Source organism: Haemorhous mexicanus, chromosome 20, assembly GCF_027477595.1.
Source record: "Haemorhous mexicanus isolate bHaeMex1 chromosome 20, bHaeMex1.pri, whole genome shotgun sequence".
NCBI lineage: Eukaryota > Metazoa > Chordata > Aves > Passeriformes > Fringillidae > Haemorhous > Haemorhous mexicanus.
The window spans coordinates 7406097-7550275 of record NC_082360.1 but is presented as its reverse complement, the minus strand read 5'-3'; the positions used below and the strand labels follow the sequence as shown (position 1 = coordinate 7550275).

The following is a 144179-nucleotide window of genomic DNA, read 5'->3' as shown; positions in this document are numbered from 1 at the left end:
CAGACAGAGTCCTGTTTGTAGCAGTAAAGCTACATCTGCTGTTTTCCACAATGTGGTGTATTATCGTTGTCTCCTACTGAGAGAGGTGAATTTCTGCATCCAAAAATTCAAACCAAAGGTTTTTCCTGCCGTAGATGTCATCTTATTGAACAAGATGCCTAATCTCTGGCACCCAGGACTGAAAATGTCAACCTTAAATTTTGTTGGCATCTCTCAGAAGCTTAGGAGTAAGAGGAACCTAGTCTGCCTAGCTGGAAAAGTTTCTTTCAGATTGCTTTAAATATTTTGTGGATGATTACAGTCTGAACATTTGACTACATGCCACTTCATTAGACTTACTCATTTTTTTGTTCTTACCATAGATGGGAAATCAACAGTGATCTCTGATATTTGATTTCCCATAAGATATGAGGAGATATTCAGGGCAGTGTCTGGAAAAAAATTAGGATAATAAGGTGTATAAATCTCTGCTTCATTTGAAACAACGCATAAAAGCCAACCCCACATTAATTTTTTTGCTGAAAGAACTTCAATAAGTTTTAAAGTAAGTGTTTCATTTACTGCCACATGCCACACATACATGGCAAACAGTTTATACAAACCACAACACTCAGCTGTTCCTGGTTAGGTAGAACAGCCCTCCCCTGAACACCCAAGCTGCTCCCGGTTCCCTCGGGACTCCAGTTCAGGGTGCTGAGGTTTCAGCTGCTCCAAGTGAGAACGTTTGGACTCGTGGGTGAGCCGTGGGTGAGCTCTTTGTGGATCTGCTTGTGAAGCCTTGGCTGAGTTGTGCTCAAGGTTTTGCCGGCTCAGAGCAGAATGCTGTGCACTTCTCAAGACAGCTTAAGTACAGTGTAACTATTCCCAACCTGGTGGTCCACCCTTAATGCCTTCTTCATGGAGTGCTCAGGGAGCTTTATTAGACTTCCCAGCTCACCAGAAACTCCACTGTGCGCACACACACAACGGTGCTGGCTTTGTGTGGCCAGGTTTGGGCAGCTGGGGGGGCTACAGGGATGCCTTCACTGAAAAGCTTCCCCCATGCCCCACAGAGCCAATTCCAGCAGGCTCAAAGGTGGACCAAGGCTGAGCCCATCAGTCCTGACGGGAGCGCCACTGGGCAAAGGTACTTACAAATGGAAACAAAAAATCCAGCTACTTCAGCCAGAGAGAGGGAGAATACTGGAGAGAAACAGCTCGGCAGACACCCAGGTCAGTGCAGAAGGAGGGGGAGGAGGTGCTCCAGGCTCCTCCAGGAGCAGAGATTTCCCTGCAGCCCCTGCTGAAGACCATGGTCAGGAAGGCTGTCCCTGGGTCCCCCGAGGAGTAGACATCCACCTGCAGCGCTGGAGGAGCCCACGCCAAGCTGCCCTCTGGGAAGCCCATGCTGGAGCCGGCAGGACCTGTGGCACCACGGAGAGAGGAGCCCACCCTGGAGCTGGCAGGACCTGTGGCCCCATGAAGAGAGGAGCCCACCCTGGAGCAGGGAAGAGTGTGAGGAATTCTCTCGCTCTGCAGGGAGGAACAACAGAATGACACGTGATGATCTGACCCCAGCCCCCATTTCCAAGCCTCTGTGCTTCTGGTGGGGAGGAAGCAGAGAAAATCAGGAGTGCATTTAAGCCTGGAAAGAAGGGAGGGGTGGAGGGGAGGTGTTTTAAGGTTTGGTTTTTGTTTCTCAGTACTCTGACTTGATTGGCAATAAATAAATTTCCCCAAGCTAAGTCTGTTTTGCCTGTTATGGTAATTGGTGAGGAATTTTTCCTTGCCTTTACTTTGACCCAAGAACCTCTTGTTGTATTTTCTCCACCCCCCCCCTCCCCCCCCGGTCCAGATGAGGAGTGATAGAGCAGCATTCGTGGGCACCTGGAGTTCTGCCAGGGTGAACCCTCCACAGACCCAGTAAACTGCTGGGTGAAAAGGGCTCTTCACACTCTCATGAAGCCAGGAGCAGATACAATGAGAGAGAGGAGAGATACCTGAGTGTTTCTAAGGCCAGGAGATGTAGCACTGAGACTTAATTTAGGTATTGGTTCTAACTGAGGCTTATTTACAACAGCTTCAAGGTTCAGGTCAATGACCTCATTTATTGTGCTAGTATTTCCTACAAAACAAAAATTTACCCACTTATTCCAAAAGGACATGATGAACTTGGAAGTCCACCCGATTTTAAAAGATAGTATTTCAGATGGTCTCACCAGGCCATGAGATCTCTCTAGTAATTTATGCATATTTACAATAATATCTGTGCAGTATTGTTCAACATTGTGTTGCTCTGTGAAAAATGGAATGCCCTTAGAGAACAAATCCATGCAAAAAGCAAAATAAATCTGGCTAGATATGCAGTGCCTAAATGTCCAAAGCAAACTAGGAGAGGGAGTGAGGGAAAATTGTTTTCTGTCCATTTTTCACTCCCAGACAATATTATGAAGTGCCTGGAATACCAGAAGGTTCATTTTAAAACAGAGGACTGATGTTTACACTGGTCCTTATATAAATATATATTGGGTTTATGTACTTGTTTTTCCTAATACTTCAAGTTAAACTCAGCTTATTTGTTGCTGAGAAAGGTACTAGATTATTTTTTTATTGCACAGATACAACACAGCAGCCTGGCAAGGATATTCTGAAATTGTTCAGAGAAGTGTGTGCTCGGAGCCGTGTGATTGGGAATCCTATGGAAGGGTAACCTCTACCCTGAGCCCTGGAAAGTTGCAGTGCTGTAAATAAGGTATTTGCACCAGTAGGTGTAAGATGCACTTATGAAGTTATTTACACCACCCAGTGCAGGAGGCACTTCAATTAATACAGCAGTGCCTGGCCCTTCTGTTTGCTCTATCTTCCTCTGGACCACACGTTTGCATCCAAGCCAGGTAGGAAGCTGCCAGGTGTAGGCCAAAAATAAAGGCATTACTATGCCAGAAGGAAAATGCTGTTAGGGTTGTGTCAATACAAGGGGCTATATTGGTTACATTCTCCTAATTTAATACCTCCCTCACAAAACAAAAAGTACCCATCAACAATATACTCTTCACAACCACAATCACAATCACAATCACAGTCACAAACTGCTAAGCTACTAACCACAAACACAGATCAAACATCCTCATTCCTGTTTCACTTTGCACTTTGGATTGAGAATCCCTGCAAGCATGACAGTTCTGGTGGTGGCTTTGTGATCTGGATCCTGCTTGGTAGGATCTATGCAGAGACCAACAACTCATTCTACAGAGCCCACTCTGCAGGCATCAGATGACTGTGGCTTTCAGTTACTACCTCTGGATCAGAGCCAGAAGCCTAGTGGTGAAAAGCTCTTTATACCATTACCAATCCCTCGAGCCACGCAGTCCTTCTCCATTGCATACAGGTTTTTAGTGTTGTGCCTAAGATCTGTTCTGGTTCTGAGTAAGGTTCTTTGTGATGGGAGCCTTGCCACTCCCCCTCTCATGAGGGAAAGAAAACAACGAGGAGGGAGTGTGAAACCTATTTTCAAACTCTGTTATGATTATCTGATGCAGTGACTACTCTGGGATTCTCCACGGAAGAGACCTGAGTGCTGGGTGATGTCTGTCCTGGGTGAAGAGCAGACTCCAGACCAGTCAGTGCCAGGATCTGTGTGCCTTCAGTTGGTGCTGCTGCCTTCAGCTGGGCTCTGGGATGGGAGCACCCACACACAGCCAGAGGCCCACCCCCACAGGGATGGCTCCAAAGCCTTCCAGGACATCTACAGGCTGACAGGACCTCAGTGCACAAACAGGTTGGTCTGGCATTGAGTGCTGACTCAGAAGGATGCTTGAAGACACATAAATATACCCCTGGAGAGGGCAGAACTACAACTAGTGAGCTCCCATAGCATCAGCTCTCAGCTGGTTTCCATCTAAGCCATCCACCAACAAGAGGCAGAGGCTAAATTGTGGCATCTCTGCACTCCTGTCCCACAGTTCAGCAGGGAAAAGTGACACACTGACATTACACCCGTGCAGATTTCTCTGCAGTAGCTTTTCTTCCAGACTCTTCAAAAGCACATCACACAGGGCAGCTGCTTTCCCCTCAGGGCACAGGCTGCAGGGGATTTAGCAGTAATACACTGGTACCCAGGATTCATGAAGAGGACTGTAAGTTGCTGATCCTGCAATAACACCTCCAAGGATTTAGAGTCTTGAATGTTGATTGCTGAATATTTCTGTTCCCGTCTGAACCATTCCAACAGTTGTTTCAAGTGAATGTATTCATTCCCTTCCTTTTAACCATTGGAGCTTCTTGCTTGGTCTGGGAGCAGGGAAGAGGGAATGAAAAGGTCTCTTCAAATTTGCTGGAGCTGCTCTCTTAAAAGAAAGCATTGACACAGACCCTGCAGCTCCCACGTGCAGCAAGGCTCCCACTGGACCTGCAGGCACAGAGAGACTGCAGGATCCTTGTGGGCACTCCAGGAAGAGTGTGGCTATTCTCCTCTCCGCTGGATGAGAGTATCATATCTATTCCTAGCATGGATCTACCAGGTGGCAACATTCCCCTGCCAGCATACCTTTGGTTTGGCTCACCTTGAAAGCTATGATGTTACATTATATGATGACGTCATTATATTTATTTCAGGTTTCAATGAAGATTCCTGGCAAATCTCCAAGCTGGAATATCTTCTCTTTAGTGTGTCCAAGATCCAGCCAATGTGGTGCAGATTACATTTATATAACACAGCCCAGTTAAGTGAACTGCTGGGAATTTTTTTCAAGGTGTTGATGTAACTAAATTAAGATTATTTCTCTGTTAAAACTATGGAAGAAGAAAAGCTTGTCCAGTATTTTTCCAAATACTACTGCTCTAATTTCTAGCAGTGGTTATTTTGGTGATGACTTCACAGTGCCCTCATGCAATCTCAAGAACTCATCTTTGTGGTGGTATTTTGAAAATGATAAAATGAATCAAACAGAGATTTCAATTAAGTATGTATGTGAGGAGACAACAACACGTTAATGTGTAATGATTCCTAATTGGTTTCTTCACACTATCTGAACTAATTTTGAATTAGTTAATTTAGACAAGTTACTCAGGTTTACTTTTTTGTGCTTTTATTGACTGTGTTCCTCTTAGCACTTTCAAATTAGCCATCATCACAACTTTGGTTAAAAGCCATACGTTTTCTCCTGATAATCAGAAGTACAAAGCATTGAAGAAAGAGACATAGAATACTGCTCTGCACTGACAAAACTTGGATGCTAATGCAATGTCATAGAGGAACCTCCCGGGAGCACCAGGCCTTAACTTTATTAGTTTTTGAATGAACACGTGGTGTGAGAGAACAGATTATTCTGAAAACGACTTACTACAGTGGCAAAGAAGATGAATTTCTTTGCTCCTCACAAGCAACTGCAGCACACAGGTTGAATGACTCAGCTGAGCCTATGGCAGACACAGAAATGAACTGAAATTCCCATTATTATGCTTTAAAACACTAAAATTGCAAAATAAGAAACTGCAGAGTATCTAAAAGCAAACTTTAGGCTTTTCCCTTAATTCTTCCCCACAGTGGTCTTTGTGTAGCCTTATGATGCCACTACAAAGATCAGCAGAGAAAAACTGGCTGTGTTATGAACTGATTTTTATTTAAAAGAGCTATAATTCAATTTTGCTATAAAAACATATTACAAAATCTAATATTAAATAGATTTGCATAGAAACATTCATCAGAAAGATATTTTATTTGTTTGGTTTGAAACACTTCCACTACAAGCCAAACATTTCAACACTAGGGCAGGAGGACCAGAAAGTGGACCTGACCAGAAACAACAGTGAAGACTACTAGTTTACTTTTGATCTACCAGCTGACAAAAAAATCTTGGGCCTTATGGATGGTGAAACTTGATTTTTTAAAACCCAAAATATTCTCATAAATTTGTTAACAGGTGTTATTGGTTGAGAAAGCATGTATGTAACACATGACTCTCTGATGACAATGACCCTCGGATTAGTGTTAAGACAGATATGGTGATAAATATTTAGACTACTTTAACAGCACACTTCTTTTACACTCACGTAACAGTCACCAATACACACTCACCTCTGCACGCATAAAAATTTTTAAATCACTGAAGCCAGCAGCCAGAGGTGGTTTCCAGATGAAGACCCTGTTTGCCCCATTGCTGGGATCACAGACAGATAAATCACTGGGAGACCCCCCTCACTAAGTAGTGGGAATATTACTTTAGCAAAGTTTGCTAATGGGGCAAAGGACCTTGTATTGTAATCCAGTGACATTTTCAACCTTCGGAGAACTTTTGTTGACATTCCCGAGTCCCTGGCTGCCATCCCAGCATGAAATAGTTTCTGTTCACATAATTCTCGTGTTTACCAGTCATGAAAAACTCTTGCTTTTTTTTTAAATAAACTTTTTTTTTTTTTTGCAAGTGAAACTCTGTCTAAAAAAATATTGGCCCCAGGCATACAAGGTTTTGCATAAATTCATATGTGATGAATGGCTGATTTTAATGTTATTTGGGTATTTGTCAGAACCTAACAAATATACATGGTAATGGTGGTTCATAAACTTAAACATCTCAATATACCCTTTCTTCTGGAAATAAATTACGTTTGTTTGCCCTGCCTGGAGTCCTAAGGTAGCCGACATTAGGAATATTTTAAATGTGATCATCCATCCAGCATGTCTTTCAGGCGCCATGAAGATTAAATGAAAGAATCATAAGATGAAGGTCTTTAACTTTTAATCCTTTTACAATGAACTCTTAGATAGACATGGGGGCAGGGTGCCTTCTATGTGAGTAATAATGCCTCTGTTCCTCTTCACTAGGTTAATGAATACCCTAAATGTCCCAAGATCTGATTTTCTTCCCCCCTCCCAAAACTATTGAAATTAGAGCAAAGAGACGGGCGGTAAAACGCACCGAGAGACTGAGCGAGGGAATGAATATGCATTCGGAGATACCGGACTGAACTAAGCGTTAGAGAAAGCAGGGCTGGCTCGTCTCAATGAAAGACCCACGGGTTTAAAATGATTAGCATAGATTCCCTCCGAGTTTTGAAGGAGAAATTAAAAAAAAAAAAAAAAAAAGAGGTTTTTTGGCTCCAAGATAAATAAGGAAGAGGCTTTCTGCACTGTCAGGGAGCCTTTGAAGAACACGTGGAGAGTTTGTTTTCGCAGTCGGTATCTATGAGATACGAACCGTCGGCTCTCCTAGAACGTAAAAAGTCAAACACGTCCCTAATTGGGCCGGGTCCCGACGGAGCCGTGGGACAGCTGCGGGTCCCGCGGAGCCCCGCGGGCCGGGCCGGGCCGGGCCGGGCCGAGCCGTTCCGCAGCGCCGAGGGCAGCGGGCAGCGGGCGGGGGCGGCCCCGGGGGGCGGGCCGGGAGAGGGCGGCGGCGGGGCTCGGGCAGCCCGCGGCAGCACGGGCGGCACGGCGCGCTGCACGCCGGCCGCAGAGCTCGCTGTTCCGCGGTGCGGGGCACGGTGCTCCCCGGGCTGCCCGGAGAGAAGAAGCTCGAGGGAGGGGGTGCAGGCCCCGAGCCCCGCAGCCCCGGGCAGCCCGTCAGGGTGGCGATGGCCCGGCGCTGGCGGGAGCCCAAAGAGTTAACCGGGCCGGGCCGGGCGGTGTGCGGGGCTGTCACAGGATCAGTCTAATAACGTGTCTGCACTGAAACCCCCCAAAGCCCAGGGGTCAAGTTTCAGCAGTGTCCCACCACAATGGTAGGTGTGAAAGACACGTGTCCCGTTGTAAATGAAATGTCAAGCGGTTAAAAGAAAAATCCCCGAGCAGCTGCCACCGAGCTCGCCGGGGCTGCGCGGCCGCGGGAGCGGCTCCGCTGGGGACAGCGCAGCGGGAGCGGAGGGACCCCCCCGCCGGCCGCCCCCCATCCTGCGGGGCCGGAGCCCGCGGCACTCCGGCAGTGTAGGTGCCGCAGAGTCCCTGTAACAGAGTCGTGAGCAGGTTCCCACCTCCCCCTGCCACCACGAAACGTCCTGCTGAGCGTGGAGAACGAGGAGGAGAGAGAAGAAAGCCCCCCCGACGGCGGCCAAACCAAAAAGCAAACAGAATCCAAACGGCTCGTGTTTTAGTGGTTGACTTTAATTCTGCACTGCACTTTTACTACAAGGATATAAAGAATAAATAGCAGATACTCTTCATTTACATAGGATTAAGTCATTCGAACTGTTCTCTCTATTTACAATAACATTGTGCTCTAGGCGTTTATTCATTTTTATTTTAAATCTGAAGTCCGTAAGGAAAAAGAAAAAAAAAAACCCTCACACACACGCTTTCCGAATAATGGAAAATATTATCAAAGTTTTCTTATCAAAAAGCTTGGTTTGTATTTTTTAATCCTTTTATTAAAAAAACACCCAACAAAAAACCTACTTCGCCAAAGCGAAGTGACTTCTCTCTGGAATATAAATACAAAAAAAAAAAAAAAAAAAAGGAAAAAAGAATACATTAGCAACGATCAGGGTAATAGTCTTGAAAATACAGTAGACGCTGATTATTTCACGTATAATACTGACCTTTTAATAGTATATTAAACCGGTGCCATATATACACACAATATACATTCTCCTACACGTTACAGTGCATTACAACGTTAACCAGAAAGCAAATGTCTTTTATTTCTGTTGCAGCAAAGGTCCACGTGAGTCCGCTGGAGAAGGGGCGCGAAGGGAAGTGCCAGCCCTAGCAAGAGCACTTACACTCCGAAATGATGGGGTACTGGATGGGTATCCATGTGCATCTCTGCCCGCCCCGGCGCTGGCACCTCCACCTCAGGATCGTTAAATGCACGGACTTGGCAGGTTTGCAAACCATGCCTTCGGGGACTGAACAAGACCTTTTACTGTAGCAGCTGCCCACTTTGACATACCGGGGCCAAAAGCGGCTGCCGAGATCGTTCCACGTGTAAAGGACCGGGCAGAAGGTCTGGGACCAAAGCCACATCTGCAGCTTCCTGCGCAGCTTCTTGCTCAGCCTGTGCTTCTTGCCCGACTGCAGCCCGTCGTGGAACTCCAGCCCTTTGATTTCGCTGGGCATCGCTCCCGAGGGTCTCTGCCTGAGCAGCAAGTCCAGCTCAGCTAGATCGTCCACTCCGAGCCGGTCCTCCGGCAAAGAAACAGCCATAAAGTTGGGGTCGAAGTGTCCGCCCATGAGGTTCCTTAGCAAGGTCTCGTTAAGATCCTTCTCCTTGGGGTCAAAGATAGGGTCCGGGTGCTCGATTAGATCCACCAAGGGCAAGTTGTCGCTGGGCGCCGGTCGGATGTGCAGATAGTGCTGGCAGGCGCCCTGCTCTAGCCGGAGACCCAGCAGAACCACCAAGGCGTATATAGTCACAAGGCACTGGGAATGATCCATCCTTGGGAGACCGGTGGGGGGGGGGAAAGGGGGGCTGGATTCACCAAACAGCAAGGGAAGAAGGTGCAAGCAAATACATCAGAAAACTTGTACGGGGATATCCAAAATAGCTCGTCTTTGAAGGGGATCGCGATCTCCACTCGCCGCACCGCCAGCTAAGACAGCCCCCTGATAAGCGCGGAGAACAAGCCCCCTGCAAACACTCTCTTGCAGGCTTCTCTATAAAATTTCTCCTGGTGAAGCCGCTCCAAAATTCTGCTGCTGCTGCTGCTGCTTCTTCTCGCCCTTCCCGGTAACGGGAGATGCCTCTTTTTGTTGCGAATTCTGCTTGTTGCTGCCGCTCCTCGTTGTCTGCCCGTGCGTGTGGAAGAAGTAGCTGACGATTCTTCCTCCCCGCTCCTCTCCGCCGTTTGCAAAGCAGCCTCCTCAGCAGCAACAGCAGCCACGCACGTTGGCACCAGTTTGTCTGCTTTGCAAGGACCCAAAGCCTTTAAATTTCCTGCACTTTCAGCTTCATCTCCATGGAAACCACAGACTCTCTCCTAACCCACCCCACCCCCCTTAAAACCCACACACACAACACAACCCCCACTCCCACAAAAGTCCAGGAGAGCGAGGCTTCCCCCTTCCCACCGGCAGGCACCCTCTGCTGGGGAAGGCTGAGGCGGGAGCCGCCGCCTCCCCCCGCCCTCCGCACGCCGCCGCTCACGCGAGCCGCCGCGCCCCGGGAGATGCTGCCCTGCCCGGGGCAGCCGCCGGCAGCTCCGCCCGGCCAGGCGCCCCCTCGTCGGGCCGCCGCCGCCGGCTCCAAGCTCGGCCTCGCCCCGCCGCTCTCCTCGTGGCCGCGGAGCGCGGCCTCTCCCGCCCGCCCCGCGCAGGAGGGCGGCCCGGCCGCCCGCGGAGAGCTGCGGCTGTCCCGGTGCTCCGTGGGCTGCCCGCGCCCTCCCGGCCCGGCCTGCGCTGCGCGGCCGCCGGGGGCCGCCTGCCCGGGCGCGCACATGGGCGCGGGGCGAGCTGCCCGCCCGCGGGGCCGCTGCGGACGCTCTGCCCGCGGCGCCGGGGCCGCCGGGCGCCTTGCCGGGCGGAGCGAGCCCTCTGCTGGCGGCACCGCGCCGGGCCGGGGGCTGCCCGCTGGCGGGCCGGGGGGCACCGGGACAGCGCGGAGCGGCGGGATGCCTTCGGCGCCGGAGAAACTCGGGAAGAGGCTCCCGCGGGTCAGCGCGGGCAGCGGCGGGCAGAGCACCGGGGGTGCTGCGGGCGGGAGGAGGCGGCTCCCGCGGACTCCGCGCGCACCTCGGGGGCTACGGCCGGGTGGGACCCCACGTATGGACCTGCGGTCCCCCGAGACAAGGCCGGGTGCTCGGCTCCCGTGGCGGATGCTCCGGGAGACTGCCCGGCCCCGCTGCTGTCTCTGGAGCACTTGCTTAGAAATTTTCTAGGGAGCTCGCTAAGACTTCTTCATCAGAAACGCAGTTTCCAGTTATGCCCTCAATCCATACAGAAAAGATGGAAAGTACCTCTATGGAAATACATAAAACAATTTAAAATTTGATACTAAATGCCACTTCCTTGGCAGAATTACTGTCTCGCAGAGAGCACTTAAACGGCGTGGCAGGCAGTATGGCTGTATGGCTGTAAGGCTCTATTATGGTTTGAGTAAAATTTCCTGAAGTGCTTGAATCCCATTCCTGCAGGCTATTTAGGCACTTAGGAGCCTAAGTTTAATGGGACTGAAGCTAAGCCATTTCACCTAAATTATTTATGCATTTGTTTAAATCTTATCCTTCTAAATTAGGTTCATTATGAAAGTAGTACATAGATCATATTACCAATATTGGGTGTTTTTTATAAAAATTGTATTTTTTCAACTATTTTCATTCCCAATTTTCAATTTAAAAGAACTCTCAACTTTGCTTTATTCCAGAACATCTAGGGCATTTTATAAATAATACATAAGTGAAAAAAAATTACATGAATAAGATGGAAAACTAATCTAAGGCCAACATTGTGAAAGAACCTCACAGTGACACTTGCTGCTAAAATGTCAGTCAAAGATCTGCTGGAGTTGTATTACAATTTTTTTCACCTGCAAGTTGAGGTCTCTGTCTTCACCCAGACGCTGGTAAACTTTAATTGCTGAAATTTGGCATAAAAGTTGTCCCTCGATATAAGTGAGAAGCCTCACTTCAGAAACAGAACAGAAGCAAAAATTCAGAAGTTACATCGTATTGCTTGTATTTATTTTTTAATAATAAATTTTCACTCAGCTGGTATTTGAAACCAGTTCTTTAATCTTAAGTCTAAAAAGCAAAGCTAAAAAAGCATATGTACCATCTATTCCATGCCAGATGTTTAAGATTCCACATTCAAAATTGTGACTCTAAACAAGGACTGGAAGACAAGACCTTTTCCTCCTCAACTGAGTAACCTGCAAAACAAAATGTTTCTGGAATGAGTCTCCTTAAGCCTCTCTGTCCCTCTTTAAGCCCCTGATGTATTCTGAGCAGAGGAGGCTGGGCCTCAGTAATTCCTCAAGCATGGGTGTCTGCCTCGCCTCAGGTGCACTGGGCTCCTGGAGAAGCCATGAAAGCTTGAGGGATGTAGAAGTGACAGAAGTCACTTGTGGCCCAAGAATTTCTTGGTGAATTGGCTGACAGCAGGACTGGGAAGGAGCTGCCAGTAACTCTGCCAGAGGGCTCTGGGTCAGAGGGAAAAGAAACTGGTTTATTCCAAGGCTTGCTGAAAACAGCAGTAAATGAAACCTGGAGGTAAAGGGCATGATCCAGGGTCTCTGTATGATGCCAGCCCTTCCTGGGATAGGGAGAGAGGCCAGCAGCTCATAGAGGCCTTAGCTGGTCATTCTACTGGCAATGATGCATGAAGCAGAGTAGAACAACTCCCTTTGCCTTAGTTTTATTGGTTCTGGAGTGCTGTCAGTACTAAAAATGTGTTTTTTCAGTAGACAAAGCAAATACAACCTTCAAGGCACACAGGAAGCCAGTGTGGGCAAGAGTAAGATGCCACTTCTTCAGGGTGACATCGCTGATGAGGAGAGAAGAGGAATGCAGCCTGCACGGCTCTGGAGGCACAGCTCTGCAAACACATTATGTAAGCAGCTGACTTCAGTCCACAGCAGCAAGGATGCACAGAAACAATTCAGAATAGATTTGTTTCCTGTTAAATCTACTAACAGAAAATGGCCTGACCTACTTCACCCAACCCAGGGCTCAGGGACATCCCTCTGAATTCAGGCCATGGTTTCAAACCAGCCTGGTCTGCAAGCAGTGATCTCGTGCACTACTCTAAACCGCAGAGGGAATCTCACAGAAGGTAATAAAATACTGGAAAACCGGGATGAAGAAGAATGATGCCAGGTGTGATTGGCAAAGCTGTGCCTTCCTTAGGAGTGGAGGCTTCCTTTCAATTAGTCTTGCTTCCCTTTACACTTAAAGATTATTTAAATCATGCTCTCATTGCCTTTTGCTTCTCATTTTAAAAAATCAATTGGCATGAAATGATTGTTAAGGAAAGGAAGGGAAAAGCAACAGCATAACCAAAAGAGTCCTCTGCTCTGCTGTCATATAAATTTCTCATATGGCTTTGGGCAGCACATTTCATAGCTCTGCCTTTCCTTATCTGTAGAGCAGGATGGCTAATCCTTGCCTCTTTCATGGAAGTGTTGGAGAGTTTGACTAGATGCTACTAGTATCAAAGGAGTAATGCAGAAGGAAGAGTTTACTGTTTTACTAAAATTGTAGAGGAAACCTGTGTTTGAAAGAGCAGACAACTCAATTAAAAACATTTCAATTTTAGTCTTAGGTCCTAGCAAGCTGCTAGTTTCCTCTTCCTTTATACACCTGTATAAATTTTATAAGGAACTTCTTTTCTACCTTTTCCTTAAAAACTGAATCCCTAAAGATATTCTAAAGGAGATGCACAGCTTGGAGCCATTTGAAAGAGTCCAAATATATCAGGTGACAAATCTACATTATGAGCTATCAAGGGTCATGTATGACCTTCCCTGGAATCCATGTACCACAGGTAGAAAATCACCATTCTGCTACTTTGAAACTACATTCTTTAGTGTGGAAAGAGATCCTGCTGGATCTTTGAAATGCAGTGCTCTGTCCCTCTTCCCTCATGAGGAAGGTACCTCATCAATTTCCCTGCCTCTTTCCTGATCCACAGAATAAGGACTGTGCTGAGGATGACAATGTTAGCAGGTGATCAGCTGCTCTGAAGGAAAACAGTTTTGAATCAAAAACTTTGGAAGGTAAAAAATACTTTGAGAGAGAAAAGTTCTGCCTTGAAATCCCAACAGAATGGAGACAGGGAAGGATACATTTGGCCAAGAACATGTATCTACAGTGATAAATAAGATATAAATAATATATATTGAAACCAAGCTCTGGGATGAGTGTTTTATAGTGGAGTAAATCCTAAGATGACTGATGCATTAAAACAATGAAGAAAAAAAAAAAAAAACCAAAAAAAGGATACCCCACAAATAAAAAACCAGTTATTTCTTAGTCTTTTAAGTATAGCTATACATAGATGTATCCACTGCCTTAAGAAAAATGTCCTTAAAGAACTGCTGTTTTTTTCTCATTACATGTCATTCTTTTCTCCTAAAATACTGTGCCTCCTTCTCAGCCCACTCTCTTCTTGCTTCTGCAATTTTCCTAAGGTATAGACTTTTGTCTTTAGACCAGAGCTTGTGCATTCATCTGCTGATAAACTGTTTATCTTAGCTTTTATGAGGGCGCCTTGCTGCAAGCCAGCCAGAGACAGGATCCTGGGTGTTTGTCTTTTTTTTTGAAGAGGGTCCGGGAAGTGACGGGTATTTATACCTCCCTTGGCTCTATATATCATGGGAGGTGGAACTCCACTGTCTCTGTTTCTTGCTTTTTCTCTCAGCAGTGTCTTCTGCCATAAATCTGAATCTCTCAGAACAGTTTTCTTGGCTACAACCCCACTTGGAGGAATTAAGTTTTATTTATTTATTTATTTATTTATTTATTTATGCAAAAGGTTTGCAACAGGGGAGACCCAAAGTTCTTCTAAATCCTCTACCTCCTCTACCCCACCTAAACATCTACTTTTTGTGCCAAATCCTAACATCTCAGCAGTCAGGAGAAGAGACCAGCATCTCACGGTGTGCAGAGCAATTCATTGCAGGCAGGGAAGCCAGTGGGAGAATTGGAAAAGAGGATACAGAAACCAAGGCATTTTTTATGTTAAAAAATGACACTTATATTTACAAGCAATGGCTCCTGAGGGGATCTGAATCTCCACACAGGCAGTATTGTTTATCCAAACAAACTCCCTGTGGCAGCATACATTACATATATACACACATGGCAAGTAGGAATGTATTCATTCATTTTAGCCAGCCTGGTCATTAAGAGAAACATCTATTGAGATAAACCAAGTTTTTACTATTCCTTTTTATAAAATGCTAAAACAACTGAGAGACAAAGATTCAATGAAGTGAAAAATACAGCAACCTCCCCCAATCAAGCTCTGTGCATGGGAGTGATTCATTGATGCCAGCTACTGAATAACCCTGATACATAACATTTCTCACCTCTGATATTTAAAAAGACCCCCTCGCCCTTTTAGCACCAATGGAGCCCTTCCAATGTTTTATTGCTAATTGTCTAATGCTATGTGATGAATGACTGCTTGACTGAAAATGACAACCCCTTTTCTCTCAACTACTTCATTTTCCTGGCTCCAGTGGGGGTGAAGAGGAAAAAAATGAATCCAATTACATCATATATACCCCATTGGTTATGAATGAAGGAAAACTGAAACTTGTTTTAAAAGTACTTCTGTCAACTCAGTCCTGAGCCCCCAGGTCCCCTGCACTCAGTAAATGTTGCCTCAGACTCTGGTGTAAAAGGTTCCAAGAGACTCACGGGTTTTGTGGAAGTATGAAGTCCAAGAGGCAGGGTCTAATCCTGATCAGAGAGCCAGAGGGAACAGGATCCCAAATATAACTGACTCAGAAATCCTGGACTAAGTGTAGAATGCCTGCACCTTATGCTCACAAGAAGTAATCTGGCTACAGTGTAATAAAAGAGCAGAATTTAGCCTGTATATAGAACAATTTCTGACTAGGGTTTTGCCTCAAGAATTAATGCAACAGCAGAAGGTCCCACAAATTCACAACCACTGCTTTATTAGAAATTCTTTAAATTTGCTGTGGCTAGAAAATGTACAAGGATGAAGGAGCTTTAGTAACTAGAAAAAGATTAAACTGCATGCCATTCCCCAGCATTTTGTATTATCACTCCTTTCCAACTTCTTATGCTTTATCCCTTCAGGGAATCTGATCTCTTAAAAAAGAAGTGGATCACGATGATCAGGCCAGAGTTGTGTGCATAGCTTTATCTCTGCAGCCACTACAAAATGTCCCAGATACAAACCCACAGTGGCTGGGCTGTCTGTGAAAAGCTCTATGTTCAATAGGAGACTTCTCAAAGAAATTTGTACCTTTAGTGGCACATGGAATGATTTCCTCTTTCTCTCACAAATGATGAAACAGGCACACTCATGGGGTTATGGGATTCATTCAAATACGGAAACAGACATTTGTGTCTGACTGATTTCAAATCTGCTGATGTTCAGTAGCAATCTCAGTGGGGTGTTTCTTTGGCTTGGGAGTTTCAAGTCTTTGCGTCTAAAGGCAAAGGGCGAGTAAAATAATGAATCTAGGCTTCCCAGACACAGATCTGACATTTGCTCTCTCCTTCTGACTCATGCTTTGACGGGGTTCAGGGATTAATTAGGCCATGCAAACGAGTTAGGTTCTCTCTTCTGGCAACCTGGTCACGTAGGGAACCCCCACCCCTCCCCTTCCCCACACTCTCCTTGCCCATAATGAAGCATGACTGTAGTAAAACAAGTCTTTTGATGGTGACTCTTCTCATCACTTTCAAGACAAACAATGTCTCAGAAGCCCCCCAGCTGCTTTTATTTTTCTTATATCTACAGTTACATCTTGGGTGTGTTTACTCATCCTCATTAAATATGTTGGTCATTCGTCGTCCCCTGCCCCCCCCCCCCCCCCTTTTTTAATATCCTTCCTTTATTGCAGTTTACACAAAACATCAATAACAGGATAGAGTTAAAAGCTTTTGGATATTGAGCAACATCCCACAACACCACAGTCTCTAAAAGAGATTTGTCAGGAGTATAGGAGGGTACAGCAGGAATATGAGACAAAAAGCCCCACAGCACACAGAGAAGTCACGAATTACTGCTTTGCTCACAGCTTTGCTTATGTACAGTTCCTCTGATAAGCCTGAATAAGGACTTTGTGTTATTCTTTCAAACAGAAAATTACCAAGTGACTGCTATCCTCCTCCTTTGAACACAGATACTTGGAAAGACCAGGATGGCACAGGAAGAAAAAAAAACAACCCATCACAGGAGTAACAACCAGCTAGGCTTTCCTGCACAGACATGGGTCAGGATGATTTTCTTTCAAGCATCACTGAAATAACACTTAACTGAGTATCTTTGCTGCCCAGCATGTGTCCTGAAGCCACATCACCTTTTGAAGTACTTGTTCTCGTAATAAACACATCAGCAGTTCAATAACATGCCAGACACAATGGCATATATTTTGACTATTATTTGTTCTCTTTACATGTGTCTATACATGTGCAATTATTCCCATGCAGGAAAAACGTTCCCACTTCTCCCATTCTTGACAGAGTAGTGTTCCAAAGACACATGATCCTGTTCTGATTTACAAAAAGATCAAAATCAAACAAAAAAAGAGCATTGCACTGACCCCTCTGTCAGTGTGCCAGAAGAGTTCTCTCTACTTTGGTCAGCAAAATGGGCATTTCAACTCAAATATTGAGGTATTGAAACAGGCTCAGACAAGAGATTCAAAGAAGAGAGATGCCTTTATAACAGAAAAGGAAGCAAAAGGAAGAATCCTGCATTTAAAGCATCTCATGGCAGGGATGGCTTTTTATGCCACTTTCACTTAAGATCTCCCCATTTTTCTCATCAAAAAAGAAGGTGGGAATAACCTTGCTCAGCAGACCATAATCTAATCTGCTCTCCCTTGGAAGACAGATATTGGAGTTTGCCAGTCATCATTCTTGTGTGAGATCTCTTGAATAAAGAAATAAATAAACAAACACAGAAACAAATAAATAGCAGCCTTCCCTGACAAGCTGAAGAGAGCCCTGGTGTGCCTAGGTTTAGGTTCTGCCTGGTGCTTACCGCTGCAGGACCTGAAGGGAGCAGGGAGGGGGGCGAGGTGGGGGCAATCACCCTCCAACACCGGGAACTGTTTGTAAATTACCCTAAGCTTCCCTTAGTCATTATTCCATTAACTGCCTCTTGGTAGATCTGTCAGTAACTAAGCTGGGACTTATTTGTAGAGAATCAGAGGCTATTTGCTGCACTAAGTGAGCCATGAGAGCGAAAGGGTTTGGGATTTATTTGTAATTACAGTCAGGATTTTTTTCTTCTCCTTGCCTGGACCCCACTGGTACTTTCATTCACATTCCCTAAGCTGAAGCTGGCGCCAGGATCACAGGCTGGCCCTGTGTTTATGTCATTGAGACTAGGACAATATTTCAGTGTGGAGCCAGACCGCAGGGATCCACTCTATAAAACCCTCACTAAAAATAGACAGCCGCCCTGCCCCCAGGCCCGCGGACCGCCGGCTCCCTGCGTGGAGAACAGCCCTGGGCCGGGTCCGGCTCAGCCCCGCCGTCCCCCGGCCCTGCCAGCCCCCGCTCTGCCATCCCCCGGCCCTGCCAGCCCCAGCCCCCGGCCCTGCCATCCCCCGGCCCTGCCAGCCCCAGCCCCCGGCCCTGCCATCCCCCGGCCCTGCCATCCCCCGCTCTGCCATCCCCATCCCCCGCCCTGCCATCCCCCGGTCCTGCCATCCCCATCCCCCGCCCTGCCATCCCCCGGTCCTGCCATCCCCATCCCCCGCCCTGCCATCCCCCGCTCTGCCATCCCCATCCCCCGCCCTGCCATCCTCCGGCCCTGCCAGCCCCGGCTCTGCCAGCCCCGGCTCTGCCAGCCCCGGCCCTGCCAGCCCCGGCTCTGCCAGCCCCGGCCCGCCCTGCGCTTGACGGCCGCGCTCCCTCTGAGCGGCTCCTGGAGCCGGCGGAGCCACTCGGGCTGCAGCCGGCAGCATCCAGAGGGATCCTTGAGCGTGGATGTGGTACCTTGAGTGCCCGGCCTTCCCTTGCCCCGAGCCCTGCTCTGCAGCAATCCCTGAGCAGCCCTGCAACACCTCTGCTTAGGCTGCAGCACCTTGCTGAGTTATCCTAAAATCCCATTGGCTGTAACTGGGAGAGCAAGAGATGCCTGAAAATATCAGTGCTTGGTACCCCTCCTTTCCCTATGTACCAGTCTCTAGCTTGTACATAGAGACTGCAGTAGGACAGAACTGGGTCGAAGACTTCACCTCTGTCTGGTAAATCTTTCCTGCAGCAAATTAAAACATGAGCTGAACATTTCCGTGTCATATCTGTCAATTTTATTCAGAAGCATCAAACGGGGCAAATCATTCAGCCTTTTAAACGCCAGTGGTGCATGATCTCTCAGCTTGGAAGGATAAATGTCAATAGTGGAATGTTCATTGATTAGTTCAACAGCTATACCAGGTAGATACAAGGAACTTAATGCACAGATTTTAAAGGTAAGAGCCTGAACCTGCAGCTTAGATCCTGACATTGGAAGGGGTTTAATTCAAGAAGCCTGTGAAGTGGCAAAAAAACCTCACATGCATTTTAATGGACAACAGAGCCTTCCAAAAGACAGCAACAAAGAGCAATCGAGCCTCTTGATTCTCTGAGATCCCTTTTTGCCTAGCTGATGAAAAAGCAGCAGGTGGGAGTGTGTATGCTTGTACACACAGGTATCCTCAGCAGGGATGCTGCCAATGAATGTTCAAGGGGAACCAACCCCTCAGAACAGCTTCCTGTCACTGAACCACTGTCCTGGCATAAATCCTGTCTATCAAGTCAGTAGAACCCCAATGTGCTCAAACCAGTGGCAAAACTGCAGTGGGAAGAGGCAGATTTGGTTGGCTAAAGGAGCCCATCTCACCCTCTCTCCCAAGGCCCAGAACAACCTGACTGTTCTCCACCTGGGCTGCGTGGCTCATTGCTGACAGAGGTGTAGCCAGCCAACCCCTGAACTGAAGAGACGGTGACACAAATCTATGACAGAACTGAAAACTGAGCTCTGACATCCCTGTCAGTGCTTTAAAATCCTGCAGTGCCACGTGCTGCTGTTCATAATGAAAGCTGACTTTGATTTGATTGGTTTAAATTAAATCATTCACTAGACAAAGAAACCATTTTGTACAAGGAGATAAGCCTATTGTAATACAGACTGAGAATGTTGGAAAAGGCTGCTTTGAAAATATTCAAAACATCAAGAACATGTATACAGCAGTATACAAGGACAGCTGTAGTCTTGTAAAGAACCATTGGTATCAGAACCATTGGTAAAATAATCCAACAGATTTCATACAAGCCAGTCTGTTTTCTGCACCCTGCTATGGGTACTCAGTGTTAGCACAGTGATTATTCTGTTGAGTTCAGCTCCTCCAGGTCCTTCTGCTACCATGCTCTTCCAGTGAAATGTATCTGGTGAATGTCAGTGCAGTGTAACCAGTGGGCACTGGGCATTGCTGAACAGCAGGTCAGGGTGTGCATTCTTCATCCTCTCAACAGATAGCACAGACAAACCTTGAGAACATAAAAGGAAGTAAAGTAGCAAATCAGCTTGCCCAGGGTCACAAAACAGCAAAACCAAGAAGAGGACCAGTTCCTATCTTTTGTAGCGTATCATATTGGCAGGGATAGACCACAGGGCCTCACGGCATGTTCTGATTTAATTACTGGAAGTTACTCATCAATTAGAAATACATTGCTGCTTTTGTAATACTTCTCACTATTTTATCTCTGCTTTGCAAATAGCCACCCTGGGGATAGAGGACCTTCAACTACCTTTAGTCAAAAGTGTGACATACAGAGGAATGAAGCTGAACTGTCTTGCTGTGGAGGAAGCACATTTTTGATACTGGACCATGTTCTGTCATGTGCCATTATTGTTTGAGAAGCAGCCCTTAATTGTTCTCACACTTCATGCTACAGCTTTTCATTATTTGAGCAAGTGCCATTTGTTCCCCACACTTCTACAGTCAGTGTGCATTCCTTTTTCACCTCTGTGCTAGTGTGGGTGCACCTGACAATGGATATACAGTGAAAGGAAACTGTTGCAGAAACAGGACTCCCTGATTTGTTACAGTAATTAGATGATATGGCCCAAGCAAAAGATTGCAGGAAGATAAAGGCAGCACTTGCAGGAAATGAACATCATCACAGAAACATGAAATGTCTCCCTGGGTTCTGCCACGAATCCCAGTGCAGTAGTATGAAAGCAACTGAAAACTTTCCACAGACGGCCACTTAATGTCTATGTCTCATTTTCAACAACACTTAAGCTATGCAGCCTCATTTGGGCTCCATTCATAGCAGGGTGTGCATTCACAACAGCTGCAGTGCAAACCAACTGGAACTGGGCTTTGAAACATAAAGTCCTGGTATGAAATACCAGCTCTTAGGTGGTTTGAATAAGCACAGCCATAATTAGGGGATACTTGATAACTTTGACTGGAAACCATCTATGTCTTGGTTCTCTAGCCATAAAACAACATCACACCCATGACAACCACAGGAGTATAAAAAAAAGATATCCTTTGAAAGATTTAATTTTTATTTTATCATAGTACCTAAAAGCTTGGACATGGACTAGCCATGTCTGGTGTTGTGAAAATGTGTAAGAAGAAGGCATTCTTGCTCCCTCAAAAATTTATAGCATAAGCTAAACCTTTGAGATAACAGCTAGTAGGACAGAAGTTAGAGAATGAAACAGAACTACCTTCTGCTTTGCCTCAGCACACCTGTACCTCAGCACCTATGCTCAATTTTTGTTTCCAGATAAAACAGAAAAAACACCTTTTAAAAGAAGGCTTAAAAACATCAGATTTTGTGATATGACCCAGGAGAAATTTCTGCACTGCCTCTGCACGCTATACAGACTGTACTCCCTACGTTTTGATGAACACAGTCTCTTTCAAAAAGTTAGTGCTGTGAACTGCCAGAGAATTAAAAAGTTGTAAATAATGCTGAGAGCTGGAGGGGCTGTCTCCACACAGAAATGGTACCATAGTAAGAGGTAAAGAAACCTTTCTACATACTGTAGAAAGACACAGTGATTTGAGTTTTCCACGTAACCCCAAATAAAGTCTCTATTATAGTTGTTTAGTCTTTGTCTGCTGCTTGGCCACCCTGGTCAGATGTCAGCGCCCACTACCTCTCTGGCCATAAGCACAGAGATTGCTCCCATCACAATCACTTTATTATGTGATGGCTTTCCCAGCTAATTTGAAAGCCAGTCATTTATCTTAATAGAAAGGTTGTTCTGAATCTGCAGATCTCTGCAAAGACTACAGGAAGAGCAGGGAATTCAGCAATCACCATTTAGCAATCTCATTTTGTACATATTTTCAAAGTATTGCAGGTATCTGTGGTGGGAGCAATCTGTGTATTCCCCTGGAAAGCTTATGGGAATGTATTCTTTCAAATCATTACCCAGCCTTTCTCCCTGCCCTCTACCATTTCAGGACAGGAGTAATACACAGTTCTCTCTTTTCCCTGGCATCTGGACAACTCTTCTACTGTCACCGCCCTGGAGTCCTCAGCTGGCATAAGAATTCCAAAATAAACGACCATGTTGTAAGCAGGAGAAAAATATTGTGTCCTTGTGGTGTTGATGTTTTTGTAGCTCAGGTTCTCAATGGTCACCACAAGTTGAGCTGCACATTTCTTTACAAAAATATGCCTGCACTGATAACTTGGCAGGCCACTCTTTGAATAGACATTTAGCTACTTAACTGCTCACTGTTGCCAACAATGTTCAGTAGATGAAGCAGGGAAGAAGGGGTACCTTGACAAGCAGCACACAGTGGCACCAGGATGGTGGGCTTTGTGGCCAGCAGACCTTTAGTGCAGATCTGCTGGTCAAGAGGTTTTTAAGAGGTTCTGTAAAACCCAAAAACTAATATATGAGTAACATAGCAGAAGGTTTTTAAAGAGGCAAAGATACTGACTAAATATCTCCTAAGTTTAAGCATATTTCAAGAAACCACATAAACGAAATAAGCCTCAGCACATAATTTATAAACCTGCCCACAGGCAACTGAAGAAGAGCATGAGCCAATACTCAAACCCAGCACGGAAGTACTTAAAGGTGTTTTGCTGTGTACAGTCACACAGCCCAAGGGAACGCAGTACCCAGCGAACTCAAAGGGCAAGGATGGGATTTTTAAAGAGCTCACTGTTGGCTCAGTCTGCCAACTTTCACTCCTGCCAAGCTGCATCCAAAAAGGCAGGTCTTACCTTTGCTCATGTCCCAGAACCAACACTCCTATTGGAGCCACTTGACTCTCAGTATCTGTCACTTCTTCCAGTTAGTGAAGTTCTGTCCCAGTTTTTAATAGAACTGGATGCAGAAAGTCCCAATTTATTTATTTTGTAGCCTAGGTGTTCTTATATGTGTTTTTGCCTGCCCCTGTCAATTTACAGCAAAAGAACCTTCACAGTGTATTAATTTGCACTTTCAATCTGTGCCTTCTTGCCAGCCTTGAGGGCACAGGGTAGAACCAGAGTTCTGTATTCATCAGGCTGCAAGATTTAAGTCAGTATCTCACTTCCAATAGTTTTCCAATGTCCTTTCCATAGGTTTCAGTGGATTGAAAAATCAAAAAATTGTGGAAAAGTTAGCATGGAGAGCTGGACGAGATGCTCCCACACCTGGGTGGGCAAGGCACTGACAGCAAGGTCACCATCTGGGCAACTGTCCCTGCTGAGTGATGACAACCTGACCTAGCAGAGAAGCCCCTCGTGTCCCAAAGTGGGGCATCAGCAGAAATGTATTGGTGCACCACGCCTCCAGGCTCTCTGCAACCACTGGAGGCCTCTGGTCATCAGGACAGGGAAACAGAGGCCACACAGGAAGAGCTGCAGCCTGACTAAACCATTTTTTCCACAGCTGTCGATTTTCATTACAAAAAGGCAGAGACTGTGTGTTATGAAAGTGCACAGAATATGAAGCTAATAATAATTGCAAAGGATCACATGGAGGCTAAAACTATGCCTCACATTGGTGGTTGCTAACATGCTGGATATTCAGACTGGTTAACAATGTAGACCAAAAGAATTCCTGTATGGATTAAAGCACAGGAGATAGTGTCACACCAGCAGCACAGGCTGGATTGTGCTGAAAACATGTCCACCAATGTACAGTGGGATGGGGACACTTGGTTCTTTCCACACAAATTTCACATTGAAGAGTGCAAAGGGCAAATCAATATTCAGCAAGTGTCTCCAAAAGTTAACTGTACTCCCTATTTCACTCCAAGGTGCTCCAGTACCCTGACACTGGAGTTGATAAGGGCATTTCTTGTCTGAGTTAGGACACCTCTGTGATCCAAACCCTCCTCATAAACTGAAGAGGATGTGAACTAATAGCTCTTAGTCACCTTTGGTTTAAGTGAACTAGAAAGAGTTGCCTAAGTATCTTGCTCTAAGGTATGGTTTCCAACTCCTGAATCATTCTTACTGATCCTTCTGAACCTTTCTGAAGTCTTAACTTCCAGAACAGGATGATATACTTTATTACTTGCATTAATAGGGATCTGTATGTGGTAAATCTGCTCATTTGGCAAAGAATTAAAATAATTGGTTAAACCAGAAATGGAAGAAACATCTAGCAAGAAAAAATACCAGGAAAAGGCATTAATTTCACACTTCAAATGAGATTTTTAACATGAAAGCTGAAAACTCGATTATTGTCTACTTGGACTGTAATCAGCCTGAGGTAGATTCATTTCTCTCACCAAAATGAATCTTCAGTTTGTTTTAAAAACTAATTGTCAAGACTAAAATCTTTTCCCAAACACTGATTGAACTGATTTTTTTCTGTAAATTGATTTAGCAAATAATGTAGAACAGGTTGAAATTGAAATTAAAAGCTGTCCCAGAAACAGTGGCTCTCCCATCAGCTTGCACATCCCAACAGGACAGATCTTATTTACTCCATAGTTGCTCCAAAATAAAAGCTATGGTCACATGATAAAGAATATTCTATCCATAAATGGTACCTATGGCACCTTAAATGTCATTTTATGAAATTATTTTAACAATGCAATGCTGGACATTGGATGCAGTCTCTGCAGGATGTAGAACACCAGAGCATGAGATTATTTCCTTTTGAGCTGCCCCCTTTTCTGAGGTTATGAGGAGTTTGCAGATTGATTTTAAGGAAGAACATTTCCATAAAAACCCCAGCTGAGGAAATGTGGTTTTAAAAGCTTGTTGCATTCAGCTTTTTATTTTACCAACATTGTTACCCAAGTCCTACCTTGACAGATGCAGATACTGTGGTCTTTGGGTAGGTCCAGAACTGTATGTATCAATGCCAATATAAATTTGAACAAGCAATACAGTTTCAGCAGCCTCATCCTTTGAAAATCTTGGGATCCAAAGCCAGCACAAAGCTCAATCAGAAATTGTTATCATCTGAGTTTACACAGCTCCATCTCTTTTCAAGTACCATGGATTAATGTTGAGGGAAAGTCAATAGCGCTAAATTCACCCTGAAGGTTAAACCCATGGATTGCCATGGCATTAGCGGCCAGGAATGAGCTCGGCCTGCTGTGGCTATGGCCGTCTAATTCAATTAACATTTACATTCTAAAAAAACCTGTCCCATTTGCAAGTCCTAAGTAATATGGTAAATATGGAACAAATTATCAGCAACAGCAGGGGAGATTTAAAATATGCATCTCGAGTTTGAAGTCACTCAGGAACCCGCGGTGATGCAATCACTCAAACAGAGCCATCTTTATGAGTTCAGCTTTGCCAAGAATCCCTGTGCTAACCATCTTCCCGAGCCCGGGTGACACACAGCTGCCAAAAACTCATCCACCAAGAACAACGCCTGCAAGTTTTTACACATCAGCTGTTTCCCAGTGACTTAGAGTGCTGCTTCCTGGCCGCTTTTTATCGGAAAGCCTTTTTCAGCCCAGGGCAGCGCACAGGGTCCTGTCGAGCGAGCTGAAGGCGGGTGGTGACGGCTGCGCGTTCTGGGGGGGCTCAGCCTGGGTTTGGCGCTGTGTGTGGAGCCCAAGGCCACTGTCCCATCCCACCGGTGCCACGGCCGCCGCTCACCTGAGTCCTGAGCGCCAGCACCTGCGACGCCGGTGGCGAAAGAGAGGCCGCGATCCACTCGGGATGAGCCTCAGCATGACTGGGGAGGGACCTGCCGGGCCTCAGGCAGGGCTGCGGGCCGTACCGGCAGGGGTTTGGATCGCCCTTGCGTGTGGGGTTGCTGCGGGATCCCCCCTTCAGGCGCTCCCCTGAGGGCGGCACCTCTCCCGCGGGACCGCCACTGACCGGCGCCGGCCAGGAGGGGGCGCGGCGGCGCCCGCGGGACGCCATGTTGGGCGGGCGTGAGGGGACACGCCTGGGACGGGACGGGCAGGCGTTACCGGGGACATTCGGGCAGCGACCCTCGAGATGTCTCCACACCGGGCATGACACAGGCAGTGAGCCTCGGGCTGTTCCACGCACACCCCGGGCTGTGCCACAGGTGCTGAGAAGGGCGGGTTCAGCCCGTGTCCGGTACCGAGCCCCACCCGAGCCTTCTCAGGACAAAGCTTTGTCCCTCTGCCGCAGGTTCGGTCACCGCAGCGGCACTAGAGGCTCCGGGCTGCCGAGGCGTAAATCTGGTGTAAAGCTGTGCAGCTCTAGAACTGACCTGGCGGGCGTCACTTGAAGTTAATTAGGACACATTGACTTAGGCTGGTAAAAATATATTTAACTTTCAGTGAAAAGTGTTGCAAGGGGTGTCACGTTGGCCCAGCGGGTGATGTGATTTATGATACGCCAGGATGGACTGGTGTCCTGCACTCTGGGCAAACCAGGAGGAAGTCAGGCGGACCGCGCTGTTGTGCTTTGCTGCTCGTGTTGGAGGAGAGGTCTGCAGTGCTCAGCATCAAAGCTGGGCATCACCCTGCCAGGGTTTTTGTAAAATTCCCTTCTCTGGGTATCCAGGGGAGGGTAAGGCATCCTCGGCATTGCAGTTGTGTATGGGTTTTGGCCCATGGCACAGCCGAGTCTCTATCGCTGCCTGTGGGGATGGGCTGTGGAGCCAGTATGACTCAGGACAGGACAGAACCAGCTGCAGGGCGCAGACGCAGGCTGTGCCCACAAATACACGTGAAATGCTGGTTTGCATCCTCCCAAACTAAAGCTGGAAAAGCATGCGGGGGATGCATCCAGCTCTCTAAGGCAGGACGAGCAGTCGGCGTCGCTCCGTGGCTGCTCTACAACGTACCTGAAACAGCGCTTGCAGCTGAGTCTGGATTTACGCTCAGTGCATCTGGAGACAAGCGGCGTGCGGCTCGTGTGCTGGAGCCGGGCCAGGGTTAAGCCCCAGTAGTCGGAGCTGGATCCCTGGTAGCACTCGTGATGGGAGGTCAGGCGCAATGAAAGAGCCCTAGTAGTTTGAGAAGGAACACACCAGCACCTCTCCTGATGGGAGGTCAGACACAGTGAGCAGGAGGGCCCCCCTCGTGCTGGCAGCTCCGTTCCAGTGTTTGGCTGGGCTCCAGAAGATTAAAATAGAGCCTTAGACTGTCCCCTCGGCAGCACTGCCAGCCAGAGCCCTGACAATCCTGGGGTTGTACTCAAACGTGAGTCCCTTGGGAGCTTGGGCTTTACCTTAACAGCTGAGGCACTGAGTAGGTCGGAGCAGGCAGGGTTGTTGCTCTTGTGACTCAGACTCGAGGAAGAGAGGGATCAGGATGGAGCCACGAGAGAAGAGGGGATGAGGACCAAAATGCAAGGCACAGAAAGGGGAAAGAAGCAAGTGTGCCCCAGAAGAAAGACTGAAAAAAATCCTTGTTCTGCTGTGGCTGGCTTGCATGTGTAGCCATGCGAGTTGGGCATTCCACTGTTCGAGCTCGAGTTCCAATTTAGCTCCTTTCTGTGACCATTTCAGGAAAAGAGAAGATAAGTGAAAGAAACAAAACAGTGTTTTCCTTTACAAATATTTTAAAAAGCAATATGGGAAAAGACAAAGGCCAGGCAGGTTCTTGTGAAGAATCCACACATAGGTGGAAAAATCTTCTGTGGTCCAGAAATGATCACAGCTGCGGGGAACAGGAGCCACGTTCCTGTGATGAAAGGCTTCAACAAAATGCCCAATTTTCAGAAGTGAGGGGCATTCCCAAGTACCACTAAAATCAGAGAAGTGGCAGATGTTGGTGTTTCTTAAAGAGGGAGTTTCAACTCTTACAGAATTATTTGTGACCATTTAAGGCATCCATACTTGCAATATTTTGCTTCAGGATTATAAGGAAGTGATCACAAAGAGTGCCAGACAAAACATTTTGGCACTGCCTTTTTTCTCCCTGAGAAATAAAATTTGGTTAAAGTTTTGAGAGAATCTTTTTTGAAAATATCACATAGATTCAGTAAAAAAAAAAGCTGACATTGCCAAATTCAGTGATTTTGATATTTTAAGAAGAAGCATGTACTGGTACTAAAGGCTGTTTAAATTTCTTCAATATTAGTTTATAAGGCTTAAAATTTGCAGGTCCATTTATTATTATTATTTCTGTAATTGAGTGTGTGTGTGAGCAGAGAGTGGATGATTCTACCTGACTGTTTTTGGTATAATAAAGATGAACTGGACAGTCAGAATAAAAAGATGTTACTCTCACAGGTAAGAAAGAAATCCTAGTGGTTAATTAGCACCAATTAATTAATGTTTATTAGTTTAGAACTTTAGGAAAATAGAAACATTTTTATAGCCTTTTGTTAAAAGATATATTTGTTTGAAGAGAGAGATTGAAAAAAGCAGTCTGGGGATGAGAAGAGCAGCCTGGGGAAGAGAACAGTGAAGCTTACAAATGAAGATTTTTTGGTGTGTTTTCAAAACAAACAAAAACCCCAAATAAAACCCAAAGCTTTTATTTAAAGACAGAATGAAAAAATAAGTTAATAGTTTGTTCAGAGAGATGAGAGTTTATATAGGTCAATACACTGGAGTGGAACAGTGAAATGGGTATCTTTTGCTGTCACAAGAGTAAGTCAGAAACATGCCCAGAAAAGTTTGTAACTTCTTTCCAGTTGGTTTAAAAGCTTTTTAGTAAAACAGCAGAAAACACAGAAGCAGGTACAGAACAGTGCTGTCCTTCATGGCAGACGTGTTGGAAACGTCTGGGGGAGCTGCACTGCTCACTCACTGATCTTCTGGGAGAAAGGAGAATCTCAGCTCAGGGCAAGCAAAACATACAAACAACCAGGCTCCAAAAATGCATGGTACATGCAGAATGCGCCAGAGGAACTGAAGCACATGCACACAAAAATCCTGCTTTGTCCTGCAGTGTAATCCCCAGTTAATTTCTTAGGTCACTGTACATGAATAATTACTTGCATTTGGGTTTTTTTTTTCCTTTTACTAACTTAGCAAACATGGTACCAATCTTAATGTTTTGGAATTAAAAATCAAGGTAGTGGAAATGACAGACATGTTTTATCTTACATTTTGGGATTATTTTGCTCTGCCACTTAACTCCACTTTGGCTATGTTTTGGTTAAAATATTTTCCATGAATGAAAATATCAAGTATTAGTCCAGTGGCATGCTGTTATTTTTGAAACTTGCATTGAGTTGGGATGTCACAGCTGAAATACAGACCATGGTGACCATGGATATTGCCACATGTCCTTGTGCACGGGATGCTGATGCTGGGAGGATGCTGACCAGGAAATTGTGTCCCTGCTCTGCCACAAGCTGTCTGTGTGACCTTGGCCATGACACTTACTCCAGTTATGGCATCATCTGACTGTTAAAACACATTTAGCAACCTGTCCCTCTGTGAAAGCAGGTAAACTGTGACCCAAGCAGAGGTCTTCCAGTTTGACTTCAGTATTCAAAACATAGTTGTTCTTGTTTCCCTTGCTTACGTACAGTAACACAGTTCCACACTGCATTAGAAGTGTCTTGCTTTGCTTTTTTGTGTAAAAGGATATGTGAAAAAAGTTCTATTTCTGTTGTCTTTTATGGAAGGGTATTTTCACCCACAGACCTGGAAGCCATGCCTATTTCATTCAGGTTTCTGAATTGAAATAAAGTTTTGGAGACCAGATTTGAAAGCTTGGCCTTAGAAAAAGTCACTTTCCAATAAAAATAAAGGAATTCAGGGAGAAACACAAACTATGTTCAGATTTCCAGGGATTGTAAAGTTCACATATGGGGGTACTTGATGATGGTCAAACACAGGTTTTTTTCAAGAAATACTGTTTAAAGATTATGCACAAGTACATGTGGTATTTAAGATCATGTACACACCAGCATTTCTCTGTTAATGAAGACTTGAAGTGCTTAATTTTAGAAGATCACAGAAGTGGTAAGAATGCAAAAGCAATTCACATCATCTAAATCTTGAAAGAGCTGAGTTTCTATGATATTAGATCAAACAAAAAAATCTATGTTAAGAACATTTTTATGACAATGATTCACTCAAATAAACTTAAGATTTCTTTTACCAACCGATCTTTTTTTTCTAAAATAGTATTTAATATCTGAAGTTATAAAAAATATTTGTAGTCCTGAAAATTATTTTTATTGTCTATTTTATGTACTATTCATGCCTCTTTCAGGAATTATTAAAGAAGCATGAGTCATACGGCACTCATTTACTTTTGGCTCGTGGCCATCCTCAATATATATTTTGATTTTTTTCAAGCCATTCACAGGTACATATGCGTGAAAATATTGTGTCAACTCCCAAGCTCACAGTTAGCACAGCATACATTGTTCATCGAGATATTTACAAAGTTTTAGAGCACATAAAATTGTGCATTATTTTGTACCAAAATTTAAATGTTAGCATATGCTTGGTTGCATATATAGAAACAAGTTACAATAAAAATCTCAACAAAGACAACCAATAAACAGCCAAATTGCTATGTACAAACAAGGCAGGAAGCAATTAAACACTGCCTCGCACATTTCACTTAAATTACTTTTTCTCGGAGGGGAAAAAACAAACAACCCCTCTTCCCCTCCCCCAAGTCCCCAATAACCCTATTAAGTCTTTGTTTTTATCAGCAGAATGACTGGAACTCCCATTACATTCAGAAGGGGATTCATTTGCATAACATGGGAGAGAAATGTGATCTCTGTTATGAGGAGGAATTGTGAATTCTGCAGTGAGGGCTTCCCCCAGTACAGCTGGTGTCACACAGTGTGATGGGCTCACTCTCAGAGCCCGGCTCCAGCAGTCCCTGTGACCTCCAGGGGAATATTCTGAGATAAAATGCCTTTTGTCTTCCTTACACACATCATTTTTTACACCAGCATAAATGTGTTGTTTTCAGGATGACTCCAGTGGTCCAGGTCTCAGGTGACATGGACCTGTGCCTCAGGGTGTGATGGTCTGTACCCGATCCAGCTTCAGTGAAGCTACTGATTTACACTGGTGCAAAAGAACCTGGAGTGAGGCCCAAGGACAACAGGACTGTGCCCAAATGGACCTTTACATAAAGTAAACCCCAAAAACTCTGTGCATTCAGTTTTGAATCTGCTCAATAATTACTACAGTTCACAGTAATAAGGTAGATTAGTGCCATACCAACTTCTCCAATGTCAGATCAGTTTCACATTGCTTTCCCAAGAAAGAAAATGAAAATAACAATAAACATAAAAGGTTTGTTCCTAGTTTTTTTGAAAAGCTATATAGGTGTTTTTCTGTAGCCTAGTGACAGCCAAGCTTAGTAACACCTTCCCCTGTTATGGGCTGACTGGTGTAAAGGCTGAATCCTGCCCAGGATGCTGTGATGTGAAAAGACTGAGGAAGGCATTCCAGCTTGGCTCTTAATGACCCCAAAACCCAGGCTGAGAACCAGCTCCTGGGTCAGAGCTCACAGACACCAGCACTGAGGAGAGGTGACCTCTGAGCTGGTGGGACCTCTCCAGCATCCAGCAGTGATGGACAGGCGGCTCCGGAGCCCGATCAGATCAAGGTGAAGCCTCCTGGCTCTGCAGAAATGTCTAAGCCAAAGGAGGGCTCTGGGGGCTGCTCCAGGGAGGATGGGTGCCCTGCTGGCCAGTCCCTGCTGCCAGCTCCAGTGTGCCAGGGTCCACCTTGGGGAATGATGCCCTGCTTTTCTGCAAAGAATATAGCTCCCCTTTTCACTTCTGGGCATGATTCAGCCTTATGAATTCCACTTCATGCAATCAAAAGATAAGTTATACTTACAAATAAAGCATTCTAGTTACTTATGTTTTTCTGTAGTGGAAAAATCAGAGACCCAACCTGATGAAATCTCCATTGTCTGAAAATTCATGGCCTGTTTACTGAAAATAGTTTTTGCTGATGGCAAAGTTCAACACCTTAGAGAAATTCAGGGTAAGTTCCCAAACTCTGTACCCTATTTTCAAATACACTGTACCTTTGTTGTTTGTAAGGCTGTGTTGAAATTTTACATAACAGTCACGAGCCATGCATTTAAACACCTTAAAAGAGTTGACCAGCAACTTAATGCATTTCTTTATACCATGAAGAATTTAAAGATGCACTGTCTCTTTCCAAAACATGAATGTTCAGGATAAAATATTCCATCTACCCTCTCCCCCTTTAATGTCTATATTTAAAAGCATTTTATAGATTTCTTTGTCTTACTATGTAAAAAAATCCAACTGGTAATTAGTCTCTAAAATGAAGTAAAAAATACAAGCATGGGAAATAAATGCTTGACCCACAGGTGTCTTGAGACAAACTGTCCATTTGCAGACTGCCTTTCTGTGGATGCAAGAAATTTTGAATGTAAACCTTGCAGTTTGCCTATATCTAACTTCCTACCAGCAGAAACAGGAAAGTTTGAGACCACTAAACAGGGAGATATGGTCTACATTTTTTTCTTCTTCCTGTGGAGTCATAATATTAAAGCACTGTATTCTTTTCTAGCCATGGCTAGAAATAGGAGGAACTGGGTTCAGACCAGGAGAAAATATGCAGGACAAAAGTTCTGGTGCCAGATGGATGAGTAAGAGAGACCCAGAGGTTGCAAAGCCCAAGTACCCTTTAGAGAGGAGAGCTTCAACTGATGCAGAGAGAGCATAGGCACTCACTCTGTGGAGTGGGGCTAACAGTGCTGTGCTGTGCATTTTCCAGGATTCTTTTCCATTGCTGAAGTGTGTGTGATGTTCCTAAGAGAACTGCAGAAGAATTGTGATTTGTATTATGGCAGTACTTCAAAAGAACTGCTTCCTATTATTTATTTATCTCTGGGTGTTCACTACTATTCTTTTAAGGAGACCCAAAATACTTAGGGATAACAATTTTGAACAATGAACATGTATTTTTACCTCAAGATAAGTCAGTGCTTTGTAGCAAGAAGTATTTAAATGCAGAACTATCAATTAGTACTTTGACTAATAAAGTTGTGGAAGAATCTCAGTCTGAAGGCAATAGATCAAGGAAGCACATCCCATTGGCCATCAATCACCTAAACACTACTTCCTTAGCAAGCTTAAAATTAGGACAGGATAGATTTTGGCTGGTATTTGCACCCCCAGAGTCAAATTTCATCTCAGCACAGAAGATTATGATGAAGTCAAGGCCTTCTGTCAAGTAGAGAATGCAGTCCTTTATTAGCTACATGACTGCTTCTGGAAAGGTCCAGCAGCAGGAGCAGACAAGAGATTTTTACATCCTTATCTCACCAGCAGTGTGTGCCTCTCTGCTGGAGATTTTGCTGCTTCTTGCCCTCATTGTTCCTGATGAGCCAAAGAAAAGTGAGATGGGTTTCATTTAGGAGTATCTTGTTTTATCTGATCACTTCCTGCAAAAACACATGGCCTCAGTGTATGGTTATTCTATTCTTTCATAGTGTTATGGCAGTTTTCTTTAGAGGAAAAACATGTTAGGAGGGCCCAGGTGAGCTGCTGAACACTGGAAAACTGTGTCAATTATTTTGGTTCTGCACAGGAGCCTTACATTGTTTGTCTCTCCCTGGTGAAAAGCCTTCTGCTAACAGACAGAATCTGAAGTAACCAGCTGAGAGTGCCCTCAGTGACAGTCGGACATCTCTACTTGGCTCTGTGGTGAGTCTGGCATTCCCCATCCCCAGTTCCATACAATGTGTGCCCTTCTAGCTGCAAATGGGCACTGCCACTGCTGCTCCCCCTGCATCTTCTCACCCACAGGAATTTTCAGTGTGGGTCTCATCCAAACCCTGTGGGAGTGAATGGAAGTCTTTCCATCCTCACTGTGGATCAGGTAATGAATGAGTATTTTTTGTCGAAGAAGTTAACTTCCTGCTCCCAAAAAGAGAAGTTTCAAATGTAAATCCCTTATAGAAAAATTTTGCCCTTCCTATCACTGCAAAGACTCTTCTTGGCTTCCACATACTGACCAAGCATAAAATAGTGAATAACATTTATTTTTGAATGTATGGATTGAGTTTGTAGGGATTTTAACAGCACTGGGGTTATGGAAGTGCTATTTTAATAAGGACCACAGATCATGGGCCCAAATCCTTACCTTTACCTCAAGGACTTGTAAACTCAACTATTTAACTCAAATCTCTTTATTGGGGGCCTTAGAATGTATCCACCTGGAGGCTGGAAAACTGAAAGGTAGAAGGCTACACAAACACGGAGTGAGGGAATTTAACCAGCAGGAATGTGGCCTATAAAATTAAACTTCAAGAACTGTTTAAGAAAATTAAAGCTTGTGCAACAGCTGAGGTTTCTCTACACATTAGTTCATTTCTTAGTAACTCCAGTGTTATGGTTCTTATTAATATAGATTTCATTTTTGAGATCATCTTCTGTAGTGCTTATTGTGGTTCCAAGGGACAAAATCCTGACTCACTGTAATTTGCCTTTACACAATACAGTAAGATCCCAACCTCCTTATCACATTAGTATTTATTTGGGGCCCAAAGAAAAAAAATCTTACACTCAAACTGCACCATAAACTTCCCTAATCTGAATTGCCAGAATATCCCAGCTTCAGACATGGTGATTGAATACCCCTGGAGTTTATGGTGAATATTCAGGAATAAAAATAGGGGTGTTTCTTTCCAATGAATGTGTGAGATTGATGCCAATGCAACAAAATGTGCTCTTGTTTGGTGGGGAAAAGAAAAGAAAAACTTTGCTTCAATCTCACATACACCCTGCATACTATTGATCTGGAACCTGGCCTCATTCTGCCTGCTCTTGACCTCAAAGGTTCATCTCCTGAACTTTTAAAATAACTTGCTACTTAAATAATTTGAAATCTAAGCTCCTGAAAAAATAATTGTGATAATTATGTCAGGCTCTGACAGCATTCAGAAATGGTGTTGATTACATTTTCTAGATATTGCAAGAATTCTCATTTCTTTAAGTGGCTAGAAACTCTGGGTTATCTGTGTTACTAGACCAGTTAGTATTTCAGCTATATCCAATCTAAATTCATTCAAGAGAAGCTGAAAAGTAAAAAAAAAAAAATTGCAGGAGGTGGTGGGAAACAAGTTAATAGACTTTTAGGACACAGTCCTGACATAAGGTCACCAAGGATGTTACAACTTCTGATAACTTGCTGGCAGAACCACTCATGCTAAAATTTTGCATGCTCAGAGAAACATGGAAATGAAGACACCTGCAAAACCTGATACTCAATTGCACATTGTTATGTGGCCACTGTTATGACTCTACCTGCAAAGCTGCAGATGCCAGTAATAATAATGCTCACTTCATGACAGATGATACCTCTGTGAGACCAGAAATCTGGTGATGAAGTCAAAAGATTAGTATTCTTTAGAGTGGCACAAGTTGCCATTTCAGGAGCTGGAATTTTACCAGTGGTGTTGAAAGTATGGCCTTTATGATCACAATGCTCATACCTCATGTGGAGTGGTGGGAAGCAGTGCAGGATTCTGGGGTTAAAGGGTGCTGCTGAAAACTTCTGGGACAGCAGAACCTGGCTGTTCCTCTGGCCCCGTGATCTGTTGCATAGCACTGTGCACATCTGTGTGTTCTACAGACTCCGTGCTCATCGCCCAGGACCCACCCTCTCCATCCAGAAATGTTGTTTCATAAGGCTCCACATGTATCCTGTGGACGTCCTGCCTTGGTTCCTCATACTTGCCTTTGCCATCCTCTGGAAGGCTGGATGCATGAGGTACCAAAGTGCTCCGAGACCCATCGATGGGAGTCATCACCTGCTCGCTGGAGGTAGGTTCTTGAGACAGATCTGGAGATCTCATGAGGTGCTGGGTGTAGACACCTTCTGACAGAGAGCCCGCCTGCGTCTCGCTGTGCACGCGCAGCCAGCGGTGCTGCCGGCTGAAGTAGTTGTAATGCTGGTGTTTCCCCAACTTCTTTTTCCCTAAAAAGCCCAGTGGCTGCTTGGAGCTGGAGGACTTGTCCGTGCTTTTCAGTGTAAACCCTGACATTGTCAGACTGCTCATCTGCTCTGTGCAACGGTCAGCACTGGTGTCCAGGGCACCACATTCTGTCAGGCCTTCCCTCAGCGCCAAGCAGGGCTTCATGTCATGGGCTTGGAGCACGTTGGGTGCACTGCCACCCAGGCCACTGCCAGCCTGCTGGGAGATGTCCTGGGATGAGGAGTAAATCAGGTCTAATTCCCTTGGGCTCAAGGCATCGCTGGAGTCATAGTCGCTGTCGGTTGGGAGGAACACCTCGGAGCAGCCTTCTTCATCTGAGCAGGGCTGGGAGTCTGCAAGGAGAACTGGTTAACACTCACAGGACAGGCTCAGCAGAGACATGTCATTTATGTGGGTTTTGTCCTAATTTTAAATCTCCAGTATTGGAAATGTATGTGTGTTTCCTCTGTGAAATTGCCACAGTCCGAGGTGACAGCAAAGGCAGTCAGGGAGGATTTGTCAGGGAGGAGTCAGAGATGTGTTAGACAGGTGGCGGCAGAATTAGAAAAGAATTAATTTATTATGTTAATGATGGGAAAAAATTGAATTTGAACTGGGATTAAGTTCTGGGAGGATCTGTTTTCTTTTATCTTGCTTTCACTAAATTTCATAGACATGGAGATTTGTGAGAGAGAAAATCTCTAATCCTGGTTCTGTTTTTATTAAAGATGTCAGTTAAATTACTCTAGATTTATATCTCTGTAATGGTGAGCAGTATGCAGTTATAAGTGTGGTAAGAGGCTCAAGGCACAACATGGAGGTTGATAAATAAAAACTGCCCTTTTGGCCATCAGGTGCATTGTGTGTTCAAATCCAAACCAGACACACAGAATTCAAATGTGAGTTTGTGGACCAAATCTCACACTGGCACTGAAATTGCCGCTGTGTTGGGCTTCAGAAGGATCAATAAGATAATGAATAGTGGCATGTGTGATAGAATAGATTGATGCTCCATTGCCCTGGATAGTTTATCTTAGATTCCAGGAATTAAACATCGATTTTATACAGTGTTGACTGCTCACTTGGAGCTTGTGTAAATTGCCATAGAGGTCAGTATTAATGAATCCAGGGTGGCAGGACAAGATAGAACTGCAGTTTACACTGTACCAGAGCCAAGGATTATTCTGTATTAATGGTCTGTAATACAGGGGAAAAACAACTCAGGGAGGGATGCTGAGAAAGAACACCACTGTATAATGGAGTGAAGCAAAGCACCAGCCTCTTCAGGCTTCTTTTCTTTTAATCTCATGAAATCTAATCAGAATAGATTTATTAATTTTCCTTTACTGTATAAAACTGCCAATTTGAAAAAACCCCAAATTATTATTACTATAATGGTCATGGCAGTTGTTTAATGCAGCATTGGTTGCTCTTTGTTTCTGCTATTTCATTTACTTGTTGCTTAAAGACAGCTCAGCAGAATGATGGTTTATTTTTTTCTTCCAAAGTCCTTATTCTGTTAGCAAAATGGGTGTTGCTGTTTCATTTGCTTCATCTTTATTTCCTGTGATCCATTTCTTTCATCAGTTTAATTTTCTGGCTATGCAGTGAAGTAATAATGGTCAGTGAGGTGGGTACTTATTTGTGTAATTTGTGTAATTCAAAATGCTTCTCTAAAACACTGAAAACTCTGAGAGGTGTGTGAAAACAGCTGTTAAACTGGACAATTGGCACTAAAATTTGTGCTATCAGAACAAAGCAAGAGAAGCATGAGAAATAATTGCCGCAAAACAGAGGAAAACTGAAAGCCTGGAAAGAAAGTGGCTGTAATACCTGAGAAACAGAAGGTGGCAAATGGAAACTGTGGAAAATTTTGAGTTAGATTCTGTCAATTTAAGGAAGACTGTGGGGAAGAATAACAGATACATGAGTGATGAGAATGGGTCAATTGCTTTTGTTAACAACTCATGTCTGATCAGTCAAACAAAACTCTGAATGTGTGCACAATTAATACACAGCCACTGTCAGAGCTCTGAAGAGCTTGTGATAATGTTCTTTACCACAGGCTCTGCAGCTGCAATTGGGACAAAGAGAAAGCTCCCTCCATATAAAAGAGCAGATTGTTGGTGCATGCAAAAAAATGAAGCAGTCAGCTTTCACCATGGATGGATTTTACTGGAATTCTGGACATTGTGGAGAAGCCAGTGATAGCACTTGCCCCTTCCAACCTGTTCATTAAATGATCTGGAACAGTGAGGTGACAAAGTTGGCTGATGCCGAGCAGTTATTCTGAGTAGCTGAAAGTAAAAAATGATTGTAAAGATTACAGAAGGATCTCAGTATACTGAGTGGCAAATGATTGGTAAAATGATTGTTAAAATACCTTGACAGGTACGGGAAAAATTTACTCCTTTTATGAAAATACATACAAGAACTGTTATAATTAAAAGTGAGTTCAAAGCGTACTAGGTAAAAAAAGTTCTCTTACCACTCACAGCTTTTCTCCTCTGGATTCTAGGCTCAGGAGAAGGGGGAGGTGAAGGAAGACAATCTAGATGTGAAGAGGTGGAGCTCATTTTCTTTTGAGAGTGTTCTTCTGAAAGATCCACAAATTTCTTTATGGGGAGGCCTGCTGCTGGCTGCTTGTATCTTGCATACTGCAGTGCTTCTGTGATCCATCTCATGTCCCTCCAGATTTCATCAATTTGCTGTGAAGAAAACAATAGTGACAAAATACATTCAAGTATGAGTATTAATTCTACCTAAGTGTGCACTTTTTCAAGTGCCCTCGTAAGTGTGTAGTCACTGCCAAGAGAGAACAGCATGATCTCCCAAAAGAACATTCAGATTGAGGAGGTCTGAACTGATTTTGGTTAAGAGGTACCTCAATTAAGAATGTGTAGTTAGGAGGGGTGAACCCAGATCTAAAGTCTGACATGGAAAGAAAATGAAAATTGTATTTTGATGGAGTAAAAATATGATTAGTTTGTAGCACACCTGGAAGTTGGTTTGATTCTGCGCTGGAATAAAAGTGAGACTTCTGGAGCATCTTTGCAAACCCAGGTCAAAGCAATTGCTCAGGTCAGACCTAGTTTTTAAGAAAGAACATACACATGTGCAGATACATAAATGGAGAGCAGAAGCACAGCTATGAGCCAAACTGCAGTTTCTCCCTTACCATTTTAGTCTGCATACATTTTAAAAGTATAAATCTACACAAAAGCAGTTCTAAGGCATGCCTTTTGATGGCAATAAGAGACAAGTGCTTAAATCAATAGCAGGATGTAGGTTTAAGTACTTCTGCAGAGAGGAAAAATGCTGTTTAATGTGGGTCTGAAGAGTGTTTTGATAATGGAACACTTTCAACATCTTTTAACATCATCTTCAAGCCATTCAAGATTTTTGATGGCTGAGCAAAAGTTGCAACCATCAAATAAGAGTAGCTGTGAGTAAATAGCCTCCTACTGCAGTGTCCTTTCTAGAACTTCCCTCACACTTTTCCTACAGAAGGTTCTGAATGTCAAGTAAGCCTTCCTATTAACATTGCAGTGCTTGAGGGAAGCTGCTTTGCAGTTACACAAGTTGCATTCTGCAAGAATGCAGTGAGTAATGGAAAGGCAAAAGGGAGTGGTACTCAGTGCAGTGACAATTGTCTGCTAGGGGAGTGCCAGAGGGATCAGAGAGCCAGAGGGATCAGAGAGCCTCCAGACTGGTATTTGAAGATGACTTCTCTTAGCTGGAGATACTTCACAAAATGCATATTCAGAGTGTGAAATTTACTCCCAAGGGATACTGTAGATGCCAGTTTTACTGGGGTAGTTCCTGATGAGCTGTGTTGGAGGCAGGATAGCTGGGCTGCTGGATCTTGGTTTTGACCTAGTATGGCCATTTTTATGTAAAGGTGAAATCCCGACTCAAATGATGTCAGTGCAAGCCTTGCCACTGAGTTAATATGAGCTAAGAATATACATCAATAAGAATAGCAAATGGTTCAGAGATTAATTCATAATCCTGCATAATTTCAAGACTTCAGTGTAGCTCCATGAAGAGAATTCCAGTTAGCAAACATCTCACCTCTTTGATTTTAGAGATTGTATACATCCTTTCTGTGATCCTCCCTCAACCCCAAACAAGAATCATCCTGTATGCAGTTCATTAAAATGCAAATCCTGTTGGTTTTCTCCCTGGTGCTGTTCTGCAGGACATTGTAGTGAACGGTGGTTCTTGTACAATTTAGGAACATTTGAAGCATTACATGACAGGAATTACAGCTTAACTTCAGTTTTAGTTTCATTGTCTGTTGATTTCTTTCCTTTCTATGTAACATTCTGGTAAAGACTCCAAGTACCTTATATTCTGGGTTTTTTTTCAGTAATTTTTACTTTTCAGTTGCCCTCTGACTCCTTTTCAGAACTGCATTTATATAGACTCCCTTGCTCTTTACAATGTTTGGTTTGTGTAGTGACTTCAACACTGACTTAGATCTGGGATCACACAAATGCTCTTGCGGTTTCGTGGTCACCACTGAAGATTGTGGTATGTGGTAGGCAGAGATATTTTTGCCAATAGGTGGAATACAGCTGGTTTTCATTTGAGAGGAAACCTGACAAGCCTAATACACTGTCACAATAATTCAGCACAAAACACTGAAGTTTAAAATGCTCTCCCATATTTTCCCAGCATAGATATGTGACTCAAACACTCTGGAGAAGAGGAACACAGAACTGTCTATACAGTACCTGCTTATTAATATAAAAATTCTTGGGTTTTATGTGAAGGATAAAAATTTTCCAAATTCTCCTCCAGACTGCAAGAAAGCTAGATTTTCTGAGTGTGAGAATGGGGTGACTGAGAGTGAAAATACAATGGATCTTCCCTCTCTGCCCTGTTGCAAGTTGCCCAGAGCTCCAAGTGGACAAGGCAAAGGGGGTCTGCATGCAGAACAAAGAGAAACAGAAATATGATCCTTTTGTTCATAACTATGGAGGGCCAGACATCTTGTCAATGGGATAAATGGTGTCTTGGCCCCTATTCCAACAGAAAATAGCTTGGATATTAAGAATATAGACCTGAAAAGTTATTTGCATCTCTCTTGTAGAAAGACAGGTCAACCATGCCCATAGATATACTCTGCAAAAGTAATGAGCTTTATCTATAAATAACCAATTGTCAAAATCATTTGCAAAAGGACAGGCTTTGCTGTGTTGCACAATGGAGTGTAGTTTAAAGAGCCCTAAGTTGAGTAGGTAAAGTCTTGATTTGGGAGCAGTAGAGGAAAATCAGGATGAGGGACAGAGAATAAGCAAATTGGACAAGTATGGTAACATTGGTGATCCTCCTGCACTGGAGGACTGAAGCAGTGCCACTGCATGGTGCTGGCCAGGCTCACAGCTGCTTTTGGGGCCAGCTTGACATCTGAAATGCAGAGCTGTGTTCCTGAGTGTGATATTGTTGGTGGAGATTGTCTCCACAACCTAGTCTGAATTTTCATTTTAATTTTTTTTAATTGCCACATTATTGCAGTGAAAAATGTCCCCAGTTCGTACAGACAAAGAAAAACTCTTACACAAATGAATGCCCAGACATGGTGCTAGCTTACCTCACCTTAGATGGGAGGGAGTTTTACAAGCAGACTGACACATTTCTTTATAACAGTCTAGTATAACTGTCATTTGATTTTACCCATAAAAATCCTTCTATAAAAGCAACAACTAAGGAAAGCATGTTCTGGGTTTGAATTTCATAAAAACAGAATTGCACTTTTGATACAACTGCTCTTTTTATGATGTCTGTGAATAATTCTCCATTTAGATTTCAAGTTACAGCCCCATGCAATTTTTAAGAAAGCCACCTTAAAATCTCCTTGGAATAGTCAGAAACAGACTATTACCTGTATGTAGTCTACAACTTGCTGGTGTCTTTGTTTGGCTGCAGCGACTTCACTGTCTGAAATTGCTTCCCTCAGGGACTGCTGGGTTTTCAGAGAGTCCAGCTCTATGACAGCAGAAAGGCGGCAATACAGGCTTATAAATTTTTCCTTGTAACAGCAAAAATGAGCTGTGAAAAGACCAAGTGCAAAGGCAAATTGTTACATTCTGGTTATGAAATATGAAATCCTTAGCTTTCAGAACACAAATTTTATTAAATATAGTAACTAACTCTGGATGGGTTTCTTTAAGCTAGAAATGAATAATGCAGGCTTCAGTTCTCCTCTCATTTACACTGGATTTACTCTGTAGCTTCACTGATTTCAAAAGAGTCATTTCTAATTACATCTAAGTGAAAGGATAATCAGGTCCTTAGTATGCAGCTCCAGGGGCTATCTTGCCCTTGATAGCTTTGATCAGAAAGGCTATTTCTGAGGCTTTTATAGCTCATCATTTCTTTTATCAAGAAAGTAGTGACATGGCTGGAAAATGAAACTCATATTTAAATTTTTTCTTAAATTGAGTGTTTCAGAATGAAACAATTAAAAAAAATTTGAAGCCTGATAACTTTCTCTTGGGCTAAGCTGGCTTAAATCAGAAACTTCATTGTAAATGACTCAGCAGGAAAGGCATTGCACTGATATCACAGTTTGGGGGAAATAATTAAAACTCTTTTAAGTGTTACCACAGATCATCCTCTGAACTCTCCTGCAGAAGGGTAACACAGAAAGTTCAGACATGACCTCTTGCTTTGTGTAATTTGACTTTGGAGCAGCACAGAACTATCCACTTTACTAGAGGTAACAGAGACAGAGTAGCTACAGTGCCACGGAGCTTTGCAAATGTCAATTTACCCGGTGTGTTAAAGCTACATTATTCCAGGACCTGCCACTGCTCAGGCAAAACTGAGCAGTTACCTCTCCAAATGGCAGTGCAGACGTACTGAAACTTGCTGAGGGAGAGCAAGTTTTCAGAAATACTTCCCCATTCATTGGTGCTGCAGTAAATGCAAACATACAGCATGATCCTGTTAGAGCAGCGAGTGCCAGTCAGATTTACTGCTGCTGCTCTCCTGGACTGGGGCAGGGCATTTTTCAGGGTGTTCCAGGGGTAAAATGCATATATTCTTCTCATAAAAATAATTTAAAAAAAGAAATAAAAACAGTGTCCCATGTCTACTTATCTCTTACAAACAACATGATTAGAATAATTGAGAAGAATTTGTTCACCTGAGAGATCCAATCACAGAAACATTTTTAGCATTAACAATAAAGGCCTAATCTGAACACAGAAATCTCACAAAAAAGAGTGAAAGAATGAATTCTACCTTCTGATTTCAGCAATGCCTAGATGTTGCAGGGATCCAGTGTGAATAGTGTGTGGTCTTCCAGTACATATGCCATATGTGGTGGACTCTTGAGTGAATTACAGCTGCGGTTTCGGCTCCAGTGCTGAAGTTTTGAGCCTTTGTGGTTTTAAGTCAGACCCTTTAATGTTACTTTAACAAATGTTACTTCAATGTAGTCTTTTGTGGTTATGCAATTATATAGTTGGTAGCCACCAGCTAATGGGGAATGGAAGCTTCTAATATTTGAGATGTGAATCACAGTCACTTTATAGAACATCAGGGATACATATATAATAAGTCATATTGAAATGTCATCTGCCTTTGGCCTGAGGATTGCTTACTTAAAAAAATACTCAAAAGTAAAATTCAGCTTTCCATACTGTTTTCTCCACCATGAACTGTTTTCCCACTGCAGCAACATTGCAGAACAAAGAGGGCTGCACCAGGAATGCCTTTTGGGAGATGGCTCTGTTGCATGTTTGGTGGCACCACACCATTCCATGCAGGCTCTGTTGATTTGTCAGACTCATGCAGGCTGTGTCCCTGGAATGAGATGCACTCCTGCCCCTGGCCTGTGTTCCACCTAATAAGAATCAAATAGTCTGCACAACCTCTAGTGAGCAGATTAATTGCATCAGAGATTAATATGCTCTGTACATTAATTTGCATAGCAAGGCAGCAGGCCCCTCTCACCAGGAGAAATGATGTGCTCCATACTCAGAGGCCAACAGGCTTCAGGGTGGCGCATCAGAAGATAAAAGTCTGGCTTTAGGGCACTGCAGCCATGGCCATGTGACCCAAAGCACTGAGCTAACTCTTACATTAGCTTTCCTTTGAAGGGGTAACTTTTCCTTGGCAGACTACACCATGTATTGTGTGGCTGTTCCACTCATAATTGTGTGGCAGCTCAGCTGGCATCTGTCCTCTCACAGGCAGCAGAAACCCCCAGAGCTGTCACAGCACCACAGTGTGCTGTGGCTGATGTGGCATAAATCCAGTGCTGTATTCCTGCCTGATCCAAATGAAATTTGTGTTGCTGGGTGATGGTAGGTCATGGATGAGTTGCGACTGCAGAAACACAGGCAAGGCAAGACACTCCATTAATATCTAATCCCCCAGAACATAAATGATTTGAGCAGCACTTGGCACTGATACACAGGAGATAGGAAGGCAATGGTGTCACATAAACATCTAAGAAGGACATCACTAGGGACACAGCTGCCACTAAGGCCTTTCCTGCAGTGGCTCCTGGTGCACTGACTCGATCAGTTTTGGCTCATGTCTTTCTCTCTTCTTGAAGGCAGAGGAAAGAAAGATCCCCAGTTTTACAGGCCAGAAGGAAACAGAGCAGACTGATATGGAAGGCTCAGCAGCCCTCACATTTTAATATACTTTCTAAAAAGAACTATTAAGTCTTTATGAGCTGCTTTTATGTGGAACCTTTTCTTTTCTCTGTGGACCAAAGAAGAAGAAATGAGAAATAAAGGACCTTGAAGCTAAAGCATCTTATGCCTTCTGTGAAACAGCTGGAAAACTCTGTTTTGGGGAATTCTTGCCCAGTCAGCAATGCAGTGGAAGAAGAGAGCAGAATCTGCAACAGCATAAGATGTGCTCTCCCAAGAAAGAGATTCAAGTCCAGCGCTTTCGCATTTTTCACAACAGGCTTTTGCTGCACCACAGCAGTAGGACAGTCTCCTGCATTTTTCCAGGTATCAAAGGGAAAAAGATGCCCCTCATGTGGGAAAATGTATTCAGACCTTTCACAAAGGTGTGAAGGAGTCAGACCTTGAGTAGGACCATCTGTAATTAGGATCTGCATAAATCCCCATTACAGAACCAGCAATTATCCTTGTGACAACTTAGAGAGATGTTTTTTGCATCTCCTGTCACACTCCAGCCTTGCTGTGTCATGTGTAATTTCTCTTGGTTCTGAGTTTTAAAGAACATCATCTTGCAAAGAAGCTTATAGCCACATAACTGTGGGCCTTGCTGTCTGCTTTGCATTTCAATAACGATGGCTACAGTGCATGCTTTAACTGCCCTGCTCCCTCTGTAACTTGTACACCGTTCTAGGGAGTGTTGTTGCCAAAGCCATCATGTGATTTATTGACTCTCCACTGGGACAAGGGGGAAAACAGATACAACTTTGTGATTTTATTATAAGGAGACTGGGTTAATATTTCTAGGTGAAGCAAGCTACTATACCAAGTTCAAACATCTGAAGAGGGAGGTTAAGAAATCCTGAGTGTGGGGTGTAAGGATTATTCTGTCCTGGGGCAGTGCAGACGTCGTCTGAGGCGGGGAGCAGGAGAAGAAAGGAGACATTGTGACCCAGTTCCAACACCTTCTGTGTGTACAGACGGAAGTGCTTAGCCTGTACAGGGACACGCGCGGGGGAAGGAATAGGAGAGAATTACAACATGGCACTTATATAAACAACACCCCAAATGATATAAAACATTAAAGAAAATTTGCACAACATCAAGCTCGGAATTTTTATAAAACGTAAATATTTGGGGCGGGGGGGGGTGGCTAAATGTGGGTTCATGTCACTACATAAAATAAAGATTTAAAGCTGCAATGTTCCACATTAAAACAACACACACAGGCACAACCCCCCTGAAAACAACATTTATGTTTCTTATTAGGCAGAAAATGATCACATGCCATGTGCTTTTCAAGATTATGATTGCATAATTATGTGAAAACATGAAAATGGATTCAATTAAAAACCTTTAAGATTCAATTTAGGGTTGGTTAACAGAAATATGCAGCTCTCCCTCAACACAGCACTGAAAAGGTTTAACAAGTGCTGCAGCAAGAGAAAATGGCCCAGGCAGAAGTGGCCTGAAGCTGCTCAGAGCTGCTGTGTGCAGCACTGCCTCCTGCCCTGGCTGTGCTCCAGTGCCACTGTCCCTGCTCCTAGTTACCACAAAAATAATAAAAAATACATAAATAAATCTGTGGAATTAAAAATACAATTCATTAACATAAAAGTTTGGTGCTGAGCCATCAGACCATTTGCATCTGTGTTTAACTGCAAGGTCATGTTGATGTCTATCTCTCAGGCACAACGGATGAGCTCAGATGTTTGGCTGAGCTGCAGCCTCGGGAACATATTGCACTGTGATTTCAATATTTTAGTCCCTAACTCTAAAAGAAGAAAAAAAAAGTTGCACAAAAGGTATAATCTCCAAGAAAATGCAGTAACATGGAGACCTGTACAGAGCCCTATTGAATTCGAGTGACTGACCACAAGGCAGCGCACCATCTGTCTTAATTTTGGATTTACTTGAGTCTTACTTGGCTCTTCCCTAGCTAGAAGCTGAAGCACTGATGGATTCCTTTTTAAAAGCAAAGCCTAAACCTTTCAAAATCAAGAAATGTAGAACCAGGTTAATTTATTTTAAGACCACATCTTTCTAGCTGGACAAACAGACCTTGAAGTGAATATAAAGATGATTTACTTCTACTTTAAGACCTCTTTACCTTTGCAGACCAAAATAAAATGGAATTCATGTAAACAAGAAACAAACTTCTTAGCTTATTTTTTCATGGATCTTTCACATCATAGATTATTCTCCCTGACTTTATTTATTCACATATGCATTTCTTGTACTGAAATGTAAAGTCAGAAGCTAGACACCTCTCCTCACCCACAGAAATCTGGAGGTCTGGGACTTTGTGTTTTAGAAGGGGTACATTCATCAATTTGCAAAATAACAGCAAAATGCTGTGTCTTTACTGGGCCTTTCCTACAGCCTCACTCAAAGCCTCCCAGAAAACTGTCACTTGCTGTTCTTGCCTGCAAAAATGCCTCTTTTTCTTTGTCAGCTTCATAAAGGTGCTCAAAACTACAACTTTCATGCAAAAGTGACTATTTGGACCTGCCTGAAGTTGCACAAATAAGCTAAAAGATGAAAAAAAAAATAGCAGGCAGTTGAAATTTGCCTCTTAATCCTTGAATATTCACATGTCCAGGACAAGAACTGGTTTTACTAAAGATGCTCCCCCTTAAAAAAATGGAATACAAAACTTCTCTGCTTTGCTTTTCTTGCAACCCTGACATTGAATCCCTACTTTTCAGTGACAGTTTGTAGCTTTTTGTTGTGTTCTTAAGAATGGGGTTTTAAAAAGGTGATAAATCCCACAAAGGCAAATACCTGATGCAGAGGTAGATTGATCTGTTTGAGGAGAGCTTTCACTGCTGTCTGGAGCTCATACAAGAACAATTGAGTAGGGCAGTCTGAAGTATGATCCATACTTTCCACAGATTCTGAGCCAGAAAGTGTTTGGATCCATTCCCACTCATCTCTGTATGTTGAGTCAAGTTAAAATTAGAAATATAACAACAGTTCAATGCACAAGCAGGAATTCAGTGTATGTGCATTTGGGATCTGTTGATAGTTTAATCCTCATATACCAAAACATTCTAAACTTGTGCAATCTTGATTGAACTTTGAAAAGTTTTATTTTTCTAGCACATGTAGATCAGGCTGAACATTCCTCTGGAAGTCCAACTGCCTTTGAAATATTTCAGTAAGGCTTCTCACTTCAGGTTTTCTCTTTCACATTCTTCATTCCCTAGCTACCACAATATTTTAAAAAACATGCATTTAAAATTGCTACAATTAGCAGGAAGTTTGATCTCTGTGAAGGACTATCTTCTACTGACTGCAGCCGAAGAACTCCCAGCTTTCCTCCACGTGTCTCTATTTGAGACCTGATAAACATAGGAATCATAGTTCTGGATCTAATCCCTAATTCACCCTGCCTAGTATTCAGTCTTGAATAGCAGCCAGCATTAAACATTAAAAAAAAGGAATGTACAGGAAACCCCACTACAAGACAAGTAATAGCTGTGGTATAATCTGTTCCTAAATAAAGATCTGATACTTCAAGAGTCAGGGATTGCTATAAACTCTGAAGACTTAGCCTTTTTATTCCTTCCAACATTGTTGTTAGTATTCACTACTACATTCTGGATATCCTTGTTGTCCGTGTAAATATCCAGTTCCTTTTCCTGGTGCAAAATTCTCAGCAGGTTGCTGAAATGATAAAGGATTAAAAAGCTCCAGAAAAAGGTCAATAAAATGTGTTTCCCACTGGACAAGGACCAGGCAGTAGAAACAGGGCCCTTGCCAATGGATAAGGGAAGCAGAGGACAATGGGAAAATGGCTCTCCCAAAACACAGAAGTTTGCTGGCTGGTTGCATTTATAAATATGGTTTTCAATTCCTGTGTGTTTGCTGTGGTTTAGGGTGAAAAAAACAGATATCACACAAGAGAATAAACAGAAAAATTCCTCACACCAACACCCCATAGTCAGTGAAAATCCATGGAAAAAGTGGCACTGAATCCACTGAAGGCTGAGTCAGGGCTGCAGGCTATGATCTTCTGAACAGGTCATTACCCCTGTGCAGAACTGGAATAACCATGGAATACCATCCTTAGAAACCAATGGACCCCTATCCATGTGTTCTGGATGGGTCCTCAGACTGCTGGGGAAGCTCAGGTGCACCTGTTTAGCTCAGCAGGGCTCTCTGGGATGGCACACACTGGAGCCAAACCCTTCTGCCACACACCAGAGCCAAACCATGCTGCCACCTAGAATTTTGCAATGGCAGAATTGCCTTGGCATTAACATTTGATCAGTTGATTCAAACTTAAAACAACTGTTCTCTTTCTCTCTGTGTGGAAGTCAATCTCTATCTTCACTTACTTGGAGACGTTGCTGTTGTCTCGGATTTTGACGTGACACAGGACATTGGGCAGCCTCTGCAGCACGAGCACTTTGATCTGATCCACAGAGCTGCAGAGTTTAAGGTAACCCAGATACAAACCGGGAGGGAGGCGCTGCTGACTTCGTTTGTGATAGGAAAGTATGTCCTATTTTAAGGGAAACAGTCCTACATAAAAATCTCATCTTTCTTTCCACATAAGCAGAAGAGTTTGGGAGCAAAAAGCAACAAATGTTTTTACAGCCGTCATTCCCAATTCAAAAAGCATTGAAGCACATGCTTTAGCATATGAATAATCTCTGGTAGCTCGGGTGCACTTGGACAACTTCTCACTTAAAGCCATACACAGGATCTCTAAGGTCTCTGTGTCGTGCAGGAATTGGCTCTGACAACCTGAGGTTTCAATCTTCTGTGGTGTTTAAACTGGCTTAAATAACCCCCACCTCTGCCTCCTGTCTGATCATTTCAGTGATGAGCCCCTCAGGGAACTGATTCTTCTGAAAAACAACTTGGGAAAAGGAGCAGTTGTTTTTCAGCTGAGCAGTTCCCTGGTTCAGGTTTGGTTGGTGACTGCACAGAGGGAGCAGAGCAGCACTGGGGAAGAGCTGGGAGAGAGGGGCTGCAGGATCCAGGACTGTCCCCAAGGAGGTCCCAGCCCACATCTCTCCAAAGCCTGCTCTGTATCACCTGCTGTCAACAGGAAGATCTCTGTCAGCATGGGAGTTGGTAGTTTGCAAAACTGAACAAGTGGCAGTGTTTTCTGAACAAATATCTTTATCAACAAATAGAGCTTAGAAGAAATTAGTATTGATGGTGAATTTGCTGAAGCCAGGAGACATTTTTAGAGCTATGTATAGCAGTTCTCCAAAACTACCTGAAAAATGATGTCTGCTGCCATCCATCCTGAGAAATGTGTGCTTCAGCAGTGGGTGAGGATTAAGACACCTGGCCCTATGCCTTTACTCTTGGAACCATCAAATTATCTGCCAGTGCTATGCTTGGCTCTGACCAGTGCAATTAGACCCTCATTTTCACAAGCACTTCATGAACAAAATACCCACTCATGATTAAACAAGTAATAGAAGAAAGGGTGGGCATTAGATAGGAATGTGTAAATCATTAGGGGAACATTTTTTCCACTAGGATCTCTGTGGAAATCTGATCAGGACTGTAGTTTGCTTTTCCTAATATAAAACTTTTGCCCAGATTGACAATTTTCTGCACCTTTAACACATTGTAATACAGTAAATCTAGCATAGATCAGGTAAGTTTTATTGTCTTTTGGAAATTTTTTAACATTCCTAAAACCTGGTAACATATATTTTGATTGCCTGTCACTTCCCAGTAGGAAAAGCAGAGTCTGTGCCCCAGAAAGTGCCTCTAACTCAAAAATTAACCACAGCACTCATCTCATGGACAGTGCCAAAGAAGGGACCAAGACAATGTTTTGTCTTGTATTTTGGGTAATTGTGCAACAGTTTTACAGAGATTGGCTGCTGTTACCTACAGAAAACATGTATTAATCTTAACATGAACTGTCTCTGTTTAATGTGTGTTCAGAGAGAATTCTGGAAGGGCTGAACCCCCACTTAGGGATGCTAACTGAGCTGAGTGTGCCAAGCAGCTTCTGAGATCAGTTCTTACCTTGGCATTTTTCTAATTGCAAGTCTAGGAGCATGTGATGCAGAAATTAAAGGAGGGTTATGGTCAATAAAGGATTCCTTAGTGGCTGTACCAAGCTCCAAGGAACCCTGAACCCCACAGAACAAGCTTATTAAGTAGAACAGTAAAGTTTAAAACCTAGATTTAGTTTTCAAGGTTGGATGGAAAAATCTTACAGAGTATAGAAATTCTAAGTGTCTGTATAGGTGCTTAAGAACATCCCAGAGAATTTTAAAGCTTTTTTATATCCCTTGCTACAAAATTCCATAGCCTGGTTTCCCAAAATTGATAGAAACTACTATTCTCTGCTAGGACTTTGAAGTAATTTCTTTATAATCTCATGGATATTTTGCATATGAAGGATCTGATCCCAGATCCACTGGAAGTAATATAAGTCTTTGCTCTCAATGGGAGCCTTGCCATTAATTTTATTGGGCACTGGACTGAGGCCTAAAATTCTACAAGATGCTTCCAAAAATCAGGGCTCTGGCACAGGCTTTACAAAAGCAAATAACACACAGTAAGAGAAGCAAAGCACTACCTGGATTGTTATAAGCAAGATGTCTAATGCTGTTGGCTCCTCTGGAGTTGAGAGGGATTTCCTCTGGCTTTGTAGTTTGGATACCTGCATCCACTTGCCATTAAAAAATGAGTACAGACTCTCCACTTCTCTTACAGTAACTATCAGCATATTGCCATGTCGGTCCTTGATTGGCTCGTAAAAAACTCTGCCTAAATTGTGAGTTCCCAGCAAATTCTAGAAAAAAATACAAAATGAAAGTTATTTATCACATATCAGGAGAGTATAATTTGAAACATTACTTTGTGCTCAGTGACATCACTCCTGTTGGCACATTATGTTTCTCAAACCCTTGCCTTACAGTCACATCATTTAGTGACAAAAGGAAATGTTTTCCCTTACGTTGTGTTTGTGGATTGAGTTGTCCGTCCTCTGATGCATGTGGTCCAGCATTGGTTTACTCCAATGTTTAATGGAGAACCTCAGAAAGACTATTATGACCCAATGTCTTTGTAAAAGGCAAATTAATTCACCTATTTACTGCACAGAAATTCACTTATTTGGGCCAAACTTCCTAGTTTTGCCCAGTCATGTAAAGATGAAGGATGCGATTTTTGAAAGCACTCATTGGTCTGCTGGTGATTCCTTTGATTTGAACTTGCTTAAGAGCTGGGTGCTTATCTGAACCTTCCCACAACCAAATGTCAGAGATCATATAAAATTCTTCCTTGACCCCCAAATCACTCATAACAGACATTTTAAATTTTTTTTTGCTATGTTCATTAACTATAATCTCCATTCTCTGTTCTCCGTTTTAAAAATATTCAGATTATTTTCAGCAACAAAAGCAAGAGACTCTCATGTTTGTGCTGAATGTAAATAATTCTGGAGCTAAACTGTGGAGTGTGTTTGTGAAGCACAGGATTTGAAGAGACACAAATCCTTTTACTTCAGACACCAAGAATGTGCTAGACAAAACAGGCAGAAACTCACAAAACTACCAAAGCAAAGCTCTCCAGGAAAATATGTAAGGATTAAAGAAAAGTAATTTAAAGAGACTCCACGTAAAATACATATTTTGGTTAAAATCCCTTTCCTCACACAGTAAGGCATCTGCTAATAGGTGCAAACACACTCAACCCACTGACCAGCCACTGAAGAGATTCCCAGATGTTGTAAAGAAAAATGCATAACATTTAAAATATGCTCATTTCTCTGTGATTTTTCAAGAGATCTACAGTAAGCTGGACAGGGAGGAGGATAGTGTAAAAGGAAAACTTGAATTCACAATGAAGCATATTGTATCTTTGGGGAAGTGCTGTACATTTACTTAATGACATTGTAAACTGATAGATTATACTGAAATTAATTATCTGCACTTAGCAGGCGGTATTTACTTATTAACTTTAATATTATTAAATTGTTTATAAATTCTCAGTGGTCAGTACAGTGCCTGAGTTTGGGCAGTATAAGCTATTTCAGCTTTGTGCATCTCTTTCCAGGGCAGACTGTTGGGGTCTATTTAGCCCATCTCCTCTGCCTTTTTTAACTGTTCTGCCTTTTGGGGTTTGTCTCCTTCTCTGACTGATTCTGGGTGTCTTGAGTGTACATTTTTTGTTAATCCCTATGTCTCCAGCTGGGGCAGATCCTGGCAGTAGTCCTTAGTCATGTAATGGTCACATTAATCACTGCAGCACATGAATCTGCCCAGATGAAAACAGTTCTTTATTGTCACTATGTTGTGAATGACATTCCAGCACAGGGAATGGGGGACCTACTAATATCAATATGTGACTGATTCATGCCCTAAAAGGTTTTGTGTCTGCTTAGCTTGTTACACCGTCACTTGTGCTTTGTTTGCTTTAGTTGTCTGGTGGTAACAGCAGGCAAAGTTGCAGTCCCTGTTGTCTCTCAGTCTACTGATCTAGTCCCTGAGCAGCTGTGTCATCACCAATCTTTTCCATTCTGTCCTAAATTCCTGCAGACTCAGTCTATTAACTGCCTCAATAAAAAGTATTCAACCATATAAACTTTATTGAGATCCTTCCACTGGCGGATCCCATTAGGCCACACGCTGTTGGCAGCTGGGTGACAATCCCTGAGCTCCTCAGGGACCAGGCAAACGGAACAGACACTTAGGGCAATAAATTTGGCAAAACTTCAGCAGGGAATGCACCACACGGGCATATTTGCTCTGTCTCTGTGTTTCAAGCTCTGCACTTTGCATCTCTGGTAGCCAGTAGAACCACGATGCCCTGGGGATGTTGGGTATCTCCCAGGGCAGTTTTTTGTTCAAGGGGATCTGCACAGAGGGGATGGAGCTGAGCTAACCAAACGTGTGCCACCTGAGCTGAGCCAACCCCAGAGGGGGAACTTCAGCAGATACAGTTAAAGCTTCCTCTTCTGACAACTCAAAGGACTGACAAGCAGCTGCTGCTTTACACGGGTGGTCCTCCAATAACCTGCAGCAGGCTGGCTTTTTGGGGCACGCTGGGGAAATCAGTCCAGACAGGTGGCTGCCCAGGAAGGCTGCTCTCCTGCACAGCATGCTCACTAAAAGGTGTAAAACAAAGCCCACACTCATATTGTTAGCAATGGCCCCAGAGTGTGTGGCTCTCCCAGCTGCTGCACACCAGGTCATTGTGCTGACACAGCCCTGGAGGGACGTGTGGCCAGCAGGGTCCAGCAGTGAGGATCTGCAGTAATGCCAGCAGTGCACCACAGATTTTCTGGGAAGTTTTGGTGACTTCAGCAAAAGGTAGGAGAAAGTGAGGCCTGGATATACTTTTTCCATAACAAAAATGCACACAGCTTTTCGAAAATGTATTTTCCCACAAAAGTAACTATTTTAATGAAAGTGTCTGCCTGCCATCTACAGATTTCATGTTGTCATGAAACCAAACTTAACCCAACTTACAAAGCTTTACAATAAAGGTAGAAATGGTCTGCTGGAGAAAGTGTAATTTCTATTTGCATAACAAGTAGTGAACTGAGACACAGAAGGATTTAAGTGACCTGTTCTGTAACACTCAGGTTGCATCTGTATCAGGGGCTGGAATAGAACAGACTTTAAGTGCTTCTTAAAGAGATTAATAATCGATAATGAATAGGCCTATAAGAGGCTTTTGAGCAGCAAATATTAGGATTATAACTTTGAATTCCCAATCTGCAAACTCACAGGCTTCTCTTCCTGGTCATTATTTACAGATTCATATCTGTTTGTTTCTTTGTCTATTTCTTTTGTTCTTTCTTCCTGTTGTTTCTTTCCTTTGTTATTCCTACTCTATACTTCTAATATACCTCCTTCCTTCCTGGCAGGAGAGACTCAGTGCCTCATTTTTCTGGAGATGAGATTGCTGCTCCAAAGAACAGTCCTAGGCACAGCTGGCAGCTCTGTCCCTTGCAGATCAGAAAGTCACTGAGCTAACAGCCAGAAATATGCCACGGGACTCACCTGTAGCTGTGCTGCTGCTGAAAGCATCTTCTGCCTGGCCTGGAGTGCTGTGGATGAGGACACAGACACAGCCATGTTCTGCCTCAGCCACCTGATGTCATCCCACATGCAAGACAACTGCAAAAACAGATCCACTTCAACCAGTTCTTGTTCTCAGCATTTGCAAAAGCAGAAGTGATACTAAAATGCAATTTGGACTTGAAAAATCAGTAGATATTGCAAATTTTGTGTTTCTGCAGACGGCAATCAGCTGACTGGATAAACATGGCACAGATACTGACTCACAGACGAGGTATTCTGTAAACATCATGAACCTGTTTCAGTTGATTTTGGACTGTTGTGCAAAACTGATTTACTGTTCTTTGTGGTATAAAAAAAGTAGTGTGAGGCAACTTGAGTGATGGCACAACCACAATACCAAATTTTGAACCCCTGGTTATTTCTGTAGGCTCTTGCTCTAAATGTCCATAAAACCTCTAAGTACCCACAGAGCAATCACTCATCTAGGATCATTCCTTAAGAGTTAATTGTATCACTGTCAGTGGCCCAGTCAGGATTTAATCCACATGACTGGTTTTTGAAAATTGCCTTTAACATGAGTGATAAAGCATCTCATCCTTCAGCTTTTTACTGACATCATTTCATACATTCAGAGTGATGAGCTAAGGCCTATGCATTGCTAGCAACAAATTTGCAGAAGCAATAGATGAAATTAGACTCCCATTACCTTTGTGAACCACAGGAAATCCTGCATAACTGAACTACTGTGAGAGTCATCGATTTCCACAATTGGGATTTGATCTTCATTGGTTACTAACAAATTGTCTTTGTAAAAAAGTATAACAGATAAGTAGAGTCCCCTAAAGAGAGAAGGAAACACTATCAAACACCTTTCATGTCTATTCACATCCATGCCAAATTTAGTCAAAGAATCATAGATGTTAAGTTCTGATGAGACGAAGTGAATAATCTGGTCTGAACTTCTCTATAAGGTCATGCATCTTCAGTCAGTAAATTCTGAAAAATATTTGGGAAGTTTATCACTTTAGATGATGTAAGACTACGTGAATCTAAGAGATTATGGATCTGTGCGAGCCACTGACATCAGTTTCTGTGAGAATTTTGCCACAGTACACAATGGAGGCCTTATGCCCTTTAGAAATCAGAAATTTTACTAAAACTTATCATTAATGTGCTTAGGTCTGCCCTCCTTTACTTCAGAGCAAATCTGAAGTAAGCCAGTTGAAATCAGGTGGGTTATTATGGATTTATATTGGTATAATTGAGTGTAATTTGGCCAACATATCTGCAAACCTGTTTATAGAGATCATTCCTTTCAATATTTACCCTCACAATTAGTTACATATGTTAAATAGTTACTGCAGGGAATTTAAAGACTCTGGAGAGCTCTTCTGAAAGAATCAAACTCTTACTAAAATACAAAGAAGAAAATGCAAATTGAACACTCCTGGCAATGAAAGAAGAAATAATCCAGAATAAGCAATTTCCATTTGCTAAACAAATAATCAGGGCTGAGAGTTGGGTCACAGTGGGCTGCAAACCCAGATGAGGATATCAGAGTTCTACGTGTGTAGCTTGTTGCCAGTGCACTATTCAGGTGTTATCTGAGCTCTATGCTTTATATTATGAATGAATAAATGTTGTAGTTTCATTAATGAGAAGCAACAGAGGCAGTGCTTTCAAACAGCTCAGTAGCTGCACTTTGGGTTTACACAGAATATTTCACTCTGTAGCAATTTGAATCCACTTCCAAAAGTGACAAGGAAAAAATTCTATTGATCTCAGTAGGAGTTGGAGCATTCTTTTCCTGTCAGCTGCACCAGGCTTACACATCTGGGATTTTATCAGTTCATTCTGACCAATTGCTGTCTCATCAGTAGTGGCATATTCACAAATATTTCTAAGGTTCTTTTCTCTAATACAGAACAACAACTGCCAAAATTCAGAATGCCTGGAACAGAGAAGGAATGACAAACCGTTTCAGAGTCTTCACAAACTTGGTTGATGAATGGAAAAGGTGCTTCAGGCTTCTGGAAACCGATTGCTTGCGACCAGCGTTTTGTATTTTAGAACTTTCTGAAATGGGAAAAAGAAGCAAACCCAACCCAGCTCTTAAATTTCAGTTAGTGTCTCATAAAAAACCTTTGTTTCTTGAACCACAGTACTAAATTTCAGTCAGTGCCCATTACATTCCTTTCAAAAGACAACATTTAGAAAGATGCTCAAATGCAACCCTTTGATGGTGATTTTATTAACTTAGTGATACACAGCAGCAGACAATTTCCTTACTTGCTGCAAACTCAGACAAGAAAAAGCTGTTTTGCTCTGAGGCAAGCTTGAACCAGCCATACACACTCTTAATGCTCAGAGAGGATGAGAATTTTACCAGTGGTCTCAAAAACCCAAGAAGGGATTTGAATCATCAGTCAACATTTTAGGTTGTTGTAATTTCTAAATTTCTTACCACATGTGGCTTAAGCTCCTAAGAAGTGAATAACTAGTGCACTGGCTGTCACTGACATCCCAGCATCACCAGTGAAACCTAAGGAAAAGCTTTGAGGAGACCAGATTAACCCTCATCTTTCTCTATATCACATTAAATGTATCTGCTGTTGCTTGGATTTTTTTTCTCCATCACAACTTCCACTCAGAGCTTCCACAGTTGCCTTTGCTCCCTAGTAATCTGGAGTCCAAGGAAGAGGTGTTAAATTCTTTTGTTCACTTCATGTCAAAGCTGAGACCTGTTGTGTGCCTGCCAGCATCTCTGAGCCAGCTCTCCAATAGAAGAATTTTATAACATTGTCCCAATATTCTAAGAAAAATATTGTTAAATTTTTATAAATTGCATTCTTTTCACTTTGATGAATTTGACTAAATCTCTTCTCTTCTCTCATGCATGGCCTTGTAAGCCAAGAAGATATCTTCCCATGGGCATTGAAAGCCATGAGTTCTGTGTAACAGCTGTGAACACCTGTGTGCAGGTTTGGAGGGGACACCAAGAGGTGGCAATCAGGGACATGCAGGACTTTATAATGTACTGGCAATTGCTGTTCATACCTGGATTTGTAAGCACTGGGCATTTAACCCTGTTTGGGTTTGGTTTTGGTTTTTGCAATGTCTGTGCTGTTTAATGTTGTTGCAAGAGAAACAGCAGAAATACTTTGAAAAATGGAGTTAATTATTCAGATATTTGCTGTGACATGAAAAGAAAGAGAAAACAAAAAATGTCACTGTGAAAGTGCATCTCACTTTTCTAGGATCTGACTGTTTATTTGGATGAAGCATCCCCACCCAGACTGAAGTGTGAAACATTTTGAGGGACACCCTTCTCCAGTGGGAAAAAAAAAACATGACTCATGAAGAGCCACTTGCTGAAAGCTGCAGATCTTCTGCTTTGATGTTCTCAGAGTATTTCCCACTTACCTCTGGTGCAGAATAGGAGGGGCCTGTCTGTGTCTCCCTGGTGAGTTCTAATTTTGAATATTTGAAGAACATCTAAATTTGCTGTTTTCACAACCCCATCTGTGGAAGTGCTCAGCATATTTTAAATGCTGAATAAATTTGCACCACGATTGGCACATTGAAAGCCCCAGCAAGCAGACACATTGTTAGCAATAATTACTGCTCTGTGGAACAGCGAGTACAAAGAGAACAAGGTTCTGTTGGGGATGAAATCATACAGTTCAGATGTATGACACTTATTAGATCATCAAATCCATTGTCTTTCCAGCACAAACTTGTTCTCCATGGCATATTCTCCAATGCACTCTTCAGCTTAAACAGACTCATCCAAATCCATGACTACGCCTTTGTTTTCTTCTCCTAAAAATATTAATTTGTATTTCTATCCATGTCTCCTCAGATAATGGTTATTTTACTGTGAACTTTTTTCAGTGTATTGCAGTAATGTAAACCAAATGCTACATTAAAACTCCTGTCTTACTGTTTCATTCTTCCAAGGTTAAGATCAATTTAGGAATATAAATTTCATTCTAATTATTTTCTTCTGTATTTCCTCCATCTATACAGAGGGAATGGAGGAGGAAATTACTGAAGGCAAAGCAACATAATTTTGTATAAAACACCAAGAGACTGCAGCATTAAAATGAGAGGGCAAATTACAAGTGAAATATATGTTATTGGTCTATTTAGTGGTTTGGGTTTAGTCCACAGCTTTGCAGAAGCCAACAGCAAAAGAATTAATGTAAAACTAGATGGAGATGGTAAACTCTCCTATATTGCTGTTTGCTTTTATTTTACAGTATTGTATGTCTAGAAGCCAGAAAACATGAAGCTGAGATCAGAGGATAATTTGGATCTGCAGGAAATGGAACTTTGTCTGTTACTTAATTAACTAATAAATAACATAGAGTAACCTTCATAGAAAAGCACCAGTAGCAACACAGTAAGTTTATATTAACAAATGATACAGAAACTGAGCTGTGAGCTCTGGGAGGGAGCACATAGCAGCCAAGATGGGAGAATTTCCAGTGATTAGATTTAGATCAGAAGCATCCAAACCTGATCTGAAATAGGCAATTAAATAAAAAGGTGTATTTATGACATTGGCAGCCTTTCTCTTTGAAGGTAGAGGGTGTATAAAGATTTCTTTGCAGTTTTTTATGTAACTACAACCCATACTTAAAAGCAACCAATTGGAAGAATAAAAACCATCCCCTCAAAATTGTGTGCTTCTGGGGTCTCTTCTTAAATTCTCAACCTGAACTTCTCAGTCTATAGGTTGGTTTTCAAGTCTACTTTTGTATATTCTCAAAAAGAATTATAATCTAAATATCTTAAATGCCTTGTGGAATCAGCAATCCTTCTCTTTGCTAAATGCAATTAAAACTATGTGCTCTGCTTGTGAATCAAATTAAAATGAGAACATTTTTATTTCACCTCTGACTTGTCTAGTAAAATACATTTCAACTGAATTTCAGAAGGTTCCTTTCTTAATGAAGCATCACACAATTACTTAATCCACTCTGAATTGTTTAGAAAGAAAGATCTAAAAGAAAAAAATTACTTAAAAATATATTTGAAGTGTTGCCAGGACATACAATTGTTGTAACTCGGTTACGATAGTCTGTAGCATGGAATTATGAAGACAAATGGATGACTGTTGTTTGTAATCATCAGGGTTTTCCAGAAGATTAAACATATGAAAGCAAAGCTTCCTAAGTAATTCCCTAGGAGATTTCATCATATCACAGAGCAGGTTCAAAAGCAACAGCTGATCTAATTCCAAAAGCTCTTAAACTCACTGTACATTCCAGTGTATTCTTCCTGGTATTTTTGTAAGCTTGTTTTCTCCAGTGCCTGCAATGCAGAGCACAGGGCAAAAGGCAGAGCCTGAATGAACAGACTTGGGCAAAGATCTGCCTGGAATGTGGGCAATGTCCCCTCCCAGATCCCACAGGAGCAGCAGCACACAGCCTCATCCTCCAGCTCCTCTGGCTTCTGAGGCTTTTGCCTGCATTGTTCAGATAATCTCAGACCATTCAGATTGATGACTCTCAGTTTTTCCCACCTTCCTGTCACTTGTCCTGCCCTCGGAGCCAGCCTGAGCAGCAGGACCAGGACAGGAATCACTGTGGGGCACTGGGGGTGCCTGGGCACCAGGACTGGTCCCAGCTCTGCTCCCACTGAGCTCTGATTCCTGCAGAGCCTGGTTCTGCTCTCACAGATCATCAGCACTGGAGGCAGAGTCAAGGATCTTCCTCAAACAATGCCCAGCTGTTTGCTGACAGCTCTGCAACAGATGGGGCAAACAGAGATTCCTAAGGCTGGCACTAACTGGAATGTGGTAAAGGGAATCATGGCAAAAAACAGAAAAATGCCTGGGCAGGTCCTCAGCCTGTGTATAAACAGCAGGGTCAGGCTGACTTCCACCCTGTCAGTCAATCATGCTAATATACATAAATTAAGAATGGAAATCAAGCCTCTGTATTACATGAAGTGAAAGCTGCTATTTGGGGTTTTTTGAGAAGCTTGTCCTTGATCAAACTCCTCAGACTCCACTGAGGTTGATAAATATCAGAAAAAAATTTCTGAGTCAAAGTGATGTCATAATTCTTACTTTTCCTGCAAACTTTGTTTTGATTCCTTACCAAATTAGTGAAATAAAAGGGATTGACATCATCATATATTTAAGGAAAGTTCCAAAGGTTCTCCTATGATGATGCCATGCTGATTATCCAAAATATACTACTGGTAATGCTAGCATTACAAGCAATTATGAGATTTTTATTTGGTTGGAGGCAAGGGTGTTGCTTGAGCTGACTCCAGTGTGGTACTGCCCCATGTGAGGTCCCACAGCCTTTCAGGCACAGAAGAAAATGTTCTGAGCTAAACACATTTTGTGTACTGTAATTTATTATTCAAGGAAAAGGTGTTACAAAATCAACAACAAAGTGATCTTTGCTCAGTTTTGAGACTGGGGTTAATTTCAGGAGCAGTGGAATTTTATAAGAAGCAGGCACTGGTGTGAGAATGTCAAAAGGAGGTATTTTTCTGCATGATGTTTGTAACTGCTTCTGTTCTGGGCTGCTATGTCAGTAAGACAATTTATTTTAAGAATATTTTCAGGTGTTCCATTGCTTGGTTCCTGTTGACTGGAAAGGTGGCCTAAAAGAGCTGAGATAGGCTCTAGCTCCAGAAAGGAAAAACTGTACCACAAAGAACCCTTCTTTAATAGCACAAAAAGCCATGTAAGAGATAGAATACATCATCTGTATTTTCAGTACCAAGACCACCTGCAAGTGATAATGTTTGCATGAATTTTAATTAGAGAAACAACATTTTCTTGCAGTATTGCCTTTCCAAGCATCATAGATGAATAGTTTAAGTTGCTATGGTTACAGTGGGTTGTGTCAGACCGTGTATCAGTGTGACAGTTACAAATTTGCATGTAAAGAACAAAGGCTGCATCTTTTCATTTCAGCCAGATGATTTTAGCTCAGAATATTTCTATGATTTTAAATCATCTGATGCAACTTGACATATCAGTCATGCTAGGTGAAGAAAAATGAAAACTTCATGATAGTTTAACTTTTCCATTTAAAGTAAGTCCCTTTGCAATGAGGCATTATTCCAGTTAGAAGTTTATTTTAAGAAAATAAATAGTACTTTTCAACAACCCATATATAACAGGAGTTTTTATATAGGCTCTAAAAAGAATGCCAAGATGTTGCCTTGGCTCTTGAGCTATTAAAGGCACAGTCTGTTTCTTATGAATGAAGATTGGCTGAGATTTGAACTCTCTCCTAGTTTTGATCCATTCTGTTTTGAAATGTAGCAATCTTATCTTCCCGTTGCATTGTGCAAGTATTTTTCATTATGGATTGGCATGCCATCCACTTAGTGTCTTCCATTTGGAGGCAGACGATTCCTCCCTTTTGATCCAAACCAGTTGTTAACTGTCTAAAGTATTTCTTTATATGAAAAAATAAAAAAGCCTTCCTTGAAACACTTTAGTGGAATGCCCTGTGAAACTAATTTGTGAGGAAAAACAAATCAATAGGTGTGTAGGTTATGGAGAGAGAAAGACTGTGCCTGTGTGTGTGCACATTGCAGCCTTCAGATGTTGTCATCCAACTAATTACGAGGGTTAAGAGCAAGATAGTGTGCTAAAGTGATTCCAGATGGGCCAATATGAGTATCTTTCTTTTTCCTGATGAATGAGAAGGTATGACCTAGTTAGAAAACTGCTAAAAATGACAGGCACCACCGAGGCTTGAGCTGGTGCCCAGCAGCAGCCCTTCTGCTCACCTCTGCAGTTGTGGTGCTGGTGGGCTGCTTGGACCTGCTGGAGGAGGCCTTCCAGGGCCTCCGTGTGTCCCCTCTGCCGTGGCTCCCTTCCACTGCAGTCTTTCCAGTCTAGTGAACAAAGGAATAAACAGAAATGAAACACAAAGGTGCAGGAGAGGGTCTAAAAATATTTAGTTGCCTGTGTTACTTCTTGGCTCTAGAGGAGTTTTACAGCTCGGCTGGCAGTAGTTTCTAAGTCTGCTGTTACTTGTACACAAGGTTTCTTTGCCTTGTGCCAGCTGGGTGATTAATCATAATGATTATTAACAAAGAGCTCACAAGCAGCTCTGAGGAGCTCCTTTAGTGACTGACTTGACCATGGCTGTTTCTCTCCATGAGTGGGCTCTGGTGCTGCAGTAAGGGCTGCTCTTAGCCTGTCCTGACACAGCCCCTCACCAAGGTCACACAGTGTGCTCCTTCTGCCACTCCTGCTGACACCAGGAGGCTCCACAACTCCCCTACCGTTCTGCAAAGCAGAGAATGAACATCTTCCTACCCCCAGAGCTTGCCCTGTAGCCAGAGAAACATGCTTGGAGTAAAATCACTTCTGGAGATCTGCTCCCAGCAGAGGCCTGAACAAACACTGGCAGTTCCTGCCCTGGAGCCACAGGCTGCTCAGCACTGCACTCCTGAGGCAAAAACCTGCTGCGTTTGTCCCACACACATTCAACCTCCAAGAGACTTTGTTTTCACTCACTGCTAATGAGAATCTCAGTCTTCATTTCAAAAAACAACCTCATCACAAATAGGAAGAAACTGTGTGTATCAGAAAGGAGCTCTTTAACTCCAGACTTGGCTATTTTCATACGTTGATTATAATGAGAAAAGCTCATTGCACCCATTTCCTGGCCCAGAGGAACAGTGGATCAAGGTATTAAGAGATCTGTCTGCACAGGAGACGTGCTCCCATCTTGCTGGCACAGAAGCCCTGTCCGTACTCATAGCCACCAGCAGTTTGCTCACTCACTAAATATACAGATCCAGTTTCTAGTGCAAGTTTGGAGTCAAGCATTCCTTCCAATGGGCTCACTATGCCAGGGATATAAATACCTGTTTATTTACATTTAGTGTAGCAGCCAGAGTAAGCCCCATGAAAGGCTGGAAAGAGAAGACATTTGGTATCGATAGCCTGTGGGCAGTGTGACAGCCGCAGAGGGGCTGTCCTGTGTGCTCTGTGCTACTGCAGACATCAGGGCCAGCTGCATTCACTGCTTGGTGTGGCAAAAATGTCCTTAGAGCTCCTGTGAGCAGCCAGGAGGGACCAGCTGGAACTCACCAGTCTCAAAGTGCTTTGGTGTTATCAGACTAGTAGAGTTTCAAACAACCTTCTGATTTCTCTGTCCCAGGGGTTTCCAAACTTTCTGAACCTTCAGATTGCTGACTACTTTTAAAATGACACAGAAACCAGATCAGCTTCTGTCATTGTCCATCACTCACCTGTTAATGAATAAACCTAGAAATATTTCTGTCTACTGGGATTTCACAGAGAAGCTGCACAATGCTGGCCACCACTTTACAGGCTGCTGCTGTGTGTGGGGGAAGTGGCAAGTGCTCCCTGTCATCACACACAGACACATGTCCAAGAGTGTTGCCAGCCTCTGATGATCTGGGATTGGACTGGATCAGATCAGGCCCTGAAGCTTTCCTTTCTACTGCATATTCTCATGGCTGCTGATACAGACAACTTTGTAGACCATTAATGTATTCCCATTTAAATTTTAGCTCAGGGCCATATTTTGTTATGCAGCCCTGGTGTAATGTCAGCTTGCTGCCTCCTTGCCAAGCACAAACCTTCTGCTTTTCAAAACCAGGGGTGAAGGCAGTCATGTGAATAGGGAAGTTCTGCCCCCAGTAACTCCAATGGTAAATAATATCTTGTCTCTCTAATATGAGTATTACTTAATGAAAAGATTTGAATTTAGGCTCTGCTGGTCTTACTGTAAAGCTTAAGCATGTGGCCCTAAACCCAGCAATTACAGAACTTTCTGTACTCTTAGCACCCTGAGATACTGCACAAGGGGAATGAACAGAATTCTCTCCATGGCTTTTGTGCTGATCCACTGAAATCTGCAGGAAGATTTCCTTCACACCCCAAAACTTTGGAACTGGCACATAATGTCAGATTTCAGAAGGTTAATAGCAGGGGACTATAAAAAGGGAAGAGAATGCAGTATGCTGAAAGCAAAATTCACATCATACAAAGTTGCAGTCTTAAATACCACCTGTCTTGCCAGGAGTGCTCCTTCTTTGGGGATATTTGGCTGAATAACTGGCAGCTACTGTGAAAGAATCTGTCCCCCAGCTGATGTAAATTTTGTGGTTTTGGGGCCAAGTCCTGTGTAGTTACACCTGGCTATAGTCAAGGTAATTGCACATCACCAAGTTATTCAGTTATCCACAGTAGATTTTTTTTCCCCATTATTGTAGACCATTTTTGTTCTCAAGCAGAATATTTCTTTAGCCTAGTTCTGGTATTGTTCTGGAGAAAACACAAGAAAAAAAATGAAGCAAAATGGGACAATGGTAATGCAAAAGCCTTATTTATCCAACCCTCTCCATTATGACTACTGAGAGTAGGTACAGCTTGTTATATTTTTTCACATTAGCATGCAAGGTTATTAAATTGCTACATTAGCCTAACAAAAGCTAGTGTTAATGCAATAAAAAGAGAAGTCCCACTTTACTGCATTAATCAATACAAGGGGAGCTGTAATACACTGAGCCACTTTGGCAGGGAACACTAAGTCTGGAAAAGCAACTAACAATACAATGTGATTATAATAGATTAAAAATTACAAATGACAACTCTTAGCCCTAATGAAGTCTGAGAAGACTTGTCAGAGGTTGGAAAAGGAACATTTTCTTTTTGACATTTCTGTAACATGTATAGGCTACATCCTACCACCATGTGTGTCCACACTGGAGTGTTTTATGTACAGGATGCTGTAAGAGTGGTCCAGTGAATGGGATCTGTAATGCTACAAGGTAAAGCATAAAACTACATGAGATACTTTTAAGTGCTTTGCTTCTAGCAGCTCAGAATCAGGTTTTGATCTTTTAATGTACTGAAAAATGAGGTTCCATATATCAGAACTCTCCTAAGAGAAATGGAGATTAAAATATTTCTGATTTTTTAAAGTGTTAATGACTAGAAAACAATTTTCTGTCAAAGGACTGGAGAAGAATAAAAGCTGAAATATAAATATACATAAATTATTATTTCGCTTAATTCTTGGGGGTTGGAAGGAATTAAGTTTTATTATTTATTTCACTCCTAGATGGCATGACAATTACATTGTGAACTTCAACAAAGCAAACTGGAGGCCAGACCAACCCCACCTACTTGAAGGAGAAGCATATTCAGGAGTAGATTTGCATGGAGGTCCCCATCCTCTCATGTTGTATGCTGAGACACGGACATAATATCTCTGGCCCTGCAAATGGAAACAACTGGAGTCAAAACTATCACTGGATTCAAAACCTTGGCTGTAACAACTGCAAAGCAGTGCCTCTCAAAGATTATTTTTTTTCAGTGAGAAACTTAAATAGCTTTAATAATTTAAATGCACCCTGATAGATTGAAACATACTACAAAGATTGAAACATACTACAAAGAGGACAAGGTTTGAGACCCAATTCTGTTTGGTGTAAAATAGATATACAAAGACAAATAACAAAAATGAGAATGACTGCCATCAACATGTGCATTTCCGGAAGAAGGAGAAGAGAAAGAGTTGTTATTTGAGGTATTGGTCATCAGAGTCAGGTCTAGATTTCTCAGGAGCCTTTGATCTGCACTGATTATCCCGTGATACAGAAAACAGCATCTTTTGCTCCAGTCTTTCCTTATTTCTCCTGAGAATGATAACTCAAAAATTGGTTCCATTTCTTTGTGACTTTTGGATTATGGCTACCAGACATATCATGCTCAATCACTGGAACATGTTGCTACAAGAAAGGCTCTGCAGTGATTTCCAAGGGGGGGTGATGCAAATTCTCTTTGTATCACTCTGGGGACCAGGCCATGAAGGTCTAAATGAATCCTCTGGAACTCACCGTCCTGAGACCTGTGATGGAGCACCTCAAAGAGTGAAGATTATCCATAACTATTTCACCAGCCAAAGGAGAAAAGTCTTCTGAAGAGCTCCATTCCACTAGAAACAAATAGCAGGAAAAAATCAAGTCAGGTACCAGTCCAAGCAAAGAAGCCAAAGGACTTGAATCACTCCCAGGTCAACTTTTCTCCTAGCAGTTTCCCAGTCCATGTGGGTACTAAAAGGCATGTTTAACAGTAATGTATAGCAAATACACAGTGATTAAATTATATCTCTGTGTATGGGAGATGAACCCAAAATATTGTTCAAAAGCTTTTCAGGAAAAAATGCTTAAAAATAGACTAAAATACAAATTACTTTGAGTCACCATTGTGCTCATTTAAGCAATTTCCTTTTGAAGACAGAGAAGCAGTGGAAAAGAGGTGAAGGAATTAGACCTGTTAATGCCATTTGGCAGTTTATACATCCTAACCAACAAAAAGCATTGGATTTGCAATGACTTGCACTGGATTTGCACAGGTGGGCATGGGCAGAGAGTTCTTTTGGCTCCTCAGGCCCACAAACGACCCTTGGCTAATTTGGATAGAAATATTCTCCTTGGACCAGATACTCAGGGGAGCCTCCTGGTTGGTTTCAGGGGTTCTGGCTCTCCTGGCCAGACCTGCTGCTGCTCTGGTCACCACAATTACAGAGCTCCACCAGGACCTGCTAAGCTGAATCCACTTTCAGAGGGATTTGAGGGCTGCTGGGCTGACAGACCCCTCCCACCTTTCCTTCAGCCCAAATTGTGATGGACATCTTCACCAAAGTGCTCCTGTCACTCCTGTTCCTGCTGAGCTCGGGGGTTATGGAATGAGCAGTTCTGCTGTCCATACTCTTCCTCAGTAGTTGAAAAAAATTATTGTGCACATAAAATAGTATTGAGCAGACCAAGAAATACTACTGGATGATTTTGAAAAAAGAATATGTTCAAGTGAGGAACAGATGGCTGCAGACAGGAAACCAGCCTTTTTTCTTAAATTATTCCTTATTAATGAGAGTTGCCATCCAGGTTAATCTTGGAGTCATACCTCTGGGATATAGTGACCCTTACCTTCAGATTCAAACTTCCAGGAAAACCTATCAAAACCATAGTGAAATTAATCTCTTGAATTATTCTACAGTAGAAACTGGGAAATCTCATGAATTTCCTGGATTCACACCAATGAATTCAATATAAAACTTTCCTTTATTTCCTAAAATCTAGTCACAAAATAGTTTTTAGACACTTTATTTGTATATTCATTAGTACTGGAGTTGATAATTTAGAAGAGATCAGAGGATATAGGTATTCTAATGTCAACATGTGGAATTTTCATCTTCTGGCAGTGTCATATTGGTATTTTCAAGTTAAAAGAAAATGGCTTCAGAGAATTTCTTGTTCAGCATATATAACATTTAACTGCCAACACATTTTTCTGAAACAGCCAAGTATCAATAGCACAACTCATTTTTCCCTTCTCCCCTAATCGCTCCTTTTCTATGATTGCACTTTGTTTCTATGATTGCACAGCATGCTCTGCAACATTTCTGTGTTTGCTGCAATGAAAAGAGGATTGGTTTTTTGTATTCTCATTGTATTTTTTCACTATGTATTTTTCTAGTTTTGCACGGGTTTTAAATACCTAATTACTGCCACCTTTAGTGGAAGCTATCTCTGCACATTGGTAGGAAAATGTAGAGACCGCTGCAGTACCGTATTGTAGGGTTTTGTTGACAGTTTAATTATAGGAATACTTAAAAGCAACATTGAACTTGATGGCCTGTCAGAGTTTCCATTGTAAACCGTGATTTTCAAGGTTTCTAACTCTACTCATATTAAATCACTGCAGACACTGTACACATGCTGCAGACTTAGACATGTTTTCTGTTTTCCAGAAGGAGAAACCAGAAGGAAAAACCCTGCTTAAGCTGCTGAATTTATTGTCAACAGGCTTGCAGTCACTTCAGACACCATTTTTCTTTTCAAGGATTCATATCAAGCAAGACAGTGTCACTCAGGACAGATTCTGCCAGCAAGTCCTGCCTTCACTGGAATCCCCAGGCATGCCCCCGTGTCCTGCTCCAAGAGCAGGGCAGTGGTTGGGTCACACTTTGGGCAGCACAAAGCAAAAGCCATGGATGAGAGAAGTAGCTCTAAGCAGCTTTTGACCCTCCCAAATTTTTAACTGTTCCATGGACTGGAGGCTGCCCAGACATAACCTGGTACTTAGAGAGGCATATTTAAATTTGGGTAGCTTACACAAACAAACATTGCAGCCCTGTCCTTGATGTGGGTCCCCTTCCACTTGCATTTGGCATTTAGGGGAGTGCTCCCAACATTTAGAGAAGCTGGCACACTGTCTGAAGAGGAGTTAATGACTTAATCTGAGCAAGACTGCAATCCTACCTGTCTGCAAGCCTGTGACCAGCAGGAACACCACAATACTGGGGTTGTGACTAGCAACAGCATGGCAGCTTGTTCTCAGAAATAATCAAAGACTGCTGAGTTCAGGCAGAGATCCTGAGTTTCAAAGGGGAGAAGGGGCTGACATGATCCTCAAAGCCATCTCAGGAGCAGCAGGGAGGTTTGAGAGGTTTTGTGATAGTAAATCACAGGGCTTTGCTCTGACCTCCCAGGGCAAGCTGATGCCCCAGCTGGTGTCAGTGAGCCCCTGAGTGCTGGGTGACACTGGGATGTCCCAGCCCCTCGAGCAACAACAGCTGCCTTGGGAGAGTGTCCCAATGTCCCAGTGCTCATCCTGCCATGAGGTGCTGAGGTGCACCCTGGATGCCCCGTGTTCCTCCTCAATCCCATCCTTCACTGGATGCCAGGCTGAGGCTCAGCTCTGCCTCTCCTTATCCAACCAGCAATGCCAGCATTTTGCTTTCTTTTTAGCTTAGCCAGTGGTGGCTGAGCCCCATGGAATTGAAACACAGGAATATGATATTAGCCTGTGGATCAGGTTATGGTTATCATGGTTGAGAACCCCCCTTTTAAAAGATATTTACCTAACAAGATGGTGTATCCAAAGTTACTCAAAACCTAATTTTCAAATATATTTATTTTAAAACCTCACTTTTGGAAAAAAACCCGTCCCCCAGTTTCAATAAAAATTTCCATAACTGAAAAATAAATATTTTTTCAACAGCTGTGTTGGAATAGAGCCTTCTTTTTCCCCTCATTTCAAAGTATATCTGTCATAAAGAAACTCACAACAAGTTTTGGAATTTTCTTGCTTGCTTATAATTTTGACAAACTTTTTTCTTCCCATGATTTTACTGACTCGAGTGAGAAGTGAGAAGATGACACGATACAGCTTTAAAGAAATGCAAATCGATGGAAATAATTTATCACCTATATCTCCTGCTATGCATTGCCAGTTTTCAGCTCTCTACTGTAGTGGTCATCTAAAAATAATACATAATATTCTGCTATACTGATTCATTGGGCTAGAAACCTCCTAGGAGGACATGGATACCAGTTTTCCTATTTTATAGAAGTGAAAATGAAGTAAGGAGGGGTAGAGCACCTTTTTCAGTCAACAGGCCCCAAAACAAGGGCAAAATCCCTGTATCAGGCCAGTGTTGCTCCCACTGCCTGGCCTTGTGGGATGTCTGCAGCTGTTCCTGTAATACAAAGCCACTCACTCATGGTCTTACCCTGATGAAGGATCTGGACCTAAAAATTATCTAATTTTGCATTAGCAACCCATCATGAAGATTTAGCTAAATCTTTGCCTCCTTTGTGAGAGGGAGAGTGCTAGGAGAGAGCAAACAGAAATTACCAACCATTTGTGTCACGCTGAAGTCCTTGGGACTTTAAGAGGGAACAAAAGGCCACCTAACCTCAGCATGTAAATGCTGAATTATAAACATGCTCAAGTATAGAAAGCTGAGGATGAAGAGGGTCCTTTATTAGAGCCCAGGAACAGGAGCTGGTCTTGTAGACTGCACCAACTGTGCTGTAAAGGACCTGAAAGCTGTTGGGTGAATTAAGGATGGAGCATGTTCCAGTCCTGTTCTGAACACCCCAAAGGGCTGCTTTGTTGTGAACGCTGAATGTCTTTGCTGTTGCGGCTTTCCATCTGACACTTCATGTTATGTCAGAGCAGGGCTTTTTTGTGTGTTTAATATATTGGTGACTATGTGTTTTAATGAAGGTGCCCTGTATTCCAGAGCTAGCAAATGCACGATGTGTTGCTGCGGTCGCCAAGATAAGTAGTAATTTTTAAATAAACAGCAGTATAAACAGTTACATAAAACTCATGTAAATTGCTGGCACATAATTTTAGACTGGCTTAAGTTATGTAACTCACTTGTGGCCAAGTTTTTTTTTTTTTTTTTTTTTAAATACTCAATTCACGCACTTTAAAATAAAGGGAGAAGTTTATTTTCACCTGTTTCTTTTCCACTCACAATCCTTCTGTTATAATGAACATGCCTTTAACAGCTTCTCAGAGAGACAGGCAGACAGATAAAGGGCAAAGGGATGGTATAAAACACTTTCTGACCCTATTGTAGATTCATTCAGGGAAGCAACTTCTCCTGAGTCAAGTAAATAGCCTAAGCCACAGTAAAATTTGTTTCTTCTCTTCACATTTGTTTTTCCTTGCACTTATATTACTGAATTGCTAGATTGAGGGTTCTGTTACTGCCTGTTGGGGTCTGCAGAGTAGTGTATGGAGCTGGAATTCTGGATTTTATTCCTGCATTTGCCACTGACTTGCTGAGTGACCTTGGGCAGTGCATTCTGCCACTCAAGCTTTTAAGACAGGCTTGAGCAGCAAAGGTTCTGTCTCCTTCCCCTCCTCCCATGTCCAGGACCTGGGCTGATGGTGGTCTTATCTTGTGTTTCCAAGAGCCTCCAAACAAATAATTATGTTATTTATTAGCTTCCTTTGAAATAGAAAACAGACAGAGAGCACCACCGGAAACCACACCATCTTTTTCTGCTTGCTGATCTTTAAAAAATTTAAATTATTTACTCTCATCATGTCTTAGCAGTTGGATTTAAGGACATTAAACTCTGCCTTTCATATGAATAAAATCAGGATTAAAGACCCTAAACAAATATTTATCAAACAAGTGAAGAGACCTGAACATTAGTGAAAAGGACTCTGTTGGCGTAGAGATCAGCTCTGATGAACAACACTGTTTGCAGTATTTGGTCAGCTCCTCCTTGCTGTTTTCCACTGTTGTCTCCAGCCTGATTTAGGAAAGGAACCCAATTTTTTCAGATTTTCAGTTCAGGCTATGTTCATCTCCCTCTCTCATGTTTGGAAATCCTCCAAGAAATGATAGGAGAAAGACAAGTCATACCAGCTGTAGAGACTACTGACAGCATAATGCTTCCATTAGGAAAAAACAAATGTTTGGCACTGAGCAGTTTGTGCAAACACAGAAGTTAAAACATAGTCATGGCCTGGGACTTGGATTTCTAGGTACAGTTTAAATTAAAACCTGGGCTCCAAACTTCTCTTAATACTAGTGTTCATTGTTTTGGATCTTATCTATGATTTCAGTTATTTCTGTAAACTTAACCAAGACTCTTTGTACTGGGTTAGTACAAAGAGAAGCACCAGCAAATCTGAAGAGGAATGAAAAAAGATGCAAACAAACAGCTCTGTGCCCACCTGAGGCAAACAAAGCACTTGCTGTGGTTTGGTGGGAAAGAGCTGCAGGGGGATTAAAGGGCCTCTCAGCAGAACAAGACAGAACAGTGCAAGAGAGTACCAAAAAAAAGCATATCTAGACTATTCCTAGAGAGGGCATCTTCATTTGGAACTTCCACAGCTATAAATCTTCACATTACTTATTTCAGAGATTTTTTTTCTTTTAATAATCAAATACTTTATTTGCAGTAAATCTTCTTCCTAACAGCTCTGGGCTTCTTTGCGTTTTACGCCTGCTAATAATAACCAATGATGTTAAATAACCTTTCTTGTGGCCCTGTTTTTGAATGTTCTTTTGACCCGGGCCAGAATACTCTATTTTATGTCTTGACATTTATGGGAACCATTATGACAGCAGGCTGGGTGCCAAAGACACATCTTTGCTTGATCATGGTTTCATGACTAGTTCATCTTAAAGCAAATCTGCATTGTATAAATGATTTATAAGATACTATTTTTACTGAATTTTAATAAAATTCTCACCAAGAGAATATAAAAAAAAAAAATCTTTTTTCTCAAGTATTTGATTAGCGTTTTCTAAATCCCAGCAATTCTCTATCTGTTTGCAATAAGACCAGCTATCCCAGTACTAGAAGGAAATTTTTTCCTCTGTTAGTGAAAATGACATTTCTTACTAACATTTTATAAATAACTAAGAAAATGGGCCATGTGGGTGCACATGCAGCCTTCCAATGTGGGCCAGTGGTTAGAAAGCTACAATGGATTATAATAACAGCCAAGACTTGTTTCTCAGCCCTGAAATTACAAACATACCCCACTGTGGCCGTGGAAGGAAAAGTGGGAGAGAACATGTGTTAGAACTGTAAGAGTGGATTGAAGAATAAATGGGGTTCTTATGCAGAGGGTTCACATCCTAGAAAAGCTTGGCTTGGATTCTGCAAGCTTCCCCTTCCAGTGGGAGCGTTGCTCTCCTGTGCTCTGTGCAGCCGGGGCCGCGGGGAAGCTCCCGCGCGCGAGCAGAGATCGTCGGTGCGAAGCGCGCAGGGGCAGGCTCAGCTTCGGCCCAAACCACAACATTAAAATCTAATTCATAATCAGCAGCTGGCAAAATGCACACAAAAAAGTAATCTATCACAATGTAGCAGGCAAAGCAGAGTACTTCACAGTGTGGGGAACAAAGGAAGGAAATACTCAGAGGCTAATTCAAGGAATCTGTTTAATGGGACTCCCCTCCTTGTCCTCTAGTTCCTCTGTGATAAGAAGAGGGACTTTGCTGCATAGATGTTGATTAACCATATTTAAGGCTTTTATTTCTTTATAAAATAATCCATACAGTAACTTAAAGAGCTTTCACCTTCCCTAGCAATGCAGACAGGTATGGCAGGCAAACCAGACTTGATTTGGGGAGATTTTACTTAATTTAATTTATTGCCAATTAACACAAATTTCTAATAATTAATTCAAAGTAGAAGAATGTAAATATAATTAGAAAAACATCTAAGTGAACACCTTCCCACCATCTTTCCTAGACTGAACTTAATACACTTGTCCTCCCCCTCTCCTACTGTCAGCTTCCCTTCTCTCCGTTGTGGCTTTCACTCATTGCTGGGTTTTCCATCACACTGAGACATGGCCAGGCCAGCTGTGAGCAGCACACGGCTTCTCCTGACCTCCTCCTACTCCTTCAGTTGCCTCTGGCTACTGGAAACTGCCATCCATGCCCATCACTGTGCTCAGGAGTGAGCCAAGTGGGTGCTCAGGTGTGAACGGACTGAGCTCAGGCCTGGGTTAAGAAGGAGCTCATGGGGGAGACAGCTGGGTGTTAATTAGTAAATTAACTGGGTGCTTATGCACAAACTGTTGGGGTGTTCATACCTGAATTAACTAGGCACTCATGCATGGAAGCAGGAAACCCTACAGTTTATGCTCAATACATGAGGTTGGAGCTAGCAGCAAATCCCAAGATGTGATTCCAAATTTACAGACAGGCATCAGTTCTGGGGGTTAGATCTGATTATTAGTACAGGATCAGGCTTTGGCTGGGGAGGCAAATAAGACCCAGATCTTTGATGCTTGTCAATGGTCCAAGAAAGTCCATGATGGGCCAGAGAAGACTTAAGATGAAGCTGTGAGCAGGGAAACTTTGCCAGAAACTCTTAGAAGATATTCTGGTTTTGTTTAAGCCAGTCTTCATTCCCAAGTCCATCAATCCAAATATCTGCTAAATCATTGACCTCCTTCAAGACAGAAGTTGAAGTTCTTGAGTCCAATCCTGCCACTGACTACAAGGAATTCACCTCTTCTGTGCCATACCTATGAAATGGAAGCTGTAACAGCCACATACAAACAATTAACCCCCCCCCCCCCCAAAACTCAATAATTTTGGTAAGTCAAAGCAAATGTAAAAGGCATATCAGTGTCTGAAATTAAACAACATCATGAGATGAGCCTTTTTCTTCAGAAATGAAGTGAGACAAAAGTAGAGACTGTATGTCTGGGTTTTCTCATAGCTATTCATCCTGAGCTGCTGTTCAAAATCCTTATAAAACACAAAGCAGGAGGAAAGAATGATTCAGCTAGGTAACTGGTGTTTGATTAACTACATTAGTTAATTACACCATCACTTAATATGTGATTCATGTTCAAAGGTGATTTGAAATACATAACAAACTTAAATAATAGGTCTTAAATTTTTTGTTAAGTCCAGCACATACTACAAACATTGACAGGAGCTAGAAATAGAAAGGTTTGTTTTAACTTTTATACATTTCTGTACTGGCTAGAAATAAAAATAGAAGTCAAATTGCACAGTCCTGTTAGCTACCAAAATGTAACGTGCAAATAAAGTGCCCGGGAGACCTAATAAAATGCCATAAATGAACTACTGTAAAAAATATCAGACCACACCTATTCAGCAGGAAAAATTCAAATGTCTTACAAAGAAATGTATTCTCTTTTCTTTTTATGGAGCAAGAACTGTTTTGAAAAAAGAGAGAATGGATTTTAAAATATACAAAGAAACTTTGAATAATAAGTGGAAAGGGTTCAAGACCAAGTACAGAATGCTGCTCAGTTCTGCTATGGACTGGACCAGGATCAACCAGTGACACAGCATCTACTTAAGAAAGACAGAGGTATTATTATTAAAGCACTTTGTTTTTATAAGACTTGCTTCCACAAGCATTCATTTCCATAACCAGGGCTCTTCTAGAAGTCAAAGAAAGCACAGGCTTGCTGCTTTCCACTCTGACACTGCTGTGGGAGCAGATAGTAGCCACCAAAGTGAAGAAAGATATATATAGATATGGATATAGAGATATAGCAATTTATCTGTGTATTTAGGTCTTTGAGGATCATTGCAGGGAGCCTGCTATGGAACAAATCCAAATTGGTCAAACATGGAAGGCCACTTTTGATAAACATATCAAACACATAATTTAAAAATGTGGTATCTGCTGTTTGCAGGTGTTCATGGGGACAAGCAGACGCCCACACAAAATGATGAGATTATTTCATTGTGAAAGGATTACCCCAAAGAATAAAACATGCAGAATCACACAAAATTTATAGATCACTCCTGTAAAGTCTTGGAGGTTTTTCACACTGAAATCTTTAATGTAAATTTTCCATTGACTTGGTCAGAAGCCAGCTGAGAATACCAGATCCAGGTTTCTTTGTAGCTCCAGGGCAGGTCTCACACATGCCCAGGCTCATCATTCCTGAGCACAGGTGCTGACCCTGAGTGCAAAGCAGTTCCCCCCATCCTTTACTGAGACTCCCAGTGAGAACAGTAAATTGTCCTGGTCTGTTCTGGACTGGAACTGACCCTTTTCATGCAGCCACGTGACAGCAACATGCTGGGGCTGCTGCATATCCAGCCAGGACTGGAACAGTCACTCAAAGACAATTATTCTCATTCAAAAGAAAAATAGTTCTGAAATGGATCACAAAGAACTTTGGAAGAAAGGAGGCAGGGAATGATCTTTTCTCAAAATTTAAGCAAAACATGACTCCTTCTTTCCTGATCTAAGCCAACCTGTTTTGTTTTGTTTTGCATTTTAAAGAGCTACACTGACTGAAAATAAAAATCTTCTCTCCATCCAAAGGAAATCCTGGAAGGCAGCTGGGAAGTTCTAACAAACATGAAATACTCTGCTAAAAGACCAAACTAAACAAAAAGGTAACAAGGGCTAAAGTGGCCCAGACAGCTCAGCATCACTATCTGGAAAATAACTTGGCATTCACAGCTACAACCAAACAGAGAAGATTAGCTTTGTTTGCTACATCAAACATGTCTTTCTTCCTCTCTCTTCAAACATAAATAGTTCCAGGCTCTAAAATAAATTAGCTCAACTTGGGTTATACAAGCTGTTTCATTTTTTTTTCTTCAAAAGGGAATATAGATGCTTGTTTAAAAATTGTAAATAAAATATAAACAGAGATTTTTCATTGCATGGTGATCCTTTCCAGTAGGTAGTGATCAGCACTATGTCCATTTTTCTTCCTTATCCTGTACTTTGGTATCACAGCATTATTATGACTACTTCTCATGGGAAATGGATGAAAAAAAAATCATGTAGTAAGAAGAGGTTTATCTGTATTATTCACTGTAAAAGCAAAATAATAATCTGTGGTTTAGCAAAAAAAATTTCTGTGGTTTAAAATCCACATAAAAGAAATGAGACAAAATTACTTAACATAACACTTTTAATTTATTTCTTTGAAAAATCCTTCCTTCTTTATGTGTATGTGTTGTGTGGAACATGCAAACCCAAAAAAAGCTGGTTAGTGAAAGACAGCAGTTCTTAAAGCCCAGCAAGCACTTGCTGCTCCTCTCTAGTGGGATGTTCCTGGGAGCTGAGTGCTGTCTGAGGGCTGATTATGCTGCTGTGGGGTGATTTTCTTCGAGATGGTTGCAGTGCTGCAGCTCTGGGATACCAAAACATCCTGCAGTACCAGTGTGGTGGTGTAAACAGAAAGCTCTCCTTAGCTTCAAACTGTGCCAAGATGTTTTGTATGTTAACATGGAAAGTTTTGATTGTATTTTCAAAGATGTAAAACTAAAGCAGGTCCTAAGTACTTCCATGGTGGAATGTGAAGTTTGGCTCTAGGGCACAATTAGCCAAGGGCAGGGTTTTTCCCCTCAATATTACAGTGATGCCTCACATCCTTCCTAAAACTGGCTGTGGTGAGGTGTCTCTGGCTTGGAGTCTTTCTTAGTATGGAGCAGATTATTACTTTTATTATTGATTTATGCCATGCCTGTCTGCTTCGAGCCTCAAAACACTTTACTAAGTTACAATATACTTAGGAATCATTTCACGTCAGCCACCACCACGCTGCAGCCTTCTCCAGAGGGAAACTGAAGGGAGCCATTAGGATGGTGCCTGCAACATTAAACAACAATCCAGGAGAGGAAGTAAAGAATACTCTGGCTCCTTAAAGCAATGGCTGAACAGAATGCAGCCACTGAGCTGCCATCCAGCTGGGACACCAAAGTCAATACCCATTCACTGTGTGTGGTTAAAATTAAATCTCCTAATGAAGTGAGATGGTTTTAGTGGTTAGAGAGTGAGTGCAAAGTATTATTCTCCTGTATGATTATTTGTAAGTTATACAGCTAACAAGGGAAAAGATCACACACAGGAAAACAGCAGACAGTTAGATAATGTTCCAAGCCCAGTTTCTAAAAAACATTTGGGCAAATAAAGCTTTGGGAAAGAAAAAAAAAGAAAAAAAAGAAAAAAGAAAGACGACCCAGGATAAATTGAATTGGCAGTTTTTCGCTGTTTTTAGGGAACTAAACTAAGCCAAACAGAATTGATGTCAGTTTTTATTCCCTACAGTTCAGGTCCAGAGAAAAGAACATTATTAGTTTCTGTTAATGAGCAGGTATTCCCTAAACACTGGTGCAAATGCTCCTGAATTTTAATTTGCTTAGAAAAAGAAAGGGTAAAGTATTGAGGGGGAAAAAAACCCCACATTAACAGCTTGTTGTTGTTGTTGTTGGGGTTTTTTTTTTGCTCCTGAATTAGCAAAATGCTTTGGTGGTTTTCTGGACAGGAGGTTTATATATCTGACTAAAAAGATCCTCACACTTTGTTATCAAGCTCTCCTTTCAGAGCTAGTAATTGCTAGCTGGTTCTAATCATTCTTGCAAGTGATCATTTGAAAGGTTCATTTTATGACCCCTCAAAGCAGCACAAAGAATCTCACTCCATAATGTAATAAACAATTCTACAACCAGTGCTTAATTAATTCCTGAAAGTCACCAAAAGGAGCTATTAATGATCTTTCTTTTTATCTAACGGTAAATATACAAGTCTCCTGGGACAGAGGATTTAAAAAGAATATTCTGGCAAGACTAACTGTCAACTTGATAAAGCATAAAATGATCATGAGTGAGGGTAATTCAAAATACAGGGCAGTGCTACCTGGTCTGATCAGAAAGTTAGGTCAGGTTGGATTAAATTTCTCTGAATGCTGTGTTTATCAAAAACAGGACACTACTGACATGGTACAAACCAGACTCAACCCAAATGAATACCCAAGAGAAAAGTACTGCAACCTTCACAAAATTATTTTTAAAAATCAGCTCTGTTTGGGAATTTGATTTCCTGTGAAAATACCAAGAATCATTATAATTAGAGGGTGGACCATGTTTCAGGGTTATTTAAAATACAACTATTATGAAGAACAGTCTGATATTTTCTAGAGAACTTTGGTGTTTTAGGAGCCCAAGTATTGTTTTCACAAGCAAATCAGGCAGTGGGAAGCTCTTAAATGAAATTTAGTTTCCTGGCAACACAACCCATTGCTGAAAATTAGATTTAGGCTTCTAAAGGGCTTTGATGTTTTTGAAAATCACACTTCCTGCAGCACTGCACAGCTGACTAGGTGCAATACATTAATTTGCCTTCTACTGAAGCTATCAGGGCATTATCACTTTGATGGTCTCAGTAGTGTCTGGGAGGTTTTTTCATGGAATGCAAAAAACTATTTTGCTGGGCACAGCCAGTGATGAGTGGAATCTGTGACTAGAAGCAGGAGGAGGAAGGAAAGAGACAATGTACCTTTTCCAAAATAAGCTCCTGTAGTGTTTTGGGAGCTTGTGCTGGTGCCAGTGGAGCCTGTGCACTGCCTGTCCCACCTTTGGAAGGGCTCCCTGAGCTGCTGGACCCTCAAGGGACGGGGTCTTTCTGAATCTCTCCTCTTGAAACCATCCCTGGGACACCCCCATGGAAACATGAAACAGACTCCTCACCACACAGCCAGGACAGTGCTGCCTGTGAGTATGAAAACTTTAGGTTCAGGCACCTCTGGAAGGTGTTTTCAGTGATTAACACAAAGAAACAAACACGAAGCATGAAGCAGGAAGCATGAAGCATGAAGGAAGAAACTGGGGGAAATAACTAAGAGGACTTTCAGGCTCCCACTCCTTGACACCCCTGAGCAGGGCCAAGGAGGCTTCAGATTCCCAGTCCCTTGACCATGGGAGGATTGATGCTCCTGCTGGAAGCTGGAGGCTGTGGATTGCGGTGCTGAACACTGAAGAACTTACTGTTCCAAAGATTGTAGAAAACCTGAAAGTTCCTTTAAACAGGAAATTTAAAAAATTCTCATTTTTGTTCTAATCTTCAATAAAACTTGCTTTTTTTTTTAATGTTGGAATTTCCTGTGGAACAGAAATTCTGTTTTAAAACCATCTTTATTCAACAGGGCTATTCAGATGGAAGCATTTTCTTATTCATTCCACTTTGCAACTAACTGGTGCCACCCCAAATGTATCACTCTTCCAAGAATGATGTGGCAGCCCTGGAATAGCTAATTAATTGGGCTGTATGATGCCTGTGCCAGAAGTTTCAGCTTCCAGAGGCATTCCTTTAAGGAATGGTGGTGTGGGTTTGGCTTTTACAAGGATACACATGGTTTCAGGAGCCCGCAGGCACCAAAAGTTAGTTTGTGTTTTGTAACTGCTCATCTCAACCCAGTCATTGAGCTGATGTCTTAACCACAGTGAGTCAAGCAAACTTCTTTAAAGCACTCATGGAGAAAGCTTTTGATTAATTTATTTTTCTTTTTTTTTTAATAAAAATTTTGTCCTTGGGTAATCTTTCAAGAAAATTCCACTTCTATGTCTGTTTACTGGGAAAATAATTACATTTAAACACTAATTGCATCATAATATAACCCCTTGTAGAGAAATACCTTTGCCACTTAGCCCTCAAATTTTTGTACAGTGTTAAGGGGAATGAAAGATGTCTAAATCCAGTACCTTTATACTTGGTCACGACAGCTGAGTTGACACTGAGGGGTTCTTGGAAGGTGACAGTGAGTGATGTGCTGCTCGTTACCATGAGACAGACATTGGTTGGCGCCTCGGGGGCTCCTGGGAGAGAAGAGAAAACATCAGCTCTTCAGCACAACAAATCCTATTCAAACAATGTTCCTGAGTCTTCAAAGAACCCACTGAAAATCACCCTGCAATTGTGAGCTTTGGGTTGTAGGTGTTTGTGTTTCCTGCCTTTTGAGCATTTTAATTAGTGACCCTACTAACAATATCCTGCAGACACCATTTGTTTCTATCATGGTTTTTGGCTCCTTTTTGGTTGAAAATATCTTCCTGCATATATGTAACTCAATAAAACAGATCCATGCTAATTATGTCAATGAAAAGCCCCTATAAATCTCTTGGGGTGGATAAGAGGAGAGGGAAAGGACAAAAACACAAAGAGCTAATGAAACCTTGATGGTTTCACTAACAAACTCAAATTTATCAAAACCCAGAAAACATTTTCATGTTATTGGGATTAAAAAACTGCAAATTCCACAACTGTTTTGGTGTAATAGTTCCAAAATACAGTTGTCAATTGGGGTCTAACATTTTTGTTTAAAAAAAGAAAAGGAAAAAAAAGCTTAATTTGCAGAATATCAATAGAGTCAATTCAGAAATCAAACACAAAAATGTCATGACTTACTGCTGGGACTGATTTAAAAAGTCAGTATATTAACTTTCACTATTTCTGTATTTCCTATATTTAGTATCTAAGAGAAGAAGCACTACATCTGTCTTGAAGAAATAACCTTAACATATAATAAATTTGTGAAAATTATTTGTGAGTACATTTATGTAAACATGTTTTTAAAAATATTAATGGCAATGATTGTATTTCATTACATAGGATACAGCTAAAAGATCCATGAGTCTAGAAACAATTCAGGCCTGTTTACTCCTTCATTTGGGCCTAAATTCCATTTAATTTGGATACAGACTCACTTGTACAACTGTTTAAAGTGACTCAGTTTGTGGCTGTGGTGATGAAATGGATACCAAGATTAAGATTAGTGCTTATCAGAATTAAGGTTAAATTTTCACAATATTTATGTGCAAAATGAAATTTCACTGCTTGATCAAATATTTAGAACAATCCCATTCCAAAATAGTAAGGTCTTTTGAAAAATAATCAAATTACAACAGAGAAAAGGCCAACGTCTTCATCCCTCTTTCTGCCTATTCATATGTTGTTTTATAGCATCCTGTTTTAAATTCTGAACATGTTAAATGAGATCCAGGAGTAAATGTGAAAAGATATAAGAAGGGCAGAATCATTGCATCCTGAATGAAGAGTTGGGATGTTGGATGTCATATTAATTTTATGCAACCTAAGGAGCTATCTGCTCATTTCTCTCAGATATTTGGTGCTTTTATTGTTCTAACAGCCATTTCCTTCTCTCTCTTGGAAAGGCCATTTCATCTTTGTGCCTCAGTTTCCCCATCCCAACCTCCTCCAGCCCCCACTCACAGCAGTGCCGTGAGGATCAGCATCTTTGGAGAGGGTTCTCAGCTGCAGATTCCTGCCTGGAATTTTGCTGTTTCCCTGTATTTTCCCTGTATTTTTTATTCCCTGTATTTGTCATTTTTCCCTTTTTTAGTTTTATATGTTCCCACATATATTTGGAGCTCTGTAGCCTATTGTATGAGTAGCTAGTTTGCCCAGTGCTTTTCCATAGCCTTTCCTTAAGCAGAAAGACAAAACCAATTCTAGAGCTCCAAGCTCTGGGAGGTGCAGGACCCCAGTTCTATCTTGGTTCTTCCTGGGAACCAAGGCTGAGAACAACTCCTTGAGATCCATTTTATGGACAGAGCATAGCTTGTGCCGAGAAGGGCACTTCAGAGAAGGGGCTTGACATGGGGGGGAATTGCATCACCACTTATCCTCCTAATTGGTGCTTTTTATCCATTATGCTAATTTCCTAAAACCTATAAAAATGTACTCATCCCTGTAGGAGTGGGCTTTTCTGTACATCTTTCTATAACTGCCCCTGAAGGCCTTCAAATAAAGCTCTCTTTTTTATTACCTCCTGACTAAAATTACCTCAAGTTTCATTTCCAAGTTGAGAAAAGGGGGACATACTCACGGGCATGCTCGTAGCCAGCCTTCATGCGCTGGTAGAGCCTGGCCCTCCACTCCCAGCCCCTGAGCTGCTTCTCCCTCTCGGCGCTCTCCGTGCCCGGCCCTTCGCTCGCTGCTTGCGCCGATAATTCCGTCACTCTCTGCTGGGCCTCCTGTACCAGCGTGCTCAGGTGCACAGACCTGCTCTCCACAGTCACAACTGCCAGGAAAAGAGGGAAATAGGAAGTGCTTGGCAAAATTTTGGCTGTGCTCACAACACATCTTAGGTTACAATGTAAGATGTACCCAAAAGTGTGTATTCTACCACCATCTTCATCAGCTGTTAAAACCAGGTAGGGCAGAGTTCCTTCATGCCTCATCCCTGAGAGCTCTGAGGGATTTCTTCTGTTAATGGGCCATTGAGTGTCACTGCAGGGCTGATAAAATTACATCATCCCATTGGGAGATGCTCCGCCCAGGGGGAGGAACCACGCGTTCCTACCTGGATATGGTGTGAGGTTTGGAACGCCACAGCAGCCTTGTCTCCACTGGATTCTCAGAGGACAAGACCTCCATAACCACCATTGGACCTTCAGTGGAAATTCATGCCTTTCCACAGGATCAATACTTCAACAGAACCACATTTGTCACTCCAGGAGAATTGCAGCCACCATTTAATCCAACTGCTACCAACACCCTGAACAACAGGGTGTCAGGTTGTATTCTGACAGTGTTTCTTTATTATTACATTTATTTTAATTTTCCTCAAAGATCTGGCCACTTAAATGTCATTAACAACATTAATAAATTTGCCACATTTTTTCCTCTGGTATTTCTCATATGCTTAAAATTTTCTTAATTAGACTGAAATTGCATATCTGTTGTTAAGTCAAAATATGAAAACCAAGCTAAAATAATAACCTCTCTCTCTAACCTCTGCTTCAGTATAATATCATAAACTTACATTAAAAGAAGGAGATTGTACTGGTTACAAACACAATATATAAACTTCAACAAACAAGAAGAGATCTGATTGGCAAAATTAAGAAATTTTTGTGCCTTAAGTCCATTCCTGGTAGAGAATTGATCTCTTTCCAGCTTTTTGTGCCACAGTTTTGTCCAGAGAACTTAACTAGTCCTCTGACAGGCAGTGAGCAGCTTGTCACATGGAGATTTTTTCTTCCCATGCTCAGAATAATATTAATTTGATGTTTAGCAGTTCAGATTTTCTGTGTGAACTACTGTGGGCTACATCAAGGTGAAAATTAAGATCACATAGGTTACAAGCTAGAATAGGTTTGATTTTAGCCCAAGTTCCTAAACAAGCCCCTTGATTGTACAGTGAAATGTGGTCAATCAAGTCCTATTTTCAAAGTTACTCTTAGCCTAAAACTGTTCAATCTGCATTTTAGAAAGTAGGACTTGTAAAGATGTTTATTTGAAAATAAATGCAGGTATTGACTTGGTTTTCAATATGCAGGAAAGAGTGCACAGAAAATCACTTTGGTGTTTGGTGTTTTTTGCAGGAGAGCTCTGAGATAACCTTAATTTAAAGGCCCTCTTTTTACCATAATCAGTGCTCTTGCACATGTGGCTTCTCTCAGCAATAGTGAGGAATTGCTAAGTAGAGACAGGCAGACTCTTGGTTGCCTCAAGTCTTTCACAGGAACAGCAGGAATCTTACACAGACTGAACCCATCACTCACTTGCACAAGTCAGGAGCAGCAGACATTTCTGAAAACATCAATCTGTACCATATAAAGCACCAAGACTCTCATAGGTTTTTGACACCAAAACACCACAGGAGCAAATATGTATGTGGATATGAATGATTGTTTCTAAATTGGAATTATATGGGACAAATTAGATTGGAAAGGACCTTCTCTAGACCAATCCTCTTCAACACAGGTTCAGCCAAGAGGTCAGACTGAGTTACTGCAGGTATTACCCAGTCTGGTCTTGAAAACTACCAGGATGCATGGAGATTGTTCCACTGCTTCACTGCCCTAATAGCGAAAAAGGTATTTGTTTTATCCAGCCTGAACCTCTCATTTTAACTTTTGCCTCTGTCTCTCATAACAGTATGACAGCCAGAGTTTAGCAGAGTCTAAGAATAACCCTACTGATGTGAAAAGTGGCCTGGGATCTTTAAGCCATGGGAGAGCAAAGAATTACTCAACACCTCTGATATCCAAAGGGTTGTTTTTGAAGAATGTTTGTCTCTAAGACTTTGCTTTCAGAAGCTGGCTTGAAGCCATCCTTCTTAAGTTTGATCATTCCTCATATGGACGTCAGGGACATATGGCCAGGCTCCCTGGAACCTGCTGGTATCCTCAGAACTGTTGTTTACTGGGAGGCCAGAGGTGATAGGGTTTCCTGGATCCTTGCCTACAACAAACATGAAACACATCTGATAGCACAACAGGACTGAGGAAGGAGATTTTATGTGCCAGAGCTTCAGGTGGTTGAGCATTGGCATTGGTTCAAGTTCTCACTAAGGATCTGGCTCTATCTGTTTAATCAAGGCTCAGATCCACATTTGTCGAGTCTCTGAAGTCCAATCAGCCAGTGGGCATTTTAATCTTATTTTTATTTGGGTTCACATGAACAAGCCAAACCATGAGTATATGATGAATGATAGTAACTGAAAAGATAACACTTTGTCTTGTCCCCAACAAAATTAATATATTAACTGCTCTACTCTCTGATCTTAGTTACTTTGTTTATAAAAGATGTTGGGTTCCTGTTGAGATTTATACAATCTGAGTTCCATGTGGAGATGAAGATCATAGTTTTACTTTCTACTGCTTTATCTGTTTCTGTTCCAGGCAGAAATCCAGGTGATACAGATGGAAACTATCTGTCCTCCAGATCCTCTTTTCTACAGAGTTAGGTTAGAGGCTATAAGGAAATTTCAGCTGGATCACTACAGCTAATATATACAGTGAAAGAGCAGAGGTTTTCTGTGAAGGAAGCTTTTTGTTTGCACTTGGAAGGAGGAATTCCTCCATTTCACCTTTTCCCAGCTCTGTGCATCTATCTTGCACGCTTCTAATCACATTAAGAGATGCTGTGTCCAGTCCCAAAACTGTGTGTGTCAGGATTTTACCCTCCCATTCAGCATGCAGAAGTCTTGCTCAATTGCCCACCACAGAGGAATGAAAATGTTCCTGCTGGGTGCGGGATCATTTTCCTGCAGCCCTGAGATGATACAAACAGGATTAATTTGAACAGGGTTGGTTGAGTACAAAATGCAGAGCAGAAAGTCTGGACAAAATAGAAGGTGACTGCCATCAGTTCCACAAGAGTGAAGCCATGCACAAAGATGCTCTGAACCTTTGTTCTGAAGGCTGAAAATAACTTTTTGCATTTCACTCTCAAACAGCCACTGCAAACGCTTCAGGTAAGAAATCCAAACAAAACGATTGTTTGCTTTTTACTGGGAATGTTTCATCCATTATTTCAATCAGAAAAACTAAAAATCAAGATAAGTGAAGTGGAAATTTGGTGGGTATATTTTGAAATGGAAATGAGGTGGTTATATATTCATATTCTCTGTGTTCATAGGCATGTTTGCATTAATTACAGGAAATGAATACTAATTTATGATTGCCCCTGCTCGCCATCAGACTGCATTTATTTACAGATGAGGTCAATGAAAAATTAGTTTAGTCTTTTTTACTGCTGTTTAGAACACTCAAGACTGTGTTTTCCTCTAGATTTGTCATGGTTAATGAATGTTGCTTCAGCAGTCAATCATGTACTCTAAATGCTGTCACACTTTTTTTTAAAGCCTCAGTCATGAACCATGACAGAAAAATAAACAAATAAATATAAAACTAAAAAACTCTTTTCACTGAGCAGCTACACTATGCAAAAATCTCCAGGGAAGGTTAAAGGAGGCCAGAATAAATGATAATATAAGTGCTGTGGATATAGAAAAGCAATAAAGGTGTACCAACACTGAGGGTCTGGCAAAAAAACTCAACATGCACATGCACACACACTCTCCAGTGAAAAAACTGGCAATGTTAGTAGCCTCAAGGTGCAATTTCCTGGAGCACTGAGATTGACATGCCAGCACTAAATGTTGTTAATTTAACTAACTTCAAATTAATGGCAGAGTCTGCAGTGGCCGAACCCCTCAAACACAGTCTCATTATAGCCTTGTTGGGAATGTCCTAAATATAGGCATTGACAGTTTAAAACAAATTCTCTTACATCGGGGTATTTTTAGACTCACGTAAGGCGTCAGAGCTTGTGTCATGGTATATGGTTGATTAATTGGGTTGGTAAGTCACCCTCCAACCCACAAACTGGGCATAAAAAGGCCCATGAAGGAATACAAAGAAGTTTTATAACTACAATATGTAGTTATAAGCAGTATTGGTATTCCAGTAAAGTGAGAAGGTCTGTTTTGTGTTTAGGTTTTCTCTGGTTATGTAGAACCTTGAAATTCTCATTTAAGAGGGATTTTAAGCCATTTGAAGACCAGTAGTGAGGGGTCTGTGGGGAATGGAAGTGATAGATTTCGATACAACTGCCCTCCTGAAGGCAGTGTAGCCAAAATCAAAAGGATAATCAAAATAAAGCAAAGTCTAGACAACCCATCATCCTTTCACTTTTGATGACAAACTCTGCATTTCAGACCACAATCTTTGAATCACGGAGTTCCTGTTGCCATATTTTTAAAGATTTTTTCTCAAGATTGCTATTAACCCAGCTGCCCCAGTGTTAATCACATTAGAAGCTCAACATGATTGATTAGTTGGTGTGTCTGAGAGAGAGAAAACAAATCTGCTGAGCACATATTCAATGAGCAGATATTGCTGCAAATATCCTCCAGCACTCGTTATAATCCTCTTTATGATAAAACCAGGCAATTTTTGTGTCGTGTAATTGATTTTCACTAACAACAGCAGAACTGATCTCATACAAGCAATTATCTCAGTCAATTTGGGTTCTTTACTTACAGTGTGGGCTTTCCTTTGCCCCAACGTGCAGAAGGGTCCTGGCAATGGGGACGTTGTTTGTCAAAATGGCAATATCCAAAGGAGTGAGTCCCTCGCTGTTTGGTGTGTTCAGGTCCAGCTCCTCCAGGGTGTATTGATAAAGAAGAATCTGAACAGCATCCAGGTCCTGCTGCTCTACAGCCTCAAACATAGCTTCATTGCACTGGAAATTCTGTGTGTCAATAAAGACAGAAATTCAGTAAAACTTTTCATATGTTAGTGCTTTAAAAATAGAGAAAATTTGTGTTTTGTGAGTTTGCTCCTGAAAATAAAATATTGCACCTCCATCCCCAACTTAGGCCCAGCTTGAAGCAAGGCAAATGTTTGCAGCAGAACTGAGCTTGGTCTACCCCTGGAGTGCTTGAAATTGCTTCAGGTCTGTGGGAAGATTCAAGTGAGATTCAAACCCCTATGAAACAAATACATTTTTATTTAGACATCTGTTCTGTAATCAAACTGTATGAGCAACACTATGTTTGCAGTGTGAAACTGGCTGACACACAGTTTTGGCAGAGCCTTGGACTACTGAGTTTTTCAAACTCAAAATTTCAAGTAGAAAACTACAATCAGATGATGAAAATCCAAATCAAACAAGCAGTTCTGCAGAAAAACCTTCCCAGTTCCAGTGTGACCCAGTGTGTTCATTATATCACCTCAGTTATTTCTAGGTGCCCATGTTATTGCTTTTAAGTTGTAACTAGAGGAGACTTTGATATTTGTAGGCCTTAAAAACAGAAGTAGAGATGGGACTGAAAAAATGGACAGTCCAGTGTGCATGCCTGAGCAGCAGAGAGCACAAGCAGTCAAACACGAGAACTTCCACGGCACCAACACTCAGGCAGGGAGAACCACTGAACCTTTTCCTTCCCAATGTCAAGGAGATAAAAGAATGGCACAGTACAAAGGCCCCTGTTGTTTCCTAATTGAGCTGGGGAGAAGCAGGTGCAGGAGAGTAGCAGGGCCTGCAGGTTTCTTTTATGAGAACATCCTTCTGGAGCCTGCAGTAATGACAAGTTATTTGCCAAGATTCTTTAAATTCTCTCCCAGTGTCCCATTGCCATAATTACTTGATAGGATTTTTCCCTCTTTGGAATGAATTAGCAGGAGCAAGAGGCCTAGCAAGGCAAGGAGGGTTCAGAGCACAGATTCAGATACACAGTGTAAACCAGCTCCCTGTGTCCCAAAATCCCTGAGAAAATTCTCATCACAGAATGCACTCTTTATTCCATGAAATACATACTGAACTGAAAACCATCTTCTACTGCGATTAGAAGTTAACACTTCAACCACACTTAAACTTCATTTTCTTTTTTAAATATCAATTTATCAATAGTTTTATTGGACATATCTGGGTCCAAGTTTGCTCTCAGCGCAACATTGACCTGCTGGAACATCTGCGTGTCTCCTTGTAAAACACATGGACTAAGGGTTCTGGAAACTGCAGTCCCCAGCTCCACCTTGGAATTTGATCAGTTCTACAGGAGCTTTTTTTCAGTGTGCTTGCAGTTAAAAGTATCTTCCGAAATTTTCAGGCCTGACAGGGGTCTTCTGGCCTACTCTTTGCATGTGAAATATTGGTACCACACTAAGAAATTGCAAAGGTGATGTTAGTTAAAAGTTTTAGTAGGGACCCCATCAGTGCTGAATATTTGGGATCAGCAGAACAGGAGGACAAGCGTGCAGAAGGTGCCCTGTACCCCAAACTGCCAATGTAAAGAAATGAGATACTTCTGTTAAGATGACAATCTAAGGGTGAGATGAGCTATGCAGCAATAATGCAAATCTAGGACAGTAGTGCTGACTTGGAAATCACCTTGTAGACACTGAAGTACAGAACAGCTCATGCTGAAGAAACATTTTTTTCTGTAGGCTTCCATGCAGAATAAAAGATACTACTTAAACATCAGTGCTGTTCATGGGGTTCTGTCACTTTCTTGGGTTTAGACTCTTCTCCAAATGGTAAGATTCAGGTTTAATTTTATAATCAGATACTTAGGCCACACTGCAGGGTTGGTATAAGATAAAAAAACCTCAGAAAAAGGGACAGTGGAATGGTGAGCCACTCTATTTGTCATTCTTTTTTAACCCCTCCAATCAAGATAAAAATGGGTTGTAAGGACATGCACTGTCATTAGGCAGAGCACACATCCGGAAAATTTTAGAAAAGAAGACAGCACATATTTCTCTTGTTATAAGGGAGAACTTTAAAAATGTCAGAAATTTTTGCTGCAATGCAGGAGTACTTATCTACTACTTATTCCAGTAGTTCCACATATCTGCTATCTTGCTTATGTAACACCTTTATAATCTTGGTATCAGACACCTTATGCTCATTCTGCTGTTTTGCCTGTACCCTGAAAGGATGAAGTGCTCTTTCTAGAAATCACAAGAATTTTAAGTAATTATAATTACAAAATATATTAATTATTGGTATGATTCTGATACTTCAGTATGTCTTCAGCTCCACTCCACAATGATACTGATTTATCAGCTGTATGTCACTGTATTGTGCACTCAAAATTAACATACAGAGGGCACTGATGTGTGAAGTACAGAGGAAAAAGAAAGCTTGCTCTTCACTCCATGAGACTTCATTATTATGATGCAGAATTGTGAAGTGATAGACTTTTTTCATGGAAATTATTAGAAATGTAAAATCAGAAAATCACAGGATGGTTTGGGCTGGAAGGGATCTTAAAGATCAACTTGTGCCAACAACCTCCCACAGACAGGGACACCTTCCTCTAGAAATACATTCACCAACTCTTCTACATCAGCATTCTAACAGCATTAATTTAATCACTGTTAATGTCCATTTCAAATTCCTTTCCTACTGTTATTGGAACTTTCTCTAGAGTGTTGTTTATGGGAGTACAGGATAATTTTGCTTCAGAATCATTGGATTTTGATCCAATCAGAAAACAAACAAAAGCATATTACTCTTCAAACTGATCACAGCTATGAAAATCTACTTACTTAGCAGTGGATTAATAAGAGCATATTACAAAGGGAATTGGTTGAAGGAAACTGAATTACTGCATTGGTCTGCATTTCTTTTAGTTAAATTTATTTTTGGAAACAGTCTGGGGGCAGAACAAAAAGGTAAAGCTGATGATATTACTGAGTGAAAGGCTGTGGTGCTCACTCAGGACAGGAAGGCAGTTATTTCTCTCTTCACATTCTCCCTTCTGTGGCACTGTGTACACACATGGTTTTCCCTTTTTTAAAAACCAGAAGAAGTAATTATCTTTCAGTTTGCTTTACATATGTGCACAAAGGTTAAATAAATGAGTTAGCATTTGTGGAGTGCTACTCTGAGTGCTCAATATTATGTGGCTTTAATTCAAATTTTGTGAGAAACTCAGGAAATCTTGTATTACATCTCAGAAGTTTCTTCCATTACACAAACGAAAAATTCACTATTACATGATAATAAAAGAAAGATGGCTAAGTTCACTATTATAGCTGAAATTAACCCAAATTATGGCTGACAAAAGCATTTTGTCTATTTTAAATACACAAACACACACACACACACACACACACACACACACACACACCCCCACCCCACTACTTGTCAGATTGCTGTAGAATTATTTAAAATTTTTGATTTAAACAGTGGTTTTTTTGATTATCATGATTTAGACCTGCTGGTGTGCTTTTGAAAATGCATCTTCCGACTTCTGCTTGCCAAATGAAATATCTGAAGTATTTCTGAAATTTTGGCCCTAAGTAAGCTGCTGAGCAGAATCTAAGCACGTTTAAGTTAAATTTGTTGTAAACGCTGTTGCCAACAGACCTGCTGGCAAGAACAGTTCACCAAAAGGGAAAAAATAAAAGCAAATTTCTATTTCTTCATTTCATTAGAAATCTGATTGAAAAAGCTGCACTGATTTAAATGAGAAACAGAGCATGACTATTATAAGTGGTTTCATCCAATCCAAGCAATTAGAAGATCAAATTGCAAAGATCAGGTTTTACAAATGAGCAATTCAGACACAGGCAATAGGCTGAAATACATTGGCCAGTTTTGTGACTTCAAAGAGTGTAAAATCATGGCAGCTGTGATGTGGCCTTTCTAACTGGTCATGTGTGCATCCCTCATCCATAGAAGAGCACATCAAACTCTTCTAGACCATCAAAAAACATCCTGGAGAGGCAGCAAAGTATCTATTACATCTTCACCCATGCTAGTGAACTGCCCCATTTGGAAGTCTGCATCCAGCCCAGCTCTCCAAGTCCAGAAAAACATTCTACACAACTAACTTTTCCCTAACTATTTGCTTTCATGCAGAAAACAGAAATATATTTGAAAATGATATAGTTTGCTGCAAATAGCTTATCACATTCCATGTAGAAGACTCTCTAGTATTGCAGCATATTTCAGACATCTGCAGCCTTGGGATAAGGAGTGGTATCTTTATACCCCAATGCTCTATTTTAGTCCAGCTGATATTGTCACAAATACCAACATGAGCAATCATTTATCTTTACTAGATAACTTTCTTCTGCTCTGAAAGGACAAAAGCATTAAATTCAAAGGAAAACTTAATCACATTTAAAAGTGATTGGGTGAAGTTTAGGAGCAGTTTTTATATTGCTTTTTCCTTGACTCAGTCCTGCAGCCTCTAATCATTAGCTGGACAGCTGTGCTATGTGATTAATTTATTTAGGTGTTACTGTGATGCACAAATGTATATACTGAAAAGAACTACAGTATTGCTTTGCAGTAAGTAATAACCATGTTCCAGTAAATGATTCAGTGCCAGAGTGTTTAGAAATGCAATCTTATGTAGCTTAATTAAAATGAAGTGCCCCTTTCAAGTTATTTGCTCTAAGTTTGACTGAAAAAGTCCACTATGTACTACTGGAGTTGGAAAAAGTGGTAAAGTAGTTTCTGCAAAGACTTGTTTTGATAAACATGAGTTCAAGAATAAAGCTATTTTGGGACATTGCTATGTCTGCAGCAAGACAACAATTTACTGAATGGAAAGTGTTGCACAGCAAGAGAGAGTGGAAAGAAAACTCCTCACAAGCCAAAGCTGAAAGAAAACAAATTCTAACAAATATTGTTCACTTGTCTGGAGACATGATTTTACTCCTTGACTTAGCTCAGCAGCACAGAAACTCAATGATTAGAAAATACATGAGCTAGCAACTTGACCTGGAATATTTCCACCCCTTCACTAATAGTTTTCTTGCTGTTTATTTCTAGGGAAAACAACAAGCAGAATGGATAGAATGGGATCCAAAGCCTCTCAAGTTCAGTGGGAGTCTATTCACTGCCTGTTGTGGACACCAGCTCAGACCCCAGACTGGTGATACCTGGAGGTTCCTCTGCTGGGTTTTTGTCAGTGACAAAAGGTGTGACACTCCCATGACAGTGTACTGGGCTGGAGGAACAAAGTTAGCACAGATATATCTGTGTTCCATTAAATCCCCATCCACACAACATAAAATCAAGTCTCCTAATGATGATGACTGATGGAATAGGCACTCCCACTGCTGACAGATCAGAGTGGAAAGGGGTAGATGTGAGGTTCTGAGTTACTGGCTCAGAATTAGCACAGGACTCAGCCCCCAGCAGCAGTGCCCTGCTCCTCAGTCCTTTGGCTCAGTTCACTGACAATTTCTCTTCTTATTAGTGAAGTATGACAGAAGAGCCCATGTTTGAAGGCATATGTAATCTGAAAGCAGTATTTAGATAAGCACTGGGCAGAAGATATGCTCACAGACTGGCATTCATTCAGCCTACATGTCAGTCTGCTCTGGCGTGTCCCCAGTGCTGGTTTACACTCCTCCTTCACTCCCTCAGTCATGCTTGAAATTGAAGTAGAAAAAAAAAAAAAGAAGACAAGATAGTGGCTAAAAAAATTAATCTAAAGAATCTTTCCCCACCGTTCATACTTTGAGACCTCAATTCAAATCATCCCTAAAAACTGAAAAGCATTTGGAAACCCACAGCCTCAAAAGCACAGCTGCTGGCTACCATGAAAAGGCAGTTCTCCAGCTCACAAGCCTTGTTTGAATTTTAGGCTTCTCTTATGAAACAAAAATCTACTGGCTCTGGAAGAGCTGAGAGGAAGCAGCCGTGGTCCTCTGCTTCCTTCAGATCATGGTCTTTCTTCATTGGAGAGAGACAACACTCTCCACAGGCCATGCAAGGGTCTTCTGACTTCGGGAAAGCACAATCCTAGGGGACAGCGTCAGCTAATTGAATTAAAAATAATTTCCAATTCTTGCACTGATTTATATAATACGTCTCTTACATAATTTGTGAGTATTAAAGGAGTCTAGAGTGTCCTTTCTCCTTCTGACAAAATGTAATATTTTTGTTATCTGGCCCAGTGTAAAAAAGCCTCGGGGGCTTGCTCCTTAGCCGGATAGCTGATTCCAGCTAGGGTCAGAGCACCCCGAGCAAGCAGTATTAGGGCTGGATATCTCAGCCCTCCGGGGCCGGCTGCCCGAGCCCGAGCTGCTGCACTTACTGGCTAACCCTTAGCAAGCTTAGTGATCGTCAGATCTGATAGCAGCTCTTTTGTAGTTTCAGCTCTTAGCTTGCTAAGGCCCTCTGGCTGATCATGGCTATCTGAAGAGCAGAACTGGAGAGAGATGAGAAGAGGCCTCGGCTGTCCCACGATGGTTTATTTGAGGGATGCACGAAGGGTCCGACGGTAGCTCTTCTAACAAAATGGGCCAAGGCAGCACCTTTTATAGGGTTAGGGGGGCTTGGGAACTGACCAATTGTAAGGGTTAGGGAAAATAGCCTGTGGGGTTACAGAGAGATAAACAGGCCTGGAGGACCGGAGTGAAGACTTCTGGTTCAATTCCTATGACTTGGCATTTCCTTATCTCTAAACTTTTGTTCTCCAGGAGGCTGTAGCTGGCCCTGTGTCTGCTACAGCCCAGCCATACTCTGAGTTCAGTCCAGCATTGCACTAAGCATCATATTGAGGGCAGCAGAGTGCTGGTTCCAAGGGGCATCTCCTGGTGCATTCAGACAATGTCATTAGACTTTGCTCTTCAGAAGTGGAGGGAAACTCTTTCCTTCAAAATAATTCAGAGGAGAAGTTGAAGAATGCGTTTGTTTTTCCTATTTAGGAAAAAGGGGGATTTATTTTGTTTTGGCGATATCCACAAGCAGGTTCATCTTCCTCCAGCAAGTAGAAAAGATACTGTTGTACACTGAATTTACATTGGGCTGTTATTTCAGAGACAAAGTCCATTCCCCAAAATATGTTCACTGGGGGTTGTGTAACTTCACTAGCGCTCGCAGCAGCAGGAGTCATTGTGAGGGTTAATTCCAGCAGGGGTTTCTATATTTCACTGTGCTGGTACCAAAGTGCTTGGCTGGGATATGGATGGGGTACCCAGGCCAGACTCCTTCACATGTGATCTCTTTCTTCCATAGTGTTATCTACTGACCATCACCACAGTCTGGTAGTAGCCTTACATTTATCTGTCATGCCTGAAAGTTCCATTTGTTCTGTCATTTGGAAAAATGGGAATTTTATTAAAAGCCGTCTTCACTTTGCTCAAAACATGTTTTACTCTTTTCTTGTAAGAGAAACACTTGCATCTATAGATTTAATTCACATTTTGTCATGTAAGAAGTGCCAAGTTACAACCTTACTCCTAAAGTAAAGCATTGCCACTTGAGTAGGTAGCTTGTCTTTACCCTTCAAGAAGGTCAGAATCTGTTTTGACAAAGGGTCATTAATGGTAAGGCTGGGAAGAACACATGCACTTGTCAGGGAACAAAGCGAGATGATGAGAATGGTAGAGATGAGAAGCTAGCAGAGAAGGAGATGGGAGGGGGAGAGGCAGCAGTGGGAGTTACCGTGGAGGCCTTGCGGAGGCTGAGGCGGTCCCAGCGGGATCTGAAGTAGGCCTCGTCAAAGGACGTGTGGCTGCCCTTCAGCTTCTCCGACAGGTTCCGGTAGAGCCGCTTGGCAGCGCTGGGCGACGAGGGCATGCTGTGCTTTTTGCTCTGCAGGAGGCCCAAGTTATGCATTTGCTGGGTCATTCTCAGCCAGGGTTTTCTAAAACGAAAACAGCAGCCCTTCAGTGGGGTTTTGCCAGACCAACATCACTGATCAGAAGTGTGTCACTGAAACACACAGTGCAAGGCTGCTGGGCCTAAAATCACTTTCACACGCAGCTTCTGCACGTGTCTGGGGCTTTTCCAATGGCAAATTGCTCTTTATGGAATTAAACCCATGGATATCTATGGAGACAGAGAATTAAAGACAGAAAAATTAACCAGACCACCCCAGAATTATTTGCTAATTCATATAAGGAGAAGGAGTTTCAATTAATGAGGGAAACAATGTTTTTGCAGAGTGAGTTCTAGTAATACAGGTGTCAGAAAAAAGTGACAAAAAGTAAATGTTGCTATGGACAGTGTCATAACGAGTGGCTTCTTCCTCATGTAGCGGGCAGGCACTGGTTTTGTCTATTTGTTGTATTACTTTATCCTGCTCTGTGTTTGCCCTTTCCATTTAGAGTATAAACCCTTCCAAGAGGGACTGCTGACTCTCTCTGACTGCCTTACCTAATTGGATTTACATATTATCTCATAATTAAACAATACTTTCTATGTTTATCATTACAGTAATTTTTCTGTATTAAGAACAATTGAATTAATATTTAACTCTGGAAGTATGTTATGTGAAAATAATTTTGCCTTTTTGAAAGGAAACTAAGAATCAGATTTGACCCAACGGAAGGCATAGGAAACTATCCCTATGGATTTCTAAGTGAAAAAGTGACAAAAATGCAGCATTTCTTCACATATTCCTTTTTCCCTGATGAGTGTGTACACATATATAAGGTAGAATGCCTCTCTAGGAGACTTCACAGTTGTAATAGTAAACCTGGCTACCTTTCCAGAGTATCTTTTCTGGAAATAATTTTTTTTTTTTGTACTATGATCCAAATTTTTTTTTTTGTTCTTATGGTTTTAGCCTTCTTCTGAGCAAATTGGATGGCAGGACCAGACTTTAAGGACTATTTCCAGTATAAGCATTCTTTACTAAACAGTCATCCTGCTGTTGGGGCTGGTTTTGGCAGGTATTTGTTCTTAAGATTAAAGACACCACCCAGGTCTCCTTTCTACATCCTCCATTCTCACAGTATGCTGTGGTGGGCAGACACCCTGAGCATAAAAGTATCTCATTACAATTAATTTCACAAATTCTCCATGCTCCTGGGGTACAGAAGAGAGACCAAGTCTCTGAAGGAAGAGAGACAGAGTCAACACGATTTTCATATGGGATGAAAAGACTTTGTTACATTAGAACAACAGTGTATGCAATCAAAAGGGAATTATGTGAGCTGCACTCCTGAAATAAATGTGCAAATGTGGAGATGACCAGAAGCTCCTTGGGACCCAGGAGGCAGCATTACTGCAAGGATTTTTTGACTGGTTTTCTCTGAGTTTATGGGGTAAACTGATTATCCACCATCTACTTTTCTATGTTATTAGAATTATAAAAAAACTCACGAAGTTACCAAATTTAATAATAATTTAATTCTCAGTTACTTAGAGTAACACTTTCAGTTTCTCTTAGTACACAGTGCCACAGATTGTCCCACATAAATTTCTCCCTTTACCTCTGTTTTCAAGAACTTCTTCTTTTCATCAGTAAAGTATGAGTGAAAACCCAGACCCAAACAGGGAATAAATATAGGCCAGGGAGTGCCATAGGCATGTTTGTCAAGGAAATTTCAATTTCCCAAAATAATCTGATTCCAAGACTACAAGTTTTGAATACCAAATACCACACACAGTTGGTAGTGAACTCTGGATAGAAAGAAGAGTTTGCATTTGCCACACAAACCTAACCACCCTCAAAGAAGGTAGACCAAGGTAGACCCAACCAATTCTTAATTCAAAGGCAGGTCAGCCTGCTGCACTCTCTGCTTTGGGATTATGGGTTTTTATTTGAAAATCGACAGGCTCATCACATCTGAGTGGCACAAGAGAGGTTACAAGGTTCATGAAGCCAATATGGGGATTTACTGAGGGGTTGTGTGGATATTTAGGAAGTACACATTAAATAAATTAGGAACATCTACTTAGTAGGACTTCTACCTATTGTGATACTAGTTAAACAAAACAAGAATGCCTGGCATTAAAGCTAACAAGGCTTATGCCTCTGTCAGTGTTCTCTAGGCTGATAAAATCCTCCCCCTGTCTCACTAGACCAAATTACCTGCTTGCTGACTTAAATACTCTCAAGGATTGAAATAATTACAAAAAATAAAAGGAATTTTGCCAGTCTGACTCAAAAAAAAGAGCCCTATCTCTTCTCCAGCCTTCACTAATGCAGGAAGTGTATTTGTCTCCATCTTCTTAAACTCAGTTGTCCAGATATTTTTCACAGAATCTCTTGAAAGTCATCAAGTTCAAGCTTTTCTTGAGAAGGGAGAAGTTGTTTCCAGAATCTCAAATTTCTACAGAGAACAGCTTGACAGCTGCATTTTCTTTTATGAGAAAATACTAACCTGAGCAAGTAAAGGAGAAGCACCTGTCAGTTCTTGGACAGTTTTCCAGGAAACCAGAGTCTTTGGGAGGGGTGCTCTAGTGACACCTCTCCCGATACACATTCAAAACTCAGACAGTTGGCAGAGCTGTTTTCTCAGTTTCAATGTCTAACTGTAAAAAGAAACTGGAGTCTCTGTTGCAGCATTCTAGAATGCTGGTATAGGCTTTGAACCAAAGCAAATTTAGGCATCACTGGAGTGCTAATCTGTGTCACCAACCCAGAAAACGTTCAGAGCAGTAAACAACCAAGCCTGTTTCCCATGGCATGGGTAACTGTTCTTATGGACTGTGACTAAAGTCACATCATTTGACTCCAGATATTACAGTTCCTTGGGGTGGCTGGAGTCCTTCCCACCTTCATCTGGTCAATGAACCAGGATTTATTCATTCAGAAGAAAACAACAGTGTGTTAATAACCACCTAAACAACAACTTCCAAGGACAGTAATCACAGTGTGCCCTTGCCACACATGGGAGCTTTGTCAGTAAAAAACCAGAGCAGATCCATAGTCTGGCACTGATGGAAGAAGAGAACAGAATCTTTTACAATCTCATCAATGTTTCTGTGAAGTCAAGAGCAGTTGAATCTATAGAGAAGCTAAGTAAACACCCTCGAAATTGCAGCTATTCAACAATAAAACAGATGGCATCTTTGCTATCCACACAGAATTGGTGAATCACAAATGACTTGCAACATAGATGTGTTCCCTGTATACTCACAATCAATATCCCAAACAAGTGCAGGGAATAACTGTGGAACAATAAAGCAACAGCTGGAATGACATGATGTGAACGAGCTGCATTTTTTCACCAGTGTACTGAAACAGTAAAGTGCAAAATGCTACTGCAGATTATCACACTTAGCATCCTTCCTAGTCACATACAAGGTATGAAATGAAAAAAAAAAAAAAGCAAGCTGGATATTCTGTAAAACTTTCTGGAAGTGGTATCTTATCAGGCCGTAGAAATGACTCACAGTAGAGCAACAGGAATGAGATTGGGAAAAATCGTGGGTGAAAAGCATAATAAGAAATAAGGAATAGAGACAGCTCAACCCACGATTCTGTGATGGAAAGCACAGGGTTTTTTGGATGCTGTTATTTTTTTACAGAAATAAACTATTTCATGGGAGGATTTTTTAGGCTCCTTTAAAAAGTAATTTTTAAAATTTCTTTTACAACCATATCCTTGCCTCAACAATCAGGTGAAGACCTGAAATGTGCATTGTCTTGATTGAAACAACAAATACCCTACCTCAAATGCACTTAGCCTGAGGATGTGTCATTGTCAGAACTAAAATTTTTGCAGCACCTGGAAGACTAATCGTTTAGAAAAAGAAGATGTGCAGAGCACCCCATTTGAGATTTTCACCTATGGAAGCCTCTGCACGAAGCTGACCCGGGTCAGGATGACATAAGGACCTCTCCATATGGTTTGGAGTAGCCCTGTGTGATAGAATTTGCACCCCCACAGCACTGTGAGCACTGCAACAGGCAGCACAGCACCAGGTTTTACTGGGAAAGGAAGGACTAGAAAAAATAACAACAGCAGCTCCCCTTATAACCAGACATAATTAACAGCAGTTTTCATTTCCAAGAATTAAAGAGCACAAAGTCTGGCAACAGATCTCTGGGGAAACAGTTGCTGCCCTGCCTTGGAAATACCCATCAAACCAATGTGACTGTCACTGTGCTATAGCTAGGAACCAAACCAGGCACCAAGGTCTCCCTGATCTTATTTCATATTTCATTCTGCTCATCCTACAGCTTCATCTTTGTGATCAGATTTCTACTTGCACCTAAGCACTGAACCATTTTATTCCCCATCACCAGGGTCCTTTAGAAGTCAAATTCAAATACAAATGAATATAAAATAGTTACCCTAACAAAAAATTTGTGGGTTTTTTTCCTTTTAATTGTCAAATACTGACCTAATATTCATGTCCCTCAAAAACATGTTGCTGAGAAAGAAAAAGAAATACCTAAATTATGGATCACTCTCTGTTGTTTGTAGCACATATATGCTACACTCTAAACACAGGTGCACTGGTAGGGCACAGCATAGCTGTAAAAGCATTCTCTTAGGATTTTAGGAAAACAAAACAGCTGAGGAACACCTCAGCTCTGTATGTTTATGAATCAATTATACTTGAAACTAATAATTAGGAATATGTGCATTAAAGAGTTAAATTTGACTTACCAGCTTAGGCTATCCAAGGCAAAACGTGAACAAGTTGCTGTTAATTGTCCCCACTCTTCCTTCAATGATTCACATTAGCTCTGCTGTCTCTGCTGGCTCAGCCTCTGGGCAGAATGAGTAAATCTCTTCCTTACACTGCATGAATGATCAGATATGAAAAAGCCTGTTACTAGTGATTACTGAAGTCCAAGATTGCTGCTAAAAGCTCAGAGCAGAACAGTATTTAAGGCAAGTAGTGTTGTATCACATGTAGAATGTTTGGTGCCTTAACTCTGTCCCAGTTACCTGTACAGCTGTAGGAGTGACTAATATTGAAGCCTCCATGTGAGAGATGCCATGACTTCTGTGTGCTTTTAGCTTGTTGTAGCCTTTAAAATTGATCAGCAGCACAGTGTGCAAGTAGAAAAAAGAATTACTGCCAGAGTAAACAAAACTGTGATTGTAATTAATTTGGCATGAAGTATGAGCAAAAAGACATTAATGCAGCCATCCTCAAGCAGCTGGTTTTATGCTAAAACAGCGAGAGGAAGGGGTAAAAATCACATTGCAGTAGTGCTTGTTGCATGTGATGTATTGTTTCTTCTTTCTCCAAGCAAGCTACCACTACAGCTGTCTGCAATCATAGCAACAAAAGCAGCAGGCATAGCCATAGCTGTGGGACATCTGCAGCATCATTGGAAAGCTCCCAGCCTGAACAGGTTATGCCTCAAAAAGATTATTAACTGGATAACAAAAGCACACTCTATGGATGCTAAAGCAGATCCTCTAATGTCCGAATTAGGAGCTTCCAAAATAGGAGAATAGTGATATTTAAAAAAAAAAAAAAAAAAAAAAAAAAAAAAAAAAAAAAAAAAAAAAAAAAAAGCAAATGCTGGAACCTCCAGAAACCCACAAAAATATTACAAAGTCAAATGTGGAATATTTCAAATACCCACATACAGAATTCTAAAAACAGTGAAGGTGACAGTCAAAGATAAACAACAACCTAGAAAATTGTTATCCTTCTAGACAGTCCACTGGGTTAAATTCATGCAATCAGAACACTCCAGTGCAACATTGGATATAGAAAAGAACCAAAACACAGCAATTCCTGGGTCCCAGCCAGTGACCATTAATATCTACAGAAAAATTATTTTGCATTATTTTTAAGGAGATACCAGAGCTACTCTTACAATCTGCTGAGTTTTCTTCCCTGGTTTTATTCAGACATGATTTTTGGAAAATGTTGGAAACATCCCAAAATCTGCTGATCAGCCTGATTCTCCCACACTCCAAATCTCAGCTAAGGATGCTGTGCCTCATACCCAAGGGCATCCTTTTGCCCAAGTAGCTGAAGCTAAAATGTAGTCCTGGGCCTGATGTTTGCATGCCATGGAACTGGAAGCTAATCTGTATTTTTTAAACCAATCTGGATGTGTATCCAACCATTCTTTGGGGGCTTTTCTATCAACACACATGCCTGCCTGTACATGTGTGTGTAAACATGCACACAGACATGTGGGCATATGAGAATATCAAATGCAAATAATGAGAATATCAAATGCATCTAGTTATAGGGCATAATGAGAATATCAAATGCAAATAGTTACTTGCTTTGCTGCAGCAGAGAATTGCAAAGTGCTATTACAATACTCTATGCACAGCATTCCTTCTGCTGTACCTTGAAAATCACAGGCCCTCCGTTTACAGGATTCCCTCTTTTGTTCTGCTCCTTCCAAGGATCATTAGTCAGAGAGCTGACTGAGGTCACTGCTCCTTGCCAACAGGAGGGAATTGGAAATCTTTCAAAAACCACCAAATACCTCTCTAACACTGAGATACTATCTGGAAAAAACATGCTGAAAATCTGAAATGTCTAAATCAGTTAAAAATAAATGTAAGCCTAGGAACTCCATTTTCAGTGCTGTGCTAAATAGGGATGATTCTTCTAAGTCAAAGTCCTCAAGTAAGTTTTTTTTTTTTTTTTTTTGCCTGTATAGACCTCACGTATGGAACTCACTTGTAAAGGAATTCTCAATTTCCAGCTGTTTAAAGGGGAAAAACATAGAGTGAATTTCCAGAAATCAGTCTATTCTTAAGCATTTCAAGCACCTTCTCATTGTGGTTCAATACTTCTATTTTCTACTTTCTCCCTTCAGCTTGGTGGAAACCAGCCCTTTTACATTGCCATTTTGATTTTTTAAATGCTTAGTCCTTTTTCTACCCAAACAATATTTAATAGAATAGTAAAAGTTACGATGTTTTCTTGCCCAAGCCTAGTTCTTGTGAAATACAATTAGCTTTTTTGTCTCAAGAAAATATATTTATTATCTTCTTGACCTATGAATATAAATTCATAATTAGCCAGTTCAAATCCAGAAGACACAAAATAATTGCTCAATAAGGTAAAATAAGTAATCATACATTTAGCAAATGATAAAAATGAAATTGTTAAAAATTATTATTGAAGGTAAATAACTGTGAGAGGCACCTACATCCAGTTCTGGAAATGAAGAAGACTAAAAGACCTACAGAAGCAATAGACCCTGGGTTTAGGATGAAACACGTGGAAGAAGATCCTTTAGTCTGATTTCCTGCAGAAACTTGCCCATCCTCAGCCTTCGATGCTTCCATCAGAGGACAGAGAAGCCGTCCAGCTCTTCTTGCCCTTGCATTCCCCTCTCCGCAGCTGCAAGAGCCTTTGGCTGGCTGTACTTACACTGCTGACTTTACCTACTGCGACAGGTTTTCCTTCCATGACTGGTGAGTCTGAAAGTTCCCTGCCTGCAGCACACAAGGAGAGCTGATCCCACAAGGTGCTCTTGCTCTTACTGCTGCTAAAGCTACATGTTTTTGTGAAAGTGTACATTTACTGGTACATTTTGTTTAAGGAGACTGCCCAAATTGGCTGATTCAGTGACACAGTCCCCCAGACCTTCAACCTGTGTTGTTCTCATCTTTACACACCACAGGTGTTTTTAGCCTTGTGTTGGCCATTAACCCCACGTAGCAAATTCTGTTTGTTCCTCCCAGACCTCGGGACGTTTCTGCGATGAGGAGCTCCGTGTTTGGGCTGGGGTTCCTCGCCTCCATCCATCGATAGGTGGCAGCGTCCACCCAGCTCTCCAAAGCCCTGGCAGGTCCCCGGAGGGGCGGCCACGCAGGGCTCGCCTGTCCCCGGGACGCGATGCCCAGCAGGGCATCCCTCCATCCCCGGACCCCAGCGTGTCCCTGCTTTACATCGCGTGCCCGTGTTTGTGAAAAACTTTTGGGTTTTCCCACTAGAAACTGGGTGGGAAGTTTGGAGTGGAGAAACTGACATGGAGCCTGACTTTACTCGCAACAATGGCAAAGCTGTTGCCATGATAAGAGACAAAGCTGCATTTTAGACTGTTCACAGTCCCACAGAAGGAACAAATATTGCTCAAATATCAGATCTCGTTCCACTGCAGCAATGGAGCCAGGCAGGTTGGATACCTGGGATTGGGATCTCCACCCCTTCCCAAAGTAACATGACAACATGGCTAACTCTGACACCTGTATGCACTCTCATTTAAAAAATCCATCATTTGAAAGGTAGTTAAAGTGACTCTTCTCCCTGAAACAAGATAATGGGGTGTTTTTTATCATACAGTCAAAACTATTCAGTGGGAAAGCTAAAATAAAAACCAAACCAAACCCCCAAACACATAAAAGTGTATGTTTCTTTGTCCCCACACTCATTCTATCTTGCACATTTTTATACATATGTACTGTAGTAAATTCCAGCTCTGGTTTTGGCAATTCCTGCCTCTCTAGCTCCTTGTTTACCTATTATCTTTCACACATACCCCTTTGCCAGTTTGTTTATTCTCTGTCCTGTTCCCTGGTTTCTTGTGTTTCTTCAAGGACATTGATTGGAGTCTTACTGTTTCACTGTTTTACTTTAGCCAGCGTTCTTGATCCAAATCCATAGCAAATAACCTATTATTCACAAAGACACAGAAGTATTCAGTATGCTTATGAAAAAGACAAATATTTCCCAGTTGATCAGTCACAGACATGATCAAACTTGAAAAATTCTGAAATTGTGAGTGAAGAAAAAATAATTGTGTTTGGACTAAGCTTAGAAATAATTTTCCCAAGTATTCTGTAATATCTGAGGCAATGTGATGTCAGTGACAAGTGGAACTGGGTTTGGCAGCCCTGGCTCCCCCAGGTTTCCTCTGTAGCCCCAGCTCCCAGCCCAGGGTCCAGTCAGCCCAGCGTGGAACCCGGCACATCCAGGCCCTCTGCAGGGCTGGACTTGGCAGATGCACCCGTGCCTGGGGCTTGCAAATTCCCAGAGGAAGGATGCAGATGGGAGGAATTCTCAGCTTTGTGGCAGTTGTGGATTTGCTGCTTGTACTTCAGAATATGGTTTTAAATGAGCTAGCAGAAACTCAGAACTGTTTGGTCAGAATTCTTTAATGATGGCATGTTTTTGATACAGTCACAGGGGCTTGTTTACCCCTGCTAGTCTTTTTACTTGGAAAATTCCTGAGACTAATAATTCCTGAATTCCTGGCTGCAGTGGAATAGAATCAGGCCTGGGCTGTCTGAGCTACAAAACTACTGAGTCATTTGGGATCTTTTGGAGTGTAAGTTAAGGTAAACAGAAATGAAATAGTATAAGAGGTCCATCAGGGCTACAAAGCCCTTCCTGTTTGAACCAAAGAATCAAAGGACAGCTGCTGTCACCTATCAGGAGGTATGCACCAACTCTGATATATGGGAATGCTGCTCTATTGCAAAAGCAATGCAGAGCAGAGCTCTTTGCTGGTGGTTCTTGCAGTTGTTCTCCAGATTAGGAAAACCCCCTAAATCTGTGCAAACACATGCAGCTTCAGAAAGCCTATAAAAGTACATGAGGCCATTGGATGTGTCTGAAGATATTGCTGGTCCTCAGAAACAAATTTCCATCTGAACATCATGGAAATAATGAAGTTGTCAGCAACAACAGGCAGCTGTGATGTTTTGTCAGCCTCCTGTTGATTATGTTATCTAGTCAGACACTCCGCATAGAGATAATTTATGCCCTGTATTGTTCAGCCATGACTGCTCCCAGCTGCACTACATTTAATTCAAGTTACACCAGAACATTTTACAAACAGAAATTAACAAGCTTTTCATAGCTGGTAATTTCTAGATTAGGAAAGAATAAAGAAAAAACCCAGAATTTAGTAACGTTGAGCATGGAACAAAGCTGAATAGAGGCAGCCACACACCATCCAAGAGAAGCACCTTCTTTTTTTAAGCTGAAGGCATCTTTAGGCTTGTGACACAGTCTTTAAAAAGACCAAAAAGAACATACAAATATATAGATAGGTGTCATTGCAACTTTTGGATGACTGTAGTAATTAGCAGTATACTTATTAATATAAGGCCTGTTTCTAAAGATTGATTCACTTTTCAATACTTGTATAAGAGCATTTATTACAAAATACTAGACAAGTGCCATTATTTTTCATACTGAATAAAGAAAGGACTTTGATAACAGAAGAACAACTTCCTGCTGTTCTGTGAGCCCCAAGCACTGTTTAGTTCACTAAGCAGATATTCCTTAAAGAGCAGCTCGTTTGCCCTGAATAAAGCAGAAGTGTATTTATGGCTTTTAGTGACTTTAATGTATTAAAATCAGACATTTAAAAAGAAACACATACACAAAAACAACAGCAACAAAAAAAATCCCCCAGCAAACCACAAAAAACCCAGAGTAAGGTACTGTATCAGGAAAACTTTGCTACTGATGAAAAAGAGGAGGAAGAGAGGGGAACTTTTCAAAGGGTAACATTTACCTGGGGTGAATAATTTGTCCAGATCCTGATGGAGACAGATTTTTCAGGATAACAACAATTCAAACCAAGAGCCTATTTGTCTGCATTATCAGAGGAAGAACCGCATGAAAATCTGTCTCCCTGGACCAGCTTTTGTGAGCAGTTCTGTAGGTTATCTTTGCAATAGGGAAGCATCCCCTTGCCTGGCTGTGAGAATTTTCCCCAAGATGGAATTCATACTGCAGTCATTTGGTCTGATGTGGCTGTTCATTTACATTTGAGTTTAAATGAAAATAATTCTGAGGAATTCCAAACCAATGCATCACAGGAGCAATGCAAAACCCCAAAGAAAACAGAAAAGATTGCTGTGAAGTAATTCTAGATTTGCCTGTGCCATTCTTTTTCACAATAAGTTCAAATGATCATTTAAACATTCATTTTTTCTGAGAAGTTATAATAACTTCAAATCATGAATATCCAAGGTTTACTGCAAAGGCAATGCACATGGACATCACAGTTTTTGTTGAAATTTTTTTATACTTTAGAGAGACAAGGACATATGATTGTTTATCCTTTACGAGAGGTGTGGGGCACAGCAAAATCAGTGAAATCAGAGAAAATTCAAAAGATGGAATTGTTCTTTCCTCAAGTGCAACATTTCAATAAAAGTAAAATTAAAAGATAAGAAGTGCAACCAAATCTTGCATGTTTAGAATACAGCAGATCTATATCATGCTTTAACAAAAATGATTATTTTTTTACTGTAGTGAAGGCTTTTAAAAACTGTAGTAGTGAGAACAGCAGTTTATGAAAATATCTTCCCATTACTTTTCTTAAGCTCTTAACCTGATGAATCTGTTCCCTCTCAATTAGTCATGCCAGCCTCTCACTGAGCAACAGACATCAGTACTTGCCTTGCTGCTTTGCCATGTTGCCACAAGTCCCATCTCCCTCTCACAAACAAGATAGAATACTAAGTGATAATTGCTCCCTAATGAGCACACACTTTTTGGATTAATTTAGTTCACAGCCCCTCTTCCCATTTCTCTCTCTCTTTCATTACATTGAACTAATGCATCAACCAACTCCAAAGGTGAGAAATTAATCTGAAATAAACTCCTGCTTTTCATGGCTGAAATGTTCATTCATGCTGTTTCATTCCTCTGTTTTCCAGCAGGTCAAAGAGAATCTGACTCAGACTATAAAATTGTGGGCCTTATCTCCCATATTCAAACTCTGACTTAGCAAAGTCCTTGGAAAACAGCAATCAGGCCTATTCTCCAAGGAGGGTTTGTGGTATAGGCCAAATCCTGACGTGTTGTCAAAAGTCTATATGAACTTCCATCCTGTTCATAGACCCTCTGGGACGTGCTTTACTCCTTCTCACTCACCCTCAAATCAGAAAGAGCAATGCTGGTTAACCTCAGGGCAGGGGGTGCTTAGAGCACACAACAGGGCTCTGGCAAGTGCTCAGATTCACCGTGGGTGGGACAGCTCAAGGCCAGAACTGGTTCAATCTCAGGACCTTTTGTTCTTGAAATCATGGTGAAGCACTTGTTAGTCCTAGAACAGAGACATTGTCTGGGAAAACCTTTGAGATATCAGGCTCACCCTGCCCTAAGAGTTTCCTATATCAAGAATGTTTGGTTATCACATGCTCACTTATGTTTCAGTTACATGCAGAAACTTTAAAATATTAAAAACTTCAAAAACTATAAAACCCCAACTCCCCAACAGCTTATTATAAATAACTACTTCCTATATTTTATAAATGAGGTACTTCAAAAGTGTTTGTATATCACCATCCAGTTATTACATTCATTAGTGCTGTCACAGGAGACAGATGGGGAATATAATTTGCTGCTGTGTTAAAAGATTGAATATGGATTTGGAAACGAGGACTCCTGGTCCAATGAAACAACACTCTCTGCAGTCAGAAGTGCTGATCTGATTTCATCTGAATTGTGTTAATAAATATTTGCAAAACCAGGTAGCTTAGGTGGCTTATTTAAGAAAACACTTGCTTTTCACCTTTAGTAATTAATTTCCTTCAGGGTCAGCATTTGGTGGTCTTACAGCTATTGCCCAAACTTCTACACACTTTGGGATGATTAATGATCTCTGTTCTGGAAAATTATGAGGTGCTATAAGGAAAAATTAACTGAATTCACACAATGTGAAACCTCTCATTGTTTTTTTAAGGGGCATGGTCTGTGTGAATGTGTGTCATTGAAAACTTGTAATGAGCTCCCCACAAACCTGCTCTGAATTCTCACATGGTAATATAGCCAGTATCAGCTATAGGCAACATTGAGCCCAAGTGAAATCTCACAGATATTCAGTGCTGAGAATTACCCTTCAAGTAGCCCTGATCAGTGTGACACAGCCTTGGGACAGAAAAAAATGCTCAGGGTTTTACTTCAGATGCTCTTCTTGTTACAGTTTCAACCTTCCTCCCAAAACAGCCCCTCACACACACAGACTGAGCACAAACACAGAAATGTCCACATTTATCACACCAATTTTGATACCTGTTTTGTGACATTTTTAAAATTGGTAAATAATATGCTTTAGGCCATATTTTGCAGCATTTCATTCAATGCAGGTCTTTTGAATGATTGCAACTGAGAATATATTTTGCATCTTTGCAGACACCATTCTGGGAGAGCTCATTCTGGGCCTCTGTCCACTTTTCCAAACAGGCACAATTGCAAAAAAAATTCCATGCAACATCCGGTGTTGCTACTCAGCTGGAAATAAAGCCATGGATTTGCAATGAGGCAAATAACAATTTAAAATATACAATCCTGTAACAGAAAATCTTGTGCTCCAGCAGTTTGGAAGCACCAGATCTGTTCTCTTGCCTGTACTGTCTAATAAAACTGTGTAGTTTGGTTTTAATTCAGAGCCATAATTATTAAGAATTTGAAAATTAGCCACTATGAGTATGCAGGGTGAATTTGTTGTCTAGCTTTGTCTTTTATCTAAATTGGATTAAGCCCAGAAGGTTAATTTGGTTATTCCAGCTGCACTTGGGAAGCATCGGAGTTCAACATGAATCACTGGGTTTGCTCTGAGAATTGCTGGTGCAGATGGCTCTGTTGCCTGATGTTCAGTACAAATAAGGTGACTTTTCTTGAGAGAAATATTGAACTATAGAGAAGGGGGGAAAAAAGCCAAGCTGTTATGAGCAACTTTGAATAGATAAAGAGGAGCCATGAAAAAAATATTAAAAATCTATTTTAAATTTTTAACAAAGAAGCTTTCAATGACAGAGTAATTTCTATTACAATATTCTACCAGAAGACTGAGATACATTTTCTCACTGTCTTCAGTGAGATGGGTGTTTTGTACTGGAATTACTGCTATAAGTACTAACTCTCAAAAGTTCCATGGATTGCAAATAGATGGAACAGGAGAATGAAAGTAGGGAGAGTTTATCTAATGGTTGCTCAGTGGACCTGTGAGAGAGCTGGAATTGGACATTAATATTGTTCCAGTGCCTATTTATCCTTCCTCATATGGCTCAACAGAAATGTTGGAATTTTGTCCAGTTTTGGCTCATATAAATTTTATTTTACACCCGCCCCCCTTTAAGAAGTTGCCATGGAACTGAATTTTCAAATTACTGACATGCCACATTGGTACTTGTGTTTGAAAAGCCCATAGATTAGATTACATGAAGTTACAACAGAATAAATCTGATGGCCAATGGATGATTCCATCATTTTTCTTTAAATGAGTCTGTATTAAAAACCAGCTTAACACCAAGAAATGAACTTGCTCTTCAGCAAAAACTAGAGTATTAGTATTTTGATATCATAGGAAAGTTTGATTATTGAGCCCATTATGTCACAGTCTCACAGTTTAAATACAACTGTGAGACTGTGATATCGTATTCTCATAATATGATTTGGATTTTCTGAAGAACACCCAGACACTCAAAAAAAAATTGTTCAAAGAGGTGGAGTACTTAAAGAATGATTTTTTAGAAGGGTGAGAAATCCCAGCCTAACTACCAGCCTCTCCTGAAAATAGGCAATCTAAAAATTGAATGCTCTGATATATCAGCACAAAAGCTGTGCTGGGAGAATACAACATTTTGAGACACACAAAAAGACAAGTGAAGCAGTTGTGTTTTTTAACACTCAAAGAAGCACAGATTCAAGCTTAATAGTACCAGTCTGCCACCACAAAGATTGCATGAAATTCCCTTTACTTATACCAGAATTTAGCTTTTAAATATAAGTAGTAGGAAAATCTGATTAATAGAATTCCAAATAATTTTAATATGAGTTTAAGGAAATAGTTAAACACAATTGAAACCAGAAATTTTGGTCAGAGTTTTTCCCACAAATCTATCTATGAACCATTGAAGGGCATCTTAATAAGCAGCATTTTGTTCAGTAGGCTTTTGAAAATAATATGGAGAATACAACTGGTATTTTCAGCCAGAACCATTCATAGAGCCCTCATAAAAATAAGTTCAAGCTTAAAAGTGAAATTAATCTTCTCTAATTTTATGTGAAGTTTCACAGCTCCATGTAATATGATCGTCATTCCATAATGGGGGCTCCTATTTAATTAGCAAAAAATAACAACCTCTCTAAATTACTGCCTTTTGCATATCTCCTACAGATCTGATGGCTCAGATCTTAGGTTTGGGTAAGGACAGCCTCCCAGTGGGTTACAGATGTGAAACCTCACTGCACATGATAAAGACTTACTTTCATCTCCTTCTTCAACCCTAGATTCAGCTATTCATACCAGAAAATCACAGGACAAACACCAGCCCTAACAAACCTTGTCAGTACCGAGCTACTGCTGTTCTGTGTTGTCAGTCAGCTGTCAAGATGGAAAAGAAAGCTGTTTCTACATTCAAACAGTATTTCCAAATGTGCACATGGTGCTCACAGGAGATGACAGAGAAAGAATTGAATGCCACTTGCATACCAGAAATACTTTTGAAATGTGAAGTGGTAAATAAAGGGGTAATCACAAGGATACAAGAAAATCCAATAGGATTGCAGTGGCAAGCTTTGACTTTGCAGTGAAAGTTGACTCCCTGCAAGATATGTTTTTTCCAGTGCATGCTGCAAAGCACAGTCAGTTCCTTTTAATTTCCTTCATCTATCTGTCTACACAAAGCAGCATCTGAACTGTATTTTCAAGCAAACAATTATATAAAACCAGATGTCTTCTCAGAAAAGTTTTCCTTTCCTTGAAAAGCAATCAGGAAAATTAAGGAATTAGTGTGCTGAAAATTAATACATCCATAGGTGTCTAGCTAAAAAAAAAAGTGACTGACAGTTAGAATACATTAAAAAATGAAATATTAGATACCCCAAATCAGTTTTCAGACATTATTAGAGAGCAATTCCTGAAGGATAACTACCAGGTAAATAATTTGTTGTAAATAGCACTTTTGAGAAAACTGCTTGCAGATGATTTCCAAATAAAAAAGGGTACAATCCACTGTAGCATTTGCTTCAAAGTGTACAACCAACTAATTATGAAGTAGTCTCTTTCAACATGAAATAATTAATACAACCAATTAGCATACACAGATGGGTGAGAAAATTAAGCTTATGGGTGAAGTATGAAAGGAATGGAAATCTGAAAGTAATTGCAATGGATTTTCCCCCATTTTCTCTCTCTAAAGAGTATGTTGTATTAGTTCCATATAAACTCATTTTCACCTCTGTCTCTGACAAAACAAGCAGGAAATTGTTACAATATCAACTACTTGAAATAACACCGATTTTACACTTTTTTTAAAATCCAGGAACAAATGGATAAGGAAATAAAAAACCCAGAATTGTGTTTATTTACAATTGATGAGTCATGATTTAAAAAGGTCATTTGCATTATCTGTCTTGTCCTGTAAATAGCACTGTATCAAGAATAAATGATAATCAAAAAACCTTAACAAATGAGAAAAGAATATGATCAGTCAAGGATCAGAAATTCCCATCCAAAGCTACTGAGCACTGTTAACTCCAGCAGGCCCTGAGCCAGTCAGTTGCTCCAGGAGCAGGTTTTGATTGGTTTGATTGCTTTGTTGGACAGCACAGAAGATGTGGAAGACTTTTCTCAGCCACAGGCTGAACATTCTACAACTTTTTGCTAATACCCACTACTCAAGTGTCTTTGTTCCTTATTGGCACCTTGTATGAAATCTGAACAGCCAGGCAGAAAGTCTCTTTAACCTCCAGTGATACCATCACAGCAGCTGTCAGGGAATCCAAATGTGCAGCATCCACCTATCACTTGTTTGGAGATAGATTTTTGTTTTTAAATCCTGAAACATATTTTCTTTAAAAAGTGCAAACACTTAGCAATAGTGATTTCTTAAGGGAAATCACTCTTGTGTCCACAATTTCTTCAAGATAAAGTTCAAGGCAGGAAGAGATGCTGAAAATTGAATCAGTACCAAAAGACAGACAGGATAGATTATAGAGAAACCAAAAGAGATGGAGGTTTAGGTTCAGAGATGGAATAATTCCTTGTCTTAGGAGTAGCCATATTCTTAGATAAATAATTCTCACCAGTTAAAACGGATACAATTTCAGTCAGTAGAAGAAAGTGAGGTGTTGTTTCAGTAAATAAATGTGTAAGCCCCTATAGATGTGTATCTGTATCATTCAATGAGAAAACTTTGAAAGAAATGGTGCAGGATGTGTTCAGATTTATCTTAAAAATGGATTTGTGACAGGGTAAGGAAAATGTGCAGAGGAATTCTAAAAGCAACTTCTGATCATAGTTCTTCAATTACAGGAGCAGTTCATAAACAGCTGAAAAAATCAGACACCATCTCTGTTGAGTGTATTCTGTGCCACAGGAAATAGGAATCTGCTTTTCCAAAAGCTAAATGAAGCAAAACTACACAGACTCTGTGTAACAATGAAAGCAACATTAATTTACTGGGTCTTGAAAATATGAGCAAACAATCCAGGATCTCTGCTTGAGAATGGGTGTGTGTACATGCATTAATCTCAAGCTTTTTGTCTTTCTGGAAAGCCTCTGCAATCTCAGTCATTTGGATGAATTATTATATAGGGAAATATAAACAATACCAACTTATTGAAGAGATGGATATAGAGCTGTCCAGGAGATTTTAAGTAACAAAAAGGTATTTCAGAATAAGGAATCTGTGCTACTGTTCAGCTTGCAGTTTTCTGCTGCAATTCAGCAACTGTTCATTACAGTTTGAAGATGTTTCAATTATCACCTCTGTGCTGCCTGGTTGTTAGGTCATTAAAGATTCCTTTTAAAAAGTTGCATCAAGTTTCCTAAAGAAAATATTTAGATCCCTGTTAGACTGCGTCACTTTCTCAGGATCTTGATTTTCTCCTGCTTTGATGACCTTGGTGACAATATTCCTGTGAAATACAGTCCTTCAGAGAGGGATTGGGACAAACTGCTCTTCCTTTTGTTTATGCTTTCTATTGAATGATCAGAAGGGGGGTGCATCCACTCAGCAAGAGTTGTCAGTGCCTTCAATGCATGCAAACTCTCGTTCAGCAGAGCTGGCTGCCACCCAGAAAGACACTGCACTGTCAATTTGCAAGCAGGTTAAAGCAAAAAAGTTTAGTAATAATTTATACCCAGAAATTTATTGCAATGATCAAAATTGCTTTCTTGCATTTGGAATTTAAAATGAGGCATTCTGTGATTCTGTGATTTTTTTAAATTATAGGAAAAAATGAAAAAGTCTTCTTTCACACTACCACTGACCATAAAGGTAGGAATTTGGAGGATTTGTGAAATAGTAGAATGATAGCTTGGCTCAAGCTTCAGGGTGCTGGTTAATATCTCATTAACTTTGCTACTGAAGGAATCAACACTTTCTGACTGATGTCTTAATTATGTCCCAAACAAACCATGACATAGTCATTTCATAAGCACTGGTACATTTCCCTTCACTCACAGCAGCAAAGAAAAACTGGTTTGTTACGTACATTCCTTACTCTATAAATTAAAAGGGAAAAGACATTTGCTTGATAAATGTAAAAGACACATTCATGAAAAAATATATAAAATTATCAGCAGAAAGATGTCCCACATAAATGGTGTCCCCAGGTAGCCTTCTGTGAAGCTCGAATAACCATGTGACATAGAACTGCTTCAAAAATGAGGCAATTTAATGTATTTTTGAGTCAATTTACATGAAACAGTTTTTAAAGCAATTCCAAGCAAGTCTGCTAGATTATTAAACAGTGACTTTAATAGTTAACACACATTCCTTTAAGTTTCCAATGTAGCTGAAATAACTTCCATCCTAAGAAAAAAATTAATAGAATGAATCCTGCTTTAATCTGCATTTTCAGGCTTTTATTAAAGTTGTGTTTTTGATATTTCTTTCAGCTGCCTCCAGCATGCAGCAGCAAAGAGACCTACAGGCCCAGTCTCAACAAATAGTGTGAGGCTCATGGTTCCTCTTCTAAATTATATTAAAGCACCTACACAGCCATTAAAGCTCACATTCCTTCCACAGAGCTGCTTCAGCAGGACTGTAGGAAGAAACTGTTCTTTGATGACCTCCCTTGTGAATGAATAATTTTAGATTTTCCTTTATGATTACTCTTGTTTTGCCCACCCACTTACAACATCAACTATAATAAGGCTATTTATGGTAACTTCTACAAGATAAATTAAACCCACATTTGTGATTCACATGCACAAACATGGTGCTCCACTTAACAGAGCAAAAACCTTTGTGCCTCAGGAGGGCACTGACTGATGTGTGACTGAGAAGTGCAGTTTTAATATGTGCACATTTTAATATGTGCCTCTTCCACCTTTTTTTGTGATTTTTGAGGCACACAGCACGTGGCATTAAACAGCAGAAGCATCCACACAGCTGCTCTTTGGTATCAAGATCAATGAGTCTGTCAAAATCATCAAAGGTGCCTCCTTGGTCCTGCAAAAAATACTGAGATTTCCAAGCAGGGGTGTGACACCAGGACTCACAGTGCTGTACTGGAGCCTGGCACAACTGCAGCCACATTCATAGCAGCAGCTTTTCACTGAATTTCATACCAAAATGCATCCCCATTTGTTCAGGCCTCAAGAAGGCAGTCACTTCATTCAACGCTGCTGGTGCTACTGGATTTATAGGATGTGTTTTTAAAAATATCAGGAACAACTAGTTTGAGGTTACAAGTGGTTCCTCAGTCCCTCCTCTCCACTCCAGTCTGCAGCCTGTGAGCTTCTAATTACTCCTTGATCTGCCTTTTTCAAAGAAGAAATGTAAATATAGATTGGAAAATTACAAAAGCAATGTACAGTGGTCAAAGTTTCCAGTTCTCACATCCCTTAGTGAGAAATTCATCCCTAAGCCCAAGAAAATTACTCAAGTGTTGATATCATTGTGTTTTCATAAAAGCCTCAATTTTTATAAAGATCTTTCAGTGAAAACAGTACAGTAAGAATACATCATTAGCTCCTATTTAGTGTGATGTGAATGCACCATAATGACCACCCTCTGTTTTGTGCATGAAACCAGCTGAAAGAAACTCCCTATATGAAATACAGAAGCTTGGAACATTCTGCAGTGTGCACAGTGGTTTGAAACAGGAAAAAAAAATGCTGCTGAAGTCTTTACAGCATTAAGATATGAATAACGAACATAAGCATGTAGTACCTGAAGACTAATGAGAATAAAGCTTTCATCTTTCTTCGTGGGAAATCCTATGGAAGGCAAATAAACCCATAGAGACCATTGTAGGCACCCATACCATTTGAGAAAGCTTTCTTTTATCCCAATATCTGGCAACAAAATATATGCATTAACAACAGGTTTCTTTTTTTTTCCTTTTAATCTGTAGCTAACTGCAGTTTTAAAGCCTCTCATTTGTTTAACTACCAGGCTGAACAAGCAAAGTTGGCATTTAGAAAAAGAAAATAAATCAAAATCCAGTTAAATTTGGCACCTTCCTTGTCATTCTTCCCCAACAGTCCTGACTTACGAGTGGTTATTCTCCTTTCTCTTCAGATCCTTCTCTAAGCTCTCTCACCAGGATTTCAATGTTAGATGATCAAATGTGAAAGAAAGGCACCTAATTTCTCACAGGCACTTCTGAAAGCTCCTGACTAGGTCTACAGTGAACAATTTTCTTTCTCTTCCCCTGCCCCCACTTTTTTTTCCTGGCCTTTGATCTTTAGAAAGCACAAATGCCATTACAGTGAATAAAGTCCTAGCCCACAGAGTCAATCCCCTACTATTTACCTCCCCCCTTCCCGAGGCAGCCCCCAGCCCAGGCAGGCTGGTTAGCTGGGCTCAGAGACAGCAGCAGGTATCATCAGCACTGTGACAAATGAGAGTGTGTGTCAGGGGAGGCTGTTCAAACAAACAGTTGGATGCTTGGGAACACAGACACAAGAGCCAAGATCTAGCTTGCTTTTCTTTTTCTTTTTTTTTCCCCTCTCTTTTCTTTCTCCCTCCACCTTCAGAACAGAAGATTAAGTTTGCTGTGAACATGAGCTGATGAAAAGAATTCAAATAGTGCTTTGAATAGTGCCACTGGGAGCGTCACAGGAGAATTACAAATTGCTGCTGGAGACACCAGTCTCCCTTTACAGAAAGTTAACATAAAAGTACACATATCTTCTTTCTATAAGGTACTAACTTGTAAATTAACCTTTAATGGAGTATAAATGATGTCCTGAAAGAACTGCTTATGCAGCTATATTTATGATCTAGAAAATTGCAAATATTTACAAGATTATAGGTGTTAATGGTCTGTCAAAAATGTTTGTATATTGTACATACATTAAACCTCAGTTTAAGACCACCCTGCTATAAAGACCACCCCATTTCTTGTCCCATATAGAATTTCATTTGATTCCATATATTCCATTCCTTATAACAAGGCTAGGCCCCAGCATACACCCAAACCACTCCAGACAGGGAACTGCTCCTCTGTAGGATCCACTGTGAAGGAGAATATGTTTTTGCCTCTGTTCCCAGAGCTCCCACCATCCAGGGTTATCTTTGTCATCCACCTCAGTAAAAGGCTGGAGAACAGGTCCTGACAGAGCAGAGCTGGCCGGGGTCACACACAGGCTTAGGGGGACTGAGCAGTTTTGCAGCCCTGGGAGGAGCAGCTCCACCTCCAGCCCTCCTGCCTCAGTTTCCCCTCTGGGGCAGGCACCAGCCTGGCTGTCACTGTGGCCTCCTCAGGGCCAGCCAGAAGGGAAAGGGCTCAAGCACAGCCTGGCTGCTCTCTGCCTTTCTGCTGCTGTCCCCACAGCAGGTGGCCCCAACTGTAGCTTTTCATTTCCTACATTCAGAAATACTATAAAACAAAAAAAAGTATTCAAAAAAGTTTATTTTAATTGCTACTTTTAATTACCATTACTAAATTTTCTTTATACCCTTTAAAAATGTTAAACCTACTTTACCTTTCTCCTCATCTTATCTCACAACAAAAAATAAATCTATTAATAATTAATCAACACCAAAACCTAACACACTTTCTAATACATTAAACCAAAAAATCTTAAAATTAAAAAAATCATAAATTAACAAACCAAAACCACTAAAAGGTCTCACATCTGAGCTTTTTTCTTTTTTTTCTTTTTTCTTTTTTCTTTTTCTGTTTTTTTTTCCTTTTTTTTTTCACTCACTTCATTATTGAAACTGTAATTTTCCTCAAAATAATTTGCATTTGAGGTTTTCTACAAGTGCTACAGTGAAATAAAAAGAAAGGATCCCCTCTTTGAGTTGATTCTGTATTTGTCGCTGTCTCAATTTTTACTTTGTAAATAATTATTAATATATATTTTCTGGGCATAAGTTATGGCAACAATAATTTCAATACAAGCCAAAATATATTTGCTACTCAAAGTGAGACAATAACTTGTGCTCTGTTCTCTGCTCTATTACATCTTCTTTTCTGGGCAATTGAGTAACTTTCAGTATTAGAAATTTGATCCCAACTTCTGAATTGAAATTTCTTTTTCAGAAAACATTGCAAAATAAAAAACAGTTGGACCTTGTTAGTTGTGATAGTGAAATTTCAGAAAGGTCAAAGTTTGAATGTTGAAAGAGGAGAAACTTTTTTTGGAAATGTGCATAACTCCAAATGTTACAATTTTTAATACATGTTTTACAAACATTATTGAATTCACACATAAATACAGCTGGGGAAAAATAAATACTTTGGGAACAAATACTTGGGGCTCTGCCCAGGTTTTATTGCAACAGATTATTTTCTTTTGTAATTTATCATTTGCTGTGCATTATCTTGCTCAATGACTGGAAAAAACCAACGTTCTTCTTTAGGATAAAAAGTCAAAGGAAAACTTGAAAAGGCTCTCTCCTCCCTGACCTCATGCACATTTTTATTGATATCAAATTGCTCTTATTTTTTTGTCTTGCCATTTTCATTTTTATACCTGCTGGATCAGATCTTCAAATGATGCAAACTGGCATTGGCCTAATGGTTTCCATGAAAGTATCAGAGCTGAGGATCTGGAATTAATTATTGGGGATTGTCTGTTATCCAGTGAGATAATGTAAAAGCAGTTCCTCGCTGAGCTTGAAAGAGAGTGATCTGTGAGTTAAGTACAGAGACACAGCTTAAGTGAGGTGATTTTAGGCAAAATTAACTTCTGAGATTTTACACAGATCTTCAAATGATAATTAATTTATGTCATAATCTGTGTCAAGAGAATAACCAAGGCAAAGCTGCTTCAAATTATGAGACATCTAATTTTCTCAAAAATACAAAATTTGTTTAGATAGCTCAATGATAGGATGCCATTTGAAGTTCTGTTGCTTTACACAGAATGAGCTGGCTTACATTGGTTCGGCTGCTAAAAGTGGTGGAGCAAAAACCAAAGATTAGATTTTGGTTTTCAAGCATTGGTTTTTTTTCTTGGCAGACATAACCACACACATTACAAGGTTTCCATATATTCCTCTAATTTCTAGTGCTTAGTTTTAGTGGGTCTTCTCTCCATCTTCTTCTAAGATTATTCGATTGAAAGGGCTTTTTATACAAGTACCTAGAAAAACATCAGGATATCTCCTGGTGAGGGATATCCAGAGAGGAGAGATCCAAAGATCAAGATTTCCCACAGGCAAATGAGAGGTTTTGATGCAGGCAAACACTGCACATGTCACATTTTTCTGTGCTTCCAAAGGCTATTTCCCAGTAAACCAAAGCATTACAGACTATTTATTTATAACATCACACCACGATGTGTCTGGGTCAACAAATTTTAACGCTCTACAATAAATTTTTAAGGATGAACACAACGACCTGAGATGCCTCTTAATTTTCTTTGATCATCAGGGCACTGAACTATACATTTTCATGAATATAATTTAATTTTTTGCTGCCAATACTCCCACTGGAAGAGTCTTTTCCACCAGGTGATGGTCACATCCTGATTTACGTTATGTAAACCTATGTATTTGGGGGTAGTTTATATTATGCTAATTTTTTCCCCAGTATGTTTGTTTAGAACTGTGTATCTAACTTAGGTGTCTTCACTCCTGTTACTTTTACAAAGAGTGATTTTGGACTTTTGAATCAATTAGTTGATTTCAACAGCAGTGAAATGTCTTTATGCCATTCAAGTTTTTCATCTGTAAAAGGAGGACAAAATCTCCTTCCTTTCCTCTCCTCTCTGTGTTCATATTCAGACTGTAACTTCTGAGCAAGAATTCTGTTGATCAATATTGGTTTAGTGCCTACTACAATGGGTATCTTCTCACAGTGGGGTACTACTATGGTACAAAAAAAATATATTACTGATGGTAAAAATGCAGCTCATTGACAAAAGGTGCGGGAAAAGAATTTTGTCCTGTAGGACATCAAAGTTCTTAAAAATTCATATGTCAAGTATTTCCATCTGAACTAAATTAGTTTTGTAGAACTAAGATTTCATGGCAAATAAAAATAGTATATCATCTTAATAAAAGCATCATGTGCAAAGGGAAAATAAAAGCAAGAAAGATATAATTTTATAGTACTTGCACAGTTCTTCTTACTCTGCACTGAAATTCAAAACTACCAAAGAAGCAGCCATCAACAGCCACATAATCAATCTCCTGCAAAGCTGGTGCTGGTCTCCAACTTATTTGATACAAAGGACAGTGGAAACAATAGGAAAGTTTGCAGGAGTGTAGTAAATAACTCTAATGCTTTGAATTGCAAAGGGTAAGCAGCCTACCAAAAGTATTTATCAAAGTCATATTGGGGGAAAGAAACATCACCAAGCAGAACAGTGCAAGCCAGATGCTTGGAGATTAAATTGGGTCAAAAATGCAACCCTAATTTTCATAACATCCTCATAAAAATTCACAGGAAACTGCTTTCTGAACCTGTTTTGGAAGAGATTTTTTTGAAAGTTAAAGGAGAGTTACAGATTGAGATTCTACTGAATGAGGTCAGAATTACAGAGGAAGAGAAAAATAACCTGTTCATTAAATAAAAATAAGAACATAAAAATCAATACAGAACAATGGCTAAAAGTAGCTGACAGTTATGTCTAGACTTGTGGGATCAGATTTACATCTTTCAATTTGCACTGGTGTTGAATGTTCAGATCAGTCAGATCTTTAACCCTTTCAACGAGGGAACCAATCCACTTGACTTTTGTGAACTCCCCAGACTTACCCCTAAGTATAAACATTAAAAAAATAGGCTTTCTTAATATTTTCAGCTCCTTTCAACCCTAGTGTCTCTCCCCTTTATATACACACACTGTGCTTGTGCCTCATCCTTCAGTTCTTTAAACCCAAGTGTAAAGAGCAGGAGCAAGGCTCTAAAACACTTCACTTATTTTTATATATAAACCCAACTTAAAGGCCAGTGAATATAATTGAAGATGACCTAGATGGCAAAAGACACATCATCTTCATGAAATAATTGAGATGGAATCTCTCCCACCAAAAAAAAAAAAAAAAAAAAAAAAAAAAAAGCTCATATTATTCAATAGCTCTACAAATAATGAATGATTTTTTAGAACTTAAAGGAAACAGATTTTTCAAGTTCTCATGATGCCCTTTAGCTGCCATTCAAAAAGCCATCTGACATTTTCTCTCACTGCTAACAGTTCCCGTGCCAGCAGCACTAGGACAATGCTCAGAGCAATGTCAGGCATTTAATTTTCAGGCTTTGATGTTGCAAAACAATGCAGTAAAGAGAAATTAAAACTTAACAAATTGATTGACAATTTTCTTTTAGACTCTTCCCTTTCATTTCTACAATACCAATTTACCTCCTGCTGACTTGCAAAAGAAACACAGGGTAATTAATTTGCCTTAGTGGACAGTGAAGGAATACAGAATGCAAATATGAGAGCCATAGCCTTGGTGTATTTTGGCTGACACTTAGGCTGTTTTTATTATCTGACAACAATTTGCATGAAAGTGTTATTTCTAAAGCAAATTAATTTTCTTAAGAGGAGACAAAGAAGTTTTTTAAAAGTAAAAACCAAGCACATCTGAACATACTGGCCATGTTCTTTTAGTGAACAGAGAATTTAGTAAGGTTGCAATATGTTTACAGGATGTGCAGTGTAAATAAACCACACAAAGGAGTGGCTACACAATGCAATTTATTTCCATCAACAATTAAATAATCTACCATACTTAGAAAGGTCAACTTTCTTTTTCTATGGATATTCAGGAAAGAACTTCTGTGTTTCAGAAGAAAAATAATCCTTAAATAGTAGTGCAAGCAAAGCACAAGTTGCAGCTCACTCTGAGGTACTCAGAGTGTTTGCAGAGCAGGGCTGTTTGGTGTTGCTCAGCCCATCCATCCTGAGCACTGCCCTGTGCAAACCTGACCCTGACCAAACCCCCTGATCCTGCGTTAACGCTGGGCACACCCTCAGCCCCAGGCACAGCTGCTGCTGGGGTGTCCAGCCCTGACCCCATCTCCTGCTCTGAGGAGCAGTGCTGCATTAACACACGTGCTTGTAGTTACATGAGCACGTGCATGTAAAGCTGGAGAGTCAGGAGCACTTCCTGTGACAGCAGAGTTGGTTTGAGGTGTTCCTTCCCTCCCTCATCTCTCATTCATCCATAATATAACAACTCAGTGCTCTGCTTCTACAGATTGCAAGTGCTTCAGCTAACACATCTGCAATACTTACAGATGTGCTGTGCAGCACCTGTTCTGTCAGCTCAACACATGTCAGCTCAAACATTGTGTCAGACCTCCTGGGTGGGACTCATTGCTGTGCACATTGGGAATGGAGCAAATCTGGGTGTGCAGGGAAAAATCAGACAGAGCTTGGGTCCTTCCTGAAGGATGTGACTTACTGAGTGTATCTGGAATTGAAAGCAAATGTGGTAGGGCAGGTCTGCCCAAAATGTCTGGAGAGTGCCAGCTCTACTGCAAGCAGACAACAGCTGCATTGAGTACACTCAAGTGTTTCTTGTAAGATCTGTCTCACTGAAACTGCCAATGGACACAGTTGCTGATGCTCCAGTTGGCCTCTCATGGTACCTGGACAAATGTTTGAATGTGTCAAAATATTGGAAGCTAAAAGTTTGAAGCTAGAGCTTTCAAAATATTGGAGGCTTTTCACCTAGAAATGAAAATCTGGAGGTGTGGTATCCCATATTTCTTTACAGTAAATTCCAGCATGAAGAATTGTTTCCAAATAGAAATTCTTGAGTTACTGCAATGATGATAATATTAAAGCATGTTGTGATCCAAGTACAACAGCTAAACTTTCCCATACTGGAATTGTGAGCTGATGTCCATGTGTACAACATGGACAATGTTTCTTGTAGCTGTGGGATAGTTATAGTTAATTTCTCTCCCTGTATCCTTTGCTGTGAGAGTAGTCTCACAGTGGAGCATAAAGGAAGCAATCTCACTGCTCCTCCTCTCACTACAGCTTGATGCAATATTGAATGTTTGATTCAGAATTAAAGAATTAACTTTCTTTTTTTTTATATAAATAAAATAACTTACCGTAAGATTAAAAGGTTGTACCAGGGAAAAGAGTCCACAGATTTTATGACTTAAGCTCTTAAGCTTAAAAGCTGATACAAGTTAATTATTCATCTTGAAGCTAAAACAGCTTGAAAAAAGGTTTCTTTTGACAGTCATCCCTTTATCTAAACACTTGGCTGCAGAAACCTAAGAAATTTACAGCCCATCCCACACATTACACTTTTGTCTGGAAGCAACTAGAAATGCAACTTTGTTCCTATCATATGCACAGAGGAAATAAAGAGATGATAAACTCACTGTTTGTGCCAAATTCATTTTGCATGATGTGCTATTTTGGTGTTAAAATGCAATTGGAATGATGGTCTTTGCAGACAAAATTAGAAACCTGATATTACACTTGCTAACTAATATGGTAAACCTGCCCATTCAACTTATCTTACTGAAAATTTTGGCAGTGCTCTTTGTCGCATGCGGGGTACAGGGGGTCCAATTCCAGTGGTTGAGCTTAGGAAACAAGTGAGCAGAGAGGTGGAGCAGCAGTGTAGAATACTGGATAACACACTGGGCTTGGGAGCCAGGAGACTCCATTTCTATTCTTGTTACATGACTGTGACCAAGTTGCTTCATGTTTCTCTGACCCCTTCCACCCTCATCCATCATCTGCCTGCAGAGCAAGCCTGCCTTCTTTACAGGCAAAACCTAATGAGACAGGATCTGTAGGTGATCCTGTAGCACAATAATATCTGTACAATGTTTCTCACCTGTGTTTATTAAGATATGTTTCCTCCATGATATTCTGTGGTTGATTCAAGAAATGGCAACACATTACTGTCAGACTCACAGAAAACATTATTATAATCCTAGCTGCCAGTGGCAAAATAGTCTTACAAATACATGAACCATTAATGATGCTAAAGACTTGTTTCCTTTATAGTCTGTAAATCTACCACATATCAGATGCCAATGCATTTTTGAGCACCAATTAATGTATTTTATCTTATTGAAGTGTCTAAAATAATTGGTCTTTGGTCACTACCATATCTGCTTACTATTGTTTACCCATATTTTAAACCCGCAATTTCATCTATTGTTCTTCTATTTTATATGATTTTTATGGAAAAGGCCATCAGAAATTACTGGTACTTGATAGTTTCATTGTCTCAAACATTTGTAACTTTTATCCACAATGCAAAGAGGGAACAGAAATTATGTTGAAAGCTAATAAAGACTGCTCTAAGGATTGTAACACAGCTTCCCAAGAATGTGAACAGTAAGAGAAATAGCAAAGATAACTGGAGCTCTGTCACCAGTTATCATCTGAAGACCAGAATGACAGTGTTTATTACACACATACTTAGCTATCAGCTGCCACACAGTCTCTTGAGCCACGTGTCAGCTCTGATCAAAACTCCCCAGTTACAGTTCATGTCATCAGCAGAGTCAAATGCAATGTGCTAAACCCTAAAATGTGTTCAGCATTCTAGCCCTAACCCTGGAAACCATTAAGCATGATTTTCTTTAACACCTAAAAAGTCTCAGTATTCCACTGAAAATGAGACCACTTAAATACTTGAAAATTAAGTGGAAGCTCAGGTAGGCTGCTGGATCAGGACCAACACTCCTTGTAGATCCAGCCACTAATTCACATCCTTGGTTTTCGTTCTATTTCAATCACCAAGCCTTGTGCAGTGCTTGGGACAAGAACTTACAGGGAACTGTAGAAGCAGTTTGTTATCTGATAATAAACATGAGAACAAAAGGGTACAAATCTAAACCTTAACTAATGAAAAATCTATTCTGAGTAATATGATGAGTAGTTTCTATACTTTAAGTACCCTAAAATACACAAAGATACTGCAGTAAATAGTCATCAAACATCTATCTTTAAGATGGAATACCTCTACCAAAATTACTGCCAAACAACAGTGAAAGGAAGTAGCTTTTATAAACAGAAAATATCTGTGCTCTGCCATGTCAGGGACCAGGGGTCATGGGCAGAGCTCTGTGTGCAGATTTCACTCCAAGTTTCACATCCTCTCATCATCAAAATCACTGTGCATGTGTGAGTCAATCTGTTCATGTGCAGCATATTTTCCCCAGAGCTTTAAAAGTTCAGAAATCCTGAAAAAAAAAAAGTTCAAACACTCTTTATTCTGTTTCAAGAGGTTCCTAAGTAAAAATAATCCAGACTCATTAAGTATGACTTTTCATAGTTTTGTGTGTTGCCCATAGGGTCTTATGGTTTTTGCTTGATAAATACATCCTATCTCTCACTAATGTCATACCTGAAATTAAAAATAAAAATGACGAAATATAGTTCTTCCTAAAATTTACCACTTACAACTCCATTCAAACAAATTTCATGACTGGAAAACTCAAAACAAATTCTCTTTTTAAAACATAGTCTCTTTAGAATGTAAGACTATTTTACATGTTTGGATTTAAGAAGTAGAAAATAAAGCTCAGCAGAGCCATTTAATGGGTACAATCTTAAGGCTTGTCCACACAGGAAGTTAAACTAAATTAGCTGAAAGGTGTGAATTTAAAGTGCATTAAGGTAAAGTGAACTACAGTCACTTTATTTCTGAATGAGAACATTCACACCAAGCTTTAATGCACTTTAACTAATATACTTTAAAATCATATCTTTAGTTAATTTGTCTTAACTTCCTGTGTAAACAACTCTTCTCTAGCACTTACTGTGAGCCACAATATAGATTGATGTGGTTATATTTATAAATATGCCTATTAACCTAAAGACTCTGAGTCAAAAAAATTTGGGATGTTAAATAAAAATAAGAAATATGTCCTTGCATGAACTTCCTAGTGCTTTGAGAACGCAAACAGTCCTCATGTTCCTAGTGTAAACATGTCATTAATTTAGCCCTAATTTATATAAAAGTATATTAGCTATTCAGAGCCAGGTTTAAAAAAACCCACAAACATTTGCATATTGTGACTATAGTAAGAATTTATTTCTGAAACAACTGAAATGTAAATAAATAGAGAAAAAAGTTATGTTTCATTTGAATACAGCACATGTGTTGAGATTTGCCGAGACACGCTAAATATAAAGGACTTTTACCAGAATTAACTTGTAAAAAAAGGCTCTGAAATGCTTTCTTTTCTGAGGGGTGTCTGAAAGTCTTTGTTATAAAGGATACCTCAAATTATCTAGAGAATGCAAAACAAGATTTTGCCTCAGATAACCTGTGAAATCAGTACTGTGTTTTTCCTACCACTGCTCGAGTTCAAAGGACCTTTTCAGAAGCAGTTCTTGTAGAAAGAGAACAGGGATGTACTGAACACCCCGCGTTTGCTTACAGGGTGACTCAGTGCCCTGACAGACCAGGGGACAATGGTCTGGCACAGCCACCACTCTGCTATTATAGGGCTCTACAGACCAACACACTGAGCTCAGCTACCAGGAGTAAAAACAGGGAAAAAAATAAAACCCTTTGCCAGAGCAGGAAAATATTCTGGTTTTGCAACCGATTTGGAAGGCTGCCATTGTGTCCCCCAGTACACAGCCAACCCTGGGTGCAGCCCCACACGACCTCAGGGCTCTGATTTCCCCCAGATCAACTCTAAGTTCTTCCTCTCTCTTTGAAGGCTGGTGAATAGCACAGTTCAAAAGTAAAATACAATAGTGAAGAGACCTTTCTTCTTTTTTTTTTTTTTTTAACTGATGACAGAGAGAATGGGATAGTGGACCATGAAAAATAAAAAACATCCTCTTTTAGAAGAAGACTGCTAAAATAACAGAATGAGGGAGTTTTAAAGCATAAACTTTTCATGAAAGAAATCTGCTACTCAGCATACAGCACATTTTCTAGTTGATCAATTCACAAGTTCTACATGATTCAGGCAGATGTTCTGACTGACAAGGTTACAACAGAATAGGGATAATAATAATATATCCCTCAGATGATAAATAAATAAGCATTTCCATCAGCCTTCACAAATATTTTGAGGTGTTCTGTATTCCCAGAAAAGTTATTTTAGTTAATAGAACTCCATCAGTTAAAAGCTTCCTTAAGTGCAGGGATAATTTTCTCTGACAATTTTGCACAGTAACACAAACTCAGAGCACTGCATTAGCACAGGTGGCAAAGGTGCAGCCATCCACACCTCAATACGATGGAAGGGACAGTCCTTGCTCAGGTGTCTTGGTACTCTGAACATTTGACAGCTTTTTCTGAGTGCAGACTCTTGCTTTGGCAGCACACAGCCTCCAATCTCAGCTGGAGTCACAAACCTCTTTTAGTCCTTCATGTTTTCTGATTTCTCCTCCTGGGCAGCCCATGGCCTATTTCTGAGCACTCAGGCTAATGCAGCCTTTGGGCAGGCTTCCCATAGCTCAACATTCTGTATTTTCTGCTGCCATAGCTTTTAAATCATGCTTCATTTTTGTGATGAAAGCCAGCCACAAACCTAAACTCCCCTGTATAAACTAGAAAGGCTCACCATTAGGTTAAGAGTCCCAGGCAGAGGCAAAAAGCATGTGTGTGGCAAAACTCAGCTGCTTGTTCCATAGACCCTGTTTGTGTAGTATCTTACTCCTGTCACACCTCACTTGGTACTTTCCCTTCACTGCCAACAGGTTCTCTTTGGAGCCCTTAATTCTGGTATATGTCATGGAATAAATCCAGGAGAAGCAGTGGTTGCTGCTTTTGCCAATGCTACAGCAAATGTAGGATTCCTTCAGGTTCCTCCTGGTGTTTTCCCTGAGCAGTGGCACCCACAAGCTAAGCAAACCACACAGCTCAAGGCTGTCAAGTGAAAATGTTTCCTTGTTTTCTGTTCATGCAGAAACATTAAGAGTCCTAAACTTTTGGGGTCCCATATTCTTTCTTCCAAGTTCCCCCAAATTAAACTGTTAATATGGGGACATACCTTAATCTATAAAAAGATGCGCAGCAATTTTCATAATCCCAGATATCACATCAGAGAAATACAAAAAAACCCATTCAAACAGCAAAAACACTAAGAGCAAATGCACCTGAGACAGGCAGATGTATCTAATTCCCACCATCAAGCACTTTACAAGCTAAAACTTTAAATTCAGTGATTATGCCTGAGGCATTTAAATGGTTTTAAATTATAAGTCTAGCAGAAGTATTTTTCTAATAATAAGCCATTAATTCTGGCAGTTTCAGACTGTCTGAATCTAGGTGTATAAACTGTAGCTGCATCAATCAGTGCTGTGTGTCTGGCTATTTCAGGCATTCCTTGTTAGTATGAAGAAAGAACAGTTTGTCCCCTAAGCACAACAGCAACTGAGATTCCTGTTGATTGATAACTAAATGTGCCGTAGTGAAAATATATTCGGATAAAGCTGGAGAGGGAGGCACAGCAAAGACGTAATGGGGGCGGAGGAAGGAGGGATGAAATTGGCCACAACAGGAAATTCCTGCTCATGAGTCTTCCAACTAGCTGACAAGATGGATTTCATTCCTGCAGGTAACAGTGCCTTTATATTCAATGTTCTACAACATCTGTAACCATGCAAATTCTTCACTGCTCTATATGCAAGCTCAATTACTGAAAAGATGTTCTTGCTGTTCAGGACATTTCTCCATTGTACATTCATCTCATTTCATATACAGAATCTGCTGATGTCAACAAAATTGGTGTGTAGAAAAAACCTAAATATAAAGGGAGTTTACTCTGCCAGTTAAAGAATCCTTTACTGGGAAAAAGGTAATTTCTGAAAACCTAAAGTGGTTTATTTAGCAGCTTGTACTGTTTATTTCCAGAGACCCAATCATTTTGCAGCTGAAAACTGGAAGAAATTCACAGAAGTCACCATAATTAAGTTGAAGACCCTTACTTTAAAAGCTTCACAATTCTAAACAGAAAAGCAGTATTTTCTGCTGTAAATGTCAATCTCAGTGTTTTACACTGTGACAAGTGAACCTTCACCCATTTTCCAATTTGGTGAAAATTTCAAGCTTTGGGTTCTCAGTTAGTTTTTGGCTTTTTAGTTTTTAGTTTCTTCCTGATCTTTGACAGCCTGAAAACAACTTAGAAGTTTCAGAGCAACAGATTTCTACCATTGCAAACTGTGAAAATGTACGCTTTAAAACATTGAGAAAATTTGGCTCAGATCCTGACGTCATGGGACAAGTAGGCAAGCATCACTAGAGCAGTCAGTAAGACAAGACTGGAATCTACAATTGCATTAGTCTCTTTTCTAGCATTCTTTCAATCAGTAGGGGAAAATATTTTTTCTCCAATGCAGTAAAATACTAAATTATGCACTTATGTTAAAAAGATGCAGTCTCGTTAATGACACAGAAGTTTGAAGTGCAATAAATACTTACCTGAGAGGCAGAAAAATCCTGTAATCAATTCTGTAATCAAAATGGTCTGTTGGAAGATGTAGTGAGGAAGGGACAGTGAGCCCACCTGTGAACAGTTTCCCTGCTCTAGTTAAAGTCATGTCCCTATGGAATTCCTTTGGAAAACAATTTAGGAAAAGATCAGACTGCAACAGTTAAAATGAAGACATGCTCAGGTGCCTGGCTTATGTGAGCCATTTCTAATCTTTTTGAACCAAGGCAGAAATGATGGTCCCACTCCTACACCAACAGCAGTTTGTGAGGCTGCAGTTCACTAAAACAGAGTTTCATGCAAAAATCTCTACCTATCTCACAGAGGGGGCTGCATTTCATTTTCATAGTTAGCAAATAATTTATTTCTGCCACTTTTTCCTAACATGTCTGACCAAGTATAAGCCCTCCCCACAAACTATTCACTAGGAAAAACTAGGCAAAAATCATATTTCACTTTTGAATCTCCCAGGCAGATTAGTCAGATGCAAAGAGGGGAGGTCTGTCTGCCACCAGTGATTGTCTTACAGAACATGAAAACAAACCCACAAAGTTGCTGACAGGCTATTTTTACATTTCTACCCATACAGGTTTGGTCATGGTTTCTCTAAGGATGCATAGCTATCCTCGTTTGAACTTGTAGGAGATCTCAATATCCACTTTCATGGATCATGTTCCCTTTCTGTTCAGCCAGATGGAAACTGGGGGTTTTTTTCCAGCTTTGCAGTCTGGATTGCAAGCTGAGGTTTGCTTGGCTTTTCTCTGTTCCTTCATTTCCCTTTCCTTTTCTGTAGCATTTGTCTATCCAGGAAATTACTGCAAATTACTCTGGGACAAAAATTTACAACACATCAATTTGTTAGCAGAAATTCCCTGTGTTAATCTGCTCACCATGCCCCAAATCTTTAGGAAGTGGAATAAACTTCCTGGTACTTACTGAGTGTTCTAAGTGACCACTCAGAGTTGATGCATTCTCTAGCACACAGACTGACACCTTAGCTTTCTTTGCAGAATTTTTCTACTAGCTATTAGCTATTACCTGTCTTAGGTGACATTTCAAAAATATCTTCAGACAGGTATAATATGTGTCTGCTGTTGCCTGGTTTTGCATGTTAATAATCCAGTTCTTCCTGCACAAATCTCTGAGTCCAAACTTTAAATCAAGAAATGAAGTGACTCCCAAGAAAAACAGATTTCTAAAAGCCACTGTTTTAAAATACTCCTTGTACAGGAGAACAAGCTCCTATTTTATGAAATGCTGACTGATCTCTCAACACAGAGCTGTCTCACACACAGGGAACATTGCCCCATGTTTGGGGGAAGCCATTATCAGTGGCCATAGTAAGAACTGTGAGTGAGAACTTTTGGAAGCTCTCCATTCCCATTTAAGATTTAATGAAAGAACAGGAAACAGTTAATGGTGAATTTCACCTGTAGAATCAGGTACAAACTATTCATGTTTCATTAGGGGAAGGCAATAATTGATCCGATTACTCTTCTAACCCTGAGTCTTTTTTTTCTTTCTTTTTTTTTTTTTTTTGTTTTGTTTTTTTTTTTTTGTTTTTTTTTGTTTTTTTTTTTTGTTTTTTGTCTACAAGAATTTCTCTGGTCTTTCCAGAGAGACAAGGACAGCAGAAGACTCCAGTAAATCTTTTGGACAAAACCAAGATGTGTCTCTCGCCAATTTCCCACACTTACCAAACATGATGCACATTCTGTGTTGTAGCATTGAACTATTGAAAATTGACAACACAAATTCAGTAAAAATCATAGGATCATAGAATGGCTTGGGTTTGGAGGGACCTTAAAGCATCTCTCATTTCATCCCCCTGCCATGGGTAGGAACACTTTTTCTAGGCCAGTTTATTCGGACCTCCATCCAAATTGGAACTTTATAAATGACAAACTGTTACTAATGATTTTTTTTTCAACTCTACAAAACAGAGAACTATGGACAAAAAACAGTATTTCTAGAAAGGAGAAAAGTTCTGGATTTGAACAAAATTACTCTTATCTGAAGGCAATGACAAAGACTGTGTTGAATGCAAAGACTGAATTAAGGTCTGTGGAGATCCCTAACATAATAGATTTTGGATCGGAGTAGCAATATATACTAAAGAGCAGTTTGGGGTTTTTTCAAAATAAAAAAATTTAGTAATACATGGACACATGGCTTGCATTTTTGTTCTGTTTGTTACTATACTGGTATTGCATTTCAGTTTGGGGAAAATAAAGGTAACTCCAGTTGAAAAGACTATGGTTGGCAAGCTCAAGGACACAAACCAGTTATTCTGTCTCTAGTACAGCAGCCAGCATGGCATATTTCTACTGCAATCAGATGTCGGTCAGCTCTAAATCATCTAATTAAAGCAATTATTCTAGGCTTTAATGGTTTATTTTTATTGCTACAGTATCAAGAGACCCTGCAGAAACTGGGTCTAAACCCTCTACAAACAGTTAGCAAGAGAGATTACTTTCCCTTTCAAGCATTCAGTATAAATAAGACACAGAGGAATCAGACAGGTGAAGGGATGAGTTATCTGTGAGTTTAGTTACCTGTTCTGGAGATATGATTAGCAGCTGATCCTGCTTAGTGCTATTCCTGTGTCTCACCACTTGGGTGTCTCAGGTTTTACAGGTAATTTTGATCTTTAAGTTCAACAACAACAACATATGTAAAATGAAGTATGAACTACTAATTCACCAAAAACTTGGGCACCAAAATTTCAGGCTTTTGATGCTTAAGACCATAGAGTTTTTAGCATGCCAAAAAAAAATGATTGTTAGTTTCATAAATGTGGTATGTAATTAAGTACACTAATTCTCTAAAACAACCCCTTGAAAGTTCAACTCAAAGCTCATTGAAATCAGCTAAAAACTTCCATAAAGTTCAGAGGCTTTTGCATTATGTTCCCTTTCTGTCCTAACAAAAACCCTGTATAAAATTAATTTGGAATTCCAAGATAAATCTAAATACCCTCTTTAAGAAATGTAAGGGTTTAGCTAACTTGCAATAAACAATCCAGCCATTTTTTGGGATGTCTGTTGGTGTTGAAACCTGGGCCTGTAAGGCAAACTTTGTGAGCAGGATAAAAGTCCCAATCAAGCTGGTTGGGCACTTTGAAAGAACGCTGGTACCTTACATATTTTATTGCTCACATGTACAAACCTATCAGTGTCCTGAAGGCAGTCATCTTTCTAGCTCATTGGTTTAAAACAAGAAAGTAAATCAACACACTTATATGTATAAAGAGCTGAATTTGATGAGGTAAGACCCATGAAGAGGTGTTTGCAAGAGTAAGGTCTGAGACATATGGTTTACGGAGAGTTTGCTCAGTTTAGTTTACAATAAAACACATGTTATGTCAACAGCTGTAATATGAAGTCTAATGCATCACCTTTTTCAATATCAATAATAAGCTCAGCAAAACTTTTCAAAGGAAAAAAAAGCCCCCTGCAACAACGACCCCAGTTATTCTCAATGTGCAGTTTGTCTAGCACTAAAGCTGTGCATTACTATCACCTTTCTGCTCTCTACATATTACTGCAGGGCAGTTAGTTTTTAAATAATTTAAAAATTCATTATTAATAAACCTAATGAAAAACACATCAGAAACTGAACAGAGGTTCATAACAACACAGCAAAGACAGAGAAGTAAATAATATCTATAAATAAGGCTCAGCTGCAAGTTATGAAGTTTGTATAAAACCATATATATTTATCTCTTACATGGCCACCTCACCTGGAAAGGCACCCTGGGCTCTGTGACTGGACATCCAGGGAGGCTGGGGGTAACAGGCTAAAATATTTTACTTTTCCATTACCATCCTCCTATAGCATCTCTCCTGTCTCTACCCCAATGCTTTCTTTGTCTCTTGAATGATGAATCTAAATCTGATCCTATTTGGCACTGTAATCAAGCTATGAGGACTGACTATGCTCAGTGTAAATAACACCACTTTCACAGCTTAACTGTGGCATCCTGTGGGTTTAAAGAAAGAGCCCTATGAACACAACAGCAAATATCAAGTGGGGAAAGCTTTTGCCACTCTTCCATTCCCTTAAATAGAAAATAGCAAGGAGTTAGTGTTGTTTGATAGGGACAATAATGAGATGGGATGGGAGCTGTCCAGAGCAATAGTTAACCCTAAACTGCAAACAAGCCGTGACAAAATGAAAGAAATTTCTTTCACCTCCTTGCACCATTCTTCATCCTGTTTTTCACTTCCATTGCTCGGAATCTGGTATGCTCTCTGAAACTTCATCTTCCCCTCAACGTAGGGAATTTAAAAATGCCTGTAGCATGCCACAATGTAAAAGAACAAGCCTCACTAGAAGACATCAAGTCTTGCAACTCTCATCTTCTTATCATGTAAATGAAATTGAGTTATTGTTCATGTACTGCTGCAAGAAGCCATTCTTTAGCTAATATGACCTGTAGTAGTTCAATTAAATTTGGTAGTGCTGAAACTTGTTACAGCTGAGGCTCAATCCCTACCTGTGTGAACACTCAGACAGCCACTTGCTGTCCTAAATGCTCAAAATAGGTAGAGATAATGACACAAAATGTAATTTATATAAGAACATACCATTATTATGGCATTTGCTTTCAATCCCAAATTGGCCACCATGGTCAAGTTTAGGCAGCATCAGTCTAAGTCAATACAAATTTATGCCAGAAAACTGAAGAACATTTTAAATAAACTACATAGAAACATTCAACTGCCCAGTGATGCCACAGGGTTTCTTTATACACAGTACAGCAGTGGAAAGCAATCAGCAGGCATTAGGCAATGGAGGCCACTTCTAAAATAATCAACATTAAGCTAGATGTGCAGCATATTTCATACTATGTCAGCCCATTCAGTTTCCAAAAGCCCCTAAAAATCATCATCTGCTTGAAATTCCGACTCAAAGCAAAGTGCTATGTTGTATATTTTTAAATTATAACTTTCTGGCTATGTATTAAATAAAAATTGAATGATTACTTTCTCTTTTGAGCCAAAAAGTATGGTCACACAAGACAGAATCCAATAAAAATGGCCAGTTCTTTTCCATTCTTTTGCAATGATCATCGATCAATTTTCATATACAAAATGCCTAATCACACACACACACACACACACACACACACATATATATATATATATATATATTCAACATTGACTTCTGAAGAAATTTGATACACTTCATTTTAACAATTTTTGAAATATGGTCATAGTTTTAAATATTCTTATATAAACTTCCCCAACCACTGTAATCACACATTCAGTGAAATATTTCAAACTTCTCCTTCACTTTTCAAATGTGTGCTGCTTGCATATGTCAACTTCCACAACATGTTATTTAGTCATTAAAATGTTGGACCTGAAATTTTTATCTATTTCAAGTGACAATCTGACTGATTTAAACTTAGTTTAGCTACAAAAAGCATTGTGTTCCAGTCTGAGTATCTACTCTCCTTTTCTAAAAGAATTTGTTCTTCCCCTGGTGATGCATGATGGCTGTTATATAATCTTGTACTAACTAAAAGAGAGGCTATAGAATCCAGGCTATACAAGCAGAGATTTATGAAGTGGCAAATATTTGCTTGAGACAATTGCTGACCTCAAAGGAACATCTTCAGCAGCCCAGGCCTGCTGAGCGTTGCCATATGAGTCACACAAAGATTAGCTTGGAACAAAAGCTGCAGCAACTTTGCATTTAGAAGAAACTTGGAGTCAGGTACATCTTCTCAGCTTGACTCCATGTGAAATTTAAATCTGTAAATCATTAATTTCAATATTGTCAGGATACAAAAGGAAAAGGAGACATTAGCCTTAAAAGATTTAGAAGGGAGTGCTGTAGGATCTCTCTGCAGATTTCCATCTTTCGTAGCTCAGCCTCTGTGTAAGGCAGGACACAAACACTGACCTTGGAGCTGTTCTGTGTACATTCTTGACATGCTTCTGGGGAAAGCAAGTTTAGACAACAGCCTCAAGCCCATCTTGAACTCTTCTAAAATGCACTCCAAACTCTCAAGGTGTATTAGCACAGAACAAACCCAATCTAAATCACACATGAGATGATCCTTAACACAGGCTTGAATATGACACAAGAGGAGGCTACAAAATCAGTGATGGGCTTCCTTCTGGTAAAAAAGAAAAAAAAAACCAATGAAAACAAAAAACAAACAAACAAACAAAAACAAAAAGGAAGAAACTGACATGACACAGAAAGAGAAGAAAACAGCCTCTCAAATCCCATGGCTCTCTTGATAACATTAATCTAAGTCTTTTCATATGCATAATGTTTATGAATCTGAAAAGACTTAAAGATTATTTTTGTTTATCCAAACTCCTTGCTTGAACACTTTCAGATGTCCCACCTACTCTTGCACTTTAGAAAATGTATGTATGCTACTCATTCCCATTATATTTTCAGCACATCACATTGTTAGTTTTACATCTTAAATTTACATTTACATCTTAAATCTTAATTGCTGGGGAATATGTATGTTTCAGTGAAATAAATCTATGGGCTCTAAAATTTTCTACTTGTTTATTCAGTACAGTTTATTCCACGTACAAAAAGCCTATATATCAATTTAACATAATGGGATTATAGCAAATTTTGTCATTAATGAATTAACAATGGCAACACGAGAAATGAAGATGTAAAAACACTGGATTTAGTACACCTTAGAAGCAAGAGTGTTCTCATGGGTCTTTGAAGAGTTTGCCCTCTCATCAGCCTGGAACAAGCTAAGCTCATTGCTGCAGTGTTCGTCAGCTGCTGTTACCTCTGTCAGTAAGAGCACACTGCTCTTACCTAATGCTACAGCAAGAACTGTGCATGGCTCAGCAATACATTACTAAATGGGGGTGGGGGAAGGGGCAATGAAAGATTTGGGGTGACTTGTCCTTTTTCAGGCATTCCATCTGTTTAAGCAAATAGCTGAGCCATTAGTCCCATGGACTAATTGGCATTTGATCCACATGCATCTCTCTAGCCACAATACAAAGTCTGCAAATTAGACAATACCCAGAGTCAGGACTTATGTGACCCAAGTATTCAGAGTGTAGCTACAGCCACAGACTGTAGTCATGGTCAGTGGCCCTGGCTTAAATCCTTTAAGGCTCTCTGAGAAAGCCAGATCAGTTCCAGGATTGGAAACACCTGCATAGGAACCATTCATAACTCCTAGGTTTTCTGGCTTTTCCCAAAAAAGATACTGAAAAGATTTTACAGAAGAGGATGCCCCCTGCCCACCTTGATGCAGTAGTGATGTATTTTAATGAAGAATCGGACAAGTGATAACAGGTTGCAATGGGCAGCACCACCCCAGACCATCACACCAGTCCTTTCTCCAGGACTACATCTTAAAAGGCCTTAAGCCAAACACAACCTAGTATATGATCTGCTTTGTATCCAGAGGTATCTTGGAGGAGTTAACCTGCTGACCTTTTAATGAGTAAATCAGATTGAACAAAGAATTATGCTATAAACCTTGGCTTTTACTTGATGTTGAAAAATCATATAGTGTATAAAAATGGTGAGATCCTGATATTTGATCTGTGTGAGATTATTCTTCTTGCTAAAACCATGAAACTTTGCCAACTCCTTGGCTGACAGCCACATAAATCAGTTTCTCTCTTCCTATAGGTTACTCACCATACATGTCTTTAAGACTAACATCCACTTTTTCTCCTGTTTCAGCTTATTCTGCATTGACTTCCTATACGTAAAGCATCAAGAAACTGAAATAGGTGTTGTTATCAATCTGTTCTGCTTTATCTTTTCTTTGTTTTCTAAGACATATAACACTTCTGTAGATCGTTAGAATGCTTATTATTTGCTTAGTTTATGGATAAAGTGATTCCTTCGTGTTACTTCCTTGTCTTCAGATTTCTGGGTAGTTCATTTATCCAGTGCACTTCAAATGCTGGGATAAAAGCTACAGCATAACAATTGCTAATAACAGTACAAACTTAGTAAATGTAAAGTTACTAAAAGTTCTCTCAGTGGCTTATTCATGCAAAATCTCTATCCACAGGCCTGGCAAAAGGACTAACATTTTTGTTCATCTGAATGAAAATTTAAAATAAATTCTAAATGAAAACATTGAACAAGGGAAAACTGCAGAACTAGATACCAAATGGGGATGGGGGAAGTAATTAAGAACATCAATATGCAATGATTTAAAATTTTTGCTAAAAATACCCCCACACCCTAAACCCAGGATTTTCTTCCCATATTGCAAAATGTACAAGCCAAGTTCTTGTTAGAAACTCAAACACTTCACACTAAACATACAGTATTTTAATCCTGTACCTTAGCTAGTATCACTTATTCAAGCAGTAATATTGTTTGAAGTAGGGTATGAAAGGATAGAAATATAACCCCAGACAGAAAAAGGAAACAATTAATTTCAGTGACTCATTATTGCCTTCCTTTATATTCAGACACATAACCTAATATTATTCATAAAGGTGCAAACATGGCAATTTTTCTTCATTTAAATGGGAGCTGAGAGACAAATCATTAGTTGTCAGGAGCACAAGAGTGTTGTGATTGTTGTCACCTGTGATCCCCGGGAAGAGCTCAGAGGTGCTGGCTGCTGTACCAGCACAGAGCAGGGGATCTGTAGGTTTGTGCTGGGTGAGGAATAGGAAGAGCAATGACAGTTCTTTGTTGACAGGACTGTGGGGAGCTGGTGCATGACACTTCTGCAGCTGCTCTGCGCATACAGTTACAGCAACTGCTTTTGCCTGCAGTAATCAAATCACATCTGAAATACAAGAACTAAGTTGCCTGTAGTGGTGAATGTATTCACTGCGACACTGAGACTCTGTGAGTGTGGAATCAAGGGGAGCCTGCATCCAAATGATCAGCATGCTGCACAATTTGTCAAAATATGAACTTGGATGCTTGAATTTTAATTCAAATGTGATGAAAAATTGTGACCAGAGGAACTTCCTACATCCAATTCAGAAAAAACAGAGACAAATTCATCCCTTATGCAAGTCCCCCACAAAATAAACTGGTTTAACATTGGAATAATTCAGATGTCTTTTTAGGTTAAATGACTACAAACTTAAGGAGTTTATGCATTAGGCTTTTCCAACTAAAATTGGCTGGAGCTCTGGTAATACATAACACTTTAGAGACAGCAGTTAACTTCAATACATATAAACCTTCAATTTTATTATTTTATAGTATTCTGGATTTCATTGAATCACAGCTACTACTTTATCCATGCTGTAGCTATTTTGAGGGAAATAAACATCTCTATTTCTGTTACTTATATACCAGCATACACAAATTCTTTTTCCTAGGCACATATATGTAAAAGCACTACATGCACACATCTCTTCTTTCGTACCAGGAAGAAAAGCAACTAGATCTATCTACAGGAAAGTTAATCCAGTTAAATTCACAATAAAAGATCCACACTTTATCTCAGGTTCTGCACACCTTATCATCAACTTCAAAATCAAATACAATTTTGACAACAATACAATCCAGCACTTTACACTTCTTTCGAGATCCTCATGGCATATAATCTCTTTTTAATGGATGAGGAAGGAAAACAGAGAGGTGAGATGAGATGTTCAGGACTCAAAAGGAAGTCAGTAGCATGCTAAGGATAGAACCCAGTTATACTAATGTTTCCAACCCCTGAAATGTGAAATGCAGACATGCAATCCCACCAGAAAAACAGGCAAGCATCACACTAGTGCCCCTGCTTCAAGCATACATGCCTACTGGGAAGTGCTGGACACTTCTGGTTGCCAGCCAGTAAACTTTCCCCCTCCTCAGCGTGAACTCTGATTGTCTGCCAGTTCACTTACCCATGATTATCATTTTTTCTGTCTGATGAGTGTAGAACAATTGCCCCTCGAGCACGGGTTAGCCAGAGCCGGAAGAGCTGCTTGCCTCCAGCCCAGCTGTCGGAGTCTCCATGCAAGATGCTGTGCAAAATGTTGAGTTAAAAGAAAACACGAGTAGGGGGAAAAGGGAGCTCTCTGAGAACCTCCACATGGTTCCTGTTGCTAAGGGAACCACTCCCTTTGTCTGCATAGGTTAGGAATGGCTGCTTCATTTGGAGTCTGTCTCTTAAGTACTGAAAACAGAACAACAATTTCAGAGAGAAAATAAAAAGTCCAGAATGTCTTGCAACCTTAGAAAAATGGAACCACCTAGGAATTCTTTCATTAAAAGCATCTATTAATAGTTGAGCTGGGTGACTCCAAGGAGACTGTAGAACTCCTCTGTGCCATCTGATGGGACAATGCACTGCTGCACACAGTTTAATTTAGTTATTGTAATCAGCTTTTGTGGATGAGGATAGCTGATTACAGAGAGCTAGATCAAGAAATCAGGTCCAGTCTATGACAACAAATGGGGAGAGATCAGCAGTAACAAATAAAAGCAGTTTACATGTATTCATGATGGGCCATAGAAGAGATGTGCCTTTACTTACATGGGATCCTATAAAAATCCAAGCCCAAATTTCCTTAACTCTGACTTCTGTAGCTGCTCTTCCCTGCTGCTTCTCTTTCCCTAGACCCAGCACTGGCCGTATTTCTGAACCCCCAAATATTTGAGAATCAGCTTTCTATACAGGCCCATTGGGCTCAGTCCAGTTCAGCACATGGAGTTAGGAACTCCTGCTTCTTATCTTACCCTCTGTGGTATTAAGGCATACAGTAGGGCGTGGACTTCGGTATAAATGTGATTTTACTGTGAATCTGAGGCCCTAAACCATGAAGAGCTGATAGGAATTGTCAGGAAGGTTGGTACATGAGAACAGAAATCTCCTGAGTCTAACCTCAAACATTTTGTTTGCATGAAGAAAATCAGCCTCTTTCTGACAATATACAGCACAACATGCATTGCACAGCACAGTCATATCCTGCTCTCTCTCAGCTGATGGCAAAGCCAGCACCCCAAAATACTGTTAGTGCAATTTTTTTCCTGTGAATTTAGCTGTTTTAATACTGTAGTATTATGGGGTAGAAATGGTCAAAGACTTAGATCCAGATACAAATTTTCAAGCATAGACTTCTTTAAGGTTCTTATCATATCCAGAGCACAATCAGAGAAATTAGTTACATTATTTTCGGATAAATAGACAAAAGTTCAAAATCTTAGATGATGGGCTTCTGTATGGAAAGCAGAATTTTCTTCTTCCACCAGAGAGCAGCTGTGAGTGCCTGCAACAGCGGAGGGGGTCAGTTCAGTCTTACAGAAAAGAGCTGAGCTTCACTTAATGCGAGGTAGCTGCTGAGGAATATCAGTGCCAGTGTTCTGTTTTCCAGGGAGCTGAACTTTTTCCCCCTCAGCCAGATTAGAGTATAATCTTAGAGAACACCCGTGATGCTCTTAGAGAACACTAGTCAGATAAGAGTAATAAGATGTCTTTGCTCACATACCCCAGTCCAGCACTGACTCTTTGACATGAAGAATTCAGTTGTCACTTCATTACACATGTTGAATTGTATTTGCAGGATATAAGTTGCAACACCCTCCCATCTTTCTCTCACCCCAGTGAGTCAAGTAAAGCAGTCAGAATTGCTTTGTAGAGAGGCCTTTCTGCTCTTCCTTTCAAAAGATTAGGAGATTAGAGGGTACAACCCAAACTTCAGTTTAGGGACATTAGAAAGCAACTGTTAATGGGTTTCCATTGCATCATTTTTATCAAGGAACATTTAATTGGAAGCCAATTTAAAAGTTTTTGATTTTATGTATTATTTTCCTTTCAGAGGATTAATTTGAATTGCTCAATCCTGCTGTATATGTGTACACACAAATGCACTCATCCCATTTTCTCCTGCTCATAGACAGACTGATGTCAAGGCAAATGCAAATAAAAGATCTTGGGATTCTCAGCCCAGCAAGGGAGACAATGGGTTTTATGACTGAACTGAAGTTTCTGCCAATACTTTACCCACTTTCTTCTGCTGCTTACAACCCATGGAACCTTCTTCAGAGTAATTACAATGACAAGAGCATTCAAAGTTAATTCCTACCATAATAAAATTCTTCAATGCCACAGATCAATGCAGAGTGAGTCTGACAGTACACTTTATCTAAGCCTTTTACAAGTGTTTGGGTATATAATACTTTCACTAATACAAGAGAATTCTGCTGATCATTCCCATTTTGTCACTTCATGATAAAAATATACGGGGAGCAAATTCAGATCACATTTGTGAAAGAGTCAGGGACAGCACCAAAGTAGCCTCCTGCATTACTACACAATGTTAGCCCCCCAAAACCAAAATAAACAAAATACCAATGTTTTTCCCCTTATTTTAACAAAGATAGGTATTTTTTCTATTTAATAGAGATTTTTGCATTCTACACAGGACATTTACTATTTTCCTATTATTACAAAAGCAATACATTTTTGTCAGACTGGCAGTGAGGCTCAGATTTGATGATAATAATGCAAATTTACAAGAAGTGAAACTCCACTCAGGAATCCTTCTTAGTGAAATCTTGAACTGTATCTATTACAATAAATCCCATCTTCTCAACTGAAAAATAACCTGCAGTAAGTACTAGTGTCTAAAGAGCCCAACTTTGTTATGCTAATCCAAGGTATTAAGAATAGTCAGAAAAGGAATTCATTAGTGGCTACTTGAATCAACTGCTTTTTGTCCCAAATGTGAACACATCGCTGCAGTCAGAAACTACCTATGCAGTGTGATTGAAGTTTATTTATTTACTTACATATAATAATCAACTAAGCAGCTTGCAGTGCATGAAGTGAGGCTATGGAAAAGTACATTACAGTGCTCCTGCTTCAGGGCCCTCTCAGTCAGAATTTCAGTATATATGCCTATTTTCTGTTTATCATTCAGGCAAAAACATTGAAACCCTATCCCCTCAGTCCACTTAGTGAGCAAGAAAAGATTGCCTGCCTTATATAAAATGGTTTATGAGGAATTTTTAAAACAAATATTTACAAAGCTCTAAAAATATTATCTTGTTTTATTAAGGTTAAGTATGTAAGCACTGTACCTGTTACAAATATACCTCTTGTTATGCAGTGAAAGAGAGAAGGCAGAAGGAGCTGTTGATAGCCTCAGTGACAATATTGCAACATGCAGTTGCACAGGAACCAGTATTCACCTTATAAGGAGAATTTTTCATATTCCCCAATTTTTTTTTTTCAGTCGCAAGTTAGAATTAAAATTCCAACATGAGAAATTTTCCATAGGAGGGTCATATTTAAAAGACCCTCTATATAAAAAAGCCCTTTACTTTGAATGAACTGACATGGATTTAAATGACCTGTGAGAGTATGTGTACAGTTGTATGTGCATGTATAAGGTTTCTTGTCCACTTTCGAGAGCCCAGACTCTCATCCCTCGTGGCAGTCTGCCAAACAGGCCAGGAACGTGAAGAAACTTGACTTTCTGGCACTGTTCCACGTGAGATGCCGGGGAGCTGAGAGCTGGGAAAAGCGGGTGAGCTGGCAGCAAACCAAGAACATTTCCATCAAAAATTTCATTGGAATAGACATTTTCATGCAACATGTTAGGTTTTGGTGAACCAGCATTAGCTGAGAGAAAAATGTTCCACTGGAAAGTTTCCAGTTTGTCCGAGTGCTAAGATCTTGATGCTTGGACCTCATATATTTCATTCAACTGAAAAATAGATTTTTATTTCCTGGTGTCATGCACAGAGACAGAATGTAGTTTACTGTACTACTGATTGTCCAAAATAATTTCTCCTGATGCTGTAAAAAGATACTTTATTTTGCCATCTGCAGTGAGTGCTGCTGTCTCATGACTCTGTGATTTCTTGCCATCTCCCCACCCCTCTTTATCTCATCTAAATGGATCACAAGAAGGAATGTCAGCAGGCAAGGGACTCAGTTGTGAAAGCACCACTTTGTACTCAGAGACAGATTTAAATAACTATGTCTTGAACAAGATTTCCATTTTACTTTCTATATTAGCTCAGTAGGGAAAACAGTACATCCCCACCTTGAAGTGTTATTGAAATTCATAACAATAAACCTGTAACAGTTCTAAGAAATGTATAAAATACATTAGCTTCTAAACTACTACCACAGTAGCTTCTACTACTACTACTACTACTACTAAACTCTAGAAAAGTAAAGTATTTAACAGGATATTGAGTACAGATGGCACAAAGTTGTGGCAGAAAACTGAAGAAGAGAAGGCTACAGCACTGGATGAACAGTCAACTCTGTATTGAATGCAACGCACACTTCAAACATTTGATTTCACAGATTCTTTGATATAAAAAAGTGTATGCAATATACATAATTTAGTTCATTTCATTCAAGCTGCATGTGTGACAGTTCTGAGCTTATTTGAAAACTTGAACAAAATTCAGCTTTGTCACCTATTATGGGATATGACAAAGATGGGCAAATTCCATGTGCTCAGCTTTTGAACCTGCCTCTCAGAACACTTGTTCATATTACACCCCATTCAGGAAGTGATCTCACTGGAAAATCTGAGCAAAGCATAGGACAGAAGTGCCAGATTCAAAAAGCTAAGGAATGTTCTTTCCCCCCTAGCTACTTCATTCCCTTTTAAATGAATTTAGTCCTTGTGAAAATAATTGGATAGACAGCCCTAAGGACCAGGGCTGTTGTGGACACACAAGGACACATTTCCACTGTCCTTCTTTCACATCAATGAATATTCACTCAGAGCTGCGTGTTTAACTTCCCATCTTGGACATCATAGGCCTTCACCCAAAACCAGTGCAGAGATAAGCACAGAATTCTTCAGCCTGAGAATAAATAACTTTATAATCATAAATAATCATACAATAATTCATCCCTATCTTTTGAGTACTCAGAGGAGAAGAGAAACACCCAGTTCTCAAATGAGCTGTAATACATAATTGTTATACTGGTACTGTAATAGTATCCTTTGATCACTAGCTCTCTCAATTTTGAATAT

The 144179-nt window shown here is 40.8% G+C and overlaps 2 protein-coding genes across 2 annotated transcripts; both read right to left on the bottom strand.

Annotated features, from left to right (window-relative positions):
• Positions 1-8056: 8056 nt before the first annotated feature.
• NOG (noggin) lies at positions 8057-9889 on the bottom strand. Its single transcript, XM_059864361.1, has one exon. The coding sequence runs from the start codon at positions 9347-9349 to the stop codon at positions 8678-8680; it is 672 nt and encodes a 223-aa protein (XP_059720344.1). The 5' UTR covers positions 9350-9889; the 3' UTR covers positions 8057-8677.
• A 25416-nt stretch (positions 9890-35305) lies between these two features.
• ANKFN1 (ankyrin repeat and fibronectin type III domain containing 1) lies at positions 35306-95485 on the bottom strand. The gene is made up of 17 exons (XM_059864445.1): positions 95299-95485; positions 87420-87630; positions 82472-82666; positions 80328-80441; positions 66400-66497; positions 65687-65777; positions 62305-62412; positions 56511-56610; positions 55241-55373; positions 54514-54630; positions 51081-51296; positions 48859-49025; positions 47300-47450; positions 45342-45510; positions 41752-41918; positions 38350-38569; positions 35306-36214 (listed from the first exon to the last, which is right to left on the bottom strand). Exons 1-17 carry the CDS (start codon positions 95482-95484, stop codon positions 35418-35420), a joined length of 3240 nt encoding a protein of 1079 aa, XP_059720428.1. The 5' UTR covers position 95485; the 3' UTR covers positions 35306-35417.
• Between the last annotated feature and the right edge of the window lie 48694 nt (positions 95486-144179).

What these genes read in the sequence shown, in the direction of transcription:
- NOG (XM_059864361.1), bottom strand. Translation starts at nt 9,349, where the DNA reads ATGGATCATTCCCAGTGCCTTGTGACTATATACGCCTTGGTGGTTCTG.
- ANKFN1 (XM_059864445.1), bottom strand. Translation starts at nt 95,484, where the DNA reads ATGACCCAGCAAATGCATAACTTGGGCCTCCTGCAGAGCAAAAAGCAC. An exon ending in TGTCGTGACCAAGTATAAAG is followed by an intron (nt 66,498 to 80,327) that starts GTACTGGATTTA and finishes ATTTGTTTCTAG; the next exon opens with TGGAATGGAGCTCTTCAGAA. An exon ending in TTTGTGAAGACTCTGAAACG is followed by an intron (nt 55,374 to 56,510) that starts GTTTGTCATTCC and finishes TTCTCTCTTTAG; the next exon opens with GGGACTCTACTTATCTGTTA.